Here is a 144,179-nt window from a genome sequence, read left to right on the forward strand (position 1 = left end):
GGAAGGGTGTGCTCTTTCTTACCTGTGGCTCTTTCTCCAGCAATCCCTAGGGTAGCAGCATAATTTTTTTCCCTATGTCTTATCTCAAAGATATTAAAGTTACCACAGGGAAAAATAATTGCATTGGATAAACAAAAAACAAGTGATTTTCTGCCTCTGGACCTGCCTACTTGCCTTCCTTAAATTAACAGCTTCTCAACTGAAATCCCAATACTTTCTAGCGTAAAAACCATCCATCCTGTTTATTTACATCTAGCAGGGTGAATAGTTCACTTAGTAGGCTCAAAAGGAAATCACTGTAAGCACCACCTGCAGCTGGAGAAAGGTTGCCCCAGGGCTCTCTGAAAGTCTTTCCTCTCTCTGTCCTTAGTCACACAACCTGCCCAAGGCAGCTGGAAGGTGTCTGCAGTGGCAGAGCAGACAGGGCAGTGTTCCCTGAGCCAGGAGAGTCAGGCTGTAACTCACTCCTTGTGTGGCCCTGGTCGAAGTACCTCTTTGCCCTACCTTGTCCATGGGTTGCCTGCTGGTGGGACACAGTGTTTGTGAGCAAGGGCTGGATGCAGCAGAATGAGCAAGGATGCTTCCTGAAACCAGGTCTGCCTTACCTGCCAGAGCTGGAGGTGCCTCTCCATATCTTGGAGGTGTTCACTAACCAAACACTGCTTCATGAAGTGAGACTGGGGAGAGCTTTTAATGTGGTCTAGTCATTAAAGAGCACTGGCCCTAAAATTGAGTTAAAAGGGAAACCAGTTACATAAAATATTAGCTGTTGTCTTGGTTTAAAAAGACAGGTGTCTGCTAAGGAAGGCAGGAGCCTCTCTTGAAATGGAAAATGTAAGCCTCCTCCCTCTGAATTATAATAGCTTTGAAATTAAGGGGGATCTCAGGCAAAGATATGAGAATAGGAATAACAGTTTTTTATCAGGAAAAATAAAAATGCAGTAATACAAAACAACACTGACAAAGTCAGAATACAACCTGACACACAGTTGGTCAGGCTGTTGGTAGCAGTCTGATTGGATGGTGGCTGCGGTCCTCCTGCTGTGACACATCTTGCATTTGCAACCCAAGACAGCTGTTTTTGAAGCCACAGGGAGAAAAGTTAGGTTAATTTTTTTTGCCCCATTTTATCAGTAAGCTGCTTGTGAGGCTTTGACCTGATCTCATCATTCATGTAATTGCTGTAATCACTCCTGACACCTAATACACACACTTTCTAGCATTGAAAGAAAAGCATAAAATAGTGGTCTTAAAATGATTTCTGAAATGCAGGTTGGTTCTGTTCAAGCAACTGCTACATTTACTCTCTGCAAGGCAGAAAGCCTCATGGTGTTTTTTCCAGAGCACCTGGGATTAGGGAGAGAGCCTGACCCCTCTCAATGCTTCTGCCTTCAGGTTGTGGCTGCTTCTGCCATACACAGAAGTATTCTGTGACATCTGTAGCTCCTCCCAGAGCTTGCCTGACACTGCAGAGCTCCTGATTGTGACAGGCACACAGCAGAGACAGATTGGGAACCCATGGTGTAAAATTAAGGAGTAGAAGTCCAGAGTAACGACCTGCAACACTGATGATGCTCATTACCAATCCTCACTTATGATTTTTGTCTACAGTAAATTATGACATACTGCAAACATGGGACTAAGTTTTAATGAACAAGTGCCAAAACCACCCCCTTCCCACATGTTAAAATTGGAAAGCTGAAGTGATAAGCAATGACTATGCAGTTGCTGGGTCTCAGGGGAAACATATCACTGTATGTCTTTTCCAAGGACTGTCACAGGAGCTTAAATTCTTCCCATTCAACTTAACATTAGTCATCTGCCAGTTTCATTACCCATGAACAAAACCTGGAACAGCATGTCTTGTTGGAGTAGTAATATAAGGTGTCTTTATAGCACAGAACAAATAATGCTGAACTGCAAATATTTTTACTAAGACCTTCTTACACCAAGAGCCAAAGCTGAGAAAACTTGCTTGAAACCAAGTACTGCTGGCAGACTGACCCAGCACACCAGCGTTACAAGTGTCAGTGCCTGACACAACTTCCAAAGCTGTGGTACCTTGGAGTGTCTCAGCCTTTCAGCCCTAAATCACCCCCACAGTGTGTATGTGTACACACATTTCTGTACTTCTTGGCAGTGATCTAAAGCTACCTATTCTGTTTTTTTATTACTTCAGGGTAACACCAAAGAGGACAGAAGAGGTTCTGTAGCAGGTGACATACAGTTTATTGCTCCAAGAGCAATAAACACCTTCAAATCCCTCTAAATGGGTCACCTGCATCCTTTTTCTGTGTGTGGAACAATGTCCTACTGTTACTTAATGTATGGCTGTGCCATATAGTTTGTAATGAAAAGATTTTTAAAAACTTTGAGGCTGAAGATTTTGCAGGGTCAAGTCCCATTTATCCTCAGACTGCAAGTGACCCTGGGCTGCTCATCAGTGCACTGTAAGCACTGCTCCCAGCCATAAGAAGGATCCTTTTTTCTCTTCTTGAATACTGTGGTGGCATTTGTCATCAGGAAACCTGACCAGTGGGAAGTGTACAAACACCAAAATCAAGTTCCAGCTTTCCTTCACCACTTGCAAGTTACCTTAATCAGTATATTGCTGATTGATGTACATCAGTGTATTGCTGATTGATGTACACATGAATCTGATGGTTTCATGCCCACCATGCTATTAATTTTAGGCTTAAGCTGGGACAGAATGGGAACATGAAGAAAGACAGTTTCAAAGCAATAAATCTGTCCTTTGGATGAAGGGTATGCATCTATTATACCATGAGAAGTCAGAAAGCAAAAAGCTGAAATATACAGTACTGTCAGACATCTTAAAATGAAATTATTAATAATTTAGTCAGAGTTCATAAAATTTAGGTAGTTTTTTATATGAAGGATGCCTTAGAAGAAGACAATGAAATATCTTTGTTCTTTTCACTACTGCTGCTATCAATTAATTAAGCAGTAACTATATGTCATCTTGTCTTACTTTGTTACCAACTTGGGAAAGCATTTAGCTAAAAGAGATATAGGTGTTTACATAGGTGTAATAGAAAAATATTAGTTAGAAATGTTTGAAACATCCCAGTTTTAGGAGCACAGGCCTTATTCTGCGCTGTTTTTCTCAAAAAAAAAAGTGTTGCTCCACTCAGCCCATGAAACTCTAATACAAGGTTTACAGAACAAAGTAAAACAGTAACATCCATCTGAACATGACAATTTGATATTAGATGGGGCAATATTCTAAGCAATATACATGGTGCTGTTCCTGGAAATAAGCTACTTTCTAAGTGAAAGGCATTAAAGAGACAGCTCCCAGATAAGCAAACTATTTCATAATTACTGATTAATAGAATTCAGTCACTCTCCTCTAAGGCACCTTGCACTGGTTACAGCCAGACACAGGTTTGATACACCATTCATCTGTATTCCAGTATTGTATTCTTCTCTCCCCATAAAGATAAAATAAAGTCCTAGTTGTTTATTCTGGATTTTTTTGGCGGCGGGGGAGTGACTATATGAAATGAGACAAGGCATTGGAGAATTTATGGATTTTAGGTTTTTGTTTCAAGATGCTCCCTACCACCTCTTTACTTCAAATGTATTAACATTATAATAGAAATTATTTAACTACACTTCAGGGAATATTAAAAGAAAATATCACCACATTTAAGAATTTCCACCATTAAAGGCATTGGAAACTGGATTTTATGTAGAGCAGAAGAAAATCGTGATACAATTTTCCTAAGCAAGTCTTGACATTCTCTAAAATACAGAAAGGCATTATTTTAAGAAAGAGACTGACATGACAACATATTTTGAACCCAGACATGCGTCTGTTGGAGTTGGATGGGATTATCATGCCCAGGATGCCTTTATACAGCTTAATTGAGTAACAACAGAAGCAAAGCTTTGACAGGCACCAGCACTAACTGCACAAGCCTGCCAGAAAACTTTAATATTAACTCTTGCATCTAGGGCATGCCACAATGTTTGCACTGAAATCGTCATTCAGTCTCACTTGGCTGAGTGGGAAGGGGATTGCTACAGTGACCATGCTGACAGAACTGATAGCAGACCTCAGAATCACTGAGCTGCATCCCTTTAAGCATGATTCCATCATGTCCAGCAGTGAATGAAGAAAAAGGCAAAACACAGACAAATTGTAAATCAGCTTTTTTTCACCTTTCAATAACGAGCTGAAGAACAATTCACATAGAAGTGGTGGTTCTAGAAAATCAGAGGCCTGAGATGTCCCATCTGTTAGAGCATCACCTGATTTCCAGAAGGCAGGCTACTCTAGGGTAAACATTTTTCTCCCCTTCTTTTATTGCAGCTGTATTAAATCTTAATACTTGTATAAAATATTTGAACAATCACAGTACAACAGCTTGGGCTCTTATGCAACCTAGCAGGTGAAATACCAGGTTTTCAAATCCCATTCATGGGGAAAAAAGTGTCTGTATGTGAAAAATGAGTTATCAGCAACATACTCCTTGGGAAAAGGAAGCAATCAATTTGAACACTTGGGGTACAGGTGCAATGTCAAGTTCAACTTCTCTCAAGAACCATGTATTGCAACCATAGGAACTGTAACCCACAATCAAGGCTAGCAGTAAGAAATTTGGTGGGTTTTATTACATACTTGTGATCATTTGGTCAGTATCTGATTCTTATAACTAAGACAATTAAAATGTTGGGGTTTTTTTCCCTTGTCAATGTAATGTTCTGCTAAGCTTGCATTATCTGAGAAGATAATTAAGGGAAAAAGTAACTATCAAGCCCTAGATCACTGTGACACCAGGAGTTGGCTCTGAGCAGAGGCAGCATCAAGAAGAGCATTCCCTCCCAGAAGGAGCTGTGTGGGCAGAGCACAAACACAGCAGCAGAAGTGCTCAAGTGGGCAATGAAGCTGGCGGGGATGAAGACTGTGAATGACAAATGTCACCAGCACAACACAAATTAGAGGGGGAACATGACATTTAAATCTGGATTAGCAACCTCCTAGTTCATTCAGGGAAGGGATGTAGAAAGGCTTGGGAACATGTTGAGAATACAGCTGGACTAAAGAGCTGCTGCAGGTATGGTCTGTAGCTGGCAAGGCCAGGGAAGGTTTGAGATGTTGGCACAAGTATGGAATAGTTGAAGGAGAGGAGGTGGCACACCTACGGATTGGAGCAAAACGGAACCGAAGCAGTCAGCTGCTACTGTTTCACCACAGTTAGCAGAAAAAGGTGTTTACCACTGACATCACAGAAGAAATATTATTGATCAATGAATGAGACCTTCAAACTGGTAGTTCCAAATTGCCTGGGTTAACCACAGACAGTCCAGCACTCAGCAGCATAGCTCAGCTGCCTCTATATGAACACATATTTGAAGACCCAGTTACTTAATGGAACGTCCATGAGGGACAAGCAGCAGTTTCCTTCTGAAGTGTTCATTTGAGAGTGAAGACCACAAATGAGTGATTTAGTAAGAGCTGAAATTATCACCCTCCTCTTATGAGTTCCATTTTGCATTTATCAGAGCCAAGCTGCTCTCTGAAGACTTGTGTAGTTTTCTTTAGACTCAGATAATTTCCCCCATGAAAATGTTCAGTTGAGCCACTTGAGATTGATGAGAATTCCGAGTCTTTTCAGGAAGAGATGTAGCTGCTATAATTGGTGAACAGAAATTGCAGGGTCTTACTTTGATAAGCAAAGACAGTCCAGGCTGCTGGGGAGAAAAATAATTTCTATAGCTCACTGGCTTCAATATAGCTTTGAATTTTCCTTGTTTCATGCTCCGAAGAAGTGGCCTGACAAGACCTGGGGATGTTAACCAGTCCCTGTTCTTGTCACAACATTTGCACTAGTACAATGATTAGCACAGAGCCACTTGGCTCTTTCAAGTTCTGACCCTTGCTGACATGACCTTTAGTTTTAACGTCTTAAAAACATTTTCCTGTTCACTCTCCATAACCCTACAACCACAGCCTTGTGTAGCATTCCTACCCACAGCCCATATTCAGTGTGTCTGCTAAAAGTGGAGTTTGATTTAATTTCCCTCAGATTGATCATTTTGTTGGCTTGAATGTTTCCCTACCAAATGACCACAAGTCACTCCAGAGAAACACCATTATGACACAAATGCAAACGACTTAATACACTTTATCCAAGTGTGGATGTAACTCATTACTGCCCATGGTTAAATTTGATCCCTCACTCCCTGAGAGAAGTAAGGTAAAGTGGTAAAGAGCCAGTATTCTCAGAGTTCTGAGATTCATTCATCAAGATAACACCTAGCAACAAAAGATAAATGTCTTTATTAAGAACACCAGAGAACCACCTGCACTGTGGTGTTTTTTAAAGAAGGTGCTAGTCTAAACACTCTTGCAAGAAGCAGAATACCTAGAAATAACCTTGCAGCTTTGTGACATATTCTCAGAATATTAGAACTATTATAGATCAAAGCTATTTTTAAAAAATGTGTAGTTAAAGTAGTGCTGCATTAGGGATAATTGTATACAGAAAGTATCTGATTATACACTTAATGGCCAGATGTCATTCTTTTAATGGCTTTTTGATATTGGAAACTAATTCAAATGCTTATTGGAAGCATTTGAACTTGCTCTTATATTTTTGCTGCAAGTGGAATTGCTCAACTTTGTGCTGTATTGCTGGAGCAAAGTTAACTCCTACTGCTCGAGCAAAAGGTCAGTCCCAGATGACTGTGACATGCATGGTGATGAGCACAACATGGGACAGGGATTTGTTAAAAAGCTTACAGGTAAGTGGCACTGTCATCACTTTTCCTACTACAGATGCTTTTGTTACTTATATCTTCAGGCCTTGAAATTATAAAGTAATTTTAAGTACTTTTACCATCAAACTTGTCTGCCACCAAATCATTAAAGGGCAAAGAATTCTCAAAGTTGGGAAAAGAAATTCATAGGAGTAAAATCAGTGGATGAGTGAAAAAAAGATTATTAAGTGAACATATTAAAATTTCTTTAGAGCTAATATAAAGTACACACACACATACATGTAAGACATATAATCACAAAATTTTCAAATGCAGTTTAGTTGAATATGTCCCTGAGACATACCTCAATTATTCCTCTTGCACAGTCTGGTCTGTGAGCTTATACTGGAGATTTCAGTTCAGCCTCATTTCCGAGAATATGAGAAACCTTACATAGTGCTGCTGTTTAATCTATTTAGCATTATTCTCTTAAGATTTGGCTACCATCCCAGGAAAATCACATAGGTAAGGGAAACATTTGTAAAATACAGGTGAAACTTTGGAGGAATTAATTCAAATAAGCTAAATGGGATGATTTTCTGCAGGAATCTTAGAAAATCCAGTTGCATAAATTAAAAAAAAAATTGTTTTTACTGTAGTATGACTACCACTTGCAAATAAATCCACTGCTAGCTGTTAATTAGCTGTCTGGACAACAATAGCAATGAAAACACAACCCATAAACACATTATCAGACTGTCTGTACATAGGGCAATTGCATAGGCAGTATTCCCAGGCACTTTGTGTTTTGGTTCTTGGCTCACAATAAAACCCAGACTGTCAGATCTTTATTTTGGTGTTTTCCCTGCTGCAGTCATTCCTGAACCTTCTCACCCACACATGCTCCAAATCTCCTCAGTGTTGTTCCTTTTACAGTTACTTTCTTTTGGAGGGCAAACAAAAACATCCATGCTTTTGGACCATGTGCATATAGACTTGCAAAGATGTGCACTCCAAAATGGCATAGACATTAACTGGCAACTCCAAAGAAAAATGCCAAACTTTTGTCTAAGGCAAAAGACTTGAAGTAAAACCCATAACTCAAAATAACTTTTTCTTGTAGCTGTTCCCAGAGGAAATAAAATTATGTATTCTGTATTTTTGGCAAATAAAGAATGGAAAGGAGAAACATGTTCCCTTATTCTTTTTGAGGTCATATGTCGCATCACAAATTCCATTTAAACAGGCTACAAGAACCCTGGTGTAATAATGAGGGATAAATGGAACTTTCAATCATGTCCTTTTCAATCAAACATTTTAATTTGGAAGCTGAAGACTGAAGTACAGGAAACTCATTCTGCTCCTGGATATTAGATAACTAATTCATAAGGGTGCCACATCTGCTATATGCAGGAGGAAGAGGGAGCATCATAAAGGCAGAGGAACTGCCAGTGCATTAAATGGCAAATTTACATAAATGACCTTAAATTTCAATCAATCAACACATGTAGACTTCCTCTGAGCGCAGCTTCTGACCTTCAAATCAAAAAAAATGGTCAAGAGAGGTAAATGAGACTACTTGCATCTATTTTCATCAGCAACAAGTGGTTTTAAATTATCAGTGTCATGGACATGCTATGAAAACCTCCGAGAAAATCAGAAGTAACAGGAAGTAATCAGTAAATTGGGGGAGCATAAAAAGTAAGAAAGAGGACAACTTTAGCAGAGAGTGTGTGAAACTTGGTATGAAGCACAATTCTCCCCTCAGATGCTCTCAGTGTTGGTATAAAAAGTATACCAACAAAGTATACCAAAAGTATCTTATCAAAAGTTAGTTTAATCATTCTGACTACCCCTTGGAGTAGGAATAAGGCTTTCAGGCATTATTAGAGTAACCATACCAACTAGAAAACATAAAATGAACAAAAAACCATCCAAATTTTGCCTCACTACTTCATTAGGACTTTACTAATAAGCACTAAGAGAAATCAGTCACCCAAGAAATATCAGAAGTTTGACTTGAAAAAAATGGCAGAACTTGTGATTATTGCATCTGAAGACTGAGATTCTTGGAACTCACAAACTGCAAAAAAATACCCAGCAAAAGAGGATGCTGCCTAAAGGAATATAGGTTAGAATGCAAGCAAATGAAGAGTACAAAATCCACAGCATGGTCTCTTCTGTTCTCTTCCATTCTCATGGCAGTGCACTGCCCTTGTCTGCAGGTCGGATCCTTTGGACAGGCTTTCAATTCTGACCCTTGAGTTGACCAGAATGGAGGAAGACACAGCACTTGGAAGGCTGGATACCAGACCTGGGGTCTGAACACATCAAAAGGAGTAAAAGGGAAGAGCAGAATCTTCAAAACCTGGAGCTTCCCAGAGCTCCTCCTCGGCACTTGTCACTGTCTCGGCTGTTTTAATGACCTCGAAAGGCCCGGGGTGCCTTGGCCAGCCCGCACTCCAAAGGACGAAAAGAGGCTTCAGTGTTTATTAGTTTTTATCTAAAAGATTTTCTCTTGGCCCGACAGAGGTCTGCACAGCAAGCCAGCCATGAGCACACTGAGAGCCCCCGGGGTGGTCACTTATCTTTATACTCAAAATTGCGTATACAATATTTACCTATTTTCCCCAATACCTTTCACCCTTATTGACCAGTGCACTTTTAGTAATAACCAATCCCAAAGTGCCACCATCACCACAGAAGATGGAGGCTAAGAAGAAGAAGAAGAAGGACAGGACACGCCCCAATTCCTCCATCTTACTTCTCTAGACCCCCCTGTACAGAAATCTTAAACCGTGTGTTTCACACTCTAATTAACTTATCCCTTCACCATTCACCCAGTGAAATCCTCCCATCCTCATACAGGTGTCGTCTCCCGTGCAGGATCGAAGTCCAGCCACCAGACACTTCTGGCAACATTCCAGGACCTCCGAGCCCCCCAAGGGTGGTCTCGGTGACTCGGCACATCAGTCCTGAGGTGCTGAGATCCCACAGGCACTGATATAAAGGCAGAGCAATATCAGGCAGTGACAAGCCAGTGTCATGTACTCAAAGCTCTCAATATCAAACAAGCCTGATGTAAAGCACAGCAGCACATTTCTAGCAGAGCACCTGGTGGTTGGTATTGATTGCACTGGAAATGAGGAACAGGGAGAGTAAATTGAAAATAATATTAAGTTCAAGGGTACTGACAGTCAACAAGCAAAGAACAACAAGATTCACACTGACATTTACATGTGTTTGTCTTGTTTCAGCCTGGTAAGTACCTACCAGGCCTGCTATATTATCAGTCCATCATGCCACAGACAGTGTACTACAGTCAGGATTAAATGGTGCTTTTTTTTCCACCTAACACGGCAGAGTCTTTCACCACTCCAGCTATTTTCTAAAATATATCACATAGAATTTTAGGCTCTAGACCAAACTCTCTTCTGGTTAAAAAAAAACCTCAAAAAAGTACATAGACCTAACAGACCTTTCCCCCACCAGTTTGCCTAATTTTCCTATCAAATAGTTTGATTTTTTTGCCACTTACTAATTGGTGAAATGTTGCATACTACAGTTTTTGTAAGATACAACCTAAAGGAAGCAGATCATGACCCTGTGACTGAGACACTAACGTGGGGTGTAGTAGACTGCTCTTTACAAGAACAAAAACTAGGTCTGATAATTTGTTTCCAACAGGAATTTCAATCTGAATACCAGCATTTTCCTGTGGGATTTATCTTGTACTGAGCAAAGCAAGAGGAGACTAAATCCAGTTACAAAGTATCTGTAAAACATAACCCCCCAGGTTATGCTCCAAGAACAACATTATCATTTACTACCCATGTGGAACATGAATTCTCCCTTCACTCACCACTGCTAGTGTTTGTCAGGAGCACAAACTCAGACACAAGAATAGCTTTGGGAAAAACAGAACTGGAGATATAAAGATAATCTTAATTATAGCAATGGAGTTTCAGTGAACAGAAGCATCTGCCTTTGGGCAGACAGCACACATGGAGCCTGTGCGTGGGTCTGATGCCTCACACCAGAAGGGACAAGTGTCTCAATCAGCCATGTGCTGAGACCATGGCAGTGCTCAGACAAGCTCCTTAAACACCTCAAAAAGGTCTTTGGAAGAAACCCCAATTGTTTCCCAAAGTGTGCTGGATTGTATTGTTAAGAAGGTGGTAATTTTGGTCAGTGTTATCTGGAAAAAGACTTAATCCACACACATGATAACATCCCTGCCTTTCATTGAAAAGAAAACTATCAGTATCCTAATTTTTCAAAAATCATCTCTGGGCAAGAAAATAAATGGATTGCATGCTATTAATACTCTCACAGCTTCTCTGTTTGCAGGAGACAAACTTGGTGATGATACTGCTGAATGCTGGATATTGGGTATCCAGTGAGGTATTTGATTAGGCTGTCATTGTGAATAGGAAGAAAGGGGATGGAGAACCTGCCCCAGGAACATGCGGCAGTCTCAGCACCCAAACTGCTGGTGGGACAGTGAAATCTGTGTCAGAGACTGGGCAGGTGGCCCAAGGCAAAGCCTTTCCTGCTACCATGGTGGGTGGCTGCATGCGTACTTTGGGGTTGTGGTGCCAAGGAGGACCACAGGACAAGTGGCTGCATGGCTGGAAGCCTGCTCCTTGGGAAAATGAGGGCTGGATAACCATGAAAACAAGTTGCAAGAGTAGGGAAACCCTTGCAGCCCTCATGGGATGGGCTGGGCATGCCTTGAAACCCTCCAGGAGTGAAAGGGCCCCAGGTCTCTGTGCAGAGAGGGAAGCATGTGGTGGCTGTGTTCCTTTCAAAGGAGGCATTTGGGGTGGCATGGGCACATTCCCCCCTTTCTGTGGAGCTGAGGGGTAAGGGGACTGTCAGAGTGGGCTGGTATTGGAAACACAGCTGCTGTTTTAAGCTACCAATGGAACTTGGCTGAAAATAACTTTATTTTCAAGTTCAAACACCTAAATTATCTAGATATTTTGGAAATTTTATTTGAGAGGCTCCTAGATTAAGATATTCAAGTCCTTTACTTCCCTTCAAAAGAATACTCTGTTCCTGTAATAATAACTCAAACCCTTTGACTATCATGCATTCTCCTGCTGCACTTTACCACAACAATAAAATTACTGTGCATTTGCTTACACATTTCTTAAAAACCAGGCCTAAACATTTCCACTTTAGCATGCCATCAGAAAGGAGATCAGTGATTCCCTTCTAAAAGCCCAACGTGCATCCAGTCTTTGACGTCCAGTGTCACTTCCTAATGGTAGTAAGAAGATGAGGGGTATGTTTAGTTAAATCTCATCACTTTCCTTTCTGTGGTCCTGTTCTACATGGTCTCTGTGGTTTGTTATTATTATTAACCTGTATTTGCCTCCAGAGGCCCCATTCAGCTCTGTGCTGGAAATTGCTTCCTGCAGTTATTGCTGCTGCCAAACAGTTGTGCTACAACTCCTCTCATGAGCCCATTCAAAGCTGATCAAAATCAAGAGAGTGATGACTTTACTGTACTGACCTATTTCATACAAAGCTGATTTTGTATATTTAATGTGTAACTCCCCAGGGTTCAGAGAGGGAGCAGCAAAACTTCCCTCCAGCAAGCCTAACCTCAGCTTTCCTGCAAGAAGGATTTGCTTATGATGGGTACCTGATAGGGGCACTAAGTACATTTAATACCTTCTTTTTTCTGTTAGAAGAGCATTTCCTTGGATGATAAGCCAAGATGCCTTAAACTAATGAATAATGAACTCCCTCACATTCAGCATGTACATTATAAATCCACATGGTTTGTTTGGGAATTGAAGCAAGGAAATTTCTATCATCTACTGGTCACAAGTTCCTGCTGTCCTTAAGGAGATCAATGTTTGAAAAAAGATAATCAACAGCCTGACACATCAAGGGAAGAATGTTCTTGAAAAACCTTTTTGTCACACACACAAAAATAGTTGTTTTGTGTTTCAGTACTTGTAGCCAGTAAGGTTAAATATGTCTAGCATAATTCCACTTCAAATAGGATTTTATGTATAAACTTAAATTAAAATAATATTTATGGAAAAATATTCCATGCTGATGTTGGACTTTTTAAAAATGGATTTTAATCAGTAGAATGGAAATACTAGAATGGAATACTAGAATGGAAATACTAGAATGGAAATGCTGTGTTTTACACGTGTTGAGGATTAGGACTTTTACTTTTGTTTCTTTCTCTCATGGAATTTTGTCCCATCTATTGCTAAGAAACAATAACTACTGTTCTTAAGATAACAAAAGATGTGACTGGGAGGAAGAGGAGGGGGAAGGTGCAGGTGGTTACTTTCTTACCTGTGAAGTTCTCTCTTAGGAAAAGAAAAGATACGGGAGATTTTGGCCGGGTGGTGATGGGCTGGGCTGGGCTCCTTTTCCTCTCTTGCTTTCCACATCAGAGGAGGCACGGACGGTCTGTGGGTGCTGCCCAGAGGATTCACTGCCATGGTGGAGCTGTTGTCATCCCATTCTGCTACCGTGGGTGAGCCTTTGCTCATTAGAGCAGCTGTTGAACTGGGACCTTCCTAACACTCGTTCTGACTGGAAGGGACCCCCACCATCTATTCAGGTGTCTCAGGGAAAAACCCAGGACCCCTGTACGCTCCCCCTTCCCAGAGGAGGTGTCTCCCTGATTCTGTGTGGCTGCTGCGACAGAGGAGCCCGGCTGCCGCTGCCAGGCCCCGCTGCTTCCTGCTGCTGTCTCAGGCTTTTTTGCTACACTCAAACCCACACCCCCTGCCTGCTGGGACACTCCCTGGCTCCTGCTACAGCTGTGGAGTTTCTGACACATTTCCTTTGTTACTCTGGGGCCTGCTCACCCCTGCTGTCCCAGGCGCCGCTCCGTGATTCCTGCTGCAGCCCACATCCCCACGCGGCCGGGCCGCCATTGCCGCGTGAGGGAGGCGGCGCTCGCCCCGCAGCGCCCCCTGCCGGCGCGGGGAATCATCGCGCCCGCCCTGCCCGGCCGGGAGCCAGCAGCGCCCCCGCTGGCCGTGACTGGAACTGCAGGGACGGGGCCCAGAGGGTTTCAGCGGCTCCCTGGTTGGGTTTGGTTTGGTTTTGCTGCCACAGCTGCTGTTTGTTTGCCTTGTTATGCACATACACACACTACTAAAGAACTGTTATTCCTCTCCCCATATCTTTGCCTGAGAACCTCTTAATTTCAAAGTTATAGTAATTCCAAGGGAAGGGGGTCATATTTTTCCCATTCCATTACATTCTATTCCATTCCAAGGGAGGTTCTCTTCCTTGACAGATACATGTCTTTCAAACCAAGATAATGTGTGAAAGCCAACCCAAGTCCTTCCATCTATTGTCAAAGTACTTTTGTATTTTTCAGCCTGAATTCTTCTTCTTTCTATTAGTTTCATGTATTTCTGTAGCTCCGGGAACACAACTATTTTACAATGTGTAACTGCAAAAAGACAGAGTAGAGTTTTATGTTGGAGATTTGGCAAATCAAGATTTACTTTTGTACAATTTTAAAATTTATCCACTTTTCCATCAACTAATCAGTTGTGCAATTTCCCTTGGGATCTGAAACCTAAATCTTTTTTAGCTCATATCTGACAGCCAGGAATAAAAATATTGCAATTGCAGCTTTCTGTCATTTACACTTGATGAAACTAACACCAAATGAGTGTAAAACTGATTGGGAAACAGTGTTCAGACAACAGTAGGTAGAGACCAATAGTTTCATTTCAAACAGGAAGAAAGTATCGACTCAGTTTTGCAAAAATAGTGAGTCACTGTTTTTATTACTAACTTGGATGATGGAATACAGGACACAATTTTAGGTCTGAAGATGATGCCAGGCACTCAGGGTGGCAAAGATGCTGAAAGACTAGGATTCAAACCAATATGCATATGGGAAAGAGATCTGGAAAAACCAGAAGCAACTCAATAACCATCCATGAAAGTTGTACATCGGAATAATCACCTACATTATTGGAAGCACTGAAGTTTAGGTAACAGTTTTGAAAAAAAGAATTTGGCATTGATATTATATGAAAAACTGAAGATGAATCAACAGCGTTTTAAAATAGCAAGCACCACTCCAGACACAGGAACAGCATAGGTAAGCAAGATGAGAAAAATAATCGTGCTGCTCCATGCTCTCTTAACAATATATTTTCTCTGTCTCTGTATCTCATTTTGAGCACTGTACTTGAAGGAAAAGTGACCAAGAGATGAAGCACAATCTGGAGCACGGTAGAGCAATGGTAGAAAATGTCACATAAGGAAGGGGATATTTCTAGCCTGAGATAGCAAAGACTGAGATGAGATATTGTAAAAAATACCTTCCTTTCAAAAAGGACGGGAATATTCTGCTCTCCATATTCAGCAGGGCTCAAATGCAAACAATGTGCCTCAGCTGTAGCAAGGGAGAGATAAATTTAGTGCCTGGGAAAATGTTTAAAATTAAGATGCTCTGCCATAGGTTTGCAATAGGTTGCCTGGGACAACTGTGAAATCTCTAACACTGGAAATTCATTAGAAGAATCACAAAATTCTCCATTTTTTTATCATCATGAGCTGTGGTTTGTGGATTCTAATTCCTGCTATTGCACAGACCTATTACATGGTGCCAAACAAGGACCAAATCTTCTGCAAATAGGGTGAATCATTTCTGTAGCTTCTGTTGTTCATGCACAGGGCCTTAAAGCCTTAGGAATTCAAAGAAGGTAAAAGAGTGAAAGGCAAGGATAGAACCGTGAACAAAGAAGTTTAAATCCTGGCAGATTAAAGGGATTTTTTTTTAGAGATGCTAAAATATCACAACACTTGTTGTTTACCCTTTGCATCTATGCTGCAATCTGAGGAGGTGTAAGCTCTGTTTGACACCTTCTCAGCTGATGGGGCATTCAGAACTCTCTGTGCCTCACTTGCTTTTCCTCCTGACTTGCTTTGTGTGGGACATATAGCAATGTTGTATTTGGCTAACAGAAGAATTTGATGAACTAAGAAAAAAAGTAAATGTAAAGAAAAAAAAAGAGGGAGAAAGGTCACCCTGCTGGTGAGGGCTGAGAACAGAAAGTTGATGGAAAGAACAAGATGACACAAGCAATCAGCATAAAGTAACTCTTCCTTTCTTTACCCTTGCAAAACTGCAGGAATTTTCATGGAAAATGTGTTATTTGTTAGAGTTTTTTCAGCTGATGAAATGAATGACTACCAAACAATTCTTAGAGATAATAATCTGGGTACTTTCCATTTTAAATTGGTCTTCTTTAGAAGTAGATGATTATTTTGTAGACCAAAAAAAGGTTCCTGGGCAATAACTTATTGCAGAACACAGCACTGCATGAGTAAAATTAGTATTTGCACAGCTGATGGTAAAAGCAAAGCAAAAGGCTAGTCACATTTCTTTGGATTATTTTGTAAAGTGAAATTAATACTTGTGCAAAATGTCAGATAAAGAATCCAGTGGCAAAGTCTCCATTGATTTGAGCAGAGCAGAATCCACTCTTGAATCCAGCCAAACCCAATGTGTAGAGCCAAAGTGCCATGGATTGCCTGCCAATAGGATCCTGCCTAGAAGCCTATTGCAGACAGACTGACCTTTCCAGGCCCTGCCATCTCAAATAAGGCTGCCAACAATAATGATACCTAGGGATCAAAATACCCATCTGCTGCTTATGAGGCTGAGAAAAGCAGCAGTCTGGGTGCTATTTACAAAGAAATTTGTTTAACTTAGAGCTAAGTATTTGCCCAAATGTAATGGTGCAGAGGAAGGTCTGTCACTTTCTCTTGGTAGGGGTGTTGTTCAGTCAGCACACTGACTGTACACTGACTGTGAACAGAGTGCTGAAGAAGCATCACCCAGCAAACACTACAGATGGGCAGGGACTAGCTAGGTCTGCTTTGGAAAAGGGTGACAGGATGGCATCCAGAGGCATCTTCCATAGCAGATTATTCTGTGCATCTCTGAAATGGTGTTCTGGACAGCATTCTCTCTGTCTAGTTCTGGCCCTGGGCACTAAGTGCAGACAGCAGGACACCCAGAGGTTCATGGCCAGCAATTGCTGCTACTGCAGCACTAAGGACTCTTCTGGACACTACTCAGTGTCTCCCTGACCATTGCAAACATGAGAACAATGGTGAGTCCAGCCTTTTGCATGCTAACAAACTTAGAACAGCACCCACTGCTCAGACCTTCAGCTCATTGCCTCATTTAAACAGATAAACAAATGCAACTTTAAAGTTCTTTCACTCGAGCTGTGGCTACTGGCTAATAAGACCCAAACCTCTTTGTTGTGCTGGAGAAATTACTCTGATGTAAACTTGAGTTAGGATAAAGAGGAGGATTTCTGCAGCTCCAAGCAATACATGTAAAGATTATGTAAGGTCATTTTCATTTTTCTTCATGTGCATCTTTTTCTTCTAAAGATATGAAAAAAGCAAGATTAAGTTTTCTCAGATAAGACAAACAGAAAACACTGACAGTGTTCTGTGGCTTTAAAAAGGGGAGTAGCTTTCAAAAGCATTTTGAAAGATAACATTTGTGAAAACAAAGCCATCTTGCCCCACTGAGAGCTTCTGTATGTACCTAATAGGAAATCTGTTTGAGTCCAGAAATTGCACCCTTGCTTGGGAAGAGTTGATTCTGCCTTTCATCAAGCTTCCCCTTTTTAGAAAGCTAGACAGCCTGTGGAGAATAATATTTCATTTAAAACATATCTCACTATTGTGCCTCTCAAAATCTTTGCAAATTTAAATTTATTCTATTATCACAACTTAAAATAATGAAAACTGAAGGCATACATTAGAGTGAAACTGTAAAAAACTGAAATATAACAGTGTATTTAGTCTATAAGGTTGCTCTTAGACTTACTAATGCTCTTATAAGTCTGTAGTCATGTTGTTTTTCTGTGGTTTGACATAAAGCAGCTCTATAAACACAGGCTATATCAAAAAGCTTCTGACTACTTGGATTTGAAGTGTCTTTCTTTGTGTTCACAATTTCTCTTAAATCTAATAAGAAATAAGACTATGTTGGTCCACCTTGATGAACAATGGCTTTAATTTTCCTAGTGAAATGTGACCTTTCAAGTAATAAGCAGAGTATTGAGTAGATATTGTTGCCAATGCTAATAGATGTTTGGAAAATAAGGAGTAGGGAAGGGATTATACTCTTAATTCCTGGATTAAGCAAAAAAGAACTGTGAACATTCTCAAACAGACACATTGTACTTGTGTATTTTGCAGTATTTTCTGCCCAGGGGAAAGAAAACACTTGGTGATTCTCCACAGCTTGTACATGAAATTAGATAAAATAACTGTACTATTTCTTGAAGGATCTAAGAAAGTGCTGTGTTAGCCCAGTGTTAGTAGCCTAAATTAAAACAACAGAAGATTCCAGCTGTATTGCTTGGAAATGCTGACCCTTCTCTAAGCTAAGGCTCACTCAGCTTCTGTTCCCAGAGTAGGGATATCAGAGGGTCACACAAAGAGTTCCACTTTCACAGCTGTTGGAGAGGAGTCATCCAAACAACTTAATATCCTCCACCTCCAGGTAAAGTTTATTCAAATATAATATTAATCAAAAAGCTCTTTTCCCAACCTAACCTCTTTCTCTTGATCAATTCAGTTGGAGAAATGAAGCTGCTTTATTTTTTATGCCTAGCCCAACCTTCTCTTTGTTCTTGAATTTGTAAATGTGTCAAATATAATTTAAACTGACAGAGGCCAAGATTAAATCAAACAAAATGATTAAATCAAACAAAACACATTGTTTGTGGTTTTTTGGTTGATGCAAAGCTTTCTCCATAAAATGCTTTTAGATAAATTAATTCAGCTATTAGAGTGCTGCAGCACTGAAACTTTGCTCCAACACTTTGAACTTTCCAGGGACACTGTCAGGTCATCTTAGATTCAAAACCTAATACATGGCTGGGGTTCTGAAATTGCCTAAGGGAATCAGGTACCTGACTTCTACTGAAAGCTAGTGTGTGGTGGGAAGTTAATTGACTTCCAGCAGGACTTAAATGCCTTTGAAGAGTCTATTCATGTCCTTGCAAAAAGCAGCCCATGTCCTTCATGGACATAAATGAATGTAACTGCCTTCACACCCACCTACCAGCAAAGTGCCTGATGCACACATTTTACAAAACCTAAACAAGACAGAAACTCCCAAGAGCTACCTCTACTTTTATTTGATTGTATTTTGGTTAGCACTAAATATTTCCTTTGAATGTAAAATAATTATAGTGTTCAATAATGACATTATTAAGTAGTAGCATAATGATAAGGTTATATTTCAGCAGATTACTCCATTAAGGACTTTCAGTTTCAGCCTGGCAGGCCGTAAGCTGTAGTTTAACCCACTGATTTTAGTGGTACGCCTGACCTTTTAAAGTGCAGATGCAGAATCTTAATGCATCCAAGGTTTTCCTGTAAGCATTTTTGCCTTAAAACCCTCATCCCTATATCTCAATAGCCATCATGAAAATTCATGGCAGGCAATAGAGAAACTCAGTACTTTTGAAAACAGTTTTCTGTCTTGTTGACTGAGATTTTAGTGTTAAGCAATCTGGCATTAAAATTTGCACAGCTTTGAAAATAGGTTCCAAACTATTTCCTTTAATTCCTCATTGCTACTTTAAAAAGTAATGCAATAAATGTGATGTTATCCATATTTATCCATATTTTTATTGTAATTTATTTTCACACAGGATGGGCATTTTTCATCCCTGTGTTAAATCCTGCTCTCTTTTTGGTATGCATACATCTGTATCTCCACTTGTTTTGCAAATTTAATATCTTGATATTAAACTATAATATTTAAGCTCATTATAATCAGAGCTTTTGGGGACTTCTCTCTTCAAGGCCTTTAGTAAAACAACTGTAATACCATGGGACTGTAGCCAGAAATTTCTTTCTCTGATCTTAAAAATCCTATTTATCCACAGATATTCTCTAAGAATTCTACAGTCTCCTTGGCAAAGTTACCTCATTCAATGTTGCGTGTGGCTGCTGTAAGGGGAACTCAATGACAAAGTCAGAGGTCTCTTAGCGACAGGATGATGCCATGGTACAAGATGGCACAGGGACAGATTATGCTGGTCCTTCATCTCTGACAATTGACATCTGTATACAGATGATTCTGGCAGCTATTCCCTCGTTATCTTCAGTGGACATGACATCCAACCACAAAACCACTGCAGAGATCTCGCACCTGGCAGGCTTGGGCCATGAGGAAGGCAGTGCTTGAGTGAGCAAATGTCAGGGCTGATCAATGAAAACAGAGCTAGTGTACACCAAAGATCCCTCACAGCCTTGCCAAGTCTCTTGGATAAAGATTATTTATTAGTCCCTTGCTTTCATAGCTATAGATGTTTTCAGACCTATTGAAAATAGCTGACAAAAATTCCTTTGTGGTGATGAGAAACCAGCGCTGGTTACCAGAAAGAATGGAACAGAGCAACACAACTGTCTCATGTCTTGAAACCATCTGAAGATCCTCTTAATGGTTGCTGAAGCAATAGTATAGGTTAAATCCTATACTATTTCTGCTAGTTGGCAGAGAAATACATCAATAACAATGAGATCTTAGGCTTACAGGAAATGAACAGATGTGTTTCTGAATGAATTTGGAAAGAAGGATACAGAGTAGTATTTCTCTGCTTTATAGCCAAGTATTTTTATTCAGTGAGATTAAGACAAAGAAGGCCTTGAGATTTAAAAAAAAAAGAAAGTGTAACAGTGTAATGGATCTTGGGTATTATAATTTCATCTTAAATAGCTCAGTAGTAATTTTTGCTAAAACATAACCCCCAAAAAAACCAAATAAAACTGCATTTCTCACAAAAGTTAGGTTTGGAAGCTGATTCAGATTTTTCACAGATGCAAATGTGGAAGGACACTGTTAAAACTATTCCATTGCTGCACAGATGAGTTGACAGATATCAGAATCTGGACTTCAATTTGAAGCTTTCCTTGTAATTAAGAACAGCAGGATTTGACTTAAATCAGGATTTTTACCCCTAATAACGTCAAAAGAGGTTCCAATTTTTTCACTAGTTAAGTACATTTGTTGAATATCCTGGGTTAGCTTATTATATTAAAGGATTCCAAGCTTTTGTTTTCAAGTTCAAATATTGATAAAATTAGTATAAAAATGTTATTCTACAATATTAGAAACCTAAGTGAAAGAACTTTAGGCCAGAATGAAGAAAAAGAATTAACTCCTAACACAAATTAGACTGAAAAGGCAATCTGCATTGTTCTGTATGAGAGAACCACATAATGATGTTGTAAATTTCCTAATATTGCAGTATTCTGAAAGGCTTTCCAGCTGGAAGAAAACATTTAGTCCTGATGCATATACTACTCTTTCCAGGGGATGGGGTCCTTTGTGACCAGTTCTGCTTATTTACACTCTTGTATATTGTTTAGCTTTAATGTGTCGCAAGTTTAAAGGAGAACCAGGAATTCAGCCCAGTCTTCCTTAAATTCTTGCTAGATTTTATGTTAATTTAATTCAGTATTTCTCTAGCTACCTAACACAAAGGATGATTTCATTGTCATTTAAGATCAGTTCTTTTCCTGTTTTCATGATCTTCTCACTGTTATTATTCTTCTCATTGAAATTTCTTTTCTAGTCATAATGAGCACTCAGAGCATTTCATTGAGAAAAACAAGGAATTAAAACATTTTCTATTTCCCTAATCAAGACACTGTCATTATTATCACTGAAAGCCAGGGAAACAGATGAAGAATGACAGAGTTACATGAAAGAGGAAAAGGACACTGCCAAAGTGATTCTGTGATCACAGTCATTTATAATAACACTCTGGATGCTGGCATAGCAATCTAATTGCATACTAATGCCTGTTGTGTAAACTCAGTTACTAGTTGCATTACAGGTGCTGATGCTTCAGTCACAACTGAGGCAAATATGAACAGAAATTTGGAAAGTCCTTGATTGCTATTGTGGAATAATTCATACCACTCATCAGTGTGTCAATTTTCAATTTAATTTGACATTTTTGAAGCAGAAAGCCACAGTGATTCAACTCTAGAAGAAAAAGTATCCTTGGAAAAGAACCATGTTTTGAAAATGAAGAAAATAAAAGTAGGATAAGTTTTTATTCTATCACTTTTGACAGTATCCTATTATAGGAAAGACTAAATAAATTTTAAAGGCAAAATTCTCTTCCCATTCAGACTACAATAGCTCCAGAATATACCTACCAACTTTCATACTATTTTCCATTAAATTAGATCTGCAATATCACAAAGGCTGATTCATCTTTTGGTCTCAGATAAGTCACTTCCAGGAAACAGGCATGATGAGAGTAAGACAGAGAGCTCTAAACAATCTCTGAATTGAGAATGTGTTCAGTAGACACACTTGGTTTCTTCTCATCCCACAGATTTCTTATCTTGAAATCTGTATGTCACATAATGGAGAAGAACAGGACATAGAAATTTTATCTGAAGGCTAAATTAAAATCCTCCTGCAGTAACCTGCTTGAGGAGCCGGGACTGGTACAATGCAAAAACATTAAGTGACAGCCCCAAAAAAAGTCAAGAGGTCTTCCATCAGGAGGTATGCTCTTCACGTGATCCCACCCTGAGGTGGTGCTCTCTCCCTAGCTATTTCACTTGATTCACGTTGTTTCAATACCTGTTGAAATGGTTGACACAGTTTCACTGCTATTACTGTCATTATTTCACCTATCCACACTTGTCTCTGCCAGTCTGTTATTCATAATTGCCAGGGCTCCAACCCCACCAGAGAATCCGTTTTGCTTCGGGTTAGAGCTCATTTGCCTTGGATACCCATTAGCAGTTTCTGACAGCTGTTTCTGCATGATGGCCAGTGAGACTTTATTGGAGGCCAGGAAGTCTTTCATGGAGATCATCTCCCCTGACAGACGGCGTCCATCCGTGTCGCTCTCGTTGACGCCGTCGGTCTCGATGGAGATGTTCCTCCGGCTGCGCACATTTCCCGGCATCACCACGTTCCTCCGTGAGCGAAATAATCTTCTTTGGCACCTGTGGCAGCACTTGCAGGCCAATTTCTTTAATATCCAGTTTATGGACTGCTTGATGACTATAGAGATCACATTAAATAAGGAATAGATGCAGCACACCCCCATGAGTATGAAGACAAAGTTGCCAAAGCGGTAAAGGCCCTGGCTCTCGTACCTGACGTTCTGGCTACTGACCAGATCACCAAAACCAATGGTGCTGAAGGCCACAAAGCAGAAGTAAAGTGAGTCAAAGTAACTCCACCCTTCAATCGGTGTGTACATTGCAGAGGCACAGCAGGAAATGATGAGGGATGCTACACATAAAATCAGCATTACATAGTACACAGAGGGCTTCCAGCCCGCCAGGCTGTCCACCTCGGAGCTCCCCGAGCCGCGGCGGCCGTTGTGAGGGAGAACCCCTTTCCTCCTCAGCTGTCTCTCGTGGCAGGACTTCATCACGTAAGCTATGACCGTGATCAAGCGCTCCAGGAACAGGTTAAAGAACAAAATGGTCCCTGCACATCCTATAAGGCCGTAAAATATCAGAAAAATTTTGCCTCCAACGGTGGCTGGGGTGGTCATACCAAACCCTGGAAGACAAAAAGGAACAGTTGTCATACCAAACCCTGGAAGACAAAAAGGAACAATTGAAAAAATAAATCTGTAGGCGCCATGTTAGGACTTTCATCACATGCAAAATGGATGAACTGGTAGCAAATCTTCGTGGTACAGCTCAGCTTTGAGAAAAAATACATTCTCCCCAGATGTCACCCACTTGTGCTTGACTGAGTCTGAGCTGTAAGGGGAAGGAACACATGCCAGCATTTCCTCCAGAATCAGAATGAAACAAAAAGCAGAACAAAACACATGGACAGGAAAAGAGAGTTTATGGGAGTCCTGAATTTTGGTTTGGTTGCTAGGTTCACTCTTTCTCTCTTTGTGCTTTGAATTGCTTCCAGGCTTTGGGGTTTTTGCAGCTGCTGGTGCTTTTCTGCACCATGGCTCTGTCCCAGGGGTGGCTCCTGCCTTTCAGAGATCCATCTGCACCAAGTCTTTGGAACACAAAGTGAAATTTCTGAGGTTCACTTGACTCCTGGTAGTGCAGGAGGCACATCACCCGGCACTCAGCACCCACCGTAGCCTGGCTGTGGAAGCCCAGGCTGGGAGCACACACCAGGTGACAGCCCCTGGCAGGATAATCATGAGTGTCCCAGTAGGAGTTAAAGATGCCCTGCATCTGACTTTGCTGTCTGTCACTCATTAACAACCCCTTTTTAAATCAGCATTGCTGAAATTTTTCTATTTCTCTGTGTCCCACTCCATAGCTTAAGTCTGCATGTGGATCTTATCAAAAGTCTCCTCTGGTCTGATTCCCTGAAATAAGATTTCTTAGGCCAGAGGGGCTTCAGTCTACTGTCACATCTTTCCCATCCTAAAGCCTGAAATTAGTAATTTTGTTTTGGTTAAAGCTGTTGATAAGACAATCCTGTTTTAAAAAGATATTACTAAAAAATAAAAAGTTGTCCAGAACATCACTGAGCAAATTGGAGTAACACTCATGACAAATCTTTGCTGGTGTTTTATTAAGATTATTAAAGGTCTACATAACTGACCAACTAAGCAAAAACATTTTTGTTGATAGGACAGAAAAATCACAGGATTTTTAATTTCTCTTTGTAACTATGAGATGCTAATTATGAAATAAACACATTAGGCTCTGAGAAACAAAGGAAAATACAGTCAGTATCATATAGTTGTACTTCAAAGACAAGAAAAGAGACCATGTTTCCAACAGTGTCAAACTGCACCTCTCTTCCCATCACTTGGCAACCTGCTGCCAGCACAGATTCCTCTCTAAAGCTGGCCCTGCCACACTGTGAAGTGTCAGCCCTCACTCTGAGCCCTCCAGCTTGAGCCCACTAACAACAGCTCCAGGCCTGGCCTCTCCAGGGTCTGCCCTGCACTTCTGCCTGCATCCACAATCACACACCAAGTGGTCCTACAGAAGGCTTCAGCCTCCTCATTAAATTTCTGTGCTAGGGAGAGCTGGACTGCAGCTCTGTGGTGAGGAAAGCAATATGACAAGTGACAAACCACAGACAAAATGTTCTTCACGACAAGAACTTTTTCCTGTTGTTGCCCTTGGCACACAAATATTTCCTCTTGCTTTCCAACCTCCCTTTCTGTTCCATGGTTTGATCTCTCTATAATTGTAGTTTTAATACTTATTTTCAGTGCAGGCTGGCTTATATGCAAGTCATGACCTCCACCCTGTGGACAGACACAAAAAAACAATGGACAAGAGGAATCTCAGCAGCTGGTGAGGTCTGCCCAAAGAAGCTGTGGGGAGGGAAGAGGGGGGCTGCCACGTCCCTGCCCCAGTGTGTTCCTTGAGAATGGAAGCAGCTGTAGGCTGGGCAGAGATGGAAAGGTGGGGAGTCCCTGGCAAAGGGTGAACAGCATTTTGGGACTGGCAGGCATCTCCTACAGCATAAAGCAAATGCCCTGGAAAGAGAAAGGCTCACGTTCCCAGAGGCAGTTTTATGCTTTTGGGCTGCTTCCCACAGGTCCCTCTCGGGATCCTGCCTCTGGCATCATGGCCAGAGCCTGAACTCCTCAGGCTGTTTCTTTAGCTGACTGGATCTTGTTGCTGGGTTTGTCCTGCTACCCACTAGCAAAGGCTTTACAAAGGCATTCAATTGGCATTCCAGGGAATCATGGTGAATTATGAATAAATGACTTAGTGAGCAAATAGAGCACCAATGTGACCCGTAGAGCCCAACAGCAAAAGAGCAAGAAATTACATTGCAGACTGGGAAGAAAATATAAAATGAAATTATGAAATCATATAAAAGAGGAAATAAAAGCAGTAGCTGACACTTGGATACTATTCGAAAGTACAAAATTGCTTCTTGTGATGAAGAAAAAAATAAGACACAACTGCAGAAAAAAATGCTGGTGATTTTATGGTATGAGAGAATGCTGATTAAGTTTAGTGATTTTTATTTTACAAGCTGGGTGATATTTCTTGAAAACACTGTTTCAAGTAGCAATTGAGATTGTAGTTAATCAAGTGGAAATCAGATCATTCTGAGCTGGGAAAATAAAATGTTTTAAAGGTTCCAAAAGTGTTTCAATCAATTTGTTAGACATGTCTGCAGTGCCACTATTGATAGAAATGTATGACAAATTCTAACTTCACCAGCCCAGCAGTGAAGGCAGCATTCTTAGTAAAAATTTCAGGATCTTATTTTGAAATCAGTGTAATACTGATTTGCCTCTGTCTCATGATCCATTGACTTCTATAAATTAGTATGATCTTTCTTAATATTCAGCTGAACTGATCAAGTACATTCCTTAAGCTTCAATTTTTCTCCAAATATTGAGGTTTTTTTTTTTTTTACCTCTTGCTTAAGCAAGAATTCTGGGGCTTTTTGGTGAATATTCATATTAATTCTGAATTTCTCTGTAGCAGATTTACTTTATTAGAAGCTGGAGGAAATTTAATTCCAAGTAGAGTCAGCAAAATTTTTCTAAGCACTGCACACCTCCTATGGAAGGTAGGAGTAAAAAATCTTTAGATTTTGTTTTGGCAGCAAAATTTCTGTTATGAAGTCTGGTACTGCAAAGCACTCCAAAATTCACCTGTGTGTTCAGATTATATTGTGTGGATATATTTAAAAAAAAACAACTAAAAAGGGAAATCACATCAACAGTAGGATATAATCACTTGTCATTATTTCTTGAAGTTCTGGGTATAAGTGGAGAAAAGTGAGCAGCTGTATTTCTTATCAATAGCCAGTTTGATAAGGACTGAGGTCCAACAGGAAGTTCTCCTAAAGCAGAATGCCCCAAGAGCAAACAGTGAATAATATCAAGCAAGTATTAATCTCAATCTAACAGTAAAAAGATTATATTGAAATCAAACAAGAGGAAAAAGGCATCAACTGCCCATTCCAGGCCAATATTAGGTAATTTCATCTTTTCTGCTGCAAACTGCTCCAGTGCTACCAGCTGCTGTAAGTTTCTCATGGGTCATTACCCACACTCATCTCCCTCTGCCTGGTGACACATGGTTTGGCATTTTGTGTTTTAATTGTGGACGTCCTGACATTCACAGGGTACATTAATTAAAACTTCATTTCCTGAGGCAACCGGTGCCATGAAAAAGTATGAAAAAAAGTTCATCAGTCCTAATCTCTCATGAATGAAGCCCAGGGTGCCCCAAATAGCTTGGGGGTAGAGAGACTGGGACAGACAAAGAGATTTCACAGTCAATTTTAGATCATGCAATTGGGTCTTTCTATTGTTCTGAAGCATATCTCTCTTTTCTGATAGGTCTGAACTGAATGTATGCAGTTCACTGCTCCTGCCCTTCCCACAAAGAGGAAGTAGGTAGAAAGAGGGGGCAATAATGAGTCATTGTGATGTTAGAAATATAAATATCAACACAAAACAGATTCCAGTTTAGCCTCAATGAGAGCTCTTTGTGATGTTGTGTCTGTACTCCTAATGTAGTTTATATTTATTTCTTTTTCTCTGTCAGCTCAGTTTAGACACTCATTGGGGAAATGATGAATTTCCAGTGAAAAAGACAATGGACAATGATTGATAGGTGTGAACCAAACTAAACAGGACAAAGAGTTTCAACTGCAGTGAAAAAAAGATCAAGAAAAGTAACTAGTAAAGAGAAATACAGGAAGACTTAGATACTTGCAAAGATGCTGAGCCTCTTTTTTCAGACACATTCTGTACTGAACTTTCTACATAAGGATGTTTTGTGCTTCTAAAAGAGACAGAAGAAATAACTCTAACAGAAGCTGTACTTCAAAGGCTTAGTTGAGAAAATGTTCTATACTTTGCACTGTTCCAACAATGTGCAGACACCAATACTTTGGCAAAACTCACTTCTGCCATGATAACCTCCTCTGGTGCTCTCTGAGCAGGATAAGTACTCCTGACAAAAATTCTCCCTTGTAGAGACTCCTGTAAGACCAGCTAAAGGACTCTCAGATCTTGTCACATCACTGCCTTCATGACACTGCTATGTCAGCAAGCTTGTAAAAGTGTCCTTTCCAGAAAGGAAGGAGGACACTAAGTCCTTTCCAGAAAGAGAAGAAAAAGACTCATTTCTGTGAAGACTTCCACTGTATGAGAGGCCACATTGATGGAAGGAGGCATGTGCTGTCACAGCTACCTGATGGTAACAAACCTGCACTTAGGTCCAATTTTGATATGAAACAATATCTTTAGTGCTGATGATTTTGCTAAGTCTATGCAGAAAAGCACACACACACATATGCATGCAGGCACCTCTGACTTCCCATCAGTGGATGATCAGCATCTGAACTGTGCAGCTGGCTGGTGAGACACACATCCATGCATGTTGTCTTAAACATTATTTTCAACATCTTGATCTTGTCTCTTATGAGGAAGGGAGAATGAGCTAGCCATGAAACTTTCCTTTAATGGAAAAATTATTTGACAAAACAATATTTTATCAGGACAGTCTGGGATATGGTATCATTTATTTAATTGCCAATGCTGTTTGATTGTGCAGATGGCTAAGTGGTGGGGAAAGACTCATCCTGCCCAGGGAGGCAGGGACACATGGCTATAACAGCATTCCTTTGTGCTCTATGCCTTCTGTTTCCAGATTTGTCTGCCTGAGCAACCTCTGCACCTCCTGCCCAGCATCTCCTGCTCTCCAGAGCTGTAAAACCTGGAAATGTCTCCAGGGCTACTTGAGCTGAGTCATAACTGCAGACTGCTGTGATGAGTGCTCAGCTGCTTGGAGACCTGGGACCTGCCCTGAGTGCTGCTGCAGCTGCTTCCATCTGTGCCAGAGTGCACCTGCTGTGCCACGCACAGGCAGGATGAGAGGGATGTAACCTCCTGCAGACCTCCTGGCAGGGTTCAGTCCATTCCAAAAGCACAAACACTGATGCTGGAACTAATGGTGTAGGATTTCTTGATGAAACAACACATGTATGAGATCTTTTTCCCTCTCTAACCTGTTTGGAGACTCATCACAGAGTGCTGACAGACAGCACTCTGGACACTGTTTCAGTGAGGCTGAAGATGATGATTTGAGGACTGCATGGATGCCATGCTCAGTCTGTGCCATCACTGGGGCAGGAGCCTTGTGCAAGAGCTCAGGCATAACATTTCTTTCCCTCTGAGAAAAGGCCACTTTCCCTTCTGTCACCCCAACCCTGTGACACAGGTGCAGGTTGGTGTCACACCAGGTGTGTGAATGGGACACTTCAGGGTTAGAAATAGCAAAACCTTGGGCTTTCACTGATTTGTTCTGCAAGGCATAAGAAAAACTGGTTTTGTGTTAGTGTGTAAGGCAAAGTCTCTATTTAACACAGCAAAGTTCAGCTCACAGAGGGTCATTGTTAAACCCTCTCTGGAGAGCTGGATGCCTGTTATTGCCCTTCTCTATCTCACACATGGAAACTGCATGTTCTGCCTTGAACAGAAACCCACCTTAAAAAAAGTTTCCGATGTTAAGAAATTTAAAAGACATAACCAGAAGGAATGCTAAAGGGACAACATTAAATGAACAATGTCATCAAAAGATCAATTTCAACAGACATCTTGACGGGTCTGTTGATAGTTCTGTTATCATGTCTGTGTAGTCCTTAAAGAATACATGACTGTAACTTTCATTATTGCAAGATTTTCACATAAGATAAATGGAAACCTTGCCATTCTGTTTTATATAGTTAAGGTTATATTTTATTTATATTTTATTTAAAGTTCACACAAGGTCTTCTATAAGAAATGTACACAGCCTTATTACAGCTGCTGTGTGATCACAAATTCAATCTATAAATGTTTTATGCCTACCTTCATGTTTCTGTTTATAATTTTTATGTAGTTTTTTATGCTGGAGGTGCTAGGTCTAGTGCCTTTCCATCACCCCTAGATAGATTTGTACCTCTGTACAGCTTTTGTGTTACTATAGGGATAGAACAAAGTTCAGTATTGAAATACCTTATTACTATTTTTGAACTTCATAACTTGTTGAACAGTCATTTAAAGGTTTGTATTTAGCCTTAAAACATATAAAAATTTATCTAATTAAATTATATACCTTGAATATTAAATAAAATTTTTGTATTTAAAATACGATATATATATACAAATTTTATTTAGTATCCAATCATATTTTCCTTTTAGTATGTTGTATGAAAAGGCAATTGTGCCTGCAAGTGCCTGGCTCCAAGACAACCTGAAATCCTGTGCTCATATGTGCTTAAGAGCTTCTGCCTTGGTATGGGCACAGTAATACTGACAAGTGGTAGTTCTGTGGACAAGGTTCATAACTGAAAAATATACAAAATTAGATCTGAGTCATATATATACATATATAGAAACCTTCTTTTTTGTTGAATAGAAAAATTTCTGTTGAATAGTCTACCTTACTAACAAATAGCAGTAACTTCAAACCATAATTCATCGTGGCAGGATAATAGTTTATCTGAATTGTGAATCTAATTAACACTGTTTCAAGGGTTTGTTTGCAGTCATTCAGTCTGTGTAAACATAATAACCCCAACTATCATGGAATAGGAACATAATACTGTGTACTCATTAAGCTATAAGTTCATCTACTCTAAAATTTTCCTTTTTAAATCATACAAAGCTGCCTGCATTTCAAGAATTTTCAAAGGTTAGTTTTAAATTGCTTATTGTTACTTTATTGCTGACACATACAGCTTTTCTCTGGAATAAAGTTTCAGCATTTCTTCTCATTTAGGGGTAAAACTATGGGAAACAAGGCAGGCTTTTTGGCCCCCTCAGGGGAAAAAAAACAAGTGGTGCCTGCTTGAATCTTCTTGGTAACCTGAGTTTGGGGACATACTGTTTGCAGCATCTCAGTGCAGGGGATTTTGTAAAATTAAAGCTCTTCCCTGGCTTTATATACCAACAATTTTAAGCAACAATGTCACTTGTGATTCAACTGAAGCAAAAATATCTCAGCTGTGAGTATTAAGCTCAAAAAAGAAAAGTAAAGAAAAATAAATCTGCAGTATTACAGACTGTAAGGAAGTTGGACACAGATAAGAACTTATTTTTGATAAATTGAAGAAAGAGTATATGTGCAGGTGTGTTTGTGTGTGATTACATTTTCCTAACCAATTTCAAGCCTTATCTGGATGTCAGAGAGGAAGTTTGGTAACCATTGCTACCAGAACAACCACGTGCCAAGGGCCTCAGCAGGAAATAAAAACCTCATCCAGAAAATTAGTTTGGCCTGATGCTCGGATACATCAAACTAAAAGATAGATCAAAAGACCATGGCATAAAAACCAGTACAGATACAGCTTTGGTTTCTTGGAGACTGACAGAAAGCCCCAAGAAGTTAGGAATAAAAGAAAAAAAGTCATAGTACTCAAGCAGGTGCTGCAGGGACTACAAATATGAAGCAAAGCCCGTGAGGTCACGCCATATAGAAAAGGCTGGTGGTATTGTGTGTAATAAGGATTTTGAAATATTCCATATAAAAGCAGAAATTAACATTGTAATTAAAATTTTAAAAATTGGCAGATGATGGCAGACAACATTATCAGACATTTCAGTGAATATTCATCACTGGACAACTGCTTCTGAAGAAATGACAAATCTGAGAGTGGTTGTGATGAGCATATGATGATAAATTTTGACTTTGGTTCTATTAACTCTGAAGTTTTCATCCATTAATCTGTGTCTCAAGAGCCAGGAGTTATGAAGGGGACAAAGGCTATTTCTCCTCTTTTTTTACATCTTGAAAGAAAACATTTATTCTGGGGGGGGAGGCACTGATGGATGGACACTTGGGGAAAAAGTCTGAGTTTTTCCAGCAATCACAGAATTACAGAACATTCTGGGTTGAAAAGGGCCTGCTAAGATCATCTCATCCAGTCCCCCTGTCATGGCCAGGGACACCTTCTGCCAGACCAGTTGCTCAAACTGCGTAAGGCTGGGCTTCTCCAAAGACTGTACCATCTACCAAAAAAACCCCATTTTTGGCACCAAGTGCAAAAATGTCAAGAGAAACTTAAGATACCATAACAAAGGCAAAAAAAAAAAAAAATCAAAGAGTTGTGACAATGGTAGAAAGCACAGTGAATTTTGGCTCAGTGAAAAGAGTAAGTCATTGCTGAAGCCATGTGCTGGCTTCTACCCACACAGCACCTTTGCTTTTGAAATGCCTGGTTCTTTCAAAATGTAAAAGGACTTGCTAGAGTCCCTGCCCTAAATCTATTGCATATGTCCCTTCCTGTGAGGCCAGAGATGCTCTTTTAGTGACAGTTCTAAAGGTAAATGTCTATAAGACAAGCATAAATTCACTGATCAAGCCTACTCACATGATTTTAACAGGTCCAAACATTTATGTAAAGCAGGGAGGCCATTTGTAAAACATGACAGGGAGGCTCAATACTCTGCTACTCCAAATCGTCCACAGTAACTTTGGCTTGCTGTCTAAGTGTTGTGCCATTGCAAATGTAAAAACACCCACAACACAATAGCTATTTCAAGGGCTGAATCTCTTCTCACCTATCTGGGTGATGATCAGTCCAGCTCTCTGTGCATATTCAGTGTCTCAGCATTTGCCTCACCCACACAAACAGTTAAACAAGGACAGGACAGGCATGCAGAGGCGGGGAGAGCTGAATGAGATCTGAGATTATAGCAAGATGCTAGGGAGTAGTTAAAAGCTACAGAGCTAGGCATTTTCTGATATAACTGAACAAGTGATGGGCTATGGGCATCCCAAAATCAGACAGTAGCTAAGGTAGGAAGGGACCTCTGGAGACTGGCCAGTCCAGCCCCCTTACTCAGCAGAGCCTCCCTTGCACAGTAGGTGCCCAGTTGGATGGGAATTCATCTGGAGGTTAACAGGGATCTCTGGCTTTCCAGTCAGATATTTATAGATTTGTGGAAATAAAAATCATACCTTAATAATGTCTGGAAAGAGAAATGTTCACACATGCAAAGATAAAACTGCAGTGAAGCCTTTCAGAGGTAAAACCGTGAAACTGTTTCTGAAACACTTTTGATTAAAGCTTAAATGGCCCATAATAGATTTTGACATCTTCATTTAAAGATCTTAATTAAAATTATTTATTTCAAGAAATCTTTCTTTACTTTCTCTCTGCTTTATGAGATTTTTCTCTGCAAGTGGGTTAACTGAGTTAACAGCTTTTCTTTTGTGAGCAATCACTGCACTGCTGTTGGAAGTGCAAGGCATTCTAGAGAAGCTCTCCTCTCTGCCTGAGGTATCTGCATATCTGCAGCTACTATTTCCAACAAAATATTTGAGAGCCCCTAGGGAAAGTGAGCTCTTCTCTGATGACAGTCCCTGAATGGAAATGATAAGGCTGAAAAATATAAGAGTAGAAACTCTGTGGGTGAAATGGCTGGCTGAACTTCTAAGAGGTTGCATGCACTCTGGAGTGCAGCACAGTGTGCTGCTCATTTTCTTGAAGCCTGAGGGTTGTGTCCTGGCCTTCATGCTAAGGAACAGGGACTTCAGAATGGACCATCTTTTCAAACATTAGTGTTTAAAGAAGGAAACACATTTTAAAATGCACAAAGAGAAATTTATCACAAGAATCATCCTAGAGATTTCACATTATTTTGGAAGACAGCTTTTCCCAGTCTTTGGGAAGTTGTTAAACCCAGAAGCAGGAAGGTTCAGTGGTTGGCAGCTTATGTACAACACTCAGTTTTGTGAATACCCTTTACACAGATGTGGCCTGGTTTACTTGATACTGTTAATGCTGATCAGACTAAAAACTAAATTTAATTAAATTGTTTTTCACACTCTGCTTATGAAAATACTGAAGCTGAGAAAGCTTTTACTAAATATGTTTATCCAAAACCACAGTTGTATTGCCTCTTTAACTCATTGAGTATTCTTCCAGAGGAAGAAAAAATGCCCAATTTACTCCAAACACAATCAATTTGTAAATTTAAAAACCCTTGAAAAAATGACAAAATAAAGTCCTGGCTCTTTATAGAAGTTTTGAAGATGCCACTTGTACTATTAATAGGTTTAAAGGCTTCTAGCCTCATAGTTCACAGTACTTATTCCCCAGCTGAACAGCATATTTTGCTTCGGAAAAGAAGCACATAATTAAATAACAGGATTTCTGGACTCCAAGTGTCCAGTGGCTAACTGTGTGAAAAGAAATCTGAAAGTTTTGAGGCCATTTATCAAGTCCTTTCTGCACTAGAAGGAGTCTGTGCTGTCTTTTGTCTCTCTATAATGGCTTCCTGGAAGCTAAGTCCAAAACAGTTTGCCATACATGAAAAGGCAAGAATGCTTTGATACAGCATATAATGTATATACTGAAAAATAGGTACAAAACCCTATGCCACAAAGGATTCTCTTCTAAAATAAAAACTTGTTAGTGAAGTACTTGAAGAGACAGAGCCTATCAGACTTGTGAAAGAAAGGTTTTTGAACTCTACAGAAAAAAATCATTTAGACAAGAGCTGAAGAAATTAATGCTTTCAAAGTCACAGCGAGTTTTCTAACAGGTAGAGAAATAAGTCACATTCTCCAAATGAGTTTTAAATGAAGAGGAAAAGATTATGCTTTTATGTGAAGTTTTGAAAAAATTCTCAACACATACAATGAAGAATGATGCAGACAGAGAAAAATTAACCCTTTTTCAGCAGCAGAGGCAGACCACAGCTGCCAAACTCCCACAGGTGAAAAAGATAGGAAAAACCCTAGAACCAAAACCACACCAGACTGTTGCCAGGAGTATAACATGACTTAAGCATATATTAACATAAGAATGTTGAATGACCAAATTAGATGGTCCAGTACAAAAGTATTTTGTGAAATAACAAAAGGATTAAAAAATTGGCTAGCAATTATTCCAAAGTACTTTGCTTCATCAAGGCTATTAGAGCTCCTGGGGTGCTGATACTTTAAGGAAACTGGTGGTCAACCATGGTTGACATGGTGATGCCACATTTTGCTGTGTGCTGCATTGCTACCTTCCAGGATCTTTGGGAACACCTGCAAATCTGTATCACACATACTGGATTTGACAAAACCCACCACTGTCCTTTCCTTTCTGGCCTCCTATGAAATGAAAATTGGCTGAAGTACTTTTTCCTCAGTGTATTTATAAGCATGTGAATATATTTGTATATATTTAAAGATGTGATTTTAAAGTTTGACTTTGAATAAAATTTTGCTTTTCAAGTGTCACAATGAATGTTTTCTAAAAAATGGTTAAAGAAAAACTAGCAAAAACATAAAACCACTCATCAGCTGTTTTGCAGTCCCAAGAGTTATGCTTTGCTTACAAATATGACAGTAACATTCTTTACCAGATGTATGTCTGGGCTTGCTAAAATTTGTTTTTATATACTCTTGATATCTTTATGGCTTTATGATTTATCTTTTTCAAAAGCATTGCTAATAGTTCTCCTAACAGAAGAACTGGAATGACAAGCTTTAGGTAATTCAAATGACCACTTGAGAGGGAGATCTCTGCAAACTTCATGAAGTTCAGCAAGGCCCAGTGCAAGGACCTATGCAGGTCAGGGGGATCCCAAGCACGAACACAGCCTGGGCAGAGAATGGATGGAGATTAACCCTGGGGAGAAAGACCTGGTGGTGTTTGTGGATTAAAAGCTCAACATGACCTGGTGACTTGTGCTTGCAGTCCAGAAAGGCAACCAGATCCCAGGCTGCTCCAAAACACGTGTAACCAGCAGGCTGAGGGAGGTGCTTTTGCCTCTCTGCCCTTGTGAGACCTCACCTGGAATGCTGTGTCCAGCTCTATGGTCCCCACACAAGAAGACAGGGACCTGATGGAATGAGCCCAGAGGAGAGCCATTAAGTTGATCACTGGGCTGGAACACCTCTTCTGGGAAAACAGGATGAGAGAGTTGGGGTGGTTCAGCCTGGAGAAGAAAAGGTTCTGGGGAGATCTTACAGCACCTCCCAGTACCTAGAGGGGGCCTACAGGAAAGCTGGAGAGAGACTTTTCAAAAGGGAATATAGGGACAGGACATGGAGGAAAGGCCTCAAACTGAAGGAGAGCAGGTTTTTATTAGATATTAGGAAGAAATGCTTTACTATAAGGGTGGTGAGACACTGGACAGGTTACCCAGAGAAGTTGTGGACTCCCCATTCCTGGAAATATTCAGGGCCAGGCTGCATGGGGCTTTGAGCAACCTGGTCTAGTGAAAACTGTTCTTGCCCATGGCAGGGGGTCAGAACTAGATGAGCTTTACAATAATTTCCAACCAAAATCATTCAGTGATTCTATGAAGTGATAAATCCTTCTGATTGAGAAATAAAGCATCCAATGTTGTCCAGTATTAAAAAGCATTTAAAGTATCTAGTGGAAAATCAAACATAAAATCCATCCTTGTTTGAACATTTAATGGCTATTCTGGTAGAGCATGCATAGTTCAGGGAAAGAGGAATGAAGATGTTTTCATGAGTGAATAGCAAATTAAACCCCATCCATCTGAGTAAATGGGCACTGACAGGTGAAGATATGAAGATGCCCTGCCACCCTAAAAAAGTTTTCTTTTGTGTAAGATCTGTTATTGCCCATATAACACCAATAATAAAATGTCACCAGACAGAAGATCTGAATATACTTGAACAACCTTTGGCTAGCAATGGCAGCTGTTTCATGTGCATGTTATAGCCAATTCACGTTCTCTTCCTTCCATCCTCTGATCTGCAGTTTTCAACATCAGGACCTTTTCAACATCCATTTACAAGACTCACAACTGACAACATAATGTTTAAAGCTGAAGATGAGTTAGCAGACCTTCTACTGCAAACAGAACTCACAAAAACCCTGACACCCGGATTCAAGAAGTACCTCAGGAACTGGTCCAGCTGCTTGACCACCTGTGAGTCATTACCACATACCCCACACAGTATTTGGCAGTGCAGAAGATCCAGCAATACCTTCACCTCCTTCCCAAATCCTGCTAGGGGTGCAGCTCATGGATTACCATGTCTGGTTAGAGCTTCATTGAGGAGGTGACTTATTGGAAGTCATATTAATTTCCATTTCCATGTCTAGTAAACTTGTCTTGAAAAAGACCTGCTGCTGGACAAAAGGTCCAAAAGCAGAGAAAATACCTTCTAACATCCACATCCAATGACTGTGCATGCTGAGGGTACACCAGGGGAATGGACTTATGAATTTGACCAGGCTTGCATTCCCAGATAGCATCTCCTCCTGCTGCTGTTGGAATGGCTAGGGGACTAGGGGACCATTGATCTGGCTTTGTTGGGAATTTTTTTAGTTTTTATAGGAACTTTGCTTCCCTGCTAGCTCTGTGAGGATTTCTGTTATTCCAGCTCTGCTACACATTCTGTCCTTCCTCCCTCCATCTTCCCCTTTATTGTTGGTTTAGATGTCATATTTCTGTTGTGTTCCTTAGCAAAAATTCAAGCTTAGAAAATCCTTTTTACCTTGCTTCATTACTTAAAAAAGTACGTATATTAGAGAATAACTACTATGACACTTAGAAGCATCTCATTAATTGGCTTCCAGCATTTCATACAGATTAAACATGACATACTTACTGACACAGTAAAAACCAAAGACATGAGGGAGGCTGGGCTGACATCATGCACGTGATTGAATTTTGGGTACCTCCTCCCAAACAAGTTTTGATGTGAGAACCAATCTGTTCTCATAAAATTATTAAGGGATATTAGCAGACCAGATTTACTTTACTGCATGTCAATTTAAATTTGAGAACAAGATTCTGTAGCTAAAAATATATAGTTTGAATGGCAAATTACTGTATTTTCTCCCTACATTATCAGGGTACATATTTCTCTTCAACGCAAAATAATCATGACTACATGTATTTCAGTTTTATTCACAACTCAATTATGAAAACACAGAGTGCTCTGTAGATTACCTCCCACATGTCTTGCCACAGCTGAGGCCTTGGAGCTTATAGGGAAGAGGATGTGCAGTTCTTCCACTCTTGTCTTTCTACAAAACATTCACAATTTCAGTTTAAGACTTTGTCATTTTACCTTGGAACCATTGCATCTGAGGAGTTCTCTGATGATTCAAGCAAAGATACCATTTGCTTTGCAGCCCATTCAGCACATGGAATTATTTTTTTTCAGAGATGTTGTTCACCTCAGGTTTACTGAAAACATCAATGCTTACAGTATATTACTTTTGGTACATTAGAAAACGCAACTTTAAAAAACCCCAAAATTCCACCTTTTATATATCACCATAAAAAGCACCCTTTTAAGGGGACTGTACAGTTATGCTTCTTTTAGTACAATTTAATATTGCTTTATTTGTTCTACTCAGTAAATTCTGAGGTTTTATTATGGTATCCCCCACTTAATTTTATTTTAAATAGGCTGAAGTGACTGTTTTAAACTCAGCAGTGTGAGAGCAGGTAATTCAGCATAGTCACAAATTACTGATGTGAGCAGTGTGAGGAAATGGCAGATTTATTCCAGTGCTGTACAAGTAAGCACATGACAACAGTCTACTCTTCCTCAATACCATGATACCAACTGGTAGAGCATAGATATCTTAAAAAATGAAACGTGCTTTACTACTTGGCTTGTAAAATGTGAACACATAATTTTAAAACTCCTGCATTCCCCATTTTACACAACCCTTTGCAGCAGTGCTCTCTTTAGAGTGAGCCGAAGCACACAGTGCTGCCTGTACTGATCCCCAAGAGCTGGGTCAGGCACACAAACAATTCAACAGGCTGAACAGATGTAAAACCTTAAACCATGGGTTCACTGCTTTGACTAGGAAGGCATCTTGTGAGTAAGCTTTTCTGACCACTGCATTGGCAAAGGAAAATCTAGGCTCCCACTACTGTTTCCATAAGCTTCTCCTCCAAGATTTACACACCTGGTGTGCATTTTCCAAGTCTCTCTAAAACCCATGTTCTACATGACCAATAGGAATTCACATTCAGTTTGAGAAGCTATAATATATTTCCATTTCACCATCTTTATTAGAGATCTGCCAAGCACACTTCCTTTCTAATTTGTATTTGGTCATGAGAACAGCACTAGTTGTAAGAACAGTAATAGTATAACTCCCTCCTGTTAAGATAAGTTAAAGGTAATGCACACTAAATAAGAAAATGAAGGCATTATTACCATTGATGGGGGGCAGGCTCAAGGATTTTGAAGCTTCAATGCCCAGTTTTGAGCTGCACCACTATTCTGAATAACAATATACTAGCTTCAGCTGTTCTTGGTCAGAGACCTTGCCACATCCAGCCTCATTACTGCTGTTGCAGTTCTGCCATTTGGTTAAATGGAATTTGTGTAATCTGATGGGTCAAAAGCTACAGACCAATGGTTTCACAAGAACATGTTGGGGATGAGGGAAGAAAAGAAAAAGAAAGCAGAAGGAGCTTGGAGTGAGGATAAATGACTGATGTTGAGGGCAGATCTGAGTCCAAACATCCCAACTCCAACGTTGAGAGACTGGGATTTGAAATCTCTGGGAACAGACTTGAGAGATGCTGGCTCTGTATCAGCACTGGGCACCTCATACCAAATCCTTTATAGTTTCAGGTGATGGCAAATTTGAGTACAGAACTCCAGTGGATCTCACTGTAAGTGGATCCCACCTACCAAGTTCTGCTTGAGCCCTGTTGCTGCAGTTCTGCCAGCAGTGCCATATCAATGCAGAAGTTGTCAGATACACTGATAACAAACTGTAACTTTCTCAATTTACTGAAATTGAGAAGAATTTATCCAGTGGCCATGGCAGCAGAAGCAGCTCTTAGCCAGTGCCAGGGTCAAGCGGGTTTCTCGTGCCAATGCGCCTACAGCCTCACATTGATCCAAAGGAGAAGTTAAAAATCATAGAATGACTTGGGTTGGAAGGGACCTTAAAGACCACCTCATTCCAATCCCCCTGCCAGGGCCAGGGACACCTTCCACTAGACTGGGTTACTCAGAGCCTCATCCAACCTGGACTTGAACACTTTCTGGGATGGGCCATCCACAATCTCTGAGCAACCTGTTCCAGTGCCTCACCACCCTCACAGCAACAAATTTCTTCCTAATACCAAATCTAAACCTACTCTCTTCCAGTTTAAAAATGAACCTTTTGTCAGAGTATTTTTAACCAGTTCAGTCTTGATCCAGCTAATTGCACAATCCCATAAGAAGAATCAAGATGTAGGAGAGGAGTGGAAGGTGAGAGGAGATGTGTGGAAGGGGTTTAGGACAATGGGTGCAGCACTGACTCTAAAGAACATCAGGGACAGGGTAATTTCACCAGGTCCTAGTAGGTAAGTGATTCATCAAATGCTGGATATGCCATCCTCTCATTCCTGGAAACTTGCTTTCTGGAGGCATGTTTGCTTCACTCCTGCTTGCCAGAGGAGGCCCAGAGAGCTGAGCTCTGCCAGTGCTGCTGCTGGCACAGGAACTTTTTAAAAAAAAAATTAATTTTTTTTTTTTAACCATCAGGGAAATTCACATTTAGGTTCTTTTAGAGGAATTTAGTTTCTCTTGCACAGTGTGTGACAGGCATTTGTACAAGCCAGTTTAACCTGAACAGTTCAGCTGTCCAGGAAAAGAGCAGGTTACCCTCCCATGCAACCCTCCATTGAAGAAAAATTTTCATTCCTTCCATTACCACAAAAAGTAGCAGAAACAGCTATTATACATCTGAATTTAAAAGCTGACTTATCTCCAGTTCTTTTACAACTGTATTTAGGAGTGTAAGAGGGACAGGTCCACGTACGCCACCGTGCCTCATCTGTGTAACCTTTCCATGACCACAGCAGTGAGCCAGAAAGCTCGCTGAAAGCAAGGTAACAGGTATGTATGGCAATGCTACTGCTGGAAACCTGTGACAGTGTTTTTCCTCTATGTCCTTCAGTCCTTTCCTCCTGTCCTCTCCTGTGGATACTGGTGCAGGGAAACCAGGAGTGCAATACAGCTGCTTCCATCCCAAAGGCGACCTGGACAACCAGATAATTGATTTTTCTATTTTAATAATCCACCCAATTTCTGTTTCCTTTCTTTTCCCAGATCCAAGATAAAGCTTAAATTATCTTGCTTGCCTGTTTTATTTTTCCTTAGGCACTTCACTGGCCCAAGTCCAAGCCATTCAGGAGGAGGGGGAGGAGCTAGGACGTCACACAAATAGTCTTCTTCAGGACACACTTGTTAGGATCAGACTCCATCCACCTCTGCTTTATATGATGGCAGTTCAGCTAAATCAACCTTTTTTCAAGTACAGCAAATTATTCACTTCTTAACAAACCCAAGAAAGACAAAAGTCTCCTGGGATCTTATTCAGCCAAACATTAGTCACATGCAGCTTTGGGTTTCATGCTTTATTTATTTCTAAGACAAGAAATTGACTGCAAAGATTAACAAGAACTTATCCTGAAATTTGCAAGGAGGTCTATCATATCATATCATAGTTTATTTATTCTTCTATTTCCCAGAGGATAGAATATAGCTCTCTGAAGAAGTTATAGCTAAATAGTCATTGACTGTTTCTATTTCATTGCACTTTTTCAATAAAGGATGATTTTATCCAAGTCAAACTCCAATAAATTGAACTAAATCACATCAGGAACTGATCCACATCTTCAGGTCTCCAAACATTTCCCATCATCATTAAACAGGCACAGTAAAAGTCTGCAAGCAGCTTAGAGAAACCTGAGACACCTTTTAGTAGATGTGATTCTACCTGAAGACAACATTCAGATCTCCTGCTCCTATTTTTTCTCATATTTGATACAGGCATAATTTGCTAGAAATAACAATTTCACATTCTTCACATTTTAAGATTCTCCTCCCTATTATTTGTGTGGAGGTAAACTAACTGGAACACTGCAAGAGATAATTACAGTTCTGTACACAAAATACAGAAAGAGCAAGATCTCACTTCAAAGCAGATGCATAGCACGTGCACACCCACAGATGAAGTGCTGTGTTTAGCATCTGGATAAAATGCAATATTGACACCAATAATTAAGAATTAAGAAATAATTGCTAACACTTCCCACTGCAGAACAAGTGAACAGTTCCATCAATGCAAGCTTGGTCTTGCCAGTTTAAAGTAACAAGATGCAGGAAATTGCCACATTTACTATTCATAGAAAGTTAAGCAATTCTTCACGGGCAATGGATACTTTTGAGTTCTTTTCACACATTCTAAAATTTCTCTTTTTCTGACAAAACCTTCTCCTGCCTTCCAGGATGAATCCCACTAAGTGTCAACAAGCAATATTGTTCTGCTATGAAGGGATGCTTGGGTTTAGCTTGACAGAAATCAGAGCCTTTCAATGGAATGTGCACAGATGGCATGTGGCTTATGCCTCGAAAAAAAGTGAAGACAGGAAGCACGAACTTGAGCTTTGTAGAAAGAAAAGCACTTGTTGATGGAATGTGCAGCAAAGAGGCAGGTGTGCAATGTGCACAGTGAGGTGGAGTCTCAAAGACTTCCTGTTGAGCTTCTCACCAAAATATGAATGACTGAAAATATTGTCACTACTTTCAAAAACTTGCATATTTGCTCAGTTTGTCCTATGGTGAGGAACTTCAGGCTTGAAGCTGTAACAAATTGCAGTGCACAGGTCTTTGCTTCAAGAAATGAATCAACCAATGGATGGCCATTCAATCCCACTGATAATTCTTCTCTGCACTTTAATTACAATGGATGGATCTGACATTTTCTTTCAGTGATACAGAAGTCTGATATTCTGTGCTCTTTTTTTTTTTTACTGGTTTAAACTAATCCTGATAGAGTTATAATTGGTTCTCTCAGAGATAACTTTTGTCTCTACAATACAAATCAAAAGCAACTCAAGGATTTTTCTTCTTCATTGTTCGTTACACAGTCATAGACTACTGAAAGTGAGAAAAAGAAGAAAGTGTTTCAGTAATTGCCATCTGTAGCTCTTTGGAGGATTTTTTTTTGGTTAGCTTGAAGTTAGAGAAAGTGAGTTCTGCTTTTACACCTGGGCAGATGCCTGGGAAGCAATATACAATGCCATAATATTTTGGCTGCAAATACTACAAAAGTGATGATTATAAAATATTTCTATTAAATAATCACTATGTCTGCTACAATAATGTGTTTATCAGCATATGGAGTGGTAATTAAAGGTTAGAGTAAAACAATAGACTAACATTTTTTCTATTTAGACTTCTATTTTAGAAGCTGGAGAGAAATACCTGCCACAGAGCATCTTCTCATGTAGTTTGATGCAGAGATATATGGGAGGAGTCACTTTTCCCCCATGTATCATATGAAGTTCAGAAAACATGACAAATAAAAAAGGCAAAAACTGTTAATGTGTGAAAGGAAACACATTATGTAAGATGGGAGATTATGTTTAAAGCAACAAAACTGTTTAGATAAGAAAAATAATAGTCATTTACTTGGAATTATATCAATATTCTTGCTGTCAATACTTCTTGACATGGGAAAGTAATGAAATTTTCAGCAGGAAAAAGAACCCCTTCTTAGTAAATGATAAATGAATCAATCTCTGCCAATGCTGATGGACAAATTCTGCCATAACTCCAGCAGCTGAAATGAAAGAAGTACTGAAAGTCTAAGCTGGTCAAATGATACAAACCCAGCTGCTAGACTGGCTGTATCTAAAATCACTTTTCAGTTTCTCATGCAGGCACAAAAGGATCACAGCCCCCTGCTTTTTCATAGCCTCTAGACTTTTCTTAGAAAACAAATCTCATGATACCCTATTATTTCCATTAGTTTTTCCTAAAAATTTTATCTTCTCTCTCTAGTCTTTGTATATAGCTTGAAGCAAGAAAGACAAAGCATAAACTCGACCAAGGGTGAGAAACCTGGTCTCTGTAACATACTTCAGGTGTCTTATTGAAGAAAAAAAGACAAAGTGCAAAAAAAATCAAGCAATGAAGCAGGATATTAAAGACAATCTGTCAAAACAAATGTTTCAGTGCCCCCACATAATTATTCTCAAACCAGGTGAGGCACAGAATTTCCAAAATATTTCCTAATAATTTTAAACATGTATGGGGTACATGAAAAACCCATTCCATTAGCTCAAGTATACAAACCCCCTGCATTTGGAGTAAAATCTTGACTTGGCTGAACTCAATGGCAAAGAATCACTTAGAAAACTGCAGAAGCCAAAGAAATGATGATTCACAAGGCTTTCACACTGGTATTTGCTTGTACTTTTCATAACTCAAATATTATATTCCATTGGAATGGAAATGGGATGCATACTCTATTGTGATTAAACTGACTCTCACTGCAGTTATATTAGATAATTGAATGTTTGCCTAATTTGGCAGATGTTTAAAACTAAGACAGGAAAACCAAAGTCTATCAGCTAGTGGTAAAACTTTGACTCCCTTTTCTTTTAACAACTTACAGCACTAATTCCTTGACTAAACAGATGTATAAGGAGTATAAAACAAGTGCTTATCAGAAAAGCATATTAAATTAGTAAAAGCAACAAAAACACTTCAACTCCTAGCATCTAACAAATTCATTCCATTGGCTGACCTCTAATTGACTTCCCATGGACAGGTTACTCACCATGTGACTGCACATCCATAGCTACGGCTGCTCTGTGCTGCAGGCCAGAGGCCATCAACAGCAGTGGCCTCACATCCTCCTGGCCTTTCCCTCACGGCCAGCCTCCCTGACAAGGCAGCACGTTAACCCTGCAGCCCAGCCCAGGCTTGTTGGCCGCTCATGTGCTGTTCCCCAGGTTAGCAGCACCCAAGTACTGCTGCACTTCTGAGAGAGGCCCAGGCACAGACAGCCAGACACTCTGCCTGCTACACAGCACAAGGCAGTGTGCCCAGCATGGGGGCCCCTTGTCACCAGCTGGAAGAGATTGGAAATGGCATGAAATAAAGGCAATAGTGTGTCTTTAGAACTACATTCGCTTCACCCCTCCAGTGCTACTGGAGTGTTTGGTTTCCCAGGGAATATAGATATGGCATTATGGTGTTTGCATGCCCAACATGGTGTTTCCCACCTCTGAAAATAGCCAGCTAGCCAGTCTTTGTAAAGGGAAGGACTGCTTCCAGTTGCCTATGAGACAATCTGTCTATATCAATTAGAGAGGGCTATTTACACAGCTTATAAAATGATTAACTCTATTTTTATACATTCTCATCCACCATATACAGATGTTCACAGAGGAAAGTTTTACACCAGCCATAGAGTTTGTCCCTCCTTTCCTGTGCCTTTGTAACTCCATTACAAAAAATCTGTTTACGCTGGGGAAACGCAACGGTGAGTCAGACACCAGGACAGAAAATTAAGTGACATATAAATCTGCTGTCAACAACAGATCTAAAACTTTGCACAAATGACTCAGTATCTAGAAAACAAAATAAAGATTATCTCATAAGGTTGACAAAAACTGGGGGGAAACACCAGAATCCCCAAATAATTTCAATAGCCTAGTTGAGTAATAAGCTACATAGTATTTCAGCTACATTACTTTTATATTATGTAGAAAAATATGAAAACTTTAATATTCTGAAAGCTGCATGTGGAACATAGTTTGTCTGTTAAAATAAGGTTACATGGTATTCCTGAATTTAAAGTAGGATTCTTATTGTATCAAGATTTCTAACTCACTGAAGTTATTAAGTTGGCTAAAACGTAACATGCAGTAGGATCTGCAAAATATTCCTCATTGACTCAACATAATCAAGAGTAATTTCCTGTGCAAGAACTACATCTTACTAGAAGATACATTACATAGGTGCCTCCTCTGCTTATGACTGAGCATGCCAGTTCTCTCAGCATCTGCACCTGTAGTTCATCTCCCACTCCACTTGGCGCAATTAAAAACTTGTAAGGAAACCATAGGAAATTATTCACAAAAATTTTAATTGTCTTGCCCATAAGCTAACAGACAATCCATGTAGCTGGGACACTTAACACTAAAGATCTTCTAGACCACTGCTGATTCAAATCCGATATCTAATGATTAATAAAATTTCCAATTTTCTCCCTGATATTAATCTTATACTTTTCTTACTTAATATCAGCCCATTACTATTAATCATGCTTTTTCATGTTAACTAAATCCACTCTTCCCATTAGGTTATGTTTTCAAATACCTGTAAGTTGTCACCAGTTTATCTTGCTCTATCAAATATTTAGAGGTTATTACACAACACTGTTACCATGCAACTAATATTTGCCTTTTTAAAATCCTGTCTTCTATTCACACTTGGACCTGCTGGAAATCAGTGTAGCTCTCCCTTTTTGGTGATAATTTTGTTTACAATAGCAAAAAAATTGTAGTCCAAAAGCTCTGTGTGTGTGTTTACCCAGATGAAGCTGCGACAAAGCACTTCAGGGCCCCAAAAGCCTCCTCCACTCTGGCCAGGTGTGTGAGGAGCTGGTTGGGGCTGGTTGAAGTGGGAGCTGCCCCAGCTCAGTGCACACCTATGAATACATACACCTATATGAATCCCAATATTACCAGGTAGAACGTGCCTGGGCTCGTCTGACCCCTGCTGCTGGGCCAAAGGCGGCAGCTGTGGTGTTTCACCTCAGAGGCAGCTTTAGCAGGCTGGATGCTGCAGCTGGGCAGTGAACAAGTCCAGGCTTGTTAGAAACTCAGTTTACCTCAGGTGGGAAGGCTTCAGGCGATGGTGGAGAGAAAGGAGATGGATTCTGCCAGAGGGTCTAATCCAGAGTTTTATTCCATGGTCACAGAGGTCTGAATCTCAGGTAAGGGCTCCAACAGAATAACGACAGCATGGCCTGAGGGACCTTTTAAGCCCAGGGACAGGGGAGAGGAAGGGACAGGTGAGCACCAACCAGGTGGGAGGGGCAGGGTCTCAGGGAACGAGGGACACCCAGACAGGCCAATGACCCTCAGGCCTTAAGGGCATCCTTTTAAAGTGACCAACCACACAAATCCTTGCTGGAATGTTAAGCCTGATTAACAGAACTCACTCAGCAAGGGGGCGAGGGGGAAGGGAGAGAGGTATTGCCACACCTGGGAAGGGACTGGGAAGTAAAACAGGAAGTTGCAACACCCACCCTGGCACCATTTGTGTTTCCTCTGCCTGGATCTGGACAGGGATGGTGGCAGAGGATCTGTTTGCTCCCCTGCCAAACCCTGGGCAGTCCTCTGGCATCCAAACAAGCTTCTAGGAGGCTTCAAGAGGCGTCAGCCTGAGGGTTTTCTAGAGAGGCTCTGTGCTAGAGAGGCAGTGCAATGATTGCTGGCACTAGCCCACCTCCTAAATGAGGGAGGCAGAGCTCCTGACATCTGCAGAGCAAGGAGAACATCTTTCCTCTACTTCCTTGTCACCTTCACAAAACTCTGTGAACTGACTAAGCAATAACTGAGTTTTCTGGTTTCTAGAACTACAGTGGAAATACATAACTTGACTTGCAAAAAACAATTGTGTTTTCCTTGCTGCTAGAGCATTTATCATGAGGACATGCCATTAGTGCTTCTAGTGATTGTGACTCAGAGAGGGAAGGGAACTGTTGGGTTCTATTTTAAAGAAAATACTTCCTTAGAAAAGTGTGGGCTTATTTTTAGAAGTCTGTAAAAGTCACTTTGATTCCTCAGAGTTCTTTCAAAATTACTGGAATGTGTGATGCATTCATACCTACAATAATTGCATTAGGATATTTGTTAGGAAACTCATGCTTAATAAATACTGTTATTTGCTCTAAAACTCAATTTCCATTGATGTTCATGTTCTGAACAATGATCTATTAGAGTTAACTCAGGGCAGCTCTAACAAGTACTTCGGAGAAAAGTCTGTATGTAGGCCCCTGTTAAAGCTTCTGGTGACTCCAAAATCCAGAGTTTCAGTGGTAAACAGTTAGCAGTAAATTTATCCCTCCAAATATCCCGTGTTATAGATTAAATGGAATTTTTTCAGTGTTTTTTTCAGATGAAGACAGACTGAATTAAAACTTTATTTCTAAGCATCTATTCTAAACCACCATTCATATTTATGTGCTGCAATGACTAAGAAGGGCTACTTAGACTGTAGCCTTTCTGATTTCATTATATACTCTATACAAAATTAAAAGGCATACCAAGTGCTAAAATGGCAATAATACAAAGTATAGAGAGGCTGAGTTAATTTTATCACTAGCAATTTTGCTGTTACTATGGCAAGTGTGAAAGCATTCCTATTACTTAAGGCAGGATTTTGCAGTGCTACAAGTCCTCATCTCAGAGATACTTAAACCATTTTTTAATATATTAATTACCTCTACTATCCACCTTTGACTTTTCCCTTGTGGACAAACATTTCCAGCCCATGGCCTCATTTTTTGCAGCTTTCAAGACAGTTTCAACACAGCATTTGGATCTGATTCTGTCTAAAACTGCACACATGAACTGGCTCTGCTCCTGATTTTACCCTTGGCCAGGGAGACCACCTGAATTGAACCTTGAATATTGCCAAGAGAATGGTTCAGTAAAGAGTCTCCCTGAAGAAACAAAAAATCATCAGACTGTTGGGGAGGAAAAGGAAAATATTTATGGAGGAAGCAGCATAAAATATATTAAAAAACTTATTTTAATGCATCAATGTATGTAAGTCTCTTAACTAGTGAATGATTCTTCAGCAAACTATGCCCAGCCATTCCCTGAGAATTTAAGTCAAACTCCATTGTTTGTCTTCCAGGAGAAAAATCACAAAATACTCTCCCCCTAACTTTCTGGTGCATTTGCTCATTTTCAGTGGACAACTTCACACTCTGCCTTTCTTTTGTCTTTAGTTTCCAAGTTATTAAGTGGTTAATCTCTAACAAGCAAGCAGCAAAGCCATACCAACAGGTAAGGAGCAAACCTCCTAATGCTCCAATTTGTCTTCTTACCTGTTGTTTAAGGGCATACTGTGAAAAAGTGCTTCATCCTTGCATGGGAAAATGTGGAATGACAGCCTCACGAGGGTGAACATTTTTCTTCCGATTTCTTTTTACCTTTGCAGAATATCACAAATTATTTCTATTTCCTAGAGCTTCTAGGAAAGCAAGGAAAAGTAACACCAGCAGACCATTAATCCTTCTGTGGTAAAGGCTGGGGGCTTAAATCAACAGCATTTATGCATGTTGCATTACATGAAGAATGTGTGTGTAACAGCTGTGTGTTCAGCCCCACAAATGCATCATAAATACTATATACACACATGTATACTATCTTATGTATCTCATATATTAGATCTTAAAATCATACAAGCATTTTACTCCTGCTACATTTCTGTAATGGCTCATTCTGAGACATTAGGCCAGTGTTTCTCCTATTCATGCATGGTTGCTGTGGAGGCAGGATGTAAAGATCCCACAGCATTTACAAGGTGTGGGAAGTCCTGCTGCCCTATCCATGTCCCCACCTTACTGTCTGCCAAGGCACTCATTGCTTTCACTCTGAGAAGGGTGTGCCCCAAATATCACTGTAGTATGAGATCAAATTTGGAAATACAGGAAGATCTGCAGGAAAACATCACTTCAGAGAGAACTAATTTTCAGTAGCTGGCAAATCATTCCTGACTTACATAAACAGGAACTGTAAGGTTCCTGACTGAAACTCAGATTATAGCATAGTCCATTTTAATGTTCAAGACCATCTGTAACAAATTGACAGCAACATCTTGGCTGCCACATCTGCTTAAGCGTGACAATAAATTTTAGGGTCTAGTCTCTTGCACTGAGATAATCAAGTCCATTTAGTCCAAAAGGGAAATTTTATTCTAATTTTCTACTTAAAATACCTTGTTAAGGAAGGCAAATTAGCAAGATGACACTGTGTGCAATATTGTTAAGACCTTAATCAAGTCACCCCTTTGAGCAATATCCTGCAAGTGTATCTTGCTGATTTCTTGGCATTTTTCCCTTTCCAAAGCACTGAGCCAATCTTAAGCTATTTCAGGACTAAATACAAATCACCACAACTAACACAACTGGATGCATCAGCATGAAAATATTAAGTTACCCATTCCTTAAATATATTTCTTCCTTCTAGATCCATGTTTATTTTTAAGAACAAAGCACCACTTCTCAAGGAATGCATCCAGTAATACAGAGTTTGGGGTAAGGACAAAAATACATAACCCAAACTCACGTTGGCGAGAAACTGAGATATGTCCTTTTCTCCTTACCTATTATAAGCTGACTAGCAAGAAATAAAAGTGTTGCTGAGTTCTCAAATTCAGGACTTTCTAGGCTTAGGTAATCACCATCAAGCTCTAATCTAAGAAAATAGACTCGTAACTCAAAACACACTTAGTTCCCAGCAACAATCAGTGGCACTGCCTCTGTAAGAGAGGAACTAAAATTGCCATTAACAGCAAATTTCATATCCCAGTGTGCTAAGCAAAAACATTACCATTGTAAAGGTGCAATCATCATTTTTTCCCTAATAGCAGAGCAACTAATTTCATTGCAATATGGCTCCTGAAGTGAAGACAGAAGTGTTAGGATGATTTGCATTTCAATATGGAAACGAGAACCCGAGAGCTGTAAAGTCAGCTTCATGCACTCATATTATTAGCACTGTATTAGCAGTGATCTCTTCCTAGCAACTGCCAAAACTCCAAGGACAGCAGGCTCTCTTGCCTACGCTTGCAATACTCTTCTTTCTAGCTGGTATGCTATGGTGGTTCTAAATGGTGGTTCCATGTTTTTTAAACTATAAATATCTGGGTGAATTGGTGTATTTTTTTCCATTCTTTACATTGCAGGGTTTATTATTTGTCCTGGACTTTCCCTACTGAGTACTGAAAGCTCTGATAATTTATGAGCCCAAGGTTTGTACTGGGGGATGGAAGAGTGAAAATCTCCCCCACAGAATCTCCCTCAGCTGATTCAAAGCCTGCTTTCTCTGGTAATTCTTATCTTACAACTGCTGAGGAAGATCCATGGTACTCTTGATTTTCATTAAATGTGATCATGAGCAATGTGTAAGAGTGAAAGATGATTCACTGGATTTTATGGAGGAGAGAAACACAGCTGTTCCATTTATACACAGCAATTTTTTTTATAGTCCCACAACAATGAAGGGAAATAAAATATTTCAGGCAGAAAAACTGATGAAGGTAACAATAAGGATGCCATATACTAGTTTCTAAAAATGGAAGTAAAGTTTCATCTCAGTCATTTTCATAAAAGATTTCAGTTTTGTTTTACCTGTTTCTGCTTCCAGCTCAAAAGTTGCTCAAATTCTCATCCAAGCACATCCATATATGAATATCCAGTCTCTATCCTTTCTTCTTATCCTTTATATTCTAATGTATTTAGATAAGTTTAATTTACAAAGCAAAAACATTTTTAGACAAAGATCAGGGTTTCCCTGCCTATTCTGCCATGAGAAGCCCCCCATAATTCTGTTGAACTTATGTGTGCACATTTACAAACTACATGTGAATGCAAACCTATTCTTTTCATGCCTAGCTTTGTATTAGAAAGAGCACTTACACCCACAAACATGTTGTGAAGCTCAAAGCTTTCAGAAATCTAATGAAAAGCTTGGCATAGGAAAATCCAGTACTAATAGCATCTAAAGCAACAACAAAAGGCATATTTGTAGTATTACTTGGGCTTTGCAATAAAATGGAGCTTATGCACCCACTTGCCCCCACTTCTCTGATTATCTGTCAGTCATACTATGCTTCAATAGTTTTTGGAGTTGTTGATCAGTCTCTGTCAATTCTCCAAGATAATTATGATCCTACACATTTTCTGACAATTTGAGTTTAGGTGACAGACAGAGATGCTAATTCATGTTGTTGTAAAAGAAGAGCAGCCTGATAAAAGCTCTCTATATTATGTTTGACAGAGATCAGCATATTCACATTTCCTAGCTTTTAGCAATGTATCTTCATAAGACACAGCATAGCCTGATTTTTGTGAAATGAAGGGGATCAGAAGGTACTTAACAGTTTCTGTAGAGGGGGTTAGCTCAAGTAATGAAAGGAATAAATCAAAGGAAACTCAGTTCAAGTTAAAATTAAATATTAAAACAAATCTGATCAAATTGTAACAATCTTAATCAAGTTCCAGTAGATCCTCACCAGGCCATTTGGGATGTTAACACATCCACAATTCACTTGAAATACAAGTTACAACCCTGCTTTCTTTCCTGAGGTTATTACCAGATGTGTGAGTGCATCAGGTACAGCTAGAACTAAAATCACCCCTAAACTCAGTTCCTCTATAAGGACTTGACAGTCATCACTAGTCTCTGTAGGACTTTGATCAAGTACCCACATTTTCATGTTCAATACATGGTATTGCTCCTGCATTTTGATTGCTTAACAAACACAGAAGTTATCTGTGTATGATGTATATGGTTACTACATGAAAACATCCTACCTGAAAAACAGAAAATCTCATATCAAGTACTGTCACAGCATCTATCACAGCTGAGACAGCCACAACTCACAGAGTATCACCACACAATTTTAGGCTTTAAGCAGTCACTCATACAGAGTAACACCATACCTCATCAGAATACTGCAAGCAGCTGCCATTTCTTGTTCTTCAGCCCAACCTTTTAACCCCTCATGCTGATGCACTGCCCCTGTGTGCCTCTGTTCCCTTTGTGGTTGGTCAGTGCCCCTGGGCCCTCCATGGCTCATTGCTGTCAGTGCTGCTCACCTGCTGCTCACAGCTGTGCCCACTGGGGATGAGGCTGGGCCAGCCCCATCCCAATCACCACAAACTGTGTGCCTACAAAGTACTGTTAAATTTGAAGGAAGATTTGGAGGTCTGGTTTGTTTTTATGTATGTATTATTTCACTTTCTTGTGTAGGTGTGTAAATGAATGCAGGTCTTCTATATCATGGCACATGTCAAATACACACTCACACAGAGGCACCTTCTCTGTAACTTCAGCAAGGAAGCAATCTGTAAGGTAAGAAATCTTCATTTCTAAGTGCTGATGCACTGAAAAAAAGTAGTTTCTGCTCAAGACTAAGCCAATCACAGCCCTGCACCTGCTGATCAGCACAGTCTGCTGGTACGGTGGCCTTGGCACTTTGGCTCCTGGTGACACGTTCAGGCCCCCTTGGCAGTTCTTGTGACATAGGGGCAGAAAGGCTCCCAGTTTAGGCTTCACACTTCAGGCATAGGCTTTGACTAATGACCATGAAACTGCTTCTGCCATGGCTCATTATGTTATGTCTAAGGGGACAATGACAGTTTTTCCAACAAAATGTTCTTGATTTAATGAAACTAAACTGTTATCAGTTGCAATCCAGAAAGGTTCAAAGGAGAAAATAATCTCTCAAATGCTGCAGGGTTGTTGTTTTAATTGCTAATTTGTGCATAGTTTGACAGTAATCACTGAACCCTGTGATGGTCCCAGAGGTCCCCATGGTGCTGCTATAAAATGTTTTGGCAGATTCTGCAGTCCTCAGACCAACACTAGGAGGATTTACTCAAGAGCATATCCTGGGGTTTTTCCTTTGCTTTACACATCAGAACTTCAAGCCTCCATAGTTTTGTCACAATACTTTGAAAACTATTCTTTTAGTGTAAAAATAAATGGACACTAAAGACTTGAAATCTTATAACTCCAAAAAATAGCTACTTTTTGCTCCTGAGATTGAGGTATTACAGAATACTCCACTTCGTTTTCTGTTTCACCTTGCTGTAAAAAATGCCAGTATGAAAAAAATGAGCAATATTTCATTGTCCTTTGAAGAAATTAATGGAGAAAAAAAGCAATTAAGAAATTTTAATTTATGTTTTGTATGCAATTGCAGAAGGAAAAATTAAAACTCAACTCTGCAGGGACCTGTTTATATGTTTTACTTGCCCCAAGTAAGAAAACAAGTAGTTCGGTTACTTCAGGGTCGTTACTAAGGATGCATAAGATTAGGCATTTGCATAAATTTGAACTGTATTTCAGCCTGTATTTCATTGTTCCTCCACAAAGTACCCAAAGTGCCTTAATATCAGTTGCTGTGAATAAGCTACAGCAATTCAGCCAGATTTCCAATTCCTGCATGCTAGGAGTCATGTAGAGAGATGTCCAAGCTCTCTTTGTACCCTTGACTTAGATTTGTTGACTTTACTAGGCACTAGCAATTGTGGATTCTGTTCAAAACCACTAGTGGTGTTGTCTGAATTTATTGCATTGCAAGGACTGAAATAACCAAACACCTGGCAAGTGAGAAACTTCAGCTCCAAGTCCTGCTTGGCCACAGGGAGGCTTCAAGCCTTGCTTTCATTCCCCACAGCAGTGCCTAAACCAGCCAACTTGAACACAAGGCTGGGACTGAGCCTTTTCTGTTCCTTCTTAGGGAACCTGTGCCATGGTGCTAACTTCACAGGAGGAGACATGGAGCATGGACACAGAGCTGCCAGGGAAGGCAATGATTGTGTTGCCTCCTCTCATTTTGCCAATATAGTGAAATTTTGACACTGACTATAACCACTTACAAATTCTGTTAAGGGGTCATCTTTCACCCCTGCCCTAGGAAAGTTAGGTTCTTCACATGAATCTGCTTCTGGAAAAAGCACTCCTGTCAGCCCCCTAGCTTGCTCCACAAGACAGCTGGCTCAGGTAAAAGCCTGAGGGAGCTTCTCCAGACCTCTGTCCTAGAAAAGCACTCTTCAGGGAAGCCAAGATCCAGTTCAACACAGCCTGAAACCCTCAGTCATGCCTGCGTTGTCATCAGGGGCAAGGTAATGGTCAGGAAAAATGAAGAAGGAAACAAAGAGGGGGGGAAGGAAGATTGAGTGCAAAGTCTGTGGTTGTTGAAAGCAATTTCATATAAAGTGGAAGAACCATTCATAGCAGTGTCTGTTGAACTTCTGCTGACTTCAGACCCTACAGCTTTACTGAGTCCTGAAACAAAAAACAAAACCCAGAAAGGCTCTGAGAGAGATTTGTTTCTCTGAACAAATTAATGGCAAACACAACATTCTTCATTTTAGAAATAAATTTCTGAAATTAAAAAGCCTACTACTAGGGCTGCTATTTGACACAAAACTGAATTTCATTATTTTGGGAAACAAAACCTAGTCAGTTATGTTATTTCTGAATCCTATTCAGTGTTTGATTATGCATCTTCTCTGCTGAGTATCTTTTTGTTCTACATTGCTTAGTTTTGTGGTGTCATACATAGATTTACTTTTTTGGATTTCCTCTGAAAGGGCAAGTGTTGAAGACAGTACACAGCTACAAAAACAGTTGTCATATGCTTCAAAAGTAATTGTCATTCTTTTGATATGGCTGTTATTCCCAGTACTTAAAAGCTGTCTTTGATGTAATTGAGGCTTTTACTCCTCTCTATCTATTGGGCTTTTGATCACCTCCTAATTAATGAAGTAATGACAACCAATTATATTTACATCCAACACAAAGCATATTGTTAAAGTTGGCCATTACTACCTTCCTTTCTTGCATGCTAACACAATGTGGTAACCTTAACATTTTCTGCCTCACTGCTGCTGGGAGCATTAATCAGTAAAGTTATTTATTCCATTTTAATGTTTTTATTGACTGGCAATTATACATGAAGAGATGAAATGTCTGCATAACTCTCATAATGCTTCTTTCAAGCCAAGTAAAGTTATTTCTTCCATTTTAACATTTTTATTAACTGGCAATTATATATGAAGAGATGAAATGTCTGCATAACACCTGACTCCCAGGATGCTTCTTACAAGCCAAGTTTTCAAAATACTTAAAATGTATCAGGATCCTATAGTTTTGCTCTGGACAAAGCTTCATTAAAGATATAGAAGGGAGCTACACATCTCTCTACAGGTCTACATCCAGGTTTTATCACTGGTTTCAATTATCTAGTCTGAGTTGGAGCTCTGCAAGAGCACAAGCCTCAGAAACAGTGGGGAAGGCTGACTTCACTTTCTTATATTCTTGTTGGGTTTTTTGCCAAGGAGAAATTGGATTTGATGCTGCATTTAAGGCAGAGGTTTCTGACATTCTCTATGAAAAAAAAAAGTTTGTTTGCTTTCTCTGGATTTAAGTAGGTTTCTGTTGGTCACCACAGATGAACTTCACCAGGCTTACCAAGTCCCATAATAGTTACTTGACATGAAGAAAAGCCCATACTGCCAGGGCTTGATTCTTTCCTAATTTTAAAAACAGAGCATCTTGGAAAAATGAAAAACAATAAGGGAACAAAGAAAGAAAATTACTTCTATTAGAATTGTTTCTGTTTACTAGAATAAACTAGGAATTTTCTAACAAAGCCTTTTTTTCATGGGATATAACAAAGCTTCAAACCCAAGTGATTCACAGACACATTTTGGTTTTGACATGTTTTCCCAAAACAGAAACAGGATTCTGACAATTGAGCAGCCATCATCCTTAGTGCTCTGCTGAAGAGCCCTGGTTTTCCTTGTGTGTGGCTCAGGGACAGCCCCACTCTGTGGCTTGTCCAGTCACAAGTAACTCATAAATAACCCCAACACGAGTTTGTCACAGAGCCAAAGGCTCATGACAGCCAGCTGTGCTGGCACTTGTCAGACACACAGCACTTCTCAGGCTCCCTTTGGCGTGGGGAGAAACTATCCTTATTGCAGGAAAAGGTCCCCAACTGTCCCAATACCAGAAAGGTTTCAGAAAGCACTTTCTTTTCTAAATTCAGCAAGTGGAGTCCTTGGAACACTTGGCAGTGTGCAGAATCCCTGGCATTACATATCTCTCTGCTCCATGCTGCTTTGAAAAATGAGAAAATATATTCCTGCAGATGTATTTTTGTGCATGATCTGCAGAAACTTTTGGAATCTCTGTATCTGAATGATATCTTGAGCCCGAACTAGCTCCATGAGGTCTGTGCTTCCTGTGACTCCTTTGAAGGCAGTGCTGTTTCAAACTGTCCTGTGGCACTCTGAGCACCAGCACTGTGCCCTGCAGCAAGTGCAGAGTTGAGATACTGGGCCAGCTCCTTCCTCATAACTTGAGTGTCTGCTTTGTAAACAGTTCTGCTAAGAATCACTTCCATTTGATACCTTGGTCTGCATCATGGAGTAGCATTTCAGAAATGAAATCACAAATATTCTGCAATCTAATTTACCTTAGCCTGGAGGAGATGTTCTGCCATCAAGATATAGATCCTACCAGTGGCACTCATGGTGTAGCTGCAGCAATGTGAGCTGTATCTCTGCAACAAGGATTGTGCAGAAATCTGCATAATTTTCTACATCCTTAGGAAGGTTCCCAACATGTTCAGGACAACACAGGAGAAGGTTCTCAGCAGGAATGCCAGGCTGAAGCTGAGACAAGAGGGAAGTGATATATAGAGAGAGATAACTTCTATCCTAAATATTTTCCAGGATCACATAGGATGGGTCTCTCCCCTATCTGTACATATAGATGAAGTTTTAAGTTCAGAGCTCTTGTTTGCAACGAGATTATGCCAATTTTAAGCCTTTGCTGCAGTCAAAGAAAACACAAACTGCACCTACTCCAAGTGATGATATTTTGTGCAAATGGTCTAAGGGAGGAAAACACTTTCCACTGAAATGGTGAGAAGCAAAACAGGCATTTCCTGTGTGAAATAAATGACATCATTAATGAATGGATCTTTTCATGATGTTCAAGGTTTAGAAAGTAAGCAAAAAAGGCTCAAGCTCAATGTAATTAATAAAGAAATTAAATGTAGCAGCAAGCAGCTGTGCAATGCCCTAATTATCATGTGTAAGGGACAAAAATCTGTCTTAGGACTGATTATAAAATCAGAGAATCATTTTGGTTGGAAAAGACCTTTAAGGTCGTTGAGTCTAATTGTTAACCAAACACTGCCAAGGGCACCACTAAACCATTCCAACAAGTAGTCCAGGAATACACAGGCAGAAGGTTTTGGAGCACAGCTTCATTGACAAAAGGCAAGTGTCCACACTGAACATGCTCTTTATCCAGGCATATGACTTCAAAATATCTGAAGCACCTGAGAATGAGGGACAAATACATTTAACCTGGATGACATTCAGTGGCACTAAAAGACAGCTAGAACACTTCAGTTTGAGCAAGGAATAGTGAGCACCTGCTGCTGTAGCTCAGCAGGTGACTCTAAGCTTGTGATCCTCATTCCTGACACCAGCCTGCCTCCTGGCCCATTGCAGGGAGGTCTGTTTGCCTGCAGTTGCCTTGATCACCTCTGCTGGTCCTTCCCTCCTAATTTCAGCCAGTTTGCTGCCAAGGTGTCTGCTTAAAAAGAGTGATGATATCCAGATAACTGCAGCTCTGCCTTAAATTGGACAGAAGACTGAAAGTAGGATTTACATGATGTGATATTTAGGCTGATAAGCCTCAGTTATAATGGCAAAGAACTTTAGGAAGAACAAATACATGAACTAGTATTAATGGGTGATACTGAGTGTTTTATATTTAATGGGAACTAAATTAAGAGTACAAGTTTGTTATAAAACATGACTGTAAAATCACCTAATAAACAAAGCAGATCTATGTGTGTTTTCAGTCATACTAATGATTTCTTCAGGGTGAGAAGGCTCTGCAGACAGGCTGTATGACACAGTATGTATCCCTTTGAATGCTGGTAAGATTAAAAAAATCTTAAAATTATATGCAATAGCCTCAGTGCAACAATGTTCCAAGATAAGACATGGATATGAAGACTAAATAAAATCTTACTACCAAACTCAGTATTTTGTCCTTGATTTGAATAGTGAAACACTTTACAATCTGTACAGAAGTACAGTGCAACAGATGGCTTTTAAAGTGATTGAAAATTCACCAACTTTGTTATTTACATGCTCAATTTTAAACACAACAGGAGAATGGTTCAAATGCTTCTACAATAAAACCTCATCCAGTTAATTTCTTTTCCCAGTACTCTCCTGAATCAGCTCTTGAGGCAGGAGATAAATCATTCTAGGGGAGCAACAGAGAAAAAACATCTCTAGTAGGAACCTTTCTCCTTATAAAAGGACAATTTGCAAAGCTTTTTTAAATACAGCTTCAGCTGCCTAAATTACAAAATATTTAGTGTTTTGTTATGACAAGCCTTTACCTGCTTCCTTCTGTTGTTCTGCTCTTCTGGAGTCCAGACAAAGAAATTGGAAGGGACAAACGTAGGAACGTTGAAACTGTCACTAATAGCCTTCAAGAGTAACTAAGGACACCCATGAGTAAATATTTGATTTCTTTTTGCAATATTTCAATACTATAACTTCTGAGAGTTGTACCCCACGGGGTGTCAGAGAACAGCCAGAACACAGCATCCAGTGAAAACATGGCAAGAATCCTTTTGTGTACCTTTGCCTGGAGGAGCAAAATTAAACCACGGGCAAGGCCAAAGTTTTACAGAGGGTGCCAGGACTCTTCTAATGTTGCAGGGGTTTGGTTTACAGCTTGTCTGAAAGGCAGCATCTCCTTCAGCACAAGGATGTTTAAATCTGTGGTGAAAGAGGAAAGAATGGCCAGTACTGCTCCCTGGAGCACGCAGACAGTCTTAAGAACCTTCTCATTAAGGCACAATCCAGTTGGACCTGCTGACTTGATAAACCAGGAATATTGCTGCCTGAGAGGGATGAGGTAGACTCTAGCTCTTTGAGCAGATGAGAATTTCTATTTAAAGCATTATACATGAAAAATGAAAGGAAGAAGAGCAGCCTGTATAACAAAATTAACTCCTACTTAGAAAAATAAGAGAAACTGGCCATTACAAAATATTTTTCTTAGAACAAACAGCAAAACAGTGCCAGTACATAGCATACAGGGAATGGAAAAGAGAGGTGATGTAGGAAGACTACAAAAGGAAGACATATTATAAAAAGGAATTGCTCTGCAATACGAAAGAAAAGTTGCATATATAGGGGTTATTTTACCTTAACAGCATTATTCTATTTATATCTTTATGGAAATATCTTCAGAAAAAAAAATTCTGCCACTAACTGGATTATAATATTTCTTTATTTTCCATGCCATTAATGGAACATGGTTTTGCTCTAAGTGGTTTAAAATTTTTGAGCTTGACTATATTGACAACTTCATGTGTGAGCAAAAGAACACAGAATTCAGTATTGTGCCTGTTTGGTGGGCATTATCCTCCACCAGAGAGAATCAACAAAGCTCAGCTGCCCCTACAGGCAGGTATGAATGAGGGAATCACGAGCACAGATGTGCATGAGGAACAGTCTATTTTAGCAAGAAGGCTGGACAGCTGTTTCTGTGAAGTTCTGACCACTTACAAAAAAAAGAGTCTTGCAGAAAAGCACAAATGGATGCAAATACATGCTTAAAATAGGAAACTGGGTTTTTAAAAGTCTGCACCTGCCTTTAGTACTTTTAAATTTGATGTTTTGCTCCTTGGAGTTCTTTTGCAATGTTACATTTTTACACTGAAGGAATGCATGCTTTCCACTTCTTTAGTTTTCTAATAACTGATAACTATCACATTTTCAGCAGAACTACTTTCTATTAAAAACAGTCACACTTAAAATAGGCATATTAGTTGTGTGTGAATCAAATCACATTTAGGGTCTTATTAATAGTCTCACTGTGAGAACAAAACCACCTCAAACTCAAAACTGGTTTGAGGTTGCAAAAAGCCTGGGCTATATTTGCAATCAACAGCACCTACTGATATATTGAATTTTCACTTGTAAAGAAATCTGAAACACTTCCATGTGCCATATTCTGCCTTCAGGGATGGCAGTGTGAAACCAATGGAACTGAAGTCTCATGAATGCTATAAAAATCTCTAGTATGCTATAATACTAAATATTTTTCATGAGAATTTAAATTATAAAATAATATTTCACTATTTAGCTACAGAAGTTCTTTTTTTCTTCATTTTTAATATTGAAACAATTCTGGTTTAAGTATTCTTAATGTGCTGAAAAAGCTTTAATATGTGAACTGCTAGTACACCAGTCAGCTGAACCTTTAACAGTAGAGATAATTCCACTGGACAAAAGTACTATCTATCAGTAAACAGAAACAGTAACAAAGCCTTTATCTCCAGTATTTTATATCCTGACCAAATTATTTAAAAACTCAGTTAAGACAGTCAGAGACAGTCAGCTAACACTGGGATTTAAGTTTGCAACAAGCCTTCCCCCAGCATTTATGATATAATTTTAAACAAATTCTCCCTCTTTGTATATGTGGGTTAATCCAAGTAAAAATAATTATTTTATATTAATGACTATAATATATTTCATCATTTACACTGATTATTAGTTAATAATCACTTAAGTCAATATAGTCTTTTTTTTTTACCATCTTCACTATTCTGCATACCCAGACCCTCTTTGTTCCTAGAATTCATCCATGGGACAAATTAAGACTGGTCCTGTAACCACAAAGTAATTTGTTTAAATAAGTGTTTTTCTTTTCTCCATCCAACTTATCCCACTTCATGGCATGTCTAATCTTTTCAGCCCTGATTAGGCTTCTGCTTTCAATTAAAAAAGCAAGTTTTCCTCCAGGAAATAGGAGAATTGCGTCACCACTCTAGTCAGAAAACCCTCACATGCTGAGTGCCACAGGCCATAGCACTGATCTCCAGCTCAGGCTCCTGAGGGAACTTTTGGCTTGGAAAATGAGAGATTCCTTGGAAGTGAGTATTAGGCAGAAGCAGCAGGATAAGAGCAGGCTATCAGTTCATGAGGTGAGCAGGCTGGAGAGTGGCCTGGCTGGGGAATGGGTGCATTCTCCCTTTGGCTTATGTGGAGGAAGGCAACACCTCCTGGAGCTTTCCTTGGCCTGGAGTTTGCATGCCCAGTCTGCCAGGGAGCTGCCAAGGCCCTGATCTCCTCCCCTCTGGGCAAGGGCTGCAGTGCAGCAGCCTGGGCATGGAGGCCAACGTTTCATTCAGACACACAGGGCTCCTACATGGGCCCTGCTGCGTGTCACCTGAAGGACTACATTCAATTTTCAGCAGTGTTTTGTGCAAAAAATGGACAATAACAGTACTTTCCTCATGGTCTTTGTCCCCAAGTCATACCAGTATATCAAACACAAGCAGAAGGAGGTACAGCTACCAGAACAGAGACTTCCAGTGTTGGGAATTTAGCTGGTAGAGACTGGAAAAATACAAAACCGTGGCTAATTCCAAGTTCTGCACCTGCTAGATAGCGTGTCCTTGGGCCTAGCTGTAGTACGATAACAAATAGTGAAAGAGACATGAGAAAAGAGAGATGTAACCCTTAAGAATGAGGAAGAGTTCATGGTATAGTTTAACCAATAGATTCCTTGGCTTACAGAATATTCATAAGCTTATTATTTGCTGTATAAGTGTTTGATGCTTTTCTTCAATAAACTGGACCTGTTGGACCTGTGATGAACCATCTGGTGTCCTGGTCCCCTTCCTACGACATTCCAGGAAAGTACTTAATTCCTTGCAGGACCAAGTTCTTCAAAGTAACCTTCTGTTTATTTTTAGCTGGTTTTCTTGATGACTATTTTTCCATCCAGTTTTTTTTTTCATTCCAGCAGCAGTAAAGATATTGTTATATCTGATTTCACTGCTCTAATTAAGTAAGTACTTCTCAGTCCATGATCAGTTCTATTTTGGTCTGGTTTAAAGTTTATTTAATTTGAGACATATTTCAACCAGGGTAGCATAATGGCACATCTCAAGGCCTGCTTGATCCTAATATTAAAATGTTAGTTTATTTCCTGAAGGAAATAAAAAAAATCTAAGAAGTTCAGTGTAAATTTGTCAAAAAATTCTTTTTATCTGCACTCTAAAAATAGAAGTAAAAAACAGCAAAAGAACAAGACTATATGCAGTGTGATTAACACCCTGCTTTTTTTTTTTTTTTAAGGATAATAGGAATAATGAGCACATACTATCACTGAACCTGGGAAAAAAGCCCTGGCAGAGGCAGAAAAATGTAATCTAATCCATTCACGGCACAATGAGGGAATTAAGTATTCTGCATAATTCCTGTGAAGTGTCTGGTTAACCTGAGTGTAAGGGACATCTCTATGTCACTCCTAGGCAGACTGCACACTTGCTTCATTTCATTCAGAAAATTTTTTCTCATATACAATCTGAGTCTTCTGTGTTGCAATTTAAGCCCATTGTCTTTTATTTCTTCCTGTCATCATTGCTTTTTTAAAGACTGGCAAAATGTTTGTCATTTTAAATTGCCTGGAATTTCAACCCCTGCTATGAGTTGCCAAAGTGCCCATTATTGCTTTAGTAATTTCTTTGAATACTCTAGAATGCAGTTGAGTTAGCTTAAATGATTTTAAGAGATCTGACAGATATAGGGATTCTAACCTATTCTTTTACTTTCCCCTTTATTACAAGTGTTAATTGTACCACACAACAGTTCAGAGCTGACCTTTTCAGAAGACTGGCACAGAAAAAGCCATTACACGTTTCAGCCTTCTTGGAATCATTTGTTGAGAGCTCTTCCTCTTTTCTGTACAGCAGGCCAATGTTTTTCTTAGTCTTTCTCATCACTATTTTGCTGATGAATCAATTCACATCACCCATGATACCCTTTGCTAATAGCATAATTTTGTATCTGTTCATGTATTTCCATTTTATTCCTTTTATTTGTCTTCACTGATCTAATTTTCTATCCATTTTCTGTATGCTTTCTTCTTGTGACAGAAATTAACTTAAAGTCTCTACCTTTGTCTTTTACTGTAGTTCCTGTCCTCCTTCTATATTTCACATTTGGATCCCTTGAGCCAGCATCATTTATATCTTTTGTCCAGGAAACTGAAAGTCCCCCTTAAATAATTTTTCTTTAGTTTTGGTTCCTTTGAGATTCTAAACGGCAGATCTTAAAGCTTTACTCTCAAAATCCCCTGATTTTCTGTACTTCTTCCTTTCCCTCTGAAGAATAATGAACTCTGTCACTGCATGGTCATAGAATTTGCCTTCTACACTTCCTAGGTTAAAGTCAAATCCAGAAAGGTTTTTTCTTAAATTTCTTAAATATGTTTCAAAAACTTACTAGGGAATTTGTGCTCAGGTCCCAACATATTCACCTGGAAACAGAGAAATCCCCATATTACTATAAAGCCATGCCCTGGAAAATGCCAACTCCTCACAAAAAATCCTAATCCTGATCTTGTTAAGAGAGTGTAACTGATAACATGATTTCCTTTACAGAATTCAAGTGTTTTTAACTACTTACTGATGTCATTTAAATGAGAGAGGGACAGAACCTGTGGCAGAGAAGTTACAGTCAGTACTGCCAGCAGTGCTGATCTGCTTCTGCTGCTGCCTGGGTGTCCGCCTGTAGATTGACAGGGTGGGATTTATTTCACAAAAATTTCAACACTAATAGTAGAAGTATGAACCTTTGCACTTGACAGGTCAGTTATTTTATTCTAGTCAGGGAACAGGTACATTAGTACACATAAATTCATGTGATTTATTTTAGATATCTTCTGCACAACTGGATGACTGGCAGTAACAGAAGTAAGAAAATTTACATGTGAGACCAGACCTGGCCTTTCCCCTAACCTTGTGGATAACAAACACATGGCTTAACTTTTATTTTAACCAGTGTCCAAGAGAGAACATGCTAGGCTATCCCACGTGTACCTTTTTTAGATATTGCTTATAAAAGCAAGATTTCCAGGTTGCTTTAATTTTATACTTCCTTTCTACAACATGATTTAAGTTTTCTACATTGTTCTGCATATAGCAGAGACTGGTGACAATCCTATCATTATAACCAAAGTTCTCCTTCTCACATTTTCTCTACATCTTTGCTTTATACAGATCTGTCATATATTATAGAAAGCTTTTAGTAAAGTTAGAGTAAACCACCTAACTTTTCTTTCAAAGGTGGGCAATGTTCTAGTTTATTAACAGATGCAATCCAAGGCTGGTGGCAATTACAACTTCAATGAGTTGACAACTACAGTAGTCTCTGTAAATGGCTCAGTTTACCTGCAGCTTCCCTAAAAAGCCACTTGCTCTAAAAATGCCTTCCTTGCTCTAGTTGTGGCTCAATGGCTAAAGCAGGCAGGCCATTTTGAATTATTAGAGCTGTTAGCAGCTTGTGTGCCGTTTTGGGCACCACAATATTAAAAAGACATTAAGTTATTAGAGAGCATCTAAAGGAAAACCATGAGGGGAACTCTGTGAGGAGCAACTGAGGTCACTTGGTCTGTTCAGCCTGAAGGAGACTGAGGGCAGACCCCACTGCAGCTTACAGCTGCCTGGTGAAGGGAAGGGGAGGGTCAGGCACTGATCTCTTCACTCCCATGACCAGTGAGTGGACTGAGAGATTGGCCTGAAGTTGTGTCAGGGAAGATTTAGGATGGATATTAGAAAAAGGTTCTTCACCCAGAGGGTGGTTGGGCATTGGAGCAGACTCCCCAGGGCAGTGGTCACAGCCCCAAGCATGACAGAGTTCAGAGTTCACACTGCTCCCAGGCACATGGTGTGACTCTTGGGGCTGTCCTGTGCAGTGTCAGGAGCTGGGCTCGATCCTTGTGGATCTCTTTCAACACAGGATGTTCTACAATTCTATGATTCTAAATACTTCAGGCATGGTACTATTAGGTAAGGGCAGACAAGTGGTCTCTGTGACACCAGGAGTAAGCTTGGCCATGGCCCCAGGTGGAGCATTTACTGCAGCTGCCACTCTCTGCTCAGTCTGTGCACAGGTGTGGAGGGACAGAATGTAAGAAAATAAAGATAGTGCAGAAGGTAGTCTCACACCTGAGGAGATGCAGCTGTACTAACCACCAAAGATTAGGAACAGGCCTGCCCTTAACAGGCCACAGCTGTGTCCACTGAGGATGAGTGCTACAAAAGAGTGGGTTAGCTGGGTGAGGAGTTTTTGGAGTGTTGGAGTTTGTTGTCTGTACTATGAAGAGAGATGGAGGTTGTTAGCTGTGCTGTGAGGAACTGTCCATGAGAAATCACTGAGGAGGTATGGAGCTTTTGCAATAAGATGGCAACACACAGGAAGACAGGGTGACCTCAAGGCTACAAGCACTAGTCCAGCTCTCTGGGTTTAATGACCTTGGTGGTTTGCTGGGCATTATCACACACACTTTTCCTCTGCACAGCTGTAACTCCACTTAGCAGGAACTGCAGTGACAGGTGAAAATGAGGAAACAGGCACTTTGTGACACTTTTCAGAACTCCTTCCTTCACTCCATGACACAGCTGTAACACGGACCCTGCAGTTATTTCACCCCATACAGACTTTCCCATTAGCAAACAACACTTTCATGAACAACTCCTTCTATGAGGCTGCTTAAAGAAGATGCTATGACTCCTTCTATCCCTTCTGTACAGTACACCATGTGGTTGCTCATTGCTGCCTATTATAAAAATCCAGCCATCACTCCAGGCAATTTTATCTTTTGGGTCTCAGGTAATGTATCAGTTGACGAATTTCTTTTCTCACCTTGTATCCAGACTTTACACCTCCAGCCCAATTTGCTGCAACTTTTTGCAGAGAGGAAGGATGCAAATTTTAACAATTTCTCCAGAAAATATAACTCATTTTGTGAAGATGATATAATTTCCTCCTTTGTCTCACTGCTCACACAGTTCACACAGAGAAGACAAGAAGCAACAGGTTCAAATTGAAATACAGGAAATTCCATTTTAATAGGAGAAAAAGACCCTCTTATAATGTGAGGTTGGTCAAACACTGGCACAAGGTGTCCTGAAAGAATGTGGAGTCTCCACCAAGAGAGATAGCCAAGCTGCCACAGGATGCAGCCCTGAGCAGCTGACTGTCACTGGCCCTGCTTGGAGTATGGGGATTGGGCCAGACAATCTCCAGAGACCCCCTCCAACTTCCAGCAGCCTGTGAAAAGGGCAGGAATATCAGAAGTCACTTTGAGAAGTTGCTTCATGCTATGTGTTTTTAACAGGATGCATTTTATTCCAGCTCCCTACATCTTGGAGGCACTACTGTGCCAAGGTAGCACAGAGGTCCTTGGATATCAGAGCACCTCATGATGACTGTGACCCTACAGTCTAAGGCTGCTGAGTACCCAAAGCCTGCCTAATGTGTCTCTGTATAAAACACATAAACATTCACTGAATTGAAAAATGGGACTTAGATCTTGTTTTATTTTCTGGTCTGCAGGTGTTTTATTAGGCTATGCAAAGTGGAATAGTTTCAACAGAAAACACAGAGTCCCACCTTGAAATTATTCCCCAGACAGGTGGGCAGGGCACTTGGATGAGACACAGGAATTGCTTCAAGTCCTGACTGAGAAAGAAGTGGCCTTGAACTCTACCATCTTGAGATATTACTACTACCACTTGATTTCTAGGCAAAAGGGACACAACATTATGTGACAAGGATAGACTGAAAGCAAAGGGAGCTTTTGGAGGAGCCCACTGGACATGTGTGGATAAGTTAGGCACCTGCCTTAATGGGACTGAGAGGCTTTGACACCATCTAATTCCTTAGGATTGCTCCCTGGACAGTCTAGGCAGTCTCCTAGCTGGGCAGCTGTTTGTGGTTATGTTCCTGACGTTTCCCTTACTGCAAAGGAAACCTTACTACTGGGTCACACTGGACACCACTGCTCAAAAAACCCATCAAGATTAGAGGTTACAGGCTGAGCAGGAATAGGAATAAACACTTTCATGGAACAAACCCTTTAATTACTAACCTGAGAAATTAATTAATTTTACTAGTTCAGGTCTGTTTAGCTTTGTATTTTCTTGACAAATGAAAATAGGCTGTTTATATTTAATTTTGACCTCTTGGCTTGATGCACTGATACTATGTTCCAAACTCTATTGTGTCTAACCTTTTATGCAAATCCTAATTAAAAAGACAGAATTGTTCCCTTAGTTACTGCAAAACTCTACTTTCCTCTGAAATACCTGATGGTATTTCTTTCTAGCTAAAGTCCAGGGAGCAGTTGATGTGACAAATAACGTTTGACTGATGCTTTAGTAGTAAATCAAAATGGCTGGGTTCACCTTACTTACTGTGAAAGAAATAAATTTATTCTGATGGAGTAGCAAAATAATTCCTATTATGCAAAAGAGAAAAAAAACCCATAAAGTTTATTTTTAAAAAATTTGTTTTTACAGCAACTTATCTGCTAAATATAAAGCTTCTATACCAGCACATAGTACTGAGTGTAGAAGGTGACCTGATATTAAGAATATGTCATAAGCACCTATTCCTAAAAAACGGTTTTTAACTGAAGACATCAAATTTTATTTAGTTGTAGGAATGTACAGAGCCATCAGGAGTATAGACTGAAAACCACATGAAATAAGCCATCATACTTTCCTCAGAACTAGCAAGGCTGCTGCTAGAATAATACATTAATATTGGAGCACTGTACTAGGGCATGAAAGAAGATTGGGACATTTGGACAGAGCTGAGAAGAGAGACAAAATATTGATTTTAGAGGTGTAAAACAAAATCTATTATTAGGATGCCAATATGGTTGATACAAATGAGCGTGTGGTTGCCTGCAGGAGAACACTGCTGAGTGGCACATCTGAGGAGACCTGGTCGAAGCACAATCCTGAGAATGCCTGGAGAGCCCGGCCTGCAGCACAAGCTCTGTTAAAGCATTGAAATGCACAGTCAGTCCCACAGAGCAGAAGTTCTACTGAGAAGATTAAAAAAGAGACATGCTATCGATATGATGAAGAAGTACAATGTTACTGACAAGATTTAAGAAAGAATGACGCAATTCACAAAACTCACTGAGAAAGTGTCATCACTGATAAGACTGAGAAAAGCAATGTCAGGCCAAAAGAAAGGACAGGATGCAAACTGCCAAAGTCTCCAGACCATACACAGCCTGAAGGAAAACGGAGTCTTGAGGAGATTTCTGCAGAAACATTATGGGAGCTGTAAAATGTGAGCAATGGACATCAGCAAGTCATAGAAACTACCAAAAAGCGTGAGTGGCTAAGTGGATACTTGTGTTTGTGGTCATCTGCAGCCAACAGGATCACAGACATGCTTCTCTCCTTAACAATCTTATTTATATAAGACAAAACTTAATGTAGAAATACCTGCGTCAGTTGACACCTGTGAAAAGTAACTGTATCACTGCAAAAGGAGTTACAACACTGGTTTTCTGAACTGAGAGAAGGGGCACACTGGTGATGGTCTTTGAGTACCTAAGAGGCCATTCTCTGAGTACAAAGGATGGCAAGAGAAAAATAACACAAGTCACTGAACTGCAGTGTTGGGAATTTAGCTGACTAGAGAATGGAAAAGTACAAAGCCGTGGCTAATTCCAAATCCTGCACCTGCGAGATAGTGTGTCCTTGGGCCTAGCTGTAGTACGATAACAAATAGTGAAAGAGACATGAGAAAAGAGAGATGTAACCCCTAAGGAATGAGGAAGAGTTCATGGTATAGTTTAACCAATAGATTGCTTGGCTTACAGAATATTCATAAGCTTATTATTTGCTGTATAAGTGTTTGATGCTTTCTTTAATAAACAGGACCTGTGATGAACCATCTGGTGTCCTGGTCCCCTTCCTACGACACTGCAGTAAGGCAGACATCAGAAAAACCTCAGGGTAATAATGCACAAGGCTGGATTCCTTGCTGAAGCTGTGGAATCTCCAACAGTGCAGGTGGAAATGGCATCTTGGACCAACATCATAAAAAAAAGTCCCATATAACTGACCATCTCTAGGAATAGAGGCAAGGCAGGTGGAACTTTTGAGATCTGGTCCAATCTGATCTGATCCTTTTACTACAATTCTATGGCTGTAGCAAATGGTTGCATAAACTCTGCTTATTTATTTTGATCATACAAGAAGCACACTTCAAGGGACATGTTATAATGGCAAGCAAACTACAGCAATCCACAAAAATGGCCATAACAATCATAAATTATTTTCAGTTGCCAGTTCAGCAGAACACTGAGGCAGTTCTTGGGTCTTAAAGACTTTAGGTTTAAGTACATAAACCACTCAAATCTTGAAGCACTGATGAAATACAAAACCAGTCCAATGACATCTTTAACAATAGAATAACCCCAGACGTAAAAAACCTCAGTATTAGAGGGGAGTATGCTGCAGGACAGGGCAAACTCTTACATATCTTACACAAAGCAAGGCATCTCTAATCTCCTCTTCAGGGAAAAAAAAAAAAAACCAAACAAACAGAAAACCAACCAACTGTTAGTGGAGATTTCCTGAAGAACTAAATAACCATACCACAATGTATATTTCATTCATGGAGAGGGACTGATGTGAATTGGCTATACCATTACTAAGATTTAATGATCCCATTTGTCACAGTGATAACTGCATACAGATTGCCTGTCTTTAACTAAAGAAAGCTCACTTCCTCCGAGGCTTTTAGCTGTCTGCAAATGCCTAAATGAAGCCTTTCTTTTGACACCCATGGGCTCCCTGGGGTGCTTATGTCAGTTCCTAGTGCTATCCCTTTTCATCTTAATGTACACCTGTCAGACTGCTCGGAATTTCTATTCAGTATCACCTTCCCCTGAAGGCTCCTTCAGCCTGAATAAACTTGGGTTTATTCACAAGTGAAATAAATTTGCCCTCCGACTTGACGGTTCTGCCTTGAAAAGCCTGAAGGAGCAAAAAGCCTTTCCAAATTGTACACTTTGCAGCTGGACACCACAAAATCTGTTTAAGGGTTCTTGTTAAGACGATCCTCAGAAAGGGCCCTGAGCGTACAGCCTTTGGAACCACCAGATCTAAGATTTTCTGTAACGTTTCCCAGAATTTAAAGACATGCAGGACTTTTTAAAGCTTTCGGCTTTAGATGCGACTGGTCTCTCGCAAAGTCTATCACTGTATCCCGAGGACAAGTTGATCCGCGCAGGCAAGTGACACCCGCGCGGAGCATCCTTGCGTCCGCTGCCCTGCCTGCCCGAGCTCGGCCCCCAGCGCCTGCCCGGAGCTCCCGCGGCGCTCCCTGAGCCGAGCGCTTCCCGCGAGAGGCGCGCCCGCGGCAGCGGCTCTGTGAAGGACGAAGGAGAAAAAAGGAGCAGCGAAGAGACAGGAGCGTGCCCGGGCGCCGACACGAGCCCGCTGTGAGCCGGCTAGGAGAGGAACAGCGCATCCCCGGCATCCCCGCCGCCGCCCCGGTGCCCGCCCGTCCCGCCGCTCACCGATAGTAGAAACGACGGTGCCCACGAAGTAGAAAGCGCCGGTGAAATCCCATCGGGGCCGGATGTCATCGACGCGGATGCCGGCCACGTTCGCCTCCTCGTATTCCCGGAGGAAGTGCTGGAGCTCGGCACGGCTGAGGTTGTGGCGCCGGGTGAAGTTCTCCAGGCGTTCCTCCCAGCGCTCCTTAGCCTCCCGCTCCGTGGGCAGCTCGATGGCCGAGAAGACGGCGGCGCCGCACAGCATGTACAGCACGATCAGCACCGCCAGCAGGAGGAACCGCGCGTTGTCCGCGTTGAGGCGACCCGCGCTGGAGCAGCAGCAGGCGCCGCGACACGCCATCCTCCGCCCGCGGGACCGGGCTGCCGCGCCGCCACGCTACGTCGGGGCCCGGCTGCCGCCGCCGGGCATCACGGCGCCGCCCGCCAGCCGTACGCGGGGCTCAGGGCGCCGCGGAGCCCGGCGGCGGCGAGCGGCGCTCCCGGGAGCCGGCCGGCACCTTCGCCCCGGGGGCAGGGCGCGGCCCCGGCACGGCCCCGCGGCGGACGCGCTTCGGGCTCCCGAGCATCCTGAGGGCAGGGAGCCGCTCGTCCCGTCCCGTCTCAGAGCCCCTCAGCCCCGGCGCCCGCCGCGCGGGGCTCCCGTCCCCGCCACTTTCATATCCCCTTCCTGCCCCCGCCCCGAGCACGTCGGAGCGGGGCGCAGGGACAGGCACTGCCAGGCACCTCCTGCCTGCCGGGGGCACAAGGCGGGACCGGCGGCAGCTCGCCCCCCGCCCTCCGCTTCGCCGCGGGGCTCCGCCGCCCGGTCGCGCGCACCATGGCCTCGGGGGAGCCGCGGGCCGGGCCGGGCCGCGCCCTCAGGAGCAGCTCCCGCAGCAGAGCGCGGCCGCCGGCCCCGGAGCCCAGCGCCGGCAGCGGGCAGGGCGGGCTGGCAGAGCGCGGCTGCCCCGCGGCCTCCAGCCCTCAGAGGGGCGGGGGCCGCCCCCCTTCCCGCCCTCAGGTACCCGGCCCGGGCTGTGGGGCCGAGGAGCGCCCGAGGCAACCGGGCACGAAACCCGTCAGCCGGTGATATCCCCTCCCATCAAAGCCATAAAAATTAGCGCCCTTTGCCGAAAGAGGACACATCCTTCTCCACAGGTCTGGTTACCCACTGCCTTCCCGACAAGGTGCTACATCTCTGTCCTCCAGCGCATGGTAGTCGAAGGGAAATTGTTTAGGGAAGACAGAAGCAGCCTTTCCAGCTGCTATGTGGTTTTAAAATTAGTTATTTGCAGGTTCAAAGAGCAGACCTGTCGATCCAAATCTGCTGGAAATATCATTCTCACTATAAGAAGAAAAAGCTAAACTCAGCAATATCTGGTACTTGCTACAGTGCTGAATTCTACTTTTAAATAATTGGGGCTGGAATTCAGCTGTGCTAAACGTAATAGTATACAAGCACATTCTTTCCAGGGAAGGACAACCTATATATATTTTTTCAGAAAGCAGGTTAATGAACTATAACATCCACTTCCCTTCCCCCCCCCACCATTTTCTAATAATTGTGTTGCAGTGAAAATGCAATGGGAGTGAACACTATGATCTTAGAAATCTCCCTTAATGGCAGATAATTGTACATTCCATATAAGAGCCATTGATTGTCTCACAGCCTGAGGTATTTGAGTATTGGTCTGAGCCCTACGGGTGCACTGTGGCAGTTCCAATGCCAGCATTTGAGAGGATCACCACCTGTGTGACAACTGCTAGAGCAGCAGGCACAGGGAAAATGAGTCCTTTTCTTATGTTGCACAGTCGACCAGCAGCCAGGGATAAATGTGAGTTGTGTTTCATTTTTTCCTATTTGTTGTTATTCATAGGTGATACACCATGTGGTAGGTTTTTGTTCCCTCTTAATTAGTCTTTAGCATAGACTTTAGCATGGAAATTAAAATTAGCAGCAATACTAGAAGACATTAAATAGCCAAAAATAGGAAGATGAGATGCCAGCCAAACCAGACTGTGCTAAGTGCTAACGGTAACAACACTTCCATAAAAAAAAATGCTGCTGTATCTTTAAAATTATTGGCAGCTCCTATTAGAAGAAAAAACCAAAACCCACCTATACTTCCCACTTTGCCAGTCAGAAGGAAGACAGAACTCTGCCTGTTTAATCAGCAAAGGCAGCAAAACTGAGTGAGCACCCTCTATCCATACCTATGGCTCCATCCATCAAACCTGTTCAAGGGTGCCTTGGATTAACACAGTGGGAAAAAGAGCCTTTAGCTGCTTGCAACCATCAATGTGATTTTTTTGCCCAAAGGAATATGAACAATAACACTATTCAAAGGAATATCCAAGGCAAATTATTCAAGGTTATTGAGTTCCTCCTTATTTACATATTTTGTTAATGTGGAATGTCATTTTTGTGTTTGTCTTGGGCATAGCAATAGTTGTTACATTAAAGTAGGTAAGATCATCTGGCACAGTTTTGAAAGACTGAAAGACGCATGTATTACTGTCATTGATCATCAAAAATTGCAAATTCCCTTAATTTGTCAACTTTGATCTTGGCAGTGATTTAATCATCTCTTGAGAAGGTGTCTTTTTAAGGATATGCTCCCTATTAAAGGATAGAACAAGAGCAAGTTGATATTGACCGGAATCTTGAAAAAGAAAATGAGACTATGGCTTATTCTAAAGACTACTTTATTGTAAAACAGGTCACCATTCCCACTGCTCTTGGGTAAATAGCTGGAAAAACTGGAGTGTGTGGAAAGCAGGAACAGTGTAATCAGTCAGCCATCCATAACATTTAAGCAAGGTGGAATACAGAAATGCAGTGTGTTCACTGGCATAAGAAAAATAAAAAATAACTTTTTGTTTTTCACCTGAAACTAAAAAAGTAAGTAGTTAAACATGTTGCTGACATTTAATTAACCCCAAATCAAAGTGAATATCTTGCAAGCCTGAGCCCTTGGCATCACTATCAGGAAACATGCTGCTTTCCCTACCCCTCAGCACCACGAGCACACAGCTCCCTCGTGTCTGTGTGCAGGCATCTGGGCACAACAGATTGGTGGTGGTAAGGCTTAGCACAATTGTAAAATAATAGGAAAGAAAAATCAATACATTTACCAATTCTGTCGATAATATTGACTGGCAGCCCTATAATTAAGAAAGCTAACAGTCACTGAGTACCCCAATAATGATTACTAGTAAGTGTCTGGTCAGAGTAGAATTATTATTAATGCATTATCAAATTACTTGGAAGACCCATGCAGACATTTAGTTACTCTCATTGACAGTGCCAGTACTTTTTAATTAGAGGTCTCCTTTAGAGGTGATTAGCTAGTACACTTAACCAAAACTCACTGATTTTCTTTGGTGAAGCTCTGGAATGACTGCAATGTACTCCTGAGCCAACTTCATGCCTAATGAAATATCCTGACAGAGAAGCAAATAAACCAGCCCTCCATTACTTTTGATACTGAACAAAAATTCTTCAGGAACATAATTCAGGAACATCATAACCTTAACACTAACAAACTAATTTGAACAATGCCTGACAACCCTCAGTGAAGGATTTTCCCCTAATATCCAATTTAAACTTTCCCAGGTGAAACTTCAGATTCCTCTTGTCCCCTCACTTGTTACCTGGGAGAAGAGGCTGATTCCCACCTGGCTACAACCTCCTTGCAGGTAATTGTAGAGAGCAGTAACATCTCTACTGAGACTCCATTTCTCCATGCTAAACATTCCTAGCTCCTCCAGTTATTCCTTGGAAGACTTGTGCTCCAGACCTTCCAACCAGCTCCACTGCCCTTCTCTGGACATGTTCCAGCCCCTCAATTTCTTGTCATGAGGGGCCCAAAACTGGACACAGCACTTGAGGTGTGGCCTCAAAAGTGCTGAGTATGAGGGGACAATCACTGCCCTGGTCCTGCTGGCCACACTAATTTTAATACAAGCAATGTGTTCTATTAATGGGATGCTGTCAATTTTATCAAATACCTGGGAGTACACTTGCAAGATTCAAGTTCCAACCCAATCTGAAATGTACACATTTAGAAGACAGAACAAAGGATATGTTAACAAGATTGCCTTTATTTTAATTTGAATTTTACATATAATTTTTATTCCAGCTACTGGGGTCAACTGACAGTCTCACAGAGCAGTAATTTTAAAATTAATTACAGCTATAAATGCAGAGAGACTCTCTGAGAACAGTTCTTGTCTTGAAAACCATATTAGGAACCACAGTAAAGAAAAAGCATATAAAAAGGTATCAAAAAAGCAGGTTCACTTGTAATAACGTGGTTACAGATTCTCCAAGAATCTCTCCCTTATTAACATTTTAATGTTTCAACTACAAATTAGCCATTAGAGCAGACATTATAGCTTACAGAACAGAAACAAGCAGTTTTTGCAAGTCAGGCTCAGTGTCAGCAAGTGGAACATGACAGAGTACTGGAAACACTTATGATGGAACCCACATATTTCCATGTGTATCAGGGGCATCAGTGTAAGGAATATTCCAAATCCATGGTTGATCTGCAAACCAAAACAGAAACATACTCATGACAAATTGATTTATCAAATGCAAAATTTGATTCTCTTCCTCTTTTCCCTCTGGAGGGAAGGGGAAAGTCCAAATTCTCACTGATTTTCAATTAACATCATGTGCAATTTCAGTTTAGCGGACATTTGTTTTCTCTTTTTTTTAACTGTAAGATAGAGAGTTTTCAAAAGGCTTTGCTTTCTCCTCAGATATTATTTTAAATATAGTTATAACCCAACATGCTCACCAGCTGTATAAGAACTGTATTTCAGATAATATACAAGTACAGTAATGCAGCCAAATTTGGTATGGCCTAGTGCCAGCAAGTTTTGAGCTGCATCTCTCTTAACCCAATGTAATTATAAATAAGCACTGTAACATGAATATTTTTCACAGGGACAGTAAGAATTCAGTACCTAAGAATGACACTGCCTGAGCTCTGAAAAGTTCACATTTACCCCTCACTTCTTCAAACATTACATTTTCAGATGAGCAACATAAAATTTGCTCAAGGTAGCTATTATTGGTTTGCAGCACACAGTTCCCTCCCACTTCTCAGAATACAGAAGCTCTTTCCATTCTTGGGAAAGAGAAAAGGCAACACAGCAGAAGTTAACTGCTAGCTCTGCAGCCTGCTCTGTGCTCTTCCTCCTACCATACATGTGGCAGAAATGCAGCTGTTCTATGAATCCAAGGTATTATTCTACTCCTTGCAGGCTACTCCTACTGAAATACAGAAAAATCCTTTAACCCTTTTTTCAGTGATTTTTCTCAATTAAGAAATTTATGTAAATCTAGCCTGCTTCTTCTCTCCATGTACAAAATGAGCCCTGAAGGAATACAGTGACATTAATCTGTAATATGCATAGATTAAACAGAATTGTACCAAGGATGACAGGAATAGCTATTGATTGAGATTACTTTTATCCAATTAAATTTACAGGATCCAATGACAACACTTGACAATATAGGAAGTGAGAATTACTCTAGCAAGGAAAGGAGAATAAGAAAGTGACAAAATCAGTAATGAAGGGTTATATAAAGTACACAACAGCACATTGTGACAAGTACCAGGGGAATTAAACATGGGCAGTTTAATGCTACTAAGTACTCATTACTTGCCACAGGAGTGTTCTTCATTCTCATACTGTAGTTCCATATGTTGCAGTAAAACACATCCCAGCTATGCAAATGTTTTAAAGCGTGCCTACTTACAGCAGGAAGAGAGCAGTAGGGTAGGTGGTTGGTTTTTTGTTACAGTGGACAGGTGATTCCAAAGCATATAAAAAATAAAAGGCACCAGAAACCAGAAGAAACTATAGCACTTAAGTCACAGTGCACTGCCAAGAAAGCTCTCTAGGTTTCTGGCCCAACAACAAGATATCTAGACTTTGAGTCATCTCTTAAAAAGAAAAAAAAGTAGCACCATTATTTCCCTATGCTTGTTTTATCAGTCTCCTGCTGCAGAGCCATGTGTACCTTTTCTATTTTAGGTGAATACCTTACCAGATAGTAAACATTAACAGTTAGAAAAATGGGTACAGAATAGAGCAAATGTTGGGAAAAGGATTGAGGACTTAAAACATACATTCAGATTTAAGCACTGACCTCTATCTATGACATCAGAATAAATCCAGTCCCACTCAAGCACTGGAATCTGTCACTCAAGAGTACATTATGCAGCTTAGACCTATCCATCTTCCCTACTTTCCTACCATCTGGCAGTGACTCTGCTTAATTCAGCAAAACATGCAGGCAGAGAAAAACTTCAGATGTACAGAAATAACTCCAGTCACCTCCTTAAAGCATGCTGAGAGGTCTCAATCCCTAATTTAGCTCTTTCTAATTGTAGCTATCTAAATAAAATTTGCTCAAGGTAGCTATTATTGTACTTGGAACTTTGTTCTGTTAATGGGATGCTGCTGATTTTATAAAACAGCTGACAGTATTTTAATAAGTCATGTGTAGAACTAGTGCTGATAGAAATGATAATTCAATTATTTATAAAATGGCAGGTTCAATTTTAAACTATTCATCACTTTTAATAGGATCTATAACACAAGAGAAAGGCAATGACTGTGCACAAATACTGTATGATGGCAGCTGTTTACTGTTGCACATGAAAATGACTGCCAAGCTTCTCAAAGTTAATTCCTTTGACCTTCTCGGGGGGGAGGGGGTGGAAACAAAAGCCCCAATAATTTTTCAAGTGTCCTTAACATACCTACCTTTCACACACTTCAAGATCAGTGCTTGTTGATTTCTGATACCCAAACTGCACCTCACTGGAGTCGGTGTTATCTACTAGGCTGGTACCACAGCTTCACTCCTGCTTCATTTACAAGCAGCAGAACTCCAGCAGTGGAGTCAGCACTCAGTAAAATAAATGAGCCATTCCTGTCCCACTGCTACTTAAACATTGTCTGAAACCTCAGGTGGAGCACTGTTTCATTTATACTCAGATTTTTGAACATCCTCTCACAACTTAAAAGACCACCACATTTTACTTAAAGGTAAAGAGGCTCTGGAGAACTAGACAAGTTCTTTTTAATAACACCTGAGTATCACTCAAAGAATCCACGCTGGCAGGCCACCTGAAGCCTTCATGTTCTCATAAAGATGACAGATGGCAGTACACTCAAAACTAGGCACACACAATTGAATAGCAAAGGATAAAACACAAAGAAAGCACCTTTTTGATCCTCTTCCTATGGGTGTCTTTTGCACTGTGAGTGGAGATCTGGATGAGAGAATTCCTGGTTGATTTCTAAGCCCAGAGACTGGATTCTTACCTCTACTTAATTTAAAAAGAAAGCTTCAAAGCAACAAGTATTCACATATATAGAAAGGTTGCAAATAACCAGACTTCAAGTCATTCTACATGGCAAACTCACTCTCCACTGCATGAATCTGGAAAGTTCTTCCTTAAGCGTTTGCAAAAGGTGCACCCTGCACTTCAGTCTCTCTTGTCCCCTCCCTCTGGCTGAGCATGGCATTTGAAAAGGAGCTAGTCTTGTTCCTCTCAATGCAAAAATCATACTTAAAGATCTCAAGAAGGAGGAAAGGCAGATGGGGAACAAATGTGGGATCTATATGAATATTCACAAACAAAGTGATGATTTCTGAATACCAGGACAATGACCACTTGTTTGGGAAGAAAAAAAAAAAAAGAGAAAAAAGCACCACCCAGTACTGCAGCTTTAAACACAGGATTTGCTTTGTTTCTCAACAAAGTGCTGATGTGATGAGGAAAAAGAAAGTATTTTGCACTTTTTTGAGATTTCCCCCAAATCGTTATTAAAAAACCTTGATATACTTCGAGTTCCCTCCACATAACAGATGATTTCCTCAGTCAGTAAACTGTGTAATATCTAAATCACAAATGAAGTGAAACTCCTTGACTACAGTAAGCAATTTGTATTGGCAAGAGAGATAATAGCAATACTGCAACTGAGATGTGATGATGGGAACGCAATGAGAAAATGTTATACAACAAAACTCTTATACAACAAAATCTCAGTACTCATTTAGAAGATTCTACAAGAAAATAAAAATCTGAGTACTGTTAAAGACACAAAGAACTTTTATTTATAGGCTATTGTGTGCATGATTCCCAAACACCAGACTGGATAATTTTCAGCTTCCCTTCCAAGGAACTCTCAATTCATACTGCTGGTCTATAGGTTTCATTTACCTTGGTATCATCGATACATTGAGCTTTGCAATAGTCTTTTTTATTATGACAGCCTGAATCTGTTGGTTAACTACAGAGACCGTCAGGAGATTGATGTATCTGTATGATTTATTTATCTAGATATTGAGTAGTACTGTCAGCTACCAGATTTTTTTTTAATTCTTTAAATGTTCTGCCCTAAAGATACATCTGCTGCCCACAAATGGCCTTCTGCTGTTCAGCTGACTATTGGAGGTGATCAACTGCAATTGCTCAAAACAGCAATGTGAAAAGAGTTAATAATGTACATGTTGCACACAACAAATGTTATCTGCTAAAAATTAATGAGGTCATGCAGAATACAAGCCTACTTTTCCTCTGAAGTCACATCTTACCTTTGCTTCCATACTTTTCTGGTGGGAGGTCATAAGGTACAGGAAAATATGTTGCTGAATCTTTCCTTTCTGTCAGCTTTTCCCTTCCTACATGAAAGTAACCTTTGTCCAATCCCTATGAAAGAACAGAAAAACACAGAAGAAAAGATTCATTAGTTTCTGGGACAAACTTAATCTACAATAGATGCTTTCTCAGTCGCTATGTTAATGAACAAAACTTTCTGCCTCCTTTACTGAGATTGGATACTTCATGAAGCACCTTAAAAACTCAGCTTCTCTTACTTCTACTATTTGAGCTCTTCTCTTTTTATTACATCTATTGGCTTGGCCATATGGGTCCATATTGGATATATTCTGTCTTCTCAGGCCTCTACACATACACTAATTTACTTCCATGTTTACTAGGTGAACTCCTTCAGTGTTTAATATTTAACTGAAGTGAAAAGCTTCTAAAATTTTTCTTTGCTGTTTAGCTTCATTCTGACCAGATTAACTGGATGCTCATTATGTTTCATGGATTAAACCAGATATCACTTTGTGTTATAGAAGCAAGTCTTCAAATCTGTGCTTTTCAGACATGTTGGGTAACATCATCCATAGACACAAAGAAATTTAATGAAGATTTGAAACTGCTTGCACAAAATCTTCAAAGACTACACTTATATTAGAATGACAGCATTACTGTCAAACAAGGTTAAGGACTAAAAAAAGAAAAATGCAATACAGTACAAAGGTAGACATATTTAAAATGATTCGAGTAACTTGGGCAGATGGTATTGCTTAGCTACTTCTCCAGAGAAATTGGATCCCAACTGTAGTGAACTACATGAAAGCAAAATCTCTTAGTTCTGAGATTTCAAATAGCTTACTGTCAATCAAGTAGATGGATTAGAACAGACTAGAAATTTAAAGGCTATCAAGTTTCTTTATTTATAAGATATTACTGACAACTATTTTTCTTTCTAAAATCAAAGAATAGTTGGGGTTGGAAGAGATCTTCAAAGGTCATCTAGGTCAATCCCTGTACACTGGGCAGGGACACGTTCCACTAGTAGCAGGTTTCTCAGAGCCCCATCAAATCTGATGCTGAATGTTCCCAGGGATGGGCTATCTACCATCTCTCAGGGCAACCTATGCCAATGTTTCACTACCCTCAGAGTAAAGAATTTCTTCCTTAGCTCTACTCTAAATATACCCTCTTCTAGTTTAGAACCACTGCCCCTTGTCCTGTCCCTACAGCTCTTGTTAAAAAGTCTGTCCCCACCTTTCTTATAAGCTCCCTTTTGGTAGTAAAAGGCTGCAATAAAGTTTCTCTGGAGCCTTCTCTTCTCCAGACTGAAGAACCCCAAGCTCTCTCTGTCTTTCCCCACAGGAGAGGTGCTCCAGCTCTGACCATTTCTGTGTCTCTTCTCTGGACTCAGTCCAACAGGTCCTTCCTGTGCTGGGACCCCAGGGCTGGATGCAGCCCTGCAGGTGGGGTCTCATCAGAGCACAGCAGAGGGGCAGAATCCCCTCCCTGCCCTGCTGCCCACACTGCTCTGGATGCAGCTCAGGACACAATTGGCTCTCTGGGCTGCTCATGTCCAGTTATTAACTTACACTTTATTCAAGCTCTATGGTCCACCAGTCTGAGTTTCACTGAGCATTACTGTTTTGTCATAGTACAAGCAAGCATCCTAATTGCCAAAAAAAATCCCATGGTATTCAAACACACACATGGTCTGAAGGTAGAGTCCCAGCTATACACAATACTGCAAGTCTTTCTTCACTGGAGTTTTACACCATCAAATGCCATCATTTTAAGTAGGAGACAGCAGCATCCACATATGACCACACAAAGCATGGGAATCAATGCAGCCTTGTGCCTTTTTCTTTAATATTCAAGAAGAATAGTAACCTAGAAAAAGGAGAGCTGCCAAAGACAATGTCAGACAGCAGTTCTAGCAAGTCAGTTCAAGAATCTCCCTTAGAATATAGATGCATCTTTTGTCTCACGACCCAAAGTAAGAACAAACTATAGATTATGATGTAAGAAACATTGTACATTATTTCAAGGACTAGGAAAAAGCCACTGCCCTTTAAAGGAAAGAACAGAAGAAACAAACAAGATCCATGCTAAAGGACTGCATGAAAGAAAATCCAGTTTGAACTTCCCTTTCTTATATAATTTCAGTCAGATATTTTGATAAATCTGCATTAAAACCAGGCTACAGAATTTGTGGAACTTAGCCTTAACGTAACAAGTAATATGTTCAAAACAGACCAATGTAAAGATGCAAGATTGCTTTTAAAAGCTCATAAACATCTAAGGGTTTGAAAATGACTGGGAAAATTCATAATTACTTACACAAAATGCAATCTAGTTGTATAGCCTTACTTCCAATGAATTTGAATCACTCAGGGATTGGTAGAAATGTCATGTAAAAATGCAAAAAACATACTTTTGTTTGTAGTTGAAAGAACATGAAATATGCCAGGGATTTTACAGCTCACAAACAACAGGAACTGTGTAAGTGGTGGTGGTGCTTAAATATATTTTTTTCATAACTCACAGCAGTCAAGTTGCACTTGGTAGGAGGGTCTGGGTGGCGTGTATTCCTAGATACTACTCACAAGATGACATATAAATTGTCAGCATCTATGTGACATGTATGAGGTCTGATTGCCCAGACATCCCATGAGCTTCTCTGGTCTTCTACATCACCTACAGAAGAAATGTGGAGCAGCAGGGAAGGTTCCTCTGCCATACTGTGAGATGGTTTTATGCTACAACAAACTTCACGTGCCTGATCGACAGCACCACAATTACAAAACTGCTGCCTGGCACCATCTGAGTTGGACATTTGTGAAACCCTTATTATCACAAAGCACAGTGTAGAACACAACCTACTTCAGCCTCTACCTACAAAGTAAGGACATTTTTCATCTCGTTTTCTTCCTCCCTGTTATCCATTGTTTTCTTCAACCTAGCAGTATTTTTGTTTCTGCTTGATTTCTTCTACACTCCATGCCCTGTTACTTCTTCAGCGTTTTTCTTTCCAGGCATTTTACCTCCTTCTCTTGTTCTACAACTTTGGTTTTCTCTGCCTTTTCTTCCTCAGTACTCAGCAATTATATTTCCCTTTCCTCTGATGCTGTCCCCCAGTGCAGCTTGACTCAGTTCATCCCAGAACAGTTTTATTTGTCTGTAAGAATTTAACCTATAGAGATCTTCCATTCAGGAAATATTCATCTAAGAAGAGACATCTGGTTTTTCTCAAAACACACTGGAGTAAGTGTCTAGTTTGTGGAATACATTCTTTAACAAGGCTCTCTGAGGAGATTCACATGCTTTTAAAAATAACTCATGAGTCTATCTTCACACAGAAATTGAAGTTAAGTCACACTTTGTCTGTTTTGAGCATTTCCTGAATGTTGACAGCTCTCACTGCTGTTTCCAAAAAACAAACCAGCAGGACCTTGCAGAAAATAATTTTGTCTGACTTATAAATTTTCCTCAGCCATATTCTATTCTGTCAGAATTTTTCCCTCAGCAGCTTTATTTTGCTCTTTGACTGCTGCTTACAGCAATACATTTTGAAATGCTGATAAATACATATCTCAATTGGGAAAGAATTTTTTTTGTACTTTTAAAACTTTAGGTGCTTATAGGGCTTCTATTAGTAGCTTAGCATCATACATTGAAAAAGCAGACACTGGGAAAAATGGGAAAAGGAAGTTTAACAGCTCTTAAAATAGTGTCTTCCAGTTTTTGCATGGTTTTTTTTGCCCCAAACACAAAGCAGACTGCAGGCTATAAAAAAAGAGATCACAAGATAAAGGTAAGAATTGCTAGCCATACTGAAGTGGGAATTAAGACTGATACCATTACAGAATTTTGATCCTACTGAAGTAATTTTTAACAGGAGACAACTATTATCCCACTGGATGATTACGGGATTGATGTTTCCAATGCCACTAACAGAAACATAGTCATTTTTGGCAAAACTACTTAAAAACTTGCTGGTTTCAGCAGCAAAGAATTAAGGATGCAAACAAACTACAGGGGCCAGGCTCATCAGGCCAGCAGAATACACAGCAAAACCTTCCTCAACACTGGGCACAATTATTCCAAAGAGAGCTTTATCCAACTGTACCAGAAGAATTATTTATTTATTTAATAGGAAGCCAACAGTGACAAACTCAGGTATCTAAAGCTGAAGGTTCTTGGTTTGGAACATATGTGTCTGGGTGTCTTTAATACTGGAATTTGAAAACCTTGTGGCAGTTCTGTGAACACTTAAAGTGAGGCTTAGCATCTTGAAGTCTAGATACAAAATCTTTGTTTACTTACACTATTAGCTTTCCTACTCCCACTCCATTTTACATGGGATGAAAGACTTCATCTAAAACTAGAGAAACCAAAGAAGAAAGTGGTATGACATTGCCTTGGAAGTTGATGTTACAGTCAAAGAGCTTAACCAGCTTGATTTTGGTTCTGCTCTAAGTTGAGCTATGACAGAAGGTGCCTGGATCAGTTATTCAAATGCAGAAGAAATTTAGGCAGTTCAGTTCTGAAAATCACATGCTAATGCCTGGCTTATCTCTAATCCAGTTCACACAACCAGACCCAGAGTCAAGTACAAAACAGCACTTCACTCCAGTGAGTATTCAACATCAAATACAGCACTTCAGAATCTGAAATATTGTTGTTAGTTGTCTGAGTTTGATTATCTAGATATAATTACAGGATTTGATAGCACTAGGTAGGCAATTATGGGTAGGTTTCCTGTTTAATAGCATCTGTTATATTTTTCTGAGCTTGTCTTTCTAAAAGCTGACAGAGCCAGTATCATATTTATGAAACCTCTAAAAAGATTTAAGTATTTCACAAATTTTTATACTATTTTACAAGTCAAGCTCAAATTATCTTAGCATCTTATCAGACACAGAAGCTGTGAGGAAGAACCATTTACTTAAAAGGCTTTCCATTAGTCACTTCCAAGATTTTTCAAACAAAATAATTACTGGAATATGCTTCCCAGAACTCCATACTTTTTGGTCATTGCATTCTCACTGAATGTTTTACCTGTTAAAGATATACTTTATCTCAGCCTCTGGAAAGGAATCCCCAGCAGCTGAAAGAGCAAGTTGAAAAAGAGAGAGTGTGGATGTAGGAGGTGAGAAATGGAGATGGAAAGGGAAATGTAGTTCAAACACAGGACAATCTTACTTATAATAAACATTATTTTTTACTGAACAGAAGCTTGTGATCTAATGCCAGCATCAGCTGATTTTTCCCTAAACACTAAAACTGTAAATGATAACAGCTGTTGCTATATTGGGAACAACCATTCAACATATTTCAGAGAGTCTGTATTAGCACACCAGACCAAGACCCAACCTCAAAGTATAATTTTGGAAGCATTTTAAAAAAAGACAAAAGCTGGCAGTCAGCTGATAGCAAGTGAGGAACGACCCACTTCCAAATTTGTATTCAGCAGAAAATAGAAGGCACAAACTGCAGAGCTAGAGGAGTTCTTAAGAGAAGTGACATGAAGTGTGTGCTATGCAAATACACCAGGGTAGTGTGGCCAGGTAGTCCCAGGTGCTGGATTAAGGCTCCAGTCTTTTCTGGGACATGGGTTCAACTTCCATCACAGCCAGGAATATTTTAATTGGATTGGATCATATGATCTTAAAGGCCTTTTCCCAGCCTAAATGATTCTATGATGCCAAGTCTTAACTTCTACCAGAATACTTGTCATGAACTTTGTGATAATACTGCATGAAATAACCTAAAGAAACAGAACTATCAGAAACTGGCAGCATTAAATCAGCATTCTGATAGCTAGAGCATGGTGAGTCCCTTGAGGCCTAGGAAAGCTCAGTTATGTTTCAAAGCACTTCATGTAGTTTATATTTTGCATAGCTTTAGCTGTGAACAAGCATTTCTGTTTCTAAAAAATTTAGTCTATTCCAAGTTCTCTGCTATCTTCACTTAAAACTACCCCACCACATAGCACTCTAAAACCACAATGAACCAGTGTGACAAGCAGACAAGTTATCAAAGAAGCACTTTTTATGCAGCTAACTGCAGGGCATGTGCATAAGAAATTCATAAACTAAGCAGTGCAACTTGAGTATCAGATGACTGCACGTACATAAGCCCAGTATCAGTATTTGTCTGACTACCTCCTTGTTACCAAGGGTCTCTGCAGGCACACACTTCTCAGGGAAGAAAGGAAAGCAGCTGCAGTGTCTCTCCCTGCTTTGCTCCCACATACATTGTGGGATATCACAAACATGTGATAATCAGGTGACCTCTTCTGGTTGACAGTCTCCACAATTAATTATCAATATGTAGGAAACTGGGAGAAGAACTAAGTATTCTCTTCCAAAATACATACTGTTCTATATTCTTGCAAGTTTTAAATAAGCTTCAATTAAGTTATGCTCTGAGAAGTCTGAAACCCAAACATAAGATTATCTTGAACACACTGACAGGTTTTAGTACAGCCATCTAAAAGCTGTAGAAATTATAAAAAAGCATAGGAGCTTTCTATAAGAAAGACAAAGACAAGGGAGGCGAAGGCTGTAGAGAGAAAGCACTGTATTCACACCATGGTTAGCTAACCCGTTACACACCACTTTGTAAAAATACAGCGGCCAAACAGACCCAGGGAGGAGAACCCTGAGAACACCATTATGTAATAGTTTTATATCTGGATCTGTTTCTCTAGAATCATATTTGCATTTTAAGTACAACCTTTGTCCCTCTACTTACCACCCTCCCAACCCAAATGATACAGAGGGGAAAAAAAATATTGAGAAAAATAAAAGTGATCAAAAAATCTCCCCCCTAGGAACAACTGAGCAGGATAAGAACTCATCATTCTAGACAAAGATAAAGGTGTCTGGAAAGAGAGGCATGAAAAGGATGATTAGGGATCACATGGGTCTTGCATCTTTCAGTGCAAGGAAAAAAAACCTTCAAATGAGTAACTTTCAGAACCGCCTCATGTGACATTATTACATTGTGGAACTCAGCCAGAGCAGACTGTGACTGCCAAAAGCCTACAGATATTTAAGAGCAGACAAGAGATGCTCACAGAATAGGCCTCTAAGTCGTGAAATATGCAGGGACAAACTACTACATGAATGCCTGGCCATTATAATTTCACCCAGCATGGACCTGTTATAGCAAGCCCACAGAAGGGCCACAAAGATCATCAGAAGGCTGGAGCACCTCTCCTACAAAGACATGCTGAGAAAGTTATTATTAGAAAGTTACATGACTGTGTCATCTGGTGATCAGTTATGTTTATACAAACCCCTTAATTTACTAGGTACAAATACACCAGTACCATAGACTCCTTGCCTGGCAACACCTAGAGACAGCCAACTGGAAACTGGAGTACCCAACTCCCAAGAACATTAATTTATCCCTTTCAGGTCAGTTGCTGTTAAAATTTTTGCACAGCTTTGTTTGCCCAGTGCTTCATTATTCTGTTATTAACAGTTGTTTACACAAATGGTGTTTCCTTTTTTAGAGCTTATTGATATAAAAATCAATGCTTCCTGCTATAAGAAGCTCTCTGATAAACACATTTTCTTCCCCTAAACCATGCTGGAGAAAAGCATCTCTAAGGTTCATGATATCAGAGACCTCACTACTATGCAAACTCATTATAAATGTCAAGATTGAGATACAGGAATTCTTTAGCTGAACTCAGAAACCATCAATCTTAATATGCAATCTCAGGAGACTACAATTATCCAGTTAGGGTAGGCAAACATTTTTACAATTCCATAATATTAGTATATATTCATTTGGGACTACATTACTAATCAGTAGAAATGACAGAACATTATGTGATCATCTGTGAATATTATCTAGGAAATAAATACTCTTTATCAGCAAAATATTTCTAAGGACTTTTAGCATACAAATACTTTTTCACAGAAAATTGCAGTGGTCTTCCCTGGAAAGAAGAAATTTCACACAGGAAGAAGTCTGAATGGTTTGTGATCACAGACTAACTGCTGTTGAGAACATTTTGGTACTGTCAGCTCATCAGAGAGAAGGAGGAATCAGCCACATCTTGCATCTCCTCCCATCAGATAACAGACAAAACCCAATCTAAACAAAGAAGGGAAGCTTTTTTCTTAAATACAATGTGTAATTAAGGACTTTCTAGCACAGGATTTCATAGAGGGCTAAAAACCAGCAAATGTAGATCAATAAGGAACTTGATGTTAAGAGAGAGTCACGTGACTGCAAATGCATTTCAGAGAATGACCAAGAACAGCGACTGGGGCAAGATTAGCAATCATTTCTCAAGTTACAACACAAACACACCTTACATTAATGTGAATATGCACTCAAAGGCCAGTTTTAAAAAGCACAAAATAAGAGATTTGATCATCCTTTCCAATAACATTTAGGTATATGTTACAATTTCAAAATATTGCCTGTGAGTAAGAGGAAAAAAGCCATAATACCAAATCCATACCTGCTGTGTAGGAAAACAAGACTATGAATACAAATTTGATTTCCTATTAACTTTATCTGGAAATACAGAACCTACTGATCAGATTATTCAGTCATGCTTGTATTCCTAACTATTTGCAGATTTTCATGATATCTCAGGATTTGTGCTTGAACCATGGACTTACAAATGCTGAAGGCAAGAAAAGAACTCCAAGTTCGTAGGAACGGATCATCAGCTGGCTGCCATTTTTCTCCAGAGCTCCCCAGGCTGCTTTAGATAGATTGGCACTATGAAGAGAAACAAAGCATTTTAGTGAGGCACAATCTTCAATGCAGAAAATGTTTAAAGAACATAGCCTAACAATGTCCTTCTAGCAGGAGAACTTAAATTCAATCAGAATAGTCTTCTCACAAAAAGGGACTTGGTTGTTATTCCTTGTTGTTATTTTTACAGCACAGTGGGAGCAACAGAGACAATATGTAGAAAGGCATTCATACAACACATGTGGATAATTATACAAGCCTATTTCTGTCATACAGATCTACAAGACAAATTCAGCCTTTTGAATCTTCTCTGCACATTTCAGAAAGGAATTTGGTACTGGTAAATAGCTTCAATTTGATGACTTAAGCAGATTAAAGGCTACCTCAGTTAGGACTAGCTACAATACCTTCAGTACAGAGTGGATTTGCATTTTACATTTTACTATAGAGTGTTAAACACTATCTTTTGCTCTTGGCATTTTGTTCTTGGATCTATTTATGATAATAAATACTTAAGAGGTTTTACGATAACAAATACAAAGAGGTTTTGTTTCAATTTGTTATTCAGCACCATGCTGTATTTAATCTTTCATCAGTATCTACTACAAAGGAGACCAATTTGGGAGTCAAAAATATATGCAATTCTGTTGTCAAAATCTACTTCTACAGCACAATATGAAATTTACACCTTATGCTTCAACTGATGGACATACTGGATACTGTTTGATAACAGCAAATGGTGGAGCAGAAGAAACATGAGAAGAAAATAAAGCAACCATGAATTTCTGTATTAGATGGAGTGAGCATCAGATTTAAACTAATCATTACCACTACTGCAAGCAACAGTATCTATGAATGATGAAATTTAAAGAGATTAAATATAAAGAGAAAGAAATATTAAAGTAACTGAGCATTTAAGAGTAAGGACAGATCATAATCTGTCAAATATAGGGTTGCATAAAAACTGAAACATATCTGTATTTTTCATTTACAAGACATTCTCCCTTCAAGTCAAGAAATTCTTGCTTTCTCTTATGGCTTTTTTAACAACTAAACAACAGAAATATAAAGCTTGTACTTCTAGGCAGACTGCTAAGCAACTCAATCTGACAAGAGATCAGATTCCAAATTCTATGTTTTATTACAGTAGGGCAGCCCAAGTACAACTTCAGCTAACCCAAACTCTGTTTTGTAGAAACCAGCACATTCATACTATAGCACACCATATCTTTAAGAAACTTAACCCAAATTTAAAATATTTATCACTTTAGTTGGTGTTGAACCCCAGAACTGGCAGTCACAACTCAGACAAGATTTTAGTGTGATTATCAACTGTTTCTGATGTAATAATTTCAATCTGCAGCCTCAAATGGGACAATGCAATGGAGAAACATTAAATATGGACAAAAATTCATATTGCTATTTGAAGTATTATGTGGGTTATGGAAGTAACTCACCTGGGCCTGCAGCTGACAAAAAACCCCCCATATATAAAGTTCTAAAGTGAGAGCTGTACTGGTTAGATGTTTACCTTGTTACCAAGAACCAAGCAATCTTCTGGAAGTCAGGAGAGAGTCTCATGTAAGTCTTAATGTGAGGCATGGCATGAGTTCGACCCGTGACTTCTGCTGACCACTTGCTAGAAAAGCAAAAGGAACTCTTTTCATACATGGTTTTATTTTCAGGTCTAAAATATACCATATGACAGCACCATGATTTCATGAACACTACATATACTTGTCACACTCGATACTTACTTCTAGAGAAAATCTTAAAATACTACATTTAACTGAACTGTTAACAATTCTACTAGAAGTCAGAAGGGCAAGGGTTTTTTTCCTTAAAACCAGCCCAGAGAGATATTCTCCTCAGTGTGCCAGGTTCTCCTAACAAGTTTTTTCCATCTCTCAGTTCTTTGAGTGCTATCTGGAACAAAGTCTAAACTTCTGGACAATACACGTTCTTTGAAGACTATCAATGGTTATGACTTCAAGCAACCGAGTTTGGCACCAAACTAAACCCCACAGAATCCTGAGTTTACTACAATTTATTATCCATGACAAAGGCAGGGAGCAACTGGTAGATTGTTGCCGCTACTCTTCCTCTTCCCCCTTCAGTGCCTCTAAGCTATTGAGAAATTTGAGGGTTTAAGAGAATAGAGGTCATATCTATGTGCATATAAAAAAACTAGATTAAAAAAACAAGCCATTGCTGGATTGCTTCAGCATCAATGTTACAGTACTAAAGTGTAAGCAAGCAGTAAATGTATGTACATAACTGAAAGTATGCAGCCACATTAAGAAGCACTTTATGTTCATAGCTGTTAGTTCTCGTCCAAATTTAGGAAGAAAGCTTAACACACCTTCCCAGAGACATTTCTTTCCACAGACTTGAAGGAAGACTCCAATTTCAGTTGTCACAATCCTGCTTCCCTAGCATAGCATTCTATTCTAATTAGCAAATCCAAAAGAATCAATTAACTCTGAAAAACTTAAGCGCACGGTGTTCCTCTAAAAGCCTGAGCAGACTGACTTGGAAGGGCTGGAATTATTACCTAGGTTGACTTTCAGGACTAACACTTACAATACAGTGCACTTAAAATTAAGAGGCTTTGAACTTCATGGGTGAGGACCTAATTACTTTAACAACCCTGATCAAGGAAAAAAGACCTCTGAGAACTGGTCCTGTACTCTTAAGCAGCAAGAGCTGAAACACTCTGCACATTTGATGTAAACTAGACTTCTTTATATTTTGATGCAAGCCACATCAAATTCTCTTTCTATAGGACAGATGAAGATATATATGATACAGAATTAGCTGACTAAACTTGTCTTCCCCTACAAACTCCACACTTTCCATACATACAAATTGTAAGGCTGAATCATGACTCAACCACCCTGGTTAATAGCTTTTCTCTCACAACTGACAAGCATCTTTAAGTTCACGGCACAAAAATACTTAGGTAATTCCAATAAAATTGTAAAAACGAAAAACAGGAAAAATAAGTAGAACTGGGAATTTAAAATTTATTTTCTTTAGATTTACCTCACTGCTTTGCCCTGGGACTAACTCCTCCCCTCACCACTGACTGCAGTTATTCTGAGCTCCTATCTCAGTCTACTGCCTTTCTGCCTCCTTATCTTAAGACAGATACAAATAGTGTGCCTTAGCAAGAGTAATACCATTTCTATCTATTACCTGCAGTACTCTAACTGCAGTTTGGTTTCATCTAAAATGATTGAAACTTATTTTAGAAAGTTAAAATCAGAAAGGGGAAAATACATTTTGGCCATGTTTTCCCTAGCAGGACAGCACAAACATGTAAGGATTAAAAGGGGAAAATGAATGCCAGTTTTGGCCGGGATAGAGTTAATTTTCTTCATGCTGGCTAGTATGTATGGGGCTATGTTTGGATTTGTACTAGAAACAGCACAAACACAGATATTTCAGGTGTCACACGCAGCCTTTTCTGCCTCTCACACCACCCCAGTAAATAGTCTGGGAGGGGACACAGGCAGGACAGCTGAGCAAAGGGATATTCCAGACCATGCACCATTATGCTCAGCACATGAAGCTGAGGGAAAAGATGGTGATGGGGAGGTCATTCAGAGTGATGGCCTTTATCTGCCCAAGCAACCACTAGGCACAATAGAGAACTACCTTCCTGGGGATGACTGAATACCTGCCTGCCCAGGGTGGGGTAAACTAACTAATTTTGATTTGCTTTTATGAGTAGCTTTTGATTAATTAACACACTGTCTTTATTTCAACCCACAAGTTTTCCCATTTTACTCTTAGGATTCTCTCCCCTATCCCACTAGGGGGGTAGGAAGGAGGGTGGGGGAGCCCAAGTAAGTGGCTTTGTGGTGCAGAGCTGCAGGCCAGGACTAAGCCACCACAAAATCCTGGAAACTGAACTGCACAGACATATCCAATTCATAAACAGAGACAGGGATAACTAATTTTCTACAACACCACCTCTTGAAGCATTTAGTTCTCTTACTTCAAATACTGAAAGAATTTTCTATCTTAAGATACTGGCAACAAGGCTTGAGAGAAACTAAAACACCTCCTATCATTAGTTTCAACCTAAGAGAACACTTATGATCTCTGTCTCTCATCTTTTATGATTTTAGGGGAACAACACTGTACTTCTGCAAACTGAGAAGAAAACTCAAAAATTATTCAAAACTTTATAAATCTACAGAACATGCAAAGCTCTAATACAACAATCATCGTGGACTTGTCAGGCATATGTCAAACAAATTCTTTTCCAACCAAGAATTCCACTCTTTGAAAATCAATATTTGACAAAGTAACTGCACAAACATAAGGCACACCATATTAAAAGCAAATAAACTAAAAGGAATGTTAAAATACAATACTATTAAAGCTGATCAAATGTTTTGAAAGCAGCAATTAACAAAAATTATTAATAATTACAAATCTGTCCTCATAAATTAGTAATACTGGAAGGGAAAACAAGCAATAATACCAGAGAGAAAACTCTGCAAATTACTCTGTTTACACAGTAGCTAATCTAACAAAGCAGTCTAGTCATCATTTGCTACAATCAGAAAAGTAAAAGCAATATTAAGTTTAGTCACACTATTTAAAAAAAAATTAAAGTTCTGAGCTGTATTATAGGTTAAACACACTCAACTGGCAGGAGAGAGAAAATCAGCCCACAGACATTGTAAAAAGTCTGGGGCAGACATCCTGCCTCTTCAGTTGAGAGGCTGCAGGACACCCATCTTCCAACTCCATTAATCTCTCCCTACTTGCAAAAAGGAGTTATTAATTTTCCTTTACTGTAAGCATAAAAGATTTGGGGTTTTTTCCTTGCAGCTTTGGTAGAATCCCTAATTTCCTGCTGGTTTCATACTATTTTCCAGTTTGAAGAAGTATTTGCTAAATTCCTCTAATCCCTCCACTGCCCTAAGATTTGCATTATAGCAAGTCTTTCAAACAGCTCATCTTACATTTACACCTAGTGAAATCTGCTGTTTTCTGGTTGTCCCAGGTTCCACAGATACAAAGGTGCAGTCTGCCTCCTGCCCTGTGGTAAGAGTTTACCTGCAGGCTCTGCTCAAGGCTCCTGTGCTGCATTATGGCAGGGTAAGGGCTGCACCTGGGCAGTCACTACAGAGCAATTCTGCAGGGCCACTGCCATCTGCAGCCAGTTCCACAGCTGAACCTCAAACAGCCCTTCTGCTGCCAGAGCGGGTCCCTCTATGTCCAAGAGACAGCTAGGTGGGCATTTTCTCATTGAAAAGGAATAAATAAATGAATTATATCATTATTAAGTAACATTCTGTGTATTAAATAAGAGACTAACTGAAAAATGGTTACGTCTGTTTTCTAGTAAGATTCTCATGAGGTATGATGACAGAAGCCAAATTAAGACTGCACAAACACCTCCAGATTGATGAGTATTTTGCTTTTTGAATCATGACTGAACAAACTCGAAAGCTTCAAGTTGATTGCAGCTTTCTTCCTTTGCTGACTGTATTCAGAGGACACAGTTTAAAGGCAGGAGACAGAGCCTCACATGCTTTCTGCCTGAGTTCCATTCCTTAGACATTGACCAGCAAGGTTCACAACAGCAATCACCTTCACTCTAGAATGAAAGATGCTCTCTGCCACAATCAATTCTACTTCAGTCCCCTGAGCATACACCCAACTGAACACAATCCTACTTCTTACCAGAAGCAACAAAATTTTCTTACCAGAGCAACTTCTGTCCAGAAGAGTTAACAGTTTCTGATGAAAGGAATGGGAAGTTGTGGTCTTGTAAGAGGTTACAAGTTCTATTAATTTTATTTTTGATCTTTGCAAAACAACTTTCTCCATTGTTCTCTAAACATGCATAAGTTTTTAACAATTCAGCCTGAGGGAGACATCTGGCATGGAATGTGTCAGACTGTTAGAATTTGGCACAACTAGCAGCATATGGAAATAGAAATTTTTAAGAGAAAATGTCAGGCATCTTTAACAAAAGATTTTGCCACAAGGGACTGAGAATGTTTGCAGCAGGACTGCTGTACTTACAAGAAAAAAATAAAGCAACCACCAAAAAAAGCCTTTCTAGTCCTCTTGTGGCTCAGTTGAAATCCCATTAATACAGAGGCACAAGTGGGGAAAGTGAAATACAGCTGGAAGTTTAGGGAAAAAAAAAAAGGAGTAACATCATTCCTGTTCAGAGAAGGGAACATTATATAAAAGCTTACAGAACCCGAAATCCAGTAGCAACATTATCCCAACAACAAAATTATAATTTTTCTAGATGAACAGCATGTTTTCTACCAACTTTTGGAGAGAAGACACAGCAGATAAGCAACTTAAGGCCTTTATTTTAAGGAGTTTAGGAATATCATACTTGTAACCACTTCCACTTATTTGCTTAAACACTCAAACATTATAGCACTGTAACTTTAAACATACAATCTGAATTAAAAAAAAAAAAACCAACAAAGAATTGAGTTCTACTTACTGAAAATAGGAATGCAACCACAGCTGTTTCTGTGCTGTCTGTATACTGTAAGGAAGTGAGCCACCAGCTTAAGGAAAAAAGCAGAACATGTACATTTATTTTCTGGAAGACATTCTAAAAGCAGCAAATATCTTGGGGAATAAGCTATCTGTCCTACCTTCATGAGTTACTTTCAGGAAATTGTTAAGTGCTCCAGTAGTATAAAATGGTATATACTTGCTGGAGTTCTTTCCATTCTTATAATTTAGCAAGTTCTTAAACATTACACAGCGTATTTACACTAGGAAAATCAGAAACTGTATACAGGGAGAACTATGGATAGTTTTTTTATATGATACTACTTGACATCAACAGATTGGAATCACTACCCATACAAAATAGAGGAAATAAATCAAGCAGCTTTCAGAAGAAAAAATAAACCTTCCAAATCCCAAACAATGTTATTTTAAAAAGAACTTCTATGATAAAATTATATTTGTATTGATTTGGCCTTTGGCTAATGCATGTTGTGATTTCTTGAAATGGATTTAAGAAGAATCAGCCAGGCATACAGAATTATATTAGTGTTGTGTAGTAAAAGCATTATGCAAAGCCTACTGTATTCAACATGTCCTAGAAGACACAAAATGAACTCATTACAAAAGCTTTACTGTTCTCAGGAATGCACTAACTGCAGGAGTCTAAAGAACTGTTCACTTGCACAAACACAGAGTCATGTAATTCACCAAGTGTTGTGGGTCTCACCCTCTAGAATTATTTACTCATTTGCTACTGTGAGAAAAGAACTAGGAAGAGAGCAAAGTAGGTCAAACTTTAAAGGGTATAAAGAAAACTTTATTAACAGAATTAAAAGAAAAATAATAAGAAATCAGAATAAACCTTCAGAACACTTCTCTTTCTCCCCACTCTATGCCTATAAATTCTCTGGCTGCAACTTCTATGTATGTCCAAACACTAACCAGAGGAAAGACAAAAACTGCTGAAAACATTCATGCTAGCTCCATGATCAAAACCCACCAGCTGCTAAAATTCAAAAGCTAGTCATGTATAGGAGCATAGCTATCCTATATAGCTTGCAATAGGAACAGTACTCGTTCCTGTTTGAGGTTGGCTAGGGCCATGCTTTTACAAATATGACTTAATGAAAATAAACATGGCAATAATGAACAAAACAGTTGTATATACAATATTAAAAAAGAAAGACCAATAACACTTTAGCCTCCATTCTATCTGATGTGCAGAATAACACTGCAATCAAAACAGAAGAATTTGACACACTCAAACATGAATTTTCTGCCAAAATGAAATTATGACTGGAGTAAGAGCAGTGGACAGGAGCTGTTGATTTCCTATGCAGTGACATATGAACATGGCTAGGACAGACAAACGTTACAAACCAATGCCCACAAAACCTTTTCTATTCCATCTCAACAGAAGTCAGAGCTCCAGCAAAAGCAGAAAGATTCTACTGCCACCTATTCTATCACATTATCAGCAAGATGAGAACTTCATGTTCATTTAACATCAACCACTGAAGTGATTTTGCAGGACATTATGACCACAAAAAGCACATAAATGGGGATTCATCTGCTTACCAGGATAGCCTTCTAGACTTTGCCTCACATTGTTCACAGTAGGATAAACCTTCATGGAGATAGAACAAAAAGTAACTTTAATAACACAGCTCTGAATAGACAAGCTGTTAATTTTCAAAAACACTTTAAAGAAAACTTGAGGAAAAAAATATTAAAAGCTTCATTTCTTTGAAGTAATAAAATTACACTGCAGCTTACAACTACAATTGTGCCAGTAACACAGAAAGTCTAATATTTTTACCACTCTTACAGAGCTAACCAAAATTAGCTAGGAAGTCTCAAGTAATCTGCTTCAGCCACTTCCACAGCAAAGTTAGTTCTTAACATTATTTTATATTTTAGTCTCACACCTCAAATACGAGATATGAGTATGCAGGGGATTAGCACATGGCAAAGGCATAGCTTGACCATCATATTTCCTTGATTTAACAAACTCCTGCTACAAACTTTTCTACTTCTCCCCTTAATTCAGCTAATAACCACAGGTATTAATGACTAAGGATTCAGCTACATCTCAGCAGGAAAAAACAGCTGCATCTACAAAACCCAATGAAAGACAAGCTGTAGAATGAGAAGATAATTTTAATGAGATGACATAAATCTAGTGTCATGCAGATGGAAATTGTGGTACATTTTTATAGCAAACCACATACAACTAAATGGCTTTAAGTAGCATATATATAATTTCATGATCAAAACTCCATTACTGTCTTCCAAAAGTTAAAAGCAAAGCAATGACTAAGATTTCCAAAACAAATGATTTAGTGTTAAATAAAGGTCACCAGCACCTCAAAGACATACCAGATGAATTGGGACATCACATTTACGGAAAGCTGTCACACTGCTGCCTGCAGCCACCAGGCTGTCCTGGAACTCTGAGCACAGCCACTTGGACCCATCAGCTCCCATGGAACCAATGCTTGAGAACTGTCCAACAAGAGGCCACGACTCTGGGATTGGCACAGCGTGCTCCTTCAGAAGCTGGTGAGGAGAATTAAAACACTGTTAGACCTCAACACACACAGAATACCTTCATCAGCTTCATATCACTTTTGATATAATAAATCCTCTGTAATTTACTTCTGATAATGAAGGAGATTAACATTCATACTACATATTTAACGTTGCAATAAAAAAAAAATCATCGGGCTTTCCAAATAAACTCACTTCAAGAGAAGATTAAACATCACAAGTTTTATCCAAAAGCACCAAAGCCACCCATTAAATAATGGGTGAAAAGAATGTTAGCAACTCTTTCTAAAAACATGAAACATTAACTTCAGAAGTTCCAACAAATAAAACTAAATATTTTTCATATTTGGTGGTTGTTGGCCATAAAATTCCTCTTGTATCCTAAAGCCATGACACTCAGCTACAATGGAAGTCTACAATAAGAGGGGAAAAAAGAACAATTGAAGAGAAAACTGAAATGATCCTTTTAGAGGAGTTCTTCAGCTGTGAATGGAATTTAAAGTCACATTAAAAACAGATTTATACAGACAGATACTAAATTGTATGTAGTTGCCACCTTTACCCCACTCTAGAGAAAACACACCATCTAATGGCTTCAGTCATCAATGTTAGTATCATCAGGTCTACCTGCATTGTCACTAAAAACATTTTTAAATCACAGAAACATCTGCCACAAGATCATCTTTTTCCCTTACTAGCTTTTTCTGTTTTATTTTTTCTTCATTCTATGTCTAAATAGGCAAAAAACCTCAGACAAAGTGTACCAGAAAGGACAAGCTCTTAATGAGCAAAGGGATGTCCACAAGAGTAACCTCATGTTGAAAAGCAATATGATACATAAATATTCTGTATGTCACAGAAGTTTGCCACAGACAGCATTAGATTTTCATATAAAATTCATGACAGTATTTGAAATAATGCCATTTCAGCAAGAGGTGCAGGTTAAAATTCTTCAATTATGAGAAGAATTTAATAGATGACATGAAACACCTCATCAAATTCTGAAAAACAAACCCCCCCCCCAAAAAAAAAAAAACCCACAAAAAAAGGGGCCAAGCCAAACAAGAAGGGACCCTGCAAACTTGATATATGCAATCTTGAAGATTTACCATTATAGCTCACCTAAATAAACATAAGACCTCTAAAGGCAAGAGAGTTCAACTATTAACATAATACTGTCACATTCACCCCAACCATATCCCTAAATCCCACATCTGCACATCTGTTAAATATCTTCAAGGATGGTGACCCCAACATTTCCCTGGGCAGCCTGTTCCAATACTTGACAGACTTTGAAGGAATTTTTCTTAATATCCAAACTTTATCTCCCCTGGCACAACCTGAGGCCATTTCCTCTTGTCCTATCACTTGTTCCTGGGGAGAAGAAACCAACCCCCCTCAGCTACAACCCCCTTTCAAGTAGCTCTGAAGAGCAATAAGGTCTTCCTGAGCCCTTCTTCTCCAGGCTGAACACCTCCAACTCCCTGAGCTGCTTCTCCAGCACCATGGTCCAGACCCTTCACCAGCTCTGCTGCCCTTCTCTGGACACACTCCAGGCACCTCAGTGTTCTTGTGAGAAGAGGTCCAAAACACAGCACTCGAGGTGTGGCCTCACCAGTGCTCAGTACAGGGGAAAATCACTGTCCTGTTGGTCAGACTACTGCTGACACTGGCCAGGATGCCACTGGCCTTCTTGGCCACACACTGGCTCGTGTCCACCTGTTGTCAACCAGCACTCCCAGGTCCTTTTCCACCAGACAACTTTCCAGACACTCTGCCTCAGCCTGTTGCACTGCATGGGGCTGCTGTGACTCAAATACAGAACCTGGCATGCAGTCTTGTTGAATCTCACACAGTTGGCCTCCATTCATCAATCCAGCCTGTCCAGATCCCTCTGGAGAACCTTCCTAGCCTCCAGCAGATCAACACTCCCCTCCACCTTGGTGGGCTCAATAAGGAGCCCTGGGGAACACCACTTATGACTGTCTGCCAGCTGGATGTAATTCCATTCACCACTCTGATATCTGCCATCTAACCAATTTTCTACCCAGCAATGAGTGCACCCATCCAGACCAGGAGCAGCCAGTTTCTCAGGAGAATTCTGTATGAAGGCTTCACTGACATTCAGGTAGACAACATCCACAGCCTTGCCCTGACCCACCAAGCTGCCACAGAAGGAGATCAGGTTAGCCAAGCAGGATCTGCCTTCATACTCATGCTGATTGGGCCTGATGCCCTGAGTATCCCCAGTTAGCCAGAACACCTGATAAATGACTGAAAGTGGCTCAATGAGCACTTCTGCCAGCTCCCTCAGTGGATCCCATTTGGTCCCATGGACTTGTGTCCATTTCAGTGTTGCAGCAGGTCACTGACCAGTTCCCCTTGGGTTATGGGGGTTTCATTCCACTCTCTGTCCTTGTCTTCCAGCTTGAGGAGCTGGACACATGGAGAACAGGTCCTGCTGTTTAAGACAAAGGCAAAGAAGGCATCAAGTACCTCAGCCTTTGCCTCATCATTTGTCACTATGTCTCTCCCTGCATCCAATAAATGATGGGAGATCCTCGTTAGTCTCTTTTTATTACTAATGTACTCATAAAAGTATTTTTTATTGTATTTTTCATCAGTAGACAGATTAAGTTAAATTCCAAGTTGCAAGCCTACATATGTTATTGCTAACTTTAACTGTAACAATGTATTAAAAGACTGATGACAGCTGGAAAAATTGGATGGAACTGAAGAATTCTGTCCAAAATTCTATTTATATTTTAAAGAATATTAACAATAAAAGTTACAGTTTTGGTACCTTTCTGAGCCTAAAATGGCCCCACTTTTCTTTATCACTGCCTTGATATCGTCCAGGGGTAGAACCAAGCAGAAACACTCTAAAAACAGAAAAAAAGCCATCAGATTTTTGTAGATCTCAAGTGCTTTGGTTTTAAAGTAGCAAGATATTTAAGAAAAACTTACCAGTAAGACTGAACACTCAAGTGCAACCAGAAATATGTAATATCTCTCATGGGATTCATAATACAAAGAAAAGTGGAATTTCAGCTGTATAATTTATTATCAACCTCCTGTATGGCTGTCATACATCACCAGGCTGTTCTACAGCAGAGACAAGAGCTAGATCTTTTTCAGTGTGCAAAAATGCAGAAGACAGATAACGCTGGCAATACACACAAACAGCTCATTTGTCCCAAACTGGGCACGTAATTTTGAGTAAAGCCAATCTACTGCTACATCCAAATCAGCAGATTCAGGTATGAGTTTTCATTTGGGCACCTAATAGTTCAGATGCAAAGTACAGCTTTTTCAACACTTCCTAATAATGGGTTTGGTACCCTATTTGACTTTACCCAGAAAAGAGGGAAGAGACCTGCCTGAAGTCACAACAAGCAGCTTTAAGCTGCTGTTCCCTACTGTATACATCTCATGCCTAATTTTCTTGATGACTGAATGCCCCCTACCACACATCAAATGGCAATCCTTATTCTAACAAGTGACTTTCCTACCACATGCATATCACTAGCTAGTTGAGCTAGGGCTCAACTCGTCTGTTTAAACTCATGCTGATGATCAATGCAATCAGAGCAGCTGTTAGCTCACCTGATTATAAAGTACACACTTTTTTTTTGCCCCCTCCAATCTTTTAAGACTCCAAGTAAAGATAAAAGCACTTCTTAATGTATAAACTAGACAAGGTTTCAGTCTTCATTACCACTGCAGTATGTAACCATTTTCAGCTTTTCTTTTCAACAATTCTTGTTCAAATTATAAAACAGTAATTAAGTTGCCAGGGAGCTTTACACCTTCTGAAGTGAATGCTCATATTTAAGTGCAACTACTTATTAGACATGAATTAAGCATCCTGAATTATTTTAAAGTAATATCAGCAATGTGATATTAAAGAAAACTATTCCAAGACCAGTTAGGCACAACACTGCCCACCAAAACCAATCCAAAATTCTACAGATATATATGTTGATTAAACTCTGCCTTACCAACAGAAGCCTGTTCTGAATAAAATCCTCATTCCAGTAACCTTTGCTTACATGATCTCTTACATGACAAACTCTATACAACACAGTTTTTTTTCCACTGGTAATATTACTAGAGTAAATACTTGAGCCAGACTGGCTCAAATGAAACCAAGTCCTTATTACTTCATAGGTACCCTCTGTAAAGTTGCTGCTGGTGTACCTTTCTTCTTTTAAAATGCATGCTTATAAAAGTAGAAGTTGGTCTACTTGACATAATCTACACAAAAGAAATTTTTTAAAACCACATAGAGTCATGTATGAACACTCCAGCCTGAAACAAGATTACCTTACAAAATAAACACGAGGTCTAACAGATCCTAACACCAATATTTAATTTCTAGAAAAAAAAGAAAAAACCCACAGTGCAAGTTACCTTAAGATTATATATACCTTGTTTCTGATAAATCATGTTCTTGAATCAGATCTATCCATTCCTTGAGTGCAGGAGAATTGTAAGCTGCCAAATAACTTATTAGGTCAGATTTAAAATTAGTTGCAGATTCACCACCAGATGCTCCCTCAGGTAGCCTTGGATATAAAGGGCTTAACCATATTCTTAAAAGAAAAAAAAATAAAAATCAGGCATATAAACAAGCACACCATGCATTAATAACACGTGGGTTTACTATGGGAATAAAACACATTTGAAGATCCTAAACAAGTACTTGAAAGATTCATTGTGATACTAACTATAAATGTCTCTACTAACTGGTCAGGCTCAGACTTAGCAACCATCAGTTCTTTCATCAACATTTTCTACAGGAATAGAACACTGCAATATGTTCTGCTAAACTACTGGTTTGTGCAACTGCCTAGAAAATCACCAGTTAAAGCATCTGAAAGGTTTACATATTTGAAGAGTAGCCCACAATAATAAATTGTCTCTCAAGAACCTTCATCAGAATAAAATAGGATAGAGACCACCAGGGAAAACATTTAGTATTTCTTTCCACTCACACATTACTGCAGCCATAGGACCCAATGATTCTGCATTATCAACTTTACAATGTGCTGATACTACCCATTGAAATTCAGAACCACCATAACATAATGTATGTGATCCTGCATAACACTGCAGTCTGCAAAAGCTAAAAAAGAAAACTATTTCTCATATTTCACAAGTAGGGGAACTTGCTAAGTGTCCCAGTAGGTATTTTCATGCCTTCTCAGCTTTCTGAAAAGCTAACTGCCATAAGATACTAAAGCCACTCATAAGATTTAAAGGCAAAAAAAATCACTGTCTATTTCTGCCACTCAAGGAGCGTGTCTCAGACAAGTAAAGTCTCAAAACCCTGCCATATTTAATGGCAGCAAAATGGATGTCAAAGTGACAGTAACCTCTGAAAAACAACTTTCTATTAGTTCGAAGAAATTTTATACCCTGATTTATTGCGGTCATCTAACTAAAAAAATGCTCCCATAAAATAGCCAAAAAACTGAAGAGTTTGAGGACCCTTATATGAACATGCCACTTCATCCTGGTTTTTGTGCTTGCCAAACTATGTCCTAGGTTGGTCATTAAGTTTACAGACTTCTGTCAAAAAATAAGACAGGAAAAAAATTCCTTCCCAGGAAAGGATACTGTGTGAAGATTAGGTCATCTACTGTATTACAGAGCCAATAATGCCCAACATTTATCAGACTACATTCTAGATACAGTCACAACAAAAGCAGAACATTTGCACATCCACATTATTCTTAAGTGTTAAGTATTAAGGCAAGTTTTAAATAGCTGCTTCAAATGTATATAAATGGTGCTTTATAGCTAAAAGTTTTTTCATAAAGAGACAGCACAGCATGATAAAATTTTGTCTCAGTCAGATTGCTTTTAAGCCATCAGCCTACTAGGAACATAGTTTTGTTTACAGGAGGAAGCAAGAAAAGTTCAGACCCAGACAGCTACCAGCATTTTAAGTCCAATTTTTAAATTTTTTTAGAATAGCTCTATGTTAAGAATGTAAAGGCTTGCAACACTAGATCATCTAATATCCCATCTCCAGCAGGAGCAAACACCTATGGAAAGTATTAAACATTCACCTACTAGGGATTGTTGCTTACCCCTGAGTTTTCTGGTGCCAATCATCAGCAATAAGATTGGATGTATGTATCACAACTCGAAGACCTTCTTCATACAGCAACAACATCATTTTCCTTTTAAAAAAAGATTTATAACTCTTCATTTATTTCAAGAACACTGATGATAGGAGATAAATTAGCAATTCATTAAAAGGCTCCAAGATAATTATTTTCAAAGACCTGTTCTGCATCATGCAAGCACTTATGACTTCAATCCATGTGCATCGCAAGCTCACATGGCAGTCATTAGACTATCCCCATATATTTTATCCCAGAGTACAGCTTAACATCTCATGCAACTAATTACCCACAACAAAGTGAATATTTGCAGAACACTTCTGATATTTGCACAGCTCTTTAGACACTTACCTCTTTGCAGATAATCAGAAAAAGAACTAAGGAACACTGAAAGGCCTTTACTTATTACTGAATTTATTAAAAAACATAGTTACTTTCTCTTTAACTGACTTTTACCTTAAAAGTGGGTATGTTTACAGCTAAACATTGTGATGGCAAAAAAGCTATTTATTTATCATAACTCTTAAGCTACAGCACAACGAAATTTTAAAACTAGTAACTGAGATAAACATACACATTTCTATCTTTTGTAAAAAAATTGGTCAGATTTTCATATCCAAGTCTTCAATAGCTGTGTAAAGGCAGCATATCCATGTGATCCCAAAGGATGAGATCTGAAACTCAAACTGAACTCAACTGATCTTTGCTAAAACATAAGATCTGTTACTTTCTGTAGATTTCCATCTACAAAATTCGCTTTGAGACACTTCTATTATATCCAATTCAAGTTTTTTTCTTGAGAAGACCCCCAGATTTGCTAGTTATTTTCAGATCCTCCATATGAACTGAAAAACATGATCAGTAAATCAGTGTTGTGTCAGTCTTGCCTCTGACTGAACAAGTTTGCATTACAGTTTTGGTATTAAGGCATGAGTTAAGAGCCAGGACCTGCAGTCCACCTGTCAGACCAGTTCAACTTCAACTGTTTAACCTCCACATCTCATTTGTACTCAAATAGCTAACTTGTCTCATTAAACTAGAACAACCCTGTCATCTCTAAATAGAAGATGCTTATGGAAGCTTTAAGACTCAACAATTCCTATGGAATCCAGTTTTACTGCAGACTTTTCTGCTTCATGGTGTTACTTACGTGTGGTGAGTTCCAAATGCAATATCCAGTTTAGCCTACAAAATTCAAGGTTGATCATTAAAAATTGCTATTGTGCATTGCTTCTTATTTTGTTTAATTTCACTGCTCTCTAGTGGACAGACCACAAAATACATTATCTTCCTTCTCCATATTTCTAATGCACTTTCCACAAGCTAGATTTCAGATGGTAATGCTGGAACTGTTCCAGAATTTGTACCTCTTTTACTAGCAGCATTTTCAGAAATAGTCAGCAGAAAATAACTGAAGATTCCTGCTGGACATGGAACAGAAGCCAGCAATGTGCCCCTGCATGAAAGATGACTAACAGGGTCCTGGCCTGCATTAGGAGGAGTGCTGCCAGCAGGTCAAGGGAGGGGATGCTTCCCCACTGTTGAACACCAGTAGTACTGGGTTCACATTCAACAAGAAACTCAGGATTACCAGACTGTTTCAAAGAGAAGAAAATTCCAAGATCATTCTCCTACTAACAAAGTGCATAGTGTTCCCAGGATCATTAATATACTTCACCTGGCAAAATCCTGAAACACTGGAAAATTGCCATAGCCACATCCTCCCCCAGGATGAAGCCAATGGCTTCACCACTTAGGGACAGCAAAACAAGGAACAGAACATCAGAGATAAAATGGCACCTGCCAGGAGGCATGCTGACAGCAATTTTAACAGTATCACAGAAATTATATGTATCAGCATTTTCTTGTGTAAAATGTATTTGGGAAATAATAACTCTTTGATGAGATTTAAGATTATAGTGACACTAGGACTAAGTTTTGGGTTTCACACAAAAATAATGCTTCCTTTTCAGCCACTTTAAGAATTTGAATGCAACATGTTAGTGGAGAAGGTGACCAGCTCTTCTGTGAGCCCTGTGACATTTCTGTGGGCAGCTGTTCTGTACAAACTTTTGGGGTGAAACCTACCATAATCACATGTGACCAAGATCACTGCTAGCATGTTCCTATGGTCCTGGTATCCTGGATATTCCTCAAAGTGTAACAAAAACCTCCCCACATAAGGTGTCTTTTCATCAGTAACAAGACTCTGAGTGTAAGATATGGCTTAACTTCAACTAAAGGATGATACAAATGTTAATTACCTGGCAAAAGCTAATATTCTCATAAGGCCGTGCTTGTGCAATTAGTTCAGCTTTGGATTCTCTCCTCTCACCATGAACTATCAGCAATGGCTTCTTCCTTAAACAAAAGGAGATTACCATTAAAACATCAAGTGAATCAGCAATTAGCCTAAACCATTCCTTCATGTAGCTATGGTATCTGGCCCCTAAATCTGACAGTCCAGCAGAAAGATGGCACTGAAATCAATATGCCTTTTTAACTAATTCAAAATACAAGTAACTACAATAGAATCTCTAAAGAATAGACACTGGAAAATTGTAACAAAAAAAAAAAAAAGGGAAACAGGAAGTGTGGAGTAAAGCAGGCACCAAAATAAAAACTTTTATACAAGATCATGAAAGAAACTCTCCCTAGAGCTCGAACAGACAAATGTAAGCTCTCAAAAGCACCAATATACACAATGTGGACCTAAGACAATTTAGTAATTATTATCTACAGAGAAGGTGGAACATTGATAGGGAAAAGGAGAGGGTCTATTCTGGCACTAATTTGGTGTTCACTTCCTAAAAGTAAACTTCTGGTCCTGCCAACCAGATCTAATCCATAGGGAGGTGTGTGTCAGGTAAGAGACTGGACCACCAAGCAAACTCAGCCCACTGAGTATTTATGGGTTTTTCAAATGAGTACCCACAAAGTCCCATGAAGACTGCAGACAAGCGAGAGGGACCTCAAGGCCTTGGGACAACTGGAGCACAAATTGTGTTCTCTCCTGCCAGCTACAGGGAATGATGGGACAGGGTGGAGCTAACTGCACAGAGTACAAGCAGTTAAATGCATAACTACAAGACAGGACTATGGGGCATCCCTTTGCATCCCCACTGGGATACTGGCACACTCAAATATTTCTATAAAGCACACCATGGTACAGGGCACAAACAGGCAGAACTGGAGAGCTGTGTGCACTCACAGGGCTTTGATCCATTGCAATTACAGAGACATGGTGGGATAGCTCACACAACTGGAATATTGCCATGAAGGGCTACATGCTGTTTAGGAAAGACAGGAAGGTGCAGTAGTGGAGCTGTCCTCTACATGAGGCAACACTTGGAACATATCAATCAAGATGCCAGGGGTTAGGATAAAAAAGCAGATGAGTAAGAGTGACACTTGGTGTTTGCTGCTGCCATCTACTCAGCAGGGCTAAGGGGATGAGGCCTTCTACAGCAGCAGTACAAGCAGCCTCAGACCCAGGCTCTTGTGGGGGACTAACTACCCTGATGTGTGCTGGAGAAGCAACACAGCAAAACAAACAGTACAGGGAGCTCCTTGAAAGCATTGATGACAGCTTTCTGACACGTAGTGGAGGATCCCACAAGGAATGGTGTGCTGCTCAACCCAATGTGGTCCCTTCCAACCTTATCCACTCTGTGATTCTGTGAACTCTGGTTCTACTGCACTTCCAGCAAAACAAAAAAAAAAGGCACATTATATGCTCACTTCATCTGCAGGAGTTTGCAATTATCAGAAAGGAATTTCAAGCAAACAAGAACTGCTTTCATGACAATACCCATCAACTTACTATATCCTATCCATGCAACCATCCTGATCCTTGCCACACAGTTTTCTTGTGCCCTTCCTACATTCTCTCCTTTCTCTTGCACTATCTGGCTCTTGACTCAGTGAACTGTATGGCAAAAAGCTTCTTGTTCCATCTTTACAGGTCATCTACTGCCATCTCATTGAGGCCCACAGTGGGACCTCCTCAGTGTGAACTAATAACAATCAGAAACCAGCTATCCTGAACTCTAACTATTTTCCAGTCTAGAAAACAGTCAAGAAATCAGAGAACTACAGCTGTGGAATGAGAGAAGAAAGAACACTAAGAGTCTGTGCATATCAAATTGGTCACAATCATCTGCAGTGCAAAGAAGTGTTTATCATTCACTTATAACAGAACCTTGTATGAACAGAAATTATCTGGAAATGTCATCATTTCACCTCTGTAAAATAAACATACCTGAATTCCTGCGGGTACTGTCTTACAAGCCATCCCACATCTATACAGTAGTTAAACTTGTATGTAAGAAAAAGAAAACAGACTCATTAAAAAGAAAAAAACAGCTATACCAATGAACTACAGCAAAAAAGCTTTTTATGTTAATCACACGTAAGTATTTACCCCATATGTAGCATATTCTAAAAACAGGTGTATTTTTGACTTTTATATCCTTTCTTTCATTCCTCTTTAACAACTAAAGACTGAATTTAAGTTACTCAAAAGTGTGCATTAGTGCTCATAAAATTTACTATCCAGGGAAAATAGAATCACATGCACATAATGTAAAAGCTTAGGTTCAAGGATCATCTCTTTGCCATGTGTTTATATCGTGAATGATAGCAAAACTTCTAGGCAATAACAAAGACATTATTCCTAGATTGCAAGGCATTCTTTCTTTAAAAAAACCTCATTTATATTAACATAAATACATGCTTCTCAGTTGCACTTTCCTCAAAAACAGGAGAAAGCAGTTTTATAATTGCCTAAATTCTACAGCAGAACATAGGATGGTGTTTATATTTCAATAAATTGTTCAACATTTGGAAACATTTAATATCAGCTACATGGCTCAGGCATGGATTACCAAATTTAAGATTAATGTAGTGAAACAAGCAAGAGAAATCAGCTTGACAAACAGGAAACTCACCTGGGCAGAAGATATGAGAGTTCCAAAAAGAGGAGACAAAATATCTATTAAAAATATTAAAGCATAAATAAATAAAAAAGACTTCAAGTAAACATATAGCATCTTGAACAGCTTGATAACTACCACAGTACAAGGGCCAGATTGTTCATAGACCTGGTGTAACAGAGGCATTCACAAGTTTATTGTTCCAAGTATTTCAAGTCATTGACTCTCCTGTGAATCATTTAGGATCATATGCTTGGAAAAATTAATAATCCTCTTAAAGCAAAAAACAAGTTTTAAAAGCTGATTAGGAAAAAGTCCAACATCATATTGAGAAAGGGATATTAAAATTGCTCTCTCCCTTATCAAGTGAGCTTGAAGAACTGTGGCAGAGTAGCAGCAATAAGGGCATAGCTAATGCCTATTTATCTGCTGCAGACTGATTGTGGGATACGTGTATCCATAGCTCAATCACATTAACATAGGAAACTGTACACAACTCTCTTATCAATACTTGTTTTGATTTCGTCTTGTGATGCATAAGATTTTATTTCTAACTACAGGGATGTTTACAGGTGCAGAAAGCTCTTTCCCCCTTACATCAAACAACAACTAACAGAGCATTCCTGAGGCATCCGTATTGTACACCAAAGACTCCACTCCATATTAACTGATAGACAGCTCTCTCCCACCTGAATTTAAACAGATCCATGAACCCCAGACACAGAATTTCAGAAGTACTTCACCTAATAATAGTGAATTACTAGGTTCAAACTACTCAGTAGCACAAAGGCAAGCGCAAACAACTACTCAGAGAGTTATGCACCCAAGTAAAACACCCCTTTAAGAGCCACAGGGGCTTTTCCCCAGACTAGCTCACAGGGAAAGCAGCAATAAGAAGCAGCATGACTTGCCTTGGCTAAATAGTTGCAATTAAGTATCAGCAGATAATGTTTTATACACTATACTTCTAAAAGAGAAAGGTCCAGATAACAGAATCAATTTCTACAAACCTGCACGTTCAGAATACGAAACCTCAGCAACACCAAGAAATAGCTGCATTTAAAAATACCCACAAACTAAAAATAAGCATTCCCTTGCTTTCACCCCAAAGCCCTCTTGTAGTAGAAGCCACTTGTTCACCTTTTATGTGCAGGGCTCCAGAATTATAGTTCCGTTCAATTCCTCTGACTTTAGTGAGAAAAAACCTGAAAGGACTGCCTCCAGTCACCAAATCCCAGGTATCCTGGGCTTCACTGGGTGTTACATCATACTCCTCCTCTTTCAGATTCTCTGAGAGTTTGTCATCTTTGCAAAGATTCAAAGGATGCTCTTCGGACACATCGTGTTTTTCTTCTTTCACTGTTTCTTTGTGGACATGCTTTTGCTGATCTTCAGGCTCTTCATCACTACTAGAAAGCCACCAACCTGAACCTTCTTGGCTTGGTCTCTGTTTTACTGCTGGAGGCGCTTCTGCAGAAAGACTTGTATCAGTGAACTTCACGGGGGAAGCTTTTCTCTTGTGAGCAGCTTTCCTAGCTTCAGAGCATGGATATTGTGGTCCACTAGTACTACCACATGCAGCATCCGATACTGAAGATGTACATGGTTTTTCACTGTCCGAATTTTCCTCGGCGCTTTCATCACTGCTGGACACTGTCCATTTACCGTGTGCACCCTCCTGAAGCATGTTCCTAGGAATGAAAAAATACCAAGCAAAAATTGAACGTTTCTGTTATGGTCAAGCCTGTCTCCCTTCCTAGCTCCCACTTGTTTATTACTGAAGAACTGTGCTTCGGTATTTGGCTGAAGCTCCGGGAAATTTCCCAGCGTACAAGGCTTGCTTCTGTGCCCAGGAAACAAAGAAACACGTGCAATGAGGGCAACCAAATAGGAAGCAGCAAATGTGAAAACCTGCACATGGAAAACTGGCTAAGATAAAGGAAAGCATTCTAAAAATCAGAGGTGTGATGTGAACGACACAGATATTGCCCCATGGCTGAGCGACCCAGCGCGCCCTGCGGAGCTGATTGAGGAGCCCGGGCCCAGCCGGGGCGGCGCTTTCCGGCAGCCCCGCGGCAACACCCCGGGACCGCGGCCTCGCCCCGTCACCCCGTGCCCCCGGCGAGCCCCTCCGCTGTGCCTCCCCCCTAAACCCGGCGGCAGAACCCGGTAGCCACCGCCCCCACCGCGCCGAGGGCCGTGCGGCCGCGGCTCCCGCCATCGCCCCGCAGTGAAAGCGGTGCCCGCGGCCGGGGGAGGCGCCGCGCGGGCCACGGCACCAAAGAGCCCCGGCAGCCGCTCGGGGCCTGCAGCCCGTCAGGCCCCTCGCCAACACTCACTCACCGCCCCGCCGCCCGCCCCGCCGCCCGCCCTGCCTGCCCGCCGCCAGCACCCACTCACCGGCCCGCCGCCCGCCCGTCCGGCAGCGCCCGCGCTGGGGAGCGAGAGCGGGAGCAGGCCCAGGCCCGGCCCGCCCCCTCCGGCGCGGCCCCGCCCCCGAGGCAAAGGCGCGCGGCCGCCGTGAGGGGGCCCGGCAGCTCCGGGGGCTCCGCCGCCAAAGCCGGCGCGTCTCAGTGAGCCGAGTTATTCTAACGAGCCTTCATTGGACCTTAATATTAGTTGTGGGCAGGTGCGGAATTTGCATAATGGTTCGCTCAGCGCGGTGTTAATTGCTGTGTGTGAAGTGCCCCGCTAACGAGATAACTGCGTGAGGGTTTCGGCGAGGAGAGGAGGAAAGTAGGTGGGACATTAATCAAAGGAGGAGCGCGGCCCGCGTCAAAGCGCGCTTCGGCTGCTGCGGTGAACTGAGCGCTCGGTTCTCGTTACTCTAATTTATTGTAGGCTTGTGGCTGCAGTTAACAAATTCTGGAAGTGTCAACACGCAGTGAAAAGGGCAGGTTACTCTTAGAAAAGCTTTCCTAAAAATTCAGCTGGTTTGTGAAATTTCCTCAGTGCTTGTCTGCTGAGCTGTGTTTAGCGGTTTTCCCTGAAACGCTCTGTGGATAAACCTTCGCTACTGTCAGATATGATGCCGTATTATCAACCCTTGCTGAAGGTGTTCTGTGGGAAAAGCTCTCAGGAATGTTGGATGGATTCCTATGTTATGAGTGTAGTCTCTTCTCTGGAAATGCTGTTTTGTCTTCTATAGGTACCTCAGAAAATTTGATGGCTTCTGACTACACTTTCATTGCACTCTCTCCTCATAGTTCCTGTCTGTATAGTGGCTTAATGAGAATTAAACCTATCTGGCATTTTTCAAGAAAAAAATGTATGGTCTGGTAGAAGCAAATTTCATGTGATTTGTTTCCCAGAAGTCTGTACTATGTATTCTAAGTTTGCAAAAAGCTTTTAAATCATAAGCACATAAAATATAGCAGTATGAAAAATTTTAACCTAAAAATCCCAAACTGAATGGACTTGCCCAGTTTCAATTTTACTGGAACAGAGTAGATGAATAGAGGTGATTCAACAAGTGTTTCTTTTGTTTTTCCTATAACAGTTAAGCAAAATAAAAAAATCCTAGGTTAGGTTTATTTGTTTTTAATGCAAATTACTTTCTTTCTGTAGGTTTTTGAAGTGTGCAATGAAGACAGCAAGGGCTATTTAAGCAGAGAAGACTCTACAGTTGGTCTAGTAATGTTTTATTTGCTAGAAACCCTCAAAGGTATATACTTTTTTTATGTTCTGAAGATCCAGCTTATAGATGTCTCACTGTTGAGAACACTGGTCTACACTAATTGGAGTGTGTTGCTGTAGGTGTGGTAAACAGAAATACCTACAAATTCTAAAAGTAATTTTCTAATTTGCACGTATTTATTCCAAAAGAAAATAATCAAACCCCTGGCTTTTCTGTTGAAGGCTGTGATGAGTAGAAGGTTGTATTGTATTTCACATGTGTGCAAGATATAAAAAGTGACTTACTGAGCTTGTTATTGGTGTTTGTTAGTGGTACATTCAATTCTTTATTCAGTCGTTTCAGTAAATGTGAAACTGCTACATGTCTCAGTAATAAGCATGTTCTCAAAAATATATCTGGTTGTAGTTTCAGGTAATAGTTGGACATTTTTAGCCATGACTTCTCAAATGTAAATCTACAACTGTACAGAAATCTTAAGAAAAGAAAGATTGAGAGAAATAATGTGTTTCCATGCTTAGAGGAAAACACAGGATATCTTGTATGGCTTGATGTAGTTTTAGAAGTCGTATTTCTACTCAAGTAAGTACAAGTGAATTAAAAAAGAGTATGAAGAACACAAAAGATTTTAGAATACACACAGTGTGTGTGTGTGTCTTTCTCATGGCATGTCAATAAATGAGACTAATTTACTATAAAGTGCATTATATATGTAAAGTATAGAAAGGCTGAATCATCTTTCTTCTTCAGCCTGAGCAATCTTCTTCCCTAATGACCACTTGGGACTAATTATTATTATTATTTTCAAATTAAGCACATATATTACAAAAACTGTCTTGACAAGGTCATAAACAAAATTGTGTCTATGATAATTTAGAGTAAAACCCACAAAAATATTTTAGTAAACTATAAGAGTAGTAATTTGTGATGCATTTCAGCTGTGGGTAAACATTTTCTCAATGAACTGTGGCCAGATTTAAAAATGCTTAAGGCTTCTAACGTGAGCCCTAACTGCTGAATTATGAATCTCAGAATGCTCAGCTTCTTCCTTATCTATCTTCTCCTAGCTATTTTTACCATCTAAAATTAAGTGTTCTGTCAAATTCCCTGGATGTTTCTTCCAGCAGGAGTGCTCAAAACATGCTTAAGGCATTTAAACAAGAGCAGGCTCTGTGCATGAGTCACTGATGGCATCTCCTTGGAAGGAGAATGCAAGTAGAGGACTCCTGGGAAACAGGAGATGCAGGTTTAGTTATTTCTCCCTGAAAAGGTGCCAAGTCACACCTGCTGTGGCTTTAGGCACTACTGTGACCATTTGGTCTGTGCAGCTGCACAAAAATTAATTAAGAAACCTTTGTTCTAGGGCTGATTCTGTCATCTCGTGGTTTTGCTTGCTCCTTAAGTGGGCCCAATTCCAGCAACTGTTGCCCTTTACCCAATTACTGCTCGTTGTGAAGATCCCTAAGAGGTCCCTGGGGAGGCAGAAACTTCTCTTTTTGTGGCTCCTGCTAGTGTGCATTAGGTAAGGTTTGTAGCACAGCCACGTTTTCATGTTTTGCTTTTGCTGATGACTGGATCCTGAGTGTGCTCCTTTCAACATGTGTGTGGTTTTTAATCTGCTTCTGAGAAACACAACTTTCTCTGTGCACCAGAGAGGAACCAAATGCAGATGCTGAAGTCCTAAAAGTCAATTGTTAGGATCCAGTTCTTGAGCATGTTATTGTGCAACTGCTTTGTTGTCAAAATTCACAAAATCCTAGGCTACAGGAGCAGCCCTTCTATTTTTTTTTTTTGGAAACGATTAGGAACAGCCCTGGCAAGGAGAGTCCTTTCAATTGTTTTTGCAAGACATGGGGAATAGCATTCATTATTTCTTAAGGTGAAACTGTTTTTCAGCTGCACTACTTGCTAACATAGTACTTTCAGTAGAAATGGCAATTGCTTAACATCATCAACTGCAGTCAAGCAACTGAATTTTTTAGTTAATTGTTGCTGCATTTTTTTGATCACGTTTGCATTTATTCTAAAAGTTAAAAGTAATACTAACTTTACCCACTAGATGTCAGGAATGAACTCTTTCTTGGAAAAGCTGAGCTCTAAAAATTTGAATCACATTCCTATTCTGCTTGATTTTTCTAAATAATTTGTTATGTCAATGCTATATTGTGAGTAAAATATTATTTTAGTAGGATTGTTAATAGAAATTTTGAACTTTATGTAATTTTAATGTTTAAAATTAAACCTTATGAGGCAAATAACTGGGAAAACTGTAACCAGAGATTAAACTCATTGTTGAACTGATACTGTATGTATATCTGCATATAAATGCTGTCATTTCTGGGAACTAGCAACGTTGTAGGAATCAGGTCTACGTGACTTTTATTTCTTCATTCTTTGACAGTTTGGATCAGTGATCCTCTTTTCCCCACAATTATTTGAAGTCATCTAAAATGCTCTTATATTTCAGCAACCATTCAGCTAACTAGCTCCTGGCATTTAGTCTTCCAGCTGAAAAGGGTACTGCAGGAATTGTAGTCATTAAAAGATGTCATTTCCAAGCTGAAGTTCCTTGCTGGTACTGTTACATTTAGACCTGAGTAAAAGCCCTCCCTGCAGTGTTCCTGGGAGGCCAGGCCCCAATGTCCAGGGTTTTCCTTGACCCAAGGCTGTGCCTTCATGGAGGACACCAGCAGGTCAGCAGCTGCTGCTGAACGAGGTGCCAGCAGCAGGGCACCCTGACAGCCAGGGCAGAGAAGGGCAGTCTGAGCTCCAGGCTGCTTCCAGCTGCTCTCCTGGCACATCTCATCAGAGCTTTCTAGACAGGGCCCCCTGTCTGTTTCTCTATCTGACATGGTCATGGGGAGGTGTTGCAGGCATGGTGGAACATGCAGCCTTAGCTTAAGTGGTCTCATCATGTTTGGCTTGTCCTTTCTCCAGACTGGAATAAGCTGAGGTTGCTCTGGAATCTGCTCCCATCCCCTCAGGTGGCTGTCTCAGTGCTGCAGCTGTGTGCAGTCTTGTACTCTGATAACACAGATGGAAGGGTTTAGACTCATGAGCATGCAGTCACATCAAAAACCAATATAATATAGCTCAAAGTGGACCTCTCTGCTTTATTTGTCTATATACTCCCTTTCTGATCCTTACATTGTTTACAGATGTTTTGCAGGCATCTCTTGGTCGGTCACCTCCTAAATCTGAAAAATCTTTTTTTTTTTTTTTTTTTTTTTTTTTACTGTTTTCCTCATGTAATTTAGCTTATTACTTTTGTACTATAAATGAATTCTGATGACACACTAATATAAGTGAGTATTAGTGAATCTTGGAAATTTGCTAATCAATATGTGTCACTCCAGTGTTCCTGTCAGGTAAAGTTGTGAGGTAAGAACCTGCTGAAAGACACTAAAGGATATATATAGTGCATAAAATAAGATGGGTTGAATCTACAGAAAAGCTGTAGAAGCATATATGATGCAAATATTTCTCGCATTTCCTCTTATTTTTTTCTATATTTTTATTGAAGTTTTTATTTAAGACAGATTTACCAAGTTAATTTTGATCCAGCTGGTCTTCAGTAAATTCCAATCTGAATATTAAATCAGAAATTTCTTTCATTGTTTAGAGGAAATAACAGATGTGGGTGCTGATGCTCCAGAAGTTAGATTTGAATATTACAGTTCCTTTGTGTATAAAGAACTCATTTCTACAAAGTTAAGCATCTTTGTTTAAAACTACTGAGTTTGAGATTTTGATATTGATTAGTACTCTGTTAGGGCTACATATATAGTTCTTTTTTGGATAAAAAGATGATTTTCTTTTAATTAGAATAAAATATTTTCTTTCTTAAATGCCATAGTTGCTACTGTAATAATATGTACTGATCACGAAGCTGGGGAGGGGTCAGGAGAGTCAGACACAGGAGGAATATCTGAGGGATCTGGGGTTGTTTAGCCTGGAGAAGAGAAAGTTCAAGGGGCCCTTATCATTGTCTACAACCACCTGAAAGGAGGTGGGGGTGTCTTCTCCCAGCAACCAGCAAGAGTCCAGGAGGAAATGGCCTCAAGTTGCCCCAGAGGAGGGTTGGACTGGATATTAGGAAAAATTCCTTCAGCAAAAGGTCTGTGAGGCATTGGGACAGAAGCCTGGGGAAGCAGTGGAGGTTCTGGAGCTATTTAACACACATGTAGATGCAGTGCTTAGGGACATGGTTTGGTGGTGAACAAGGCAGTGCTGGGTTAACACTTGGTCTGAAAGGTCTTAAGGGTCTTTTCTAACCTAAATGGTGCCATGATTCTGATCTTTCATTCTGTAAATGAGCTGACCATGGCTATTAAAGACATTTCATACAGTTCTGTAATATTTTTAGTGCTTCTATGTTAGGTTTAGCTTGAACTTATTCTTGCCACTCAAAGTGGCATTTCTTAATAGCAACATTATATTGATTAATGACAGAGAAAAGTATTTAGTAACTTTGAGTGTTCAAGCTGGTGATGAAAATTTCTATGAATTTTTTGATAATGATACTGATTAACACACTATTAACATGGGAAAATACTGGACTCCTACATCATAATTCAAGAAATAAGCTTCTCATTTATATAGTCCTGCTTGGGTTTTGTTGTCCTTGACATTACCAATTTATGCTCAAACTTTGGTTTGTAGGGTCATGTGGCAAGTCTTATTGGATAAATTATTCATATAAATAAATGAAGTTACAAAAAACTGAGGTTGCTTTTCTGCTAAATTCCGTCTTCCCTTTTGCCACATGACTCCACAGGTATTTGTATCAATATGTTTGAAAGGCATTAGGGAAGCTGGTTCTGTTTATGATGCTAGAACACATGCTCATTAAGCCACACCCTTTCTGGTAAATCTTTAATTTAGGCAACAAATACAAAATAAAGATTGTTTGGTTTGGGATTTTTTTCCAGGAGAAAAAGCACATGAATGTCTGAATCAGAAACTGTGAAGATAAAAAGATAGATCATGGATTTGTTAATACCTAGTGGCTTTTATAATTTTTAAGCTGTCCTTTTTGTGTGTTGACATAGCTCTGCAGCCTTTTCTAGCAGCACATGAATCGGCAGCTCTCCAAATCAATGAGTGGGTGGGACTCTATTATAGGAGTCATTCTATAAAAGGAAAATTGTATACTGTCATTTTCTGGGCTCTTATGTTACTATGAAAGAGAAGGAATAAATGGATGGAAAGCTTATACTGCCTTTTTTATAATTTCCCTTCCATAGTTATCCAATTGAATGGAAAGGTGCTCATGCAGGCAAGTTCAGCATGTTTGGGCAACCTCTGTTATTATAGAAATGGTGCATGTACAGAACCTAGTAGTTGAAAGCAGCAAGACAGTGTAATCCTGGAAAGTGAGATGGTAATAGTTCTTAATATATGATTTTCAAGAAGAAGTAAGCAAAAAGGCACTGGAAATCTGTACACTGACAGATTTAAATTGAGACAGCAGGTGGAGCTGAAGGAGTTGTGCTTTTGAACCACTGCAGGAGGAAGAGAATATGAATGAATCAAAAGGAAAAGAAGTGCAGAGCTTTTGTTATGTTACTAGATAAAGGAAAAATTCCTGTAGAACACAGTCATCTTCTCAAGAAAAGTAATTTGTTTAAAATGAACATAAGTAATATATCAGCAATTATGTGAGAAGAGTATTAATGTGTGTTTACACATTGAGCTGAAGTGGGATCCCTTTTCAAAAAAAACCATGCATCTGCTGAATTTTTGTGTCAGGATTTTTACATGTTTTTTGGAGAGACCTTTTGTGGGTCAGATTTTTGTTTCTTAATTTTTGTTTCACTTTGATTTTAGAATAAATGGTCGATTCAGAGCTTACAAACAAGATTTATATTTTAATTTCTTTAATTTTCTGTTCCTTAGAAAGGTAAAGATAAATGTACAAGACTTGCACACAGCATACAGAAGGAATAACCAATTCAGTTTTACACTCGATTTTATTATGGGTTTCACAGGAATCTCTAGCTGGGGTTATACATTATTTCAGACTTGGCTTCTGGGAATGATGCCAGATAGATTGTTTATGCAGCATGGATCTTTATCCATGGCATGCAAATGGCTTAGAAAAGTCCAGGTTTCTCTCCAGTGTAAAGAAACATCAGATGGCAGGTAACAAAAAAAAAGTAAAGGTAAACAGAAGTATTATACTCAAGTATAGAAAATATGTGAGAAAAATTTAACTATATTGAAATGTTTTCATGATTATTCTCTAACTTTGAAGGTTATTATTGCAGTTTTATTTTTATTTCTATAATTAAAACTATTCATAATCAGTAGACCTTAGTCGTACATATTTTTAAGGAGGAAAATGAAACTGGCTTTTTTTTTGGCAGGGAGATTTATTTAATTTTACATTTTTCTAGATCCATTATTTGAAAAGTTTGTTAAGTTTTATGAGGACAATGAAGATTGCACCATTATACAGTAATGAAACAAGTAAATATTTACAGCTCTTGATACGCACTATAAGGATTTTTTCTTCTTAATATTTGAAATATTAATTTAATTCTGAAGCGATTAAGCAAAACAGAACACCCAAAGGAAATAAAAAGACAAGATGTCCTGGATGCAGCAAAGTTAAATCAAGCACTACTAGGCTAATAAAGATGGTGTTGATGTGGCTGAATGAGGTCGGGCTCAGTGGACTGCAGTGTTCTAGGCTGCAGCTCTGTCTGTGGTAGCAGCAGCTCCTCCAGCTGTTAGAGGAAATCTCTGGCCATTCCCCTCTCCTATTTGCTGATACTGCCTCTCATTATGTCTCTGTGACTCACATTTCCCCACTCATTTATGCCACAGGTTGTACCAATTCCCTTGCTCGTGGCTGTAGATTTCTTTGACTTCTCATGACAGACCAAGGAGGGGACACCAAAGGAACGAGGGGTTTTTTTCTCATTCTCATTGGGAAGTAGATATGGAGATTCTTTCTCATTCCTGTTAAATAGCAAAGGATGTGCCATCACCAAACTGAAAAAGGGAAAACTTTATCAGAAACCTCTGAGCTGATGGATTTTCAGATCCTCTGCCTTTTTCTTCCTGATCTCAGACAGGACTATGGTCTTTGAAAAGAGGGAAAGTGAAACATATGGCAGATCAGATGTTGGGATGATCTGATAAGCATGCATTCAGCTTTTTGCCATGAACTAAAAGTAGCTTTTCAAGTGTTATTTTTAGTGGGTTATTTCAAAGGACTTAACTGTTTCAAGCACTGTGCTTTTGTTTGCCTTGCTATGGTCTACAGTAGCCTTGTTTGAGATGCTTTATTTTCCAGATGAGTCTGGAAGTGAATTCATAACCTGAGTGATTGATCAGCTGATATTGCACTGATATAATGCATTCAGCAGGATTAAACTGAACTAATAAGTTGAGTAAGTGGATTGTAACATTTGTGAAAAAAAAAATTAAAACACAATGTTCAAATTATCCAAGTTGTCAATGAAAATGGTAGATTTGAAAAGTAATTTTGAATATCTTATAGTTATTTTCAAAGCTTTGCAAATTTCAAATTTTCAATTAGTTTGTTCAGTTTGTCAAAATGTCTACTTGTAAAATGAAAACTTTAAGAGAGTTGTAGATGGAGGCACATTACTTTTGGAGAGTTCACACTGGCAAAAGGGAATAGTCAGTATAAAATTTGTTTTAGATTGTTCATCTTTATATAGTTGCCTTTCTAAAACATTTTTCTAATGCAGTAACTTAGAGTGTATCATCATTTCAAAACTGGGAATTGATTAGCTTGCATGCAAACATTGTATTAAGTAGTTTTAAAAAACACCCTAATTTACATTATTTTTCTCTTGCCTATTCCTAATCTTAAAGATAGAGGATTTTTGCCTTTTGAAGACTTCAAGAGAGCTTTCAATTCTGTTTCTTCTAAGTTATCTGAAAAAATCTTATTTGAAGCCACCAGGTAAGATTAACAAATTGATCCATATTCCTGGATAGAAGTCTTTTTGTTCTTTCAGTTAATTGAAATTATTAGATTTTATCATGCAGCTGAAGATAAAAGCTTCAGCACCCATTATTGTTTCGGTGCCTTTATTAATAAAGATTATACACAAATTATTGTGTAAATAATGCAATAATTAATATAAATTTTATAACTAGTATTTTTAAAATAATAATAAATAAATAACAGGTACATAAGATAATTTGTTGCCTGTACTGTTTCTTAAGAAGCTTAAAGCTATTTGCTTTTACATTTTTCTCTTCTAATCAGGAAATGCGTGTTCAAGAGCTGTCTCAATGAAATTTAGTTAAACAGGAGTGTATATTGCAAGGTAGTAGTGGTGAGATTTCTTGCAAGGTGAGATTGGCTCAGAAGTGTGGATGTTGAGCTTTATTTAGGGAAACAGAGCTAAGGCTTTTGTCCTAAATTTATCTGTACAATTGGATTAAGACTGTATGAAAAGAAAGCCATAAGAAATATTTTTGTCACAGATATTTGTGAGAAGTTTCATGTATTTGTGACACAGAATCTATATTACAATAGATTGTTGTAACAAATGAAGCATATTTCATATTTGTTGATACATTTCTTGTTCTTCCCTCTTTTTACCACAGAGATCAAAATTAAATTTTGTGACTGAACATAATTTCAGAATGTTTCTTTTATGTTAAGTAAAATAATGTACAACACTTAGTTCTTTAAGAGTTTTTAAATGTGATGACTGACCAAATGTGAGTTCTAAAATTATTTGTGTATTAGCAATAAATACAGCACAAAGATATCAGGTCTGTAGAGCAGGAATTTTATGATGGGGGCCCACTATCTGTATTGAGGGGGTTACTTGGCCCAATTCTAGTCTGGTCAACAGAGGGTGGAGTCCTTTGGGTGCATGCCAGGAGCATACCCTCAGTTTCATTTCATCTGGAATAAATGCAGTTTGTATACTGTGAGCACTGTGATGTTCCCCATAGTACAGTCAGTAATGGAGACAGGGAAATTCAACATAAAAAAGCATTCCAAATCTAAAGTAAAGCATAGGTAAATATTGAGACAAGGGGAAAAAGTTTAATTTGTATATTCAGAGCTCTGTGATGTTGTTAAATGAAAAGGGTTCCTTATGTTTATTAATAAAATTTTCTCTTTGGCGAAAGTGCTGGCTTCAGACTGGTTCCTTTAATTTGGAATGCATTGTTGCATGTGTTATTTTCTTATAGTTTAAGTAAGATGTTGCAGAATAAGCCAAGTCTGTGCCTAGTGTCACAAAGGCAGGAACAGAAGGGAGGTAGGAAAAGAGTTAAGGGCACATTCATGATACTTAGCTTGTCTACTTACCATGCAGAGCAGGAAATTTTATGCTATGGAATGTAATTCACAACATATTCTGAGATGTAAAATTGAAAACAAGTGTATTCAAGCTATGCAGAACACAAGGAAGGAATAATACCAGTAATTGATTTGCATGAAGAGTAAAGGGCCCCACCAGAGTCATTTACCTTTCAGTGAAAGTAGAGTTGATTTGTAGGTATGCAAAATGCTCATAATAGGGGCATATATACATGTTGAACTAATTTTAACAAACTTGCAGCTTGAAAATGGAATCCTTTTCTTTATCATTCATATATATGCCTTATTAATATTAAAAATCTTAAATGTTCAATATAATGTGGCAAAAAAGAACAATGGATTATTCTGGATTATTCTACTAACGTACCTGTTAAGAGCTTTTATGCTCAAAGTCTTTATTTGGCTACAAAGGAGACCCACTTGATACTTAAAGCCAGTATTTATCTTTACTATATACTAAAATCTTAGCAATTTAATTAAAGAATTATTTTTAATACAGATTTAATAATTGAAAAAAAAAGAGAGATAAAAAAGTACTATGCAGCAAAATGTCTTAAAGCAGTTGTTATGCACCTCCTACTACCTATCCCTTTCTCTGTGGTTACTCTCAACCTTCTCAGTCCCCAAGCTCACAGGTTCAAGGCACGCATGGTAGAGTGAATTTCCATTATCCTGACTTTTTCACCAGAAGGAGTGTAATATTCATGTTGTCTTGTCTCTCTAGCATCTACTTTGGGTTATTTAAATATGTTTGCCTGCCCAGTTTACACCTTTGTCATTCTTCTCAGGTCTGCAAGCCCACATTGTATTCCAATATATGGCACAAACTACGTATTTCAGATATTTGTTCTTTGCTCTGTCACCTATGAAAATATTTTTGTCCAGTTCCTGTGTCTGCATGTCTTTAACTGACCATAAATGAGTTTTTAGTCTTGGTCTTTCAGTGTGCTTTTCACTTTTAGCCTGTGCCCTGTATTTTAACATCCCATGCCTTTACTACTCCATATGGCATGTTATTGCATCTGTTGTCATGCCAGGCCTGTACTTCTCTACATAAATATATAATTTTACATAGAAGAAATTCTTGTTACTACTATCTGTGTAAAGCTATGTTTATGCTGCATAAAGTTAAGCACAAATTACACATAGCCACCTGGTCCTTTAAAGAGCTGTTGTTACAGATAAAGCAAGTGGAATCTCCAGGGCAGGTCAAACAAGTTCAGACAAAGACTGAAAAGCCTCAGTCCTTGCAAACTCTCTGCAGAGTTTGTGGCCTGTTCCTTGGAGTGGCTGTACTGAATTTACTGAAATCTCTTGAGGACCATATCTAATCTCATCTCAGACTGATAAAATAATATTTCATGTAGGTGTTCTTTCTCCTCAGGTGTTGTTTTCTTACAAATGTCAGTAATATACTGCATACAGCTGTTGCTGAAGTTTGGAGAATATGGACAGGTTTTCAGTTTATATTTGATTGTATTAACTGACTGTAATCTTGCCTGAACAGTAGAGTAACATTTGTTTCTGATCTAATGTTGCAACAAAATGATCAGGGGTTTATTCCACACGTGATGTGCACCTGATTAGAATGCCATTGAACCACAAAAACTCAACATTCTGGACACAGGAGTTGCAGAAGTGGCTGCTAAGGTAAATGGTGTGTTCCTCCATGGTGGGGTTCTCTGTAATGGGTAACACACCCATGAGAAGAAGAATTGCTTTATGCTATTGCTGCTGCTCTTCATGTAGCTACAAGTATATGAAGTGTGCCAAGTCCTTTGCAACAATTATTTGTGATAAACGGCCATCTGTAAGTTAATATGTTGTCATTTAAGGTGGGATTCAAATTCTTAAAAAGCAACTTTAAGTACTGTTTTCCCTTTTTTTTAATGAATATGAATGTCATATTTGAATTATATAGTATTATTAATTACATATGCTGAAAAAAAATTTGTCCTAGCTGTAACATTTGCTCAGAAAAACAGTTTATTTGTGTGTTAAAGCCTCAGAGCATGATAATGGGAATAATAACAGTAGTAAGCTGAAAACCAACCATGTGTAAATGTGGATGAACCTATAAATGATGAAAAATGTCTTACAAACCAAAAGTGGACAGAAAATTCCCATAAAGTTTTTAAAGCTAGCAAGCATAACTCAGATCTTAAGGAAGAAAAGAAGGCATTCATGATCAGCTTTTTATGCTACTGTGCCTTTAGATTGATAGTATCTCACAGTAGAGGTATATTATTACTTTTGTATATATTGGTACTTTCCATACAAAAAAATGACCTAATTGTCTCATTTTTCTTTCATGTAATTATCTAGTAATGAGAAAATGACCTGTTTTTCAGAGCCACCCCATGGAAGAAATCTTATGCTCTTCTATGCAAGTTTGATTTATAGACATGTAGTGCAGAGCACAGTGAATATGAGACATTCATCTTCCTATGGCTAGTTGCTATGGGAACATAGTACACAGTACAATGTCATTCCAGCTCTGGTGATGCCTGCAGTAGTTTATCCCTTTGTTGTTCTTGTTTCTTAAGCAACTGTCTTGCAGCCTTTCATATTATCACACTTCATCACCTATACAAATCTTTTTCCTTATCTCTTGAGGACCATATCTAATAGAAAAGATCTATTTTTTCTCTACCTGTACATGTCAGTATGTTTTTGTTTTTTTCAGTCATGGGTTAAAAGCTTGTCCCATGCCCAAAAATAATATGCCATTGTCCTAACATTGGTAAAAAAACATGCAAACAAGACTGCACATCAGAATGTAAGGCATCTGTGTCAGCATCTTTATTTACCATTTCCTGTCAGGGACTAGAGTTAAGAATTATTTTCTCCAACCAGTATCCTACCCAAGGAAGACAGAAAGGAAAATTAATCAGACTGTCCCACCTGTCCTTAGCTGGTATTTGTGAAGTGTACAAAAATCCAACAACTGTCTCAAAATACTCCGTTTCACGCTTGTGAGGGAACAATTGGAGAAATAAAAGGAGGTCCTCATAATTTACCTGAAAAAACACTAAGGGTGTTATGGGGAACAGGAGTCAAATTGAATGTTTATTGCATTGGCAGTCTGTACCCCAACACAAGTTCTTTGTTGAGGCAGTATCTGTTTGATAATTCGTTGCGCAGGGAGCCAACACATTAACAAAGAGTCTATGTGTCCCAGGCTCTGTGTAAGTGGGGTGATACTTTGCAAGCAAACTTTGTCAGCTAACACCTAAAGATAGATGTATCTTTTGAGTAGTAGTAGTACTAATGAGGTTTGTTTTGTTTTTCCTGTCTCTAACTCTGTTGCCAATTCTGCCATCCAATTACTTAACAAGCTTTGCTCTGTGCGGTGGGCTGACCCCAGCCAGTGACTCACTGGCTGCCCCTACAGTTGGCGGGGCAGAGAATCCAAGGAGCCAGAGCAAGAGAACTCGTGGGCTGTGATGAGGACACTTTAATGAGGGAAGCAAAGCTGAGCATGCAAGCTAAGCAGAATAGAGAATTTATTCACTACTTCTCATCAGCAGGCAGATGTTTAGCTGCTTCCTGGAAAGCAGCACAGCTAATCATTACTTTGGGAGATAAACTCCATAACCACAAACTTCCTTTCCTTCCTTGTCTGTTCCCTAAACTTTAATTGCTGAGCATGACGTCAAAGGATCATAGAATGTTTTAGGGTGGAAGGGACCTTTAAGCATCATCTAGTCCAACTCCCCAGACATGTTCAGGGACATCTTCCCCTAGAGCAGGCTGATCAGAGCCTTGAGCATTTCCAGGTGTGGGGCATCCACAAGTTTTCTGAGCAACCTGTTCCAGTGTCTCACAACCCTCACTGTAAAAATTCTTCCTTGCAGCAGACCCTCTTAATAATTAAAACTATTGTCCCTATCTTGTCACAAGTACTAAAGATATATCTAGCACCAAATCATTCTAACAAAAATTTTAAATATATCTTTTAGTGGTTATAACCCAAGTCTGTCTGTTATCCCAATCCTACATAAAATTCATTTAAAATTCTGACCTCTCTTGCTTATCACTTTTTCTGAAGAAAGTTTTGCATAACTACAGGCATGTATTTTTTCAGGTTTGAAAGGAAAACCTAGCATGCAAGTGCTATACAATGTGCCACACACACATTTATCCCTTCTAAATAGTTAATTTGAGCCAAATTACCACATGAAATAACTATTTCAATATTTGAAGTTATTAATTCAAATTAAGTAATATATAATTTAAAAATTTTTTGCTTTTTGTATTTTTGAGGGTATGTCCAAGCAAGTATTTAAAATTATTTTAGAAAATTTAAATAAGTCACTGGTTCCTACCTCTTAGTTATCACTCCCGCCTTTCACGCTGACCTTCTTTCATTGGTCCTTGAGGTTCAGTGTAAATTGTTTTAACAGAGACCATTCTTATTTAACATGAATCCTTTTTTATTTTGTATTGCTGCAAGTAGGGATATGCACGTGGTCAGTTGCCATAATGCATTCATGGTGATACAATTTATTAAAATATGTTAATGCCATAGGAAGTGCTTAGCTGGTCATATCCTCAGGACTCTTTTTTCAAGCTGTTTTCCTTCATATTCAGTAAAACTGTGACATAATAAAACTATTGGAATGTGACAGCTATAAAATAGACATCAAAGATTAATTTTTTTTTTATTGTGATTAACATCTGTGGTAATAGCAGCACACCTGCCAACATGCCTCAAATGTCAATCAGTTCTTTTAGTAATAGCTTGTATTTATTCAGTTTGATGATGTCTTTACAGGGACTACCCACATAGATGCTGATGATTTTTAATTGCATTGGATGATAGAAACTGCAAAATAGACTGACCCAACCAAACTGATTTCAAACAAGTTGAACAAAATTATTGCACAGCCATTAGATGACAACAGCTTATGCTCATTTTCATCCGAAGCTGAACCTTTACCCTGTACGGAAAATTATTACTAAAGTTCTTTCAGAGCATACATTTTATTAAAAGCAGATTTTTCTCCAGAATTAAGAACAAAAGATTTCTTTTGAAGTGCAATTTTTCATGTATGCTGATAGACTGAAAACCTGATCCATCACCTCTGTAGGAAACCTGTTGCAGGGTTTAATCACTCTCTAGGTAAGGAATGCCCAGTCTGAAGTCCCCTGAATGAGCTTTGAACCATTCAAATGTCCTGTCACTGGATCACAGTGAGAAGGGGTCAGCACCTCCCTCTCCATTTCCCATCCTCAGAGAGCAATGAAGTCATCCCTCAGCCTCCTTTCCTCCAAACCAGGCAAGCCCAAAGTCCTTAGCTGCTCCTTGCAGGACATTCCTTCCAGTTTTTTTGTCCTCCTCTGGACACATACAAAGAGTTTCACATCCTTCTTAAATTGTGAGGCCAGAATGGCATACAGGAGTCAAGGTGAGGCCCACCCCTGCTGAGTCCAGTGGGATAACCATCTCTGCTGAGCAGCTGCTTGTGCTGGGTTGGATGTACCCCAGCATGGAGCTCACCCTCCTGGCTGCCTGGGCACACGGCTGACTCACACCCAGCTGCTGCCAGCCAGCACCCCAGATCCCTCTCTGCTGGGCTGATCTCCAGCCACTCCTTTTCCAGGCTGTACTAGTGCCTGGCCCTGCTCTGTCCTTGTGCTGAATTCAGCATTTTGACATGTTACATTTCCTCCCATCAGTCCTTGTCCAAAGCCCCAGTCTATCTAGATCCCTCTGTCAATGTCTTCTGTTCCTCAAGACAGTCAACAACACCTCCCAGTTTGGTATCATCAGTAAACCTGCTAATGGTGCATTCAAATCCTGCATCCAGATCACTGATGAATATATTGACCATATATTGAATATATCTATTGACCCTAGAATTGAACCTGGGGCACACCACTGGTGACCAGGCACCAGCCAGACGCAGCCCCATCCACCACAACTCTTCGAGCTCAGCTCTTCAGCCACTCCTTCACCCGGTACACAATGAGACTGCTCATTCTAAATTGTGAATTCCACAGCTGGGCAACTTGTCTGGAAGGAAGCTGTGAGGGACAGTATAAAAGGCCTTATTAAAATCCAGAAAAATTACATCCACTGCCTCCCCTACATCCACTAGGTGGGTGACCATATCATAGAGGGTTATGAAATTGTTTAAACAAGACTTTCCCGTTGTGAACTTGCACTGGCTGTGCCTCATGATTGTGGTATTCTTTAAATACCTTTCAATTCCACCCAGTATGATGATCTCAATAATTTTTCTAAGAACTGAGGTTAGACTAAATGTAGTTTCCTGCATTTTTCCTCACAGCCTTTTTATAGATAGGAATAACACTGACTAGCATTCAGTCAGCAGGGACCTCCTCAGGCTCCCAAGATCCTTGGCAAATGACAGAGTGGGATCCTGCCCTAACATCTGCCAGTTCCTTCAGAACTCTGGGATGGATTCCATCAGGTTTTATGTACCTGTGAACATTCAGCCAGTATAGCTGATCCCTTACAATTCTGTGTCCACAAATGGAAAGTCACTGTGCCCACACTTGTGGTCATCCGAGTCAAGGGCCTGAGCGGACCAAGGTCCACCAGTGTTGTTAAAGACTGAGCCAAAACCCCACAGAGAGTACAGTAGAATGATATAGTACAAATAGTATGAATAATATAAATAGCAATAAGTCCTTTGCAGTAGCACAGAAGTGTTTGCAAAGTCCAGGGTCCCTTTATAGCAGGAAAAAAACATGACGAAAATGAAAATGAGCCAGTCTATGGCATAATAAAAGAAGAGTCTTATGTCAAATAGTTTACTAGTTTTCTTCAGATTTAGATTTTTTCTCTTCTCTTGCAGTCTCTGCTGCATTTTGAGAAAATGAATCAGCATCAGAAATGTAACACAATTAAAAAGGGGGTATTGTAATACTACATCCTAACAAAACTTAAGCTAACTAGTTTAAAAAATACCAAATACCTGATGACAGCACTTGTCCTTAACGTGACAAATTTATTATTTAATTTAATAAATTTAAGTGGCAACATATACTCTTTATAAAACACAGCTGCATGGTGTCCCTTCATCATTAATATTTTGTTTAAATTAATGATGTTATTAATAGCATTTAACTGATCTATGTGCTCTTAGCAATCCCTATATTCCCGAACTGAACAAAGTTTATTAAAAATTTCCTATTTCAACTTTAAAAGAATTTCTGTGGGGTTTTTAGCTGTCTTCTTATGAGACTTATAGAATAATGGGTGTCCACTTACTGACACCTGTGGAGTTACAGGCTGGTTTCAGTGAGAGCTGAGATTAAGGAAATCATTTTACTTCTGCAAGTTTTATAAAAATAGGTGAGCAAAGAAGACAGAGATGCTGCAATGGCTCCAACGGAGGAAAGGGATGTTATATGAGAAAATTTATCTTAGCAAGCATCACAGAATCTTCATGGAAGCAAGACCTCATGAAGAACCAACTGTGGAGAAGGTTTAGACAAAGATTTCATCAGACTTGATACTTTGTCAGTCATAACACAAATATACAGGGAGTCAGGAATTGTTAGTTCAACTATTCCCAGAATTGTTTGATATGATCTATATTTTTATCTTCTTTTCTTGTAATATTTCCCTCAGCAGTTTGGAAAGCATAATGCCATGAATTCTGAAAGTTTAAAACAATATCTGAATTTTTGAAATGCATCCACTGATTTTTCCTCCAAATCTCTTACACCTTGTGCAAATTGTCTTGAAATAAACTTATTGTCAAGAGAAGATTCCCTTTTAAACTTCCCTTAAAGAGAAGATTCCTAGAAAAAATAAGATTACATTTGTGCTGGAGCACATGCTGCATCTCGTGTCTCGGTGCGTTGATGATCCTGCAGGAGAGGAGCCTTCAGTAGATGACAATGCACCATGACAACAGGCAGTGTGTACACATTGTGCCAGGGAAAATTCTGGCTGAATGTGTGAAAAAAAATCTTTGTTGTTGAGAATAGCCCCACTCTAGATTTCCTTCTCTCAGATGGAGCCAGAAATTGGGTCAGATTTCTTCAATGTGTTTATACACTGCAGTCATTGTAGAAAAGGCAGTTGGTTCACGCTAAATTCTCTATTCCTTTGCAAAATAAATCTTTCATGGCAATTACTCATGCTATTGGACTTTGGTTTCTAATGTCTTAAAATTTTTTAGTTCTTCATCCCATCTCACCCTCCCTGTGAATTCACAACTATTTTTTATGATACTTATTTCTTGTCCATTGGCTATTAACTAGGAATAGGAAAAAAATTGTTAGAAACTAAAGTGCTCCATAATTATTCTTTATTTGGAACATCTGATTATGCCCACTGTGATAGGTGGGTAATGGGGGAGTATGTTACTTACTCATCAGATATCCTGTTGTTATTGCTATATTGCTGTTGAAAAACATTATTTTTCCCTAGCTCCTAAAATTCCATTTCAGTCAGGAACTGTCCCTGTTCAGGTTCTGTATCCTAGAATTGAACAACAGATGAAATTGTATTCTCTGCATAGACCTTTCTAAATCAATTCTTATTATTTATTTATTTTCACATCCTGCCAGTGCTGGTGAAGGTTTAAGTTTCCAGTTCTATCATCACTTGATACAGCATGGGATTAATCTGATGTGGCCTCATTATTTAAATTTGTACCCAGATAGATATTAACAAGACAAATTAACCTCTTATAAAAATCTGATGTACCACCAATGCTCTGGGTCCTCTGTCAGGACTACTAGGCATGACATAATCTTTCTATCTTGATATGGGATATGCCTTGTATATACTGCATGAGTATTGCAGGTGAATTTCTGGAATGTGTACCTGTGTTTAACAAACTCTAAATTCATTCAATAATTTAGATTTGGGTTTTTTCTCTTTCAGGATATTTTCCTCTAAGATAATAATCAGGTACCAGTAGTCTTAGACTTTTAAAGCACATTGCTGATACTCAGACTCTTGGTTAGCTTAGAAGCAGAGATTCCCCTCTTTTTTTCCTTCTTCATTTCCAACTGGCTGCTAACTATCTAGAATTCACAAAGATTTCCCTTATAAATAGGATTGTGGGTTTTAGCCATTGTGGAGTCTCTTGTATCTGTTTAAGTATTTTCTTTACAGAATTTGATGATAAGAATTACAGAATAATTGGTCTGGAATTTAAACCAACTTCAAGAAAATCAAGGTTTTACTTGTCATGTTTCAATCAATTACTTGACTGACTGTTGAAAGCCTGCTGTCAGAATTAGTAGAAGGCCTTAGAATATGTGTGCACTGTTAAGCAGTAGAGAACAGCTCTGCAGTTGCTCAGACACACGCAGAGGTTGTATTTCTACACTCAAAAATGCATAGGGAGACAGATTCAGATCTTACTATCAAGACAACCCAACACTTCATATTCCCAAATGGCCTGCAGAAACAGGTAAAGAAATTATTTTGAGTTCTTCATGAGTCAGTCTTATTCTCCAAGCTATTTATGAGTCTTGCTGAAAGCAAGTCAATTCCCATATTCAGAATGCAGTTTTGCTGTACAGAAAGCAATCTATGATCTCTGTAATTTAACTAGTAAGTAAATTTACCAAAGCAAAATAATGAATTTTTGTAACTGCCTTGTATTAAGGATTTTTTTTTAGCATATTCTTAGTTAGTCTGTCTACTGTGTTATATGTGTGTCTTTGTCTTCTGATTATAAACTCCTAGTACTGTTAATCTCTTTTGGAATCAAATAATTCTAGGAAATGAGCAAATTACCAGCCCTTGTTTTCTTGACAGATAGCTTTGATTTGTCTTATCTACTGCAACTAACTGTGTGTCTTGCTCAATCTAATAAATACTAAGATGTTTGTCTTACACATCTAAATCACAAACTTGGCAGCAAATCTCTTCTTCCTTCTATTGGTTTTTATCTGCTGGGTTTTTCTCCCCTGAGTAACATAAATATGGTATATGCACTACAATGCCAAATGTAATATTAATTCTCTACCTAAGTTAGGGACTGTTAATGCATAGTGGCATTGTCTTCTGCTTATGCATAAATATGCATAATACACTATGACTAGAATTTCTGAGCATGAGTGTTAGTCCCATTTAAGGACCTAATAGTTTTTTAAAATATTAATATTAATTTTATAGGGAAAAACAATAATTCTGCATAAAACAGTAGCATTTTAGTGTCATTTTAAAGGGCATGTTGTATTTTATTTGAAAGAAGGAGAACATCTACTCTTTGTTCTTTTCCTCCTGGCTTCTTATGTTGGAAGATTATTACATTCTTCAAACATTTTCCTGCTGTCCAACTGTGCTTCATAAACACTTCAAATGGAGTCATGTCTGCAGTCATCTAGTAAAATGGTCAGTAAGGAGTCAAAGATGCATTTCAATAACAAGCCTTGATTAACTAATTTCTTCTCTGGCCCTCACCTTAGTGCTATTTTTCTGTTTATCTTAGTGCTTTATATGTGCTATGCTTGTTTTCATGGATGTACAAAGCACAGCCCTACTGTTTTATAGACTCATTCCTCTCTTTCTCATGCATTTAAAATCCTGACTGTTTGGGACTGCAGGATTTTCACCATCAGCCCACTCTCATAGTGAATTTCCTTTTGCTTTTGCTTATGTCCATCACTTAGAAGACAGTAAACAATGGTAATACTTCATATATGTGCCTACAGATAACTTAGAATGGTATGAATTTTAGTAGCTTCTGAAGTCAAGTGACTAATATTATCAGTACTCAAAGATCATTGATTTCCCCTGAGCAGTGTCTGTAGTTAGACTTTAATGGATCTGGAAAATACTGTTCTTACATGTTAACACTTCTTCATAGTGATGGCTTGTAATAGTGGACATTTTTGTATTTTATCTTGCTTTTATACTTGTACTTTTAGGAGTGGAATATCTACACAGAAGCTGAAAATAATTTCTTCCTAGTCTTTTGATGAATTAGTTTTTGGTAACAACTAATTCTAATTTAAGTCCAGAACTCAATAATTAATGTCAAGGAACATGGTGACCATGCCATAAAACTTTATCAAAAGGTTTTTATGAAACTTGATTAGGATTTTTTCACTGGCATGAATTGAAATGATGTTATCTTGCTGAACTGAATGCATAATGAAGCCTACAGAGGCACTTATATGCATTTATTGCTTATTTAGCACGTATGTTATTTCATTTTCAAATCTTCATGAACTTTCAATGTAACAAGATATATACAGCCTCCTAGTGTCATGTGATCTCCTTCATAGTCTTGTGACTTGATAACTGTCATGGTTTAATTCCAGCTGGAAACTCAAAGCCTACAGCTGCTTATTGACTCCATCCCCAGTGGGGAGGTAAATCAGATTGAGATAAGAACAGTTTGATTATTGAAACAAAGTAAAATAATGATAATGATAATAAGAAGGTGAGAGGAACAAGTGATGCTCAATACCATTGCTCAGCACCCACAGAGTGACCCCAAGCCACTTCCCCAGCAATGATTGGCCCCTCCCAGTCAATTCCACCAGTTTATACATTGGCCATGGTGCTCTGTGGTGTGGAATATCCCTTTGGCTAGTTCAGATCCCTTCTCCTGGCCATCCTCTTTCCTGGCTTCTTGAGCACCTGCTCACTGTCAGATCACAGGAAACTGAAAAGTCCTTGATTTAGTGCTTAGGGCAAGCACTGCACAGCAACAACTAAAACATCAGTGTTACCAACATGGTACTCATACTGAATCCAAAACACAGCACTGTACCAGCTACTAGGAAAACATGTATTGCTGCCAAAACCAGGCCAATAGTATAAGGCCTTTTAGATATTACAGAAAATATTATCTACGACTGCAGCTTTAATAAGGAATCATGAAGCATGCTTGATAGTTTTTAAGTTCATTTAGATTAAGTGGGTTTAAACTTCTGAAAATTCAGGAAAATCCAGCATGATGGCAGATGTCCAACCACATCCAGGTGTGATTTACCTTTGGTGACCAAAGGGACCTTTGATTTGGCTGGTTTGTTTGCTGAAGCTGGTGCTGCCAAACTGGGTTCCCATACAAATGGTATAATGTACTAGAGACAGTCTTAGGAGAAATTGTTGTATTGATGGAATTTCTGGTTTCTACTACCTTCCTTCTCAGCCCTTCCAATGTTTTAATGCTTCTTAGTCCCAGGAAGACGTGTAAAGTGCACAAGATTTTTTGAATAAATAGAAAAACTTGGTTGAGATGAAGTTCCATGCCAAAGAATAAAGCTTTCTTCTTTGTGTCAAAAGAGTGATTCAAGACTGACATATCATATAGCTGCAATTTATTAAAGATCTTGTGCATTGCCTGTGGATTGTGCCATGTGGTGTACTTTCAGAGAGGGGTACAGAGTACTTTTGTCAGTGCTTGAATATAGTATTGATTGAAGAGGTCAATTTTTATTGTATAATTCAGTGCCAAGTTAGAAGCCCTGTGAAGGGACAGTGTATGTGCTGACATGTAGAAGAAAGACCTAAGACTGGGTAGCTGGAGCAAATTGCAGCATGCTGCCTGCTCTGGAGTAGGGAGACACCTTGGCTTTTCATTCTCTATGGTGATTTTTGATCAATACTAACTCTATTTTTTTCTTTCACTGTATACAATTCTGGTTTTCTAGGGAAGTAATTTCAATGCATTTACACTTTCTGCCTATCCTGTCTTAATTATTTTTAACACATTGTCCAATTTCAACTGAATTAAAGACAAATAGAGGCTAAATCTTCCTAAGTTTCTATAATTCAGCAACATGTATTGTTTTCCAGCTGAGGCAGAAATTGTCTGAGAAATAGAAGCAAATTATCTGCTAAGCCTGTATTTATTAATTTCTTGCATATATATTATTTTTAAACATAGCTAAAGCTTCAATGAGTTGTGGCATATAGTGTCTCTTACTCAGCCAAACAACAAGATAAAAGAAAAGGGTGAGAAGCGTGAAGACAACGAGAAATATTGTAAAGTGAGAAGTCACTGAGGAGTCAGGTTATTGTGGTAGGTAGATGAAACAAGTCTGTGGAAGGCTAGATGAATTATTTCTCCCTTCATTAAACAACTTGTTTCTACTCCTCTAAGTAATTTTTTTCTAGAAGAGAAAATTGGATTGATGCTGACAGCATCTGTTATTGGCAAGGCTAATTCCTTAGGACCTTATTAACCCCTTACTAGCCTACTATAACCCTGAGTGGCTTTTTGAAGAGAATTTATTAAATATTCCATGACTCTGAAAGAATGTCAGAGAACAAAAATGAATAGAGTTACAGGAGACTGAAGGATGGCAGGTGATTGAATTTCTTTCATATTCTGTAATAGCTTATGGCCAGGAATTTTCAGTTTTTAGTGTTAATAGGAATGCTTGAAAGCAAACACCCGTGATGTCTCTATAGGAAGTCTTAACAGTCTCCCAGAGAAAGCTTACTGAAGTTAACCTGTTTGCAATTCTGTGTATCTTAAAAGAAACATACAGTACTAAAGTCTTCTGTTTCCTGATGGATGAAGCAATTGGTTAATCCAAAACATCCTATGTTTTAACTCCTACATTTGCTCCTTTGTCTTAAATACATCAGATTTACTCTACTCTGTACCTCCCTGACTGTCATATTTATGAAACAAGGTCCATCTTGGGTACTAGCTCGTGGTGTCTTCCACCCTTCCTGCAGGTCTATTTTGGAAGATTTTTCTCTTTTTTGTATTCTTGACTTTGCACCTGTATCCAAGTTAGCAGATACATTTCTTCATAGAGAATATTTTGTGTATTATCTTTCTTTTTAATTAAATAGAGATAAAATCAAAGAAATACCATCAACATTGCATGCTAAACTATATTGTCTGTTTAGGAATTATTTTTAAAAGTCTATGGGTATTCTTAGGCAAGTTACTCTGAACAAATGTGTGAAATGTGTGAAAAAATGTGGAAATAACAGCAGGATGGAATGGGATAAAATACTGGAAACGAATGACACAAACAGGAAGTAGAATGTGTTCAAAGATAAATGAATGTATATCCTAATGTTATGCATGTTGCTTAGCAACAGGCTGTAAAAGTGTGGATGAACAACTGAGCACTAAAAGTAATTAAAAGAAAAAGGCATCTGCATGGCATGGTATGGATAACAACCAGAAATACAAAAAAAAAAGAGAAAAGCAAGATGAAGAAAAAAAAACAAATTTAAAGAATGTTGTGAGAAATAGTGAAACTTTTTTTTATTCTCTGTAGATGGATTTTTTCCCAAGAACATTAGCTAGAAAAAAAAAAAGGGGCAGCAATTTCCTCTGTAATAATGCCTCACTATAATACAGCTTATTGTAAGGAAAAATAAATTTGAAAATGTGAATTGACTATAAAAAATGTAAAACACTGACACAAAATAATAAATGGAAAATACAATAAAAGTTTATTTGGCAACATAGAATTATCACAGAGTTTTAATTACTTAAATTACTTAGGAAATGAGCATTTGAAATAGTAGCCTTCTTTTTTAGCAAAAATCAAATTTGCCTGTCTCTGGATCACTTCTCCAAAGAGTGTGTCCATGTGTTTTCTTCTAAAGCCTTATTTTCAAATGCTTAGACAAAGTATCTTATAGTGCAGTTGTTCATTTAACTGTCTTCAAATATGGTTAAGAATTTTTTATAAAAATTCTATCAAATTTTACCCTTTTTTTCTTCTCTGTAGTGGAAGATAAAGTATGTTTTAATCAAAGGTAGAATAAGATATAGTTCTGGAGAGCCTGATCAGTGGAAACTTCATAAAAAATACCTGATTAGTATATAGTACTTCTCATCAGCACATCACAAATCTCTTTGTATAAGACAGAGTGTCATTCTTTCGTTTCATACAAGTAAAATGTGGTGATCTTGTGGTAAAATACCTGTCATCTTTTAAGTGTTCTTTAGATGAAGAAAGTATTTTCTTTTGCTTTGTTTTTTTTTTTTTTTTTTTTTTCTCTTCATTCTTGTTTGCAATTTTTGGAAGGTGCAGGAAAGTTATGCTATGAACGTTGAAACAAAGTTTCTCCATTTTAAGGATCATAAAAGGTCTTTGAGATGGGAGCTGGCTTTCAACTTTGCTGGATATAGTGAGAGAATGGCCAAATGTCAGCACTGACATAGATGAGACAAACCCATAGATGGGTTGCAAATAATATTTTCTGTAGAAAACTTGGTGCAGTTGGAAAACCTGAAGGTTTTCAGATGTAACAGCTTCTATTGAGGTCAGAAGGCCAAGCCTTTCTTTATCAGTCTTGTGTATAAATTCAATCTTTATCTGAATTTGTGCCAGAATTCATCAGTTGTAAATGGGTATCTGGTTGCTTAGGCTGGGCTACCAAACCTTAGCCATCTCACACTCATGTTGTTGCCTAGAGAAAACAACAAGTAGAAAACTGTTCTAGCCTAATGACTATTTGGTTTGGATTTGACTTCTGATCTAGACTCTTCAATCTTTCTTTAAATCTTGAACAAATAAATATTGCAATTGTAGACCTGTACGTAGATAAATCAGTGATGCACTCTTGACTGAGATCCATTGATTTTAACAGCTGCACTGCTACTGCAGCATATGCTGAATCAAGAATCAATTGGTCAACAAATGCTGCTCTGAACTGGGCATTAAGAAACACAGGCAAGACTCAAATTTCACAGGTACACAATAAAATACCTTTGGCTTAGGTTTAAGGTAAAAATTCTGTAAAGTATTAGTTCTTATAGAGTTGATAAGAGGAATTTAGACTGAAAACACTTCCAAATCCTCACATGCTCTTTCATTTTGCTTTCTTGGTAATATATTTTTTAATAGTAAAAATCTTTCCAAAAATAACATACTTTCTGCTGTAGAAACAGTAGTTCTAATCTGAGAAGAAAGAGATTCCTCAAAAACATGTTTGTTAAAGCAGACATAGCTATGTGCTTTGCTTGGAGGGAATAATCAATCTTGTGATAATTGCAGTTTATAAAAGTCCTTACCAAATACTACTCTACTACTGCTACTACTACTGCTCCACTTTTTAAGTAGAACTGTGGTGCTTCTGTGTCCATTCCTGGACCCATGTGATAGCTAATTTTTCTGCTGTTGAATAGGAAGTGAAATGTTGGGTTTTGAATGGGAATCCAATTTTATATTACTCTCAGAGAGTGATTTCATTATAATATTATCTTAAAGAACTCTGCCATGTACATAGTATACCAGGTTGGAAGGGACCTCATGGGTCATCTGGTCTGACCTTTATTGGCAAAAGCACAGTCTAGGTAACATGTTCCAACACCCTGTCTCTCTGGATCTTTTAAGTGTCCATAACTGGGGAATCCCCCATTTCCTTGGAAAGATTATTCCAAGGGCTGATTTTTCTCACTGTACAAAAATTTCTTTTTGTGACCAAGTGAAATCTCCTTAGGGGTAACTTGTACCCGTTGCCTCTATATACTGGATATGATAATAAAGCCTGAGCCTTTTTTCTCAAGGCTGAACAAACCCAGCTACCTCAGCCTTTCCTCATGTAGCCAGCAATTCCAGTAGCAGAAGGCAAGTAAATTGTTCATTTTGCTTTTAGAAACACTTGTCATTGGTCAGATTAACATATTAATCTCTGTGGTAACCCTCAGACAGCCTGTATAGCTGTGTGTCATGGTGTACCCAGCTACCAAGCACATCCATAGGCATGGCTCACCATTCCCAGAGAATGTCTTCAGGATACTCCTCAGGCCCTTGTTGGCTCACAGGATGATGTAGACATGTAGCCAAGACCTCTCCTAGCAGCAGCACTGTAAGTGATCCTAGTGAGACAGTCCAGTGAGATGCAAATGTCTCATTTCCAGATCTGGGTCAAAACCAACCATCTGCTTTAAATTCAAGGTCACATACCAGCAATGAAGCATAAGTGCCCTTGAGAGTTCCCATCTCATGTACCTTGGACAAAAGGAATGACATTTAATTATAGTTTTAATAATGCTCTTTGGTTAACAAGTTTCTGAAATGTCTGATATTCATCTTTGGCTCAAAACTGAGCTTTCTAGACCATTATAAGGTACCACTAGTATTTTTTATAAGTTACAGGAAAGACCATGCTTTTTACTGCTACCATTCAGAGGTAATATGAGCTATGACAGTGTATCCAGGTTCTTTACATTGTTATAGTCTCAAATGGAATTATACCAGAGCTGAGGGACATGAGAAGGAAAATAAATATGGGGATTAATTCTCATTTGACAGATCAAACCCTGAGTCAAAGAAATGAGACATACAGAAGATAACACATAAAATTTGTAGGTGAAACGTAAGCTGAACACAGAATTTATGAGAGTTGACAGATATAGGGGCCCCAAAGTCATTCTCTTTTCCTTGGACAGGTCTTTTTTCCCCCTGTTTAACCAACCATTACAACATCCATTTTCAAAGACATTCAGCATCATAGTTCTGTTACTCAGTGTGCATGGGTCCATGTCCTTTAGCAAAAGGAAACAAATTCAGAACTACTGCATGGTTCCTGCCATCTTTTTGAAATAATTACATGGGGGTTTGTGTTTTGCCTCAGGTTCTGTGTGTGCCTCACCTTCATTAACTCTACTGAGAAAGCAAAGTACAAAATGAGATTACTGCACCATAGCTGCTGAAATGAGTCAGTTTGCAGCTTTGTCATTGAAGACCTGGTACTAACCTGAAGTTAGTCTTGCTTCACAGTTACATAAAGGTGGGCACTGAAAAAACCTAGAAACACTGAAGACCAGCAGAAAAGGAAATAATTACCTGTTTTTTATCCTAACATTGAAGAAGTAGAGATAAAGCCAGCTGCCTTCTCCTTCCATCTTCTTCTCTCTACAGCAATTAGTAATAAAACACAGTTTTCTCCAGAGAGTCCTGAGTCTTAAAACATGTGTTGGCAGGGTTATAGGTGATATGGTAATTATTTAAAGATGAATCAATTATGGACACTGAAGCTGTAGGCAACATGTTACTTTGACTCATATTTCAGAATTTCCCCAATTTTCATTATAACAATTGGTCATATAATGCCCATGATATGAATAGATTCCAGAGTTTTTTAACAAGAAGTAAAACTGTGATAACTTGATCTTTGAGCTCTGGAGGTCAAAAATGTAACCTTTTTGTAGAGCTCATTAAAATGAACATGATAGATATGTGCAACCATATAGAAAAGTTCAGAAGACTCTGTCAGTAAAAAGACTTTCTTTAACTAGAATCCCCTACCTGCCCTATGTGTGTATTTTTTCATTATTTCCTGACAATACTAATTATCCTACCCACATCTTCTCTTTCATAAAGATATGTAATCAGTAACAGGAGTTCTGCAAGATACTTAAGAAAAATATGGAGCCTGAACCAGTTTCTTTTACATGTACTGGGTATGGCTGAGGATCTTAAGTTTAATATGTGAAATTTTTTGTCCACATAAACCCATTAATATATTGTATTTATGCTTTTTTCTTTAAAATAAGTAGTGGGAATGTTAAGAAGCATTACAATTCTTTAAGTGGTAAAACTGTAGAACTTTTATGGACAGTGCTGATCCTGGAAATAGCTTAAAATTCTGTGCTCCAGTTTTGAAAATTAAAAACAAAATGTTATTAAAGGTCAGAAAAAGGTGTTTCAAAACCATGTTCCTGGTATACATTCCTTGGACACTAGCAATATTTTATTGTAAGAATCATAGAATTATTAGGACTGGAAGGGGCCTCTGGAGATCTAATCCAACCAAGCCACTGTCACCTAGAGCAGGATCTCACCCAAGTGGGCTCTGAATGTCTCCAGAGAGGAAGACTCCATGGCCTCCTGGGCAGCTGTTCCAGTGCTCTGCCACCCTCAATGGAAGCAAGTTTTCCCTTGTCTTGAGGTGGAACTTCTTGTGTTTTAGTTTGTGGCCATTGCTCCTTGTGCTGCCACTGGGCACCACTGAAGACAGTCTGGCACCAACCTCTTGGCTCCTGCCTTTGAGATATTTGTATGCATTAATCGTTTTGGCCCCTGCTGGAGCCTCTCCAGCAGCTCCTTGACTTTGCTGTACTGAGGAGCTCAGAATGGACACAGCACTGCAGATTTGGCCTCACCAGGGCTGAGAAGGAGGGGAGGATCAGCTCCCTTCACCTGCTGGCCATGCTCTTCCCAATGCACCCCTGGATATCATTGGCTATCCTGGCCGCAAGGGCACTGCTGGCTCATGGCCAGCTTGTGTCATACAAATCAAGGAAAAATAAATCACAGCTCTTGTTTCTTTGTAATCAAATTAAATATTCAAAAGTAATTCCATAATCTAAAATTATCCAAGTTGGGGCATCTCTGTCTCTTAGATACTCAAGATTTTGCATGAGCATACAGAGATGCCATAAATATATGGCCATACAGATAGACCATATCTAAAATTAGATGAAATTATGTTTTATTTAACTGGATTATTTACTATAGGTATAGTTCCACTGTGTTCTGTTCTACACTGCCCATTGTGCTTCAAGCCTAGGCTAGTGGAGCCCATTGTAACAATAAGTAAAGAATTCCTTTTTGTGCTCATGTTATCACTTGATTTCTGTGTTTTCCTGGCTTTTACCCACAAGTTTCTTTGCTGAGACTGCACATGGAGTTATTGTAAGTGGTAGGTTTTTGACAGAGGCATTAACTTGTAAAAAACTAGATTAGCACTGTAATGGGTAATAATTGGTTTAATGGTTTTAAGAATTTTAAAGAACATAGATAAGATCTGGTAAATTGAAGGTGGAGTCCTCTGTCCAATTACAAATCTCTTTGAACAGAGCCCAATTCCTCCAAATATACAGTTGTTCAAAGTACTTTCAAGTATGAAGAGTAAGAAAAGATGGCAGAAATTTCATACTTTGTTGGATTTTTTAAGTTTCTTTGATCAAAATTGTGTTATGCACAGAAGTGTCAGAATTTTTTGCTTTTGGAGCAGATTCTATTTTAATATGAACACATAAAAATTGTTACATGGAAAGAAACATGCATGGCTGATTCTATCACAGTTATTAATTCCTATTGTATTTGTGGGACAGGATTTCATCCAAAGACATGGAATGGAATCACTTCTGTTCTCAAGTAACCTCTCTTTAGATAAGCTTGGGAAGCTTTTTCCAATTTGTTTTTGTTTTAATTTCTATGACAGTTTCTAGTGCTTTCAAGGTCAGCTGACAAGAAGACCTGTCATGTTGGAAATCATGATTAGTGGAGGCAAAATGAGCATGTTCTTGACAGGACCTCTCAGGTTCTTAGAGGTTTTTTTACTTCATTTTACTAGAAATTTAAATCATGTTCCATAAGTACTTCCTTTTGGTGCAAGTTCCATTTAGATATTTCATTATGTAAGTCTAGATTCATAAAAGAATCCTACATATTCTACTATGTAGTTGCAATTATTTGGTCTAGTCAATGCAACCTTTTACTCTCTTCCTGTTCTTCTATTTATTTACTCACTCCCATAGATTTTGAGATTTGACAGGATTTTTTCCTTAAAATTTAATCCCAGCTGCTCTTGTATCTTCTTAGTGAGTGTTCTGTTGAAAGCTCCAAACAGCTAAGAATATATGCCTTCAAAAGTAGATTTGCTTGTCCTCCTGTTCAAAGGCAAGAGGCTCCTCACCCCACTCACCATACCCCACTTGTAAAAATACATCCACACAACAGGCCCTTTCAGCTATTGCTGCATTCTGTTTCTTCCTTGATTGGACATTTCTCTAAGCACCTGAATTTGTAAAATATAAGATTTATGTACTGTAATGCCTAGAATAGTCTATTTAAATGCTTTTCCCAAAAAACTGTCTCAGCAATGGTTACAAAGAGGAAGCATGCAGTTCCCCAGCATTCCTAAAATCCATATTGAAAGTATTGCTTTTCTAAAATTGTTTACTATAAAATCTCTGGACTCATGTTTCTGGTGAAGCACAGTTATTTAAATTTAGGAAGACTGGTTCATGATTTATATAGGTATTCTACAGTTTGATTCTCTTCCTGAAGAAGCTGTCAGTATTAATATCCTCAGAATTTACATAAACAGATACAGGAGTTCTGACTCTTATCCCTACATATGTAATCTTGATTATATTTTCTGTTATTTCAGATATGTATGCCAAAGTAGTATTGAAGTGTTCATTTTATTTGTACAGATGTAACTCTGGACAGCAAAGCTGGAATTCAGTTTTTGGTACATTAGTAACTTGGAATTGTGTATGTTTACAAATCTTATGAAGATTGGAACATGTAATTCATTGTCAGTAGCTCACTGCTTTTCTTCTTATTGAAACTGTTTTTTTACATATTCTGTTACACACATGAAATATATTTTTTAGAGTGTGTGATTCTTGCAACATGCTGCTTTCCATGCCTTCCTCAGATTTACATGAAAAGTTTTCCCTGACTTGGGTGTATCAGCCATTTATGACTAGGTTGGGGGATTTTTTTCACTTAGTTGAAAACGCAAGCAACCTGTTTCCCCTGGAAAACATATTTAGTGAAATTACAGTCTTGTTTGCCATATGGTGCATCATACAGATGGATGATTATTATGCAAATCTTTTGATTAGTGAGTTTCTGCCATTCTAGGAATCATTTGCTTTATGTGTGTTGGCTTTGTACACAATTAAGTTCCATTCTTAGGATGATCTGGGACTGTGCCAAATCTTTGATACAGTTTTTTATAATTTTATACTTTTTTCTTATATTTATGGTTTGTTCCATTTTCTTTGTTCATCAGGCAGAAGAAGTAACTTTTACTTCAATTTACCATATGAGAGATATAATGCAAGAAACATCATGCCATGCTGAATGAAATCAGTAGCAAAATTTGCATCTTTCCCTCATAGACTCTGCCTCTGTGGCTATAGGCATGTGAGACTGATGAGGGGAGTAGTCAAATAAAATATTTCATTCTGTTTGCAACCAGAATCTAATCTGATGATTCCTACTAGCTTTTCTCCAATAAGCAAGTTTTTGAGCTCTGGACAGTTCATATATAGTGCTAAGAGTCTGGGTGGCTTTTTCATATCTACATGGTTGACAAAGACTCTGGGTAGGAATTGTATCTTCAGTTCTTCATCTATGACCATGGAATTATATGTGAAAAGAAAATGTTACTTTTTGTAGCTAGGCCAGCAGCTAACCCTACTGTTAAATTTAGATTTCTTAGTTACAAGGGGCTAAGGTCTGTGAGGGATGGAATACATTCAGTATATGTTTAAGTAAGGCCCTTACTAACTTAATCTGCTCTGTAGATTGCAATTTGTTAAAGCTCACAGAAAAAAATCAGAGTTTTTTCTGCTGTCTCAAGCAGGTATAATATTAATAAAAATTTAAAAGCATTCCTATATGATGTTTCTGTCAATGGACAGGACTATCTGATTTCTTATTTCTTATGAGAGGTAAAAATTAGCCCTTAGTACAGCTGAGACCCAGGGAGGTATCAGTGGTCATCTGGGCTCTCCCACAGAGTGGTAAACTACTCATCACAGGATGTGTTCCAGGAGTGGATTTTTATAAATTAGACTGATCCTTTATTTTTGTCACTAAACTTTCTTATGAGTGAGTGTCCTAAACTGAAATTTAGGTTTTTAAATGTTTTACTATTTGCAATATATTGACATTGTGGAAATATCTCAGACATAAACAATATAAAATGATACTGTTGTAACTTAACAGTATAAAATGTAGAGTGATATTCCTTAACTATATAATTCAAGGTTATAGTGAAGGAGATGGTTTCCAAGAGTAAAACAGTATTTTATGATCAAAGCCATTGCCTTTCATTCATTTATCTAAATCAGCTCATTAAAACATTTAATGAATATATAGATACCTATCCCATGGAAAGCAGCTCTTATTTCTTCAAAGCTTGATGAAAATAAAACAGTTTTATCTAAGATAAAAACCAAGATTGACTAGCTGTAAAGCCAAACTGAGTAATTTACTTCATCAGAGGCATTATTGGTTGGAAATTTCGGGGCCTATATGGTTAGAGCAAGCCATTTTAATTTTAATCTCATTCATCTATTAATAATCTCTCTTTAAC

The 144,179-nt window shown here is 39.2% G+C and overlaps 2 protein-coding genes across 2 annotated transcripts; both read right to left on the reverse strand.

Annotated features, from left to right (window-relative positions):
* Positions 1 to 20,037: 20,037 nt before the first annotated feature.
* Positions 20,038 to 71,088, reverse strand: KCNK13 (potassium two pore domain channel subfamily K member 13). Its single transcript, XM_063160130.1, has 2 exons — positions 70,749 to 71,088; positions 20,038 to 23,329 (listed from the first exon to the last, which is right to left on the reverse strand). The coding sequence occupies exons 1-2, from the start codon at positions 71,086 to 71,088 to the stop codon at positions 22,437 to 22,439; spliced, it is 1,233 nt and encodes a 410-aa protein (XP_063016200.1). The 3' UTR covers positions 20,038 to 22,436.
* A 3,725-nt stretch (positions 71,089 to 74,813) lies between these two features.
* TDP1 (tyrosyl-DNA phosphodiesterase 1) lies at positions 74,814 to 110,685 on the reverse strand. The gene is made up of 16 exons (XM_063160131.1): positions 110,619 to 110,685; positions 109,359 to 109,909; positions 108,234 to 108,277; positions 107,546 to 107,601; positions 105,549 to 105,645; positions 104,435 to 104,469; positions 103,249 to 103,341; positions 101,581 to 101,745; positions 99,954 to 100,032; positions 96,980 to 97,159; positions 96,179 to 96,227; positions 94,584 to 94,650; positions 89,622 to 89,729; positions 88,012 to 88,114; positions 79,354 to 79,468; positions 74,814 to 75,278 (listed from the first exon to the last, which is right to left on the reverse strand). Exons 2-16 carry the CDS (start codon positions 109,903 to 109,905, stop codon positions 75,205 to 75,207), a joined length of 1,812 nt encoding a protein of 603 aa, XP_063016201.1. The 5' UTR covers positions 109,906 to 109,909; positions 110,619 to 110,685; the 3' UTR covers positions 74,814 to 75,204.
* Positions 110,686 to 144,179: the final 33,494 nt, after the last annotated feature.

Source organism: Melospiza melodia, chromosome 6 (genome assembly GCF_035770615.1).
Source record: "Melospiza melodia melodia isolate bMelMel2 chromosome 6, bMelMel2.pri, whole genome shotgun sequence".
In the NCBI taxonomy this organism is placed as follows: domain Eukaryota; kingdom Metazoa; phylum Chordata; class Aves; order Passeriformes; family Passerellidae; genus Melospiza; species Melospiza melodia.

What these genes read in the sequence shown, in the direction of transcription:
- KCNK13 (XM_063160130.1), bottom strand. Translation starts at nt 71,088, where the DNA reads ATGGCGTGTCGCGGCGCCTGCTGCTGCTCCAGCGCGGGTCGCCTCAAC. An exon ending in CACCGTCGTTTCTACTATCG is followed by an intron (nt 23,330 to 70,748) that starts GTGAGCGGCGGG and finishes TTTGTCTTCCAG; the next exon opens with GGTTTGGTATGACCACCCCA.
- TDP1 (XM_063160131.1), bottom strand. Translation starts at nt 109,905, where the DNA reads ATGCTTCAGGAGGGTGCACACGGTAAATGGACAGTGTCCAGCAGTGAT. An exon ending in AGAATATTAGCTTTTGCCAG is followed by an intron (nt 104,470 to 105,548) that starts GTAATTAACATT and finishes TGAATTTTGTAG; the next exon opens with GCTAAACTGGATATTGCATT. An exon ending in AAGTCTAGAAGGCTATCCTG is followed by an intron (nt 94,651 to 96,178) that starts GTAAGCAGATGA and finishes TTTTTCCTTAAG; the next exon opens with CTGGTGGCTCACTTCCTTAC.